General features: G+C 38.9%; 2 protein-coding genes across 7 annotated transcripts; one reads left to right on the forward strand and one right to left on the reverse strand.

The window, feature by feature from the left end:
- Positions 1–3,713: 3,713 nt before the first annotated feature.
- Positions 3,714–88,302, reverse strand: LOC139454577 (sodium- and chloride-dependent betaine transporter-like). 6 transcript variants are annotated; one of them, XM_071236375.1, is made up of 14 exons: positions 88,226–88,302; positions 32,353–32,493; positions 16,884–17,120; positions 15,417–15,852; positions 15,043–15,175; positions 14,592–14,726; positions 13,550–13,653; positions 13,118–13,242; positions 8,368–8,480; positions 7,896–8,027; positions 7,300–7,399; positions 5,509–5,609; positions 4,398–4,565; positions 3,714–3,975 (listed from the first exon to the last, which is right to left on the reverse strand). In XM_071236375.1, the coding sequence occupies exons 3-14, from the start codon at positions 17,116–17,118 to the stop codon at positions 3,829–3,831; spliced, it is 1,929 nt and encodes a 642-aa protein (XP_071092476.1). In that variant the 5' UTR covers positions 17,119–17,120; positions 32,353–32,493; positions 88,226–88,302; the 3' UTR covers positions 3,714–3,828. The 6 variants fall into 6 exon arrangements, with proteins under 6 accessions (XP_071092476.1, XP_071092477.1, XP_071092474.1 ...); XM_071236376.1 differs by lacking the exon at positions 88,226–88,302 and adding an exon at positions 77,191–77,334; XM_071236373.1 differs by lacking the exon at positions 88,226–88,302 and adding an exon at positions 77,191–77,334 and having other exon boundaries at positions 32,353–32,496.
- LOC139453927 (uncharacterized) lies at positions 60,208–62,752 on the forward strand. Its single transcript, XM_071235371.1, has 6 exons — positions 60,208–60,325; positions 60,651–60,689; positions 61,242–61,274; positions 61,497–61,538; positions 61,785–61,838; positions 62,684–62,752. The coding sequence occupies exons 1-6, from the start codon at positions 60,233–60,235 to the stop codon at positions 62,750–62,752; spliced, it is 330 nt and encodes a 109-aa protein (XP_071091472.1). The 5' UTR covers positions 60,208–60,232.
- Positions 88,303–101,720: the final 13,418 nt, after the last annotated feature.

Consider the following 101,720-nt stretch of genomic DNA (forward strand, 5'->3'; position numbering starts at 1 on the left):
TGGCTAATCGGATAGATTTGTTACGTATACCCTTTGGAGTGACTGTCGAGTATTCTCTGTTGCTTATATGCAAGTGAATCGTGAAAGGCTGGTGTACGCTTGTAATTGCAATCTAGAAGATCATTGTGAAACGTATATGGTGATGTCTGGTTATAAATTCAAAGAAGACAGCTTATTCGACATTGCTGACACGTGTTGAAATGTTGAAGAAGTTGTCATTTTGGATTGAGCCCTGTAGAAATATCCCCGAACTCTGCTTGAGCATTCGTCCTCCTGCTATACTTTTCAACACCCTGGATTACCTAGGCTATGTCCAGGCTTCCAACACTGACAAGGCAGCTACAATGTTCCACCTATAGAAGATGTTTTCAAGCAACACATGTTGGGAGCCATGAAGGCTTGAGCGACAGTGGCAGTGATGGCAGTGACTAATTATATAAATGACAGTGACTGTATTGGAGAAAAATAATGGATTTGATAAAGAGTTACTGACAATATTAAAGCAGTTGCATTTAAGTGCCTCACATTGACATTTCAAAGTAAGTCAATATGATAAGCAATAATAGTAAATAACATAGGCGATAATTATCTTATCTATGACAATAACACCATAGATGGAGTCCCTGGTTGAAACCTAAATTTTGACATTTTAATTTCTCATACTTTTCAGAAGTGAAGAAATATTGTCATTTTCCTGTATAAGCGGACATCTTGGAAGCAATTTTGTCCACCATATTGGAAAAGTCAAATTTCTCAAGCTCATATATGTAAGATAAAAATGTGTCCAAATAAAACAAATTGGTGTTCAAGAATGTTAGTGTTGTCATAGTAATTTTATATTTGTTGTTTTCTAAACCAGGTATCACAGCATGGGAATTTCTTTCCTCCGGATCAGTTGACATACCGTGTGATGAGTCGTCGGGCAAGGTTCTTGGGACAGGATGTAAGATGCGAGGTCTTGGATCTCACACTGTGTCCCAGGAGGGAAATAGTTGGAGTTCTTCAGCTTCACTGATCTTTAGGTTGATGGAATTTGGTCTCAAGATAGTCCGAGTCTTCGATCTGAGCAGGGAGCATATATGGACAACTATATTGATGTTAAAGATGGATATGTTCCATTTGAAGAAGATATGTACCCCATTTGCTGTCAACCAATCACGTCACAGAATAAAGTTTCTGTTTATTCCTTTGACTACATAGAACATGCGATCTATCCTTAAGCTTGTTTTCCCTATGACTAAAGGTAGCGTAGTGCTGCCTTTCACATCTAAAGATCCAACCATTGACTGATTGTAAACTTTTTGTTTGTCTCAATTGAATTTCCATTTAAGTCATAATATGCCTTCCAATTTATTAATGACACTTCAGCCCCCGTGTCAACTAATGCCCTATATCTAAGCTTTCCTAACCTAACTAAACATGGTTTTGGATTTCCGGCAATGTTGCTTGTGAAAGAGGGAGTCTCTACCTGCGCCGGGTCAGGTTAAAAATGCCATAATAAATAAACAGCATGCAGTGTCTATCATTTTCGATCATCATTTGACGTTTTTGCCCCACATTAAATACTTAAAGAATAATGCTAGATTTATTAAAAGTTGTCTCAAATTCTAAGTGGCCATGGGGAGGGGATAAAAATAACCTCCTCCAACTATATCGAACACTTATCCGCTCTAAACTTGATTATATCATATATGGTGGGGCTTGTAAGAGCAATTTAAAATAACTTGATACCATTCATCATCAGGGCTTGAGGCTTTGCTTTGGAGCCTTCACAACTTCGCCTGTTCATAGTTTGTATGTGGATGCTGACGAGCCTTCCCTAAAACACCGTCGCATTAAATTAGGTCTACACTATATCTCTAAATTACATTCTGATGACACCAATCCAGCATATGACTGTGTTTTTAATCCCCTTTATGGTAATCGATACAAAACTAAAGCTTCTTTGACCACTAGGGATACGATTACAAGCAGATATTTCTGCTGCTAAAATAACCCTTGGTAATATAGCCCCCACTCAGCTTTTCTCTTCTCCCCCATGACAGTAAGTACATCCAGAGGTGGACCTAACTTTAGCTAAACTGAAGAAATCTGACACAAATCAACTAATTTATCAACAACAATATAATGAATTAAGAAACACATATAATACTTACAAATCCATATTTACAGATGGATACAAGGATGGTGACGCTGTTGCCAGCGCCACTGACATTGGATCCAGAATCGTATCATCTAGATTACCGATTACCGTCACTATATGGCTGAAATATTGCCGATGTGACTTTTAATATTAACTGACTCACTCACTCACTCTGTTGACATATTAAAATAACTGTTAAGGCATACAGCGGCTTGATATAACCTTTAGTAATCTCGACTACCCAAATTTGTAGTGGACGCGTGAAGATCCGGGGTCTTCTGCAACTGATGCTTTCCGTAAAAGGCGACTATCCTTGTCATGAAAGGCGACTAACGGGATCGGGTGGTCAGGCTCGCTGAATTGGTGATGCATGTCATCGATCCTAATTGCATGGATCAATGCTCATGATGTCAATCACTGGATTGTCTGGTCTAAACTCAATTATTTACAGACCGCCGTCATGTAGCTGGAATATTTCGGATTGCAGCGTTAAACAACTAAGAAACAAACAGGTGCAGTAACTCTATATTATAATATATGTACAATTATCAGTTTTTCTTATTATGTCTTCGCTTATTAGGAATATTGATTTTACTGGGTCATATGTTGGCCGCGAAGTGACCCTTAGTGCACATTGGTGTATTATGTGTCATGTTATATATAAATGCAATGTATCACATTTATACAAAGGTAATGTGTTCGTTTTCCGTTCCTATGTACGTACCCATAATATTGCATGTTTAATTGTGTAACCACGTTTGACTGTTCACAGTTCACAGTTCATTCTTGCTAAATGGGTTTCCGGATATACATGAGATGTGTTAAATGCATTAACATGTATTTTATATAGTATTTAGCTTCACACCTAGTTAATGATGACCCCAAAAAGCATGGTAAATGTAGCCTACTACTTGCACCACTTGTTAACATTATTGTACACCTGTGTCTTGACTAACCAACTAATATGTGCTGTCTGCTGTATCGGGATGTAACCTATACCTAATAAGTACATTACATGTCATGTTACTTTATGTGAAACTATGTAACATCATATACTAAATTGAATAACAAACAAATATAATTATATGGTATTACTCGACTCGTTATTGAATGATACATGGCACAGTGAAAGGGCACTTGACTTGCTACGAGCCATCAAACCACCATGATGCATAAACACATGCTTCGGTCATAACAACCAACTCTGCGTTAGGTGGAGATTTCTTATGATTGTGGAAATATTTGTGTCACTTTCATTAAAGCCACAGATCCAACACTCAGTCACACATATTGATCATTTGAACCACTTCCTGTTCTTTCTCTTTTGATAGTCGAAACAAGTTTTGGGTACTGTTGATTTTGGACATGATAAATATGTCAGCTGGTTATTTCAAACGCCTAATGCTAATAACACATTATTAACTTGACTATTATGTTTCGTTATGTTCTTCACTTTAAATTGTGCATTTTAACTGAATATATTTTCTTGGATATAGCCATTTTATTTACTTCTCATGAACAATAATGATTTTGACAGGTATATCAGAATTGTTTATTCATGATTTTCAAATTAGTAGCTACGTGAAATTACATTAAGTTTCAGGGGACATTGTTCTACATTTCAAATAGTACCCTTGTTACTTAATCTCCATTTGTACATGTGTACATATTAAAAGTGAGCTGTCTCAACACTCAGGTGTCTTTCCAGCTTTACAAATATATCTGAAAGTTTCTGCTAAGGTTCGTCTGGTGTCATTTGCCCTGTATGTAGTTGTGGTGGAGGTGTTTGCTGGGCACCACGTCTTGTCAGGTCGGAGCAGCCACAGCAGTCTCTGGAACATCAAACTCGATAGTAAATTGTGAGTCTTTTAAAACAATACATATACATATGAATTGATATGCATAAAAAGCAATTTTTTTTTCGGTCACATTTCTCTAAAATGCGACGAGGAAGGCACGGCATATGATTAATACAAAGATTTAAGTGATGCAGGAGGAAACGTGTGTATGTTATCCCACCCGGAATACCAACAAAATATACTTTGCATATATTCTACGCGTATCTTTGATACGATGTTAGTTGTGAAGTATGGTTAACAGGGTCCGTTTCATATGACGAGGGAAAATTAAAAAGACTTAACATGTTGTGCCTCAAAAAACACATGACCACTCACAGACATACATGCACATGTTTAAAGAACTACTTGATACTCAATGATTCTGTACGTGCATGCATCTCGATCGACTTTCTGACCTGCTTGAGTGATCCTCGTTGCTTTTGTAATTGTGTTATCATCATCACTGGGATGGGAATGAGGGGCAGTGATGCTATCATCCAGCCAATCACGACTGCTGAGGTAGGGTAGGTGTACTTCCCGTATGATGGAGACTGGTAGTTAGCAAGCGTCATGAAGAACACAACCTGTGGGCCACAATGATTGAATTGTGGACATGTTCTTTTGAATCGAACCGGTGAAGACTGCATGACACGCGAACATGTACATAACTAGGCTACATAAGCGCACCTGGTTACAAACGTGAAATATTGATTTATTGCTTGAAATAATGCTTAACTATTAAATATTTAGTGACGTGCATTAATGAATCACTATATGCTTAATATTGATACACAATAGAGTTGGACAAAGGTAAAAAACAACAACATTGTGCTATTTTGTCGTGTCAATCTGCTAAGGTATTATTTATTGGGAAGATATGCCAGTCATGTAAAGTGGAAATATGAACATGACTGCTCAAACATATACTGAAAGTAATATTATCAATTTTCAGTCAACACCGTGCAATGTTATTCCAGTCACGTATTACAACATGTAAAGCATGATATATTCATACAAAAGTTTGACTAGCTTAGGTTTGCTCCATAATATCTATAGCGAAACGTATTGGTTATTCATTCGTACATTCGAAAAGCTCTCGATTCTGACTTGTAAATCTGAGGTTCCAAATCACAGTAACAACCTCATGTAGAGTTGCTGTACCTCATGTAGAGTTGCTGTACAATTTGAAGTACATGTGACAGTACACAAAATAGTAGGCCAAAATCGGTAAGCGAGTGTGTTTCAGGTTTTAAGGACAACTGAGAGCTCAACCAATGTTCACTGACTCTCTTCCATATCACAAAAGTGTTTGGGTACATTTATGTCAGAATGGAGATAAACATACCGTGTTTTCAATTCTGCGCATTCCTGAAAAACACAGTACGTGGATTCTTTTAGTTTGCTTTGCAGCATTGTCATTCCAAAGTTCTTCCTGTTACGTAACATAAGTTATGGTGAATTAAAAATAATTCCATGGATCATTTCCGCCGGTTTGACGCAACGACGCCCACAAAACTTAAATATTACCAGAAGTATTCCAGGTGTGACGAATCCCCATAGTACTTTCACCAGGACAGGTAAAGGGCGTCCGGACATCAGGCATATGTCGTCACTCAGCTGCTGGATTCCTGCATAGTGCAAACACTGACACAATTACACGTCATTGAAACCTGGCCTGGATACTTACATTGTGTAACCACTCACACAATTATACGTCACTGAAACATGTCCTGGATATATAGATTGTGCAAACACACACACAACGATTCGTCATTGAGACACACCCTGGATACATACATTGTGCAAACACTCACACATTTAAGCGTCACTGAAACACGACCTGCATACATAGATTGTGCAAATACTCACACAGCCATATGCCATTGGAACATGGCCTGGATACTTACATTGTGCAAACACCCACACATTTAAACGTCACTGAAACATTGCCTGGATACCTCTATTATGCAAACACGCACACAATTATACGTCATTGAAACATAACCTCGATACTTACATTGTGCAAACACTCACACATTTAAACGTCACTGAAACATGGCCTGGATACCTCTATTATGCAAACACGCACACAATTTATGTCATTGAAACATAACCTGGATACTTACATGGTGGAAACACTCACACAATTATACGTCATTGAAAATACATTGTGCAAACACTCACACATGTATACGTCATTGAAACACGCCATATACACCTGCATAGTGCAAAAGTCACACAGTTTTACAATATGTGTTTGAAACATGTTATGTCATATTATGAAATGGTATCCCAGCTGTCACATAATACTGTAAACTAAAAGCCATCGAACTGATTATGTTTGAAGTACATTAAGTGTAGAATTCAAAACAATACACTATAGAGCTCGCGATAACTGACTTTGTGCTTTCTTGACAGATATGTTAGGGCCGCCCAGATATCGAAAACAATGCAAATTGAATTGGGGCTACAATATTACAGTGTATGTCATTTACACAAGAGAAAGAACCAGTGGAAAGTCTTCCCGAGTGGACAAAACACTTACAAACTTCAGTTCTTTCACGACTTACTGGAATATCTATTAATCCAACGTTCAATGCCACTTCTGCATGAAGGCAAATTCGTGACTATTCTTAATTTTTTTTACGCACTTATCGAATGTCTGAGATTGCACGAGGGGTGATTGATAAGTTCTTAGCCTCACATAGGAAGACGAGAAATTAAAATGATGGGTTTTTATTCAACATGATCCTCTTCCACATGGAACCAATGATGTTTCCATGCGTCACATGCCGTTGCTTCTTTCTGTGTCAGTCGCGGCATGTGTTCATGTTTCAGGTGCAGATAGCTACATGTAGTGGTCATGTAATTTGCACGTGAATGCGTTTGGGCGAATTATCACGTTGTGATCCGCATTTGTCTCAGCTGTGTCTTGGCGATTGAAGGGACACGGATAGCCCAGTCGTCCAAGGCGCCGTAAATTGCTGTACAGAGTTGCGTCCCTTGGGCACGCCAGAAACCTATGATTGTGGGTTCGAATTACGGTTCGCCCCGATTATGTTTCTAGGTTTGTCAGCACCATACCCGTGCTCGTTGGGCTTTCCTCCCACATTTAGCTGACACGCCGCCATATTACTGTAATACTGTTAAAAGCGGTGTTAAACACAACTCACTCACTCTTTGCGACAATGGTGATGTGTTGGTATCTCCAGACTACATCATATTCAAAATGTTGTTATGCTATGTGTAAACCGCTGACATGAATTTCTTTCTAATGTTGCGTTTCTTGTTTCGTGCAAAGGTTATCCCTGGTCTTACCGTAGAACCAGACCGTGGCCACACACTCCAGGGTACAAAACAGGAACAACGACAGAGACACCAGATACCAGTCCAGGAGCTGCATAATGTAAGTGCCACCCTGAAAGTGCCACCACACCTAGGTTACCTCTATGTCAGTTGAACAAAGTGAATACATCTATCTATGTCATCTATCGCCTGCAATGGATTCATCAGCAAATACTAGGGTCCAATTGTAGTCTGTGTGTGAGGCAGTGTCTCATTACCTCAGAAGACAATGTCTTACACATCTAGAGTTCTCCATGAGATTGGAAATTGAAACTTTGCTCCTCTCTGATACAAATTACCAATTCTGTGAATGAGTGAGTGAGTTTGGTTAAACGCCGCTTTTAACATTATTCCAGTTATATCACGGCATGTCAGCTTGATGTGGGAGAAAAGCCCGAAGTGATGCAGGTCTCAGACGTTTAACACTTTGGTGAAACCCACGAGCACAGGTATGGTGCTGACAAACATAGAAACATAATCGGGGTGAACCGGGATTCGAACCCTCAATCATAGGTTTCTGTCGTGTCCAGGGGACGCAACTCTGCACAGAGATGTTGTGATTGAATTACCTGTGTGCAGATAATGACACCCAACAGAAAGGCAACGCCACACAAAGCTGCTGTCACCAAACCTCTTCGTTTCCCAAGTGTCCTCGGAAACTGGTCAATAAGGGCTGTAGACACGATCTCCGCGAACAGAAACTGCAATACAGCATGTTTTTAATTGTATACTTCTGATCACACGCCAAAAATGGTTAAGACCTAGGCTACAATGCACGCGCAGCTTTCATCTCTTCCATTTGTGGTCATATTCTACTATTACTGTCATGTCGAATGCCTATAAGCTATCTTATGCAATCTTATGTACATGTGAAAATTATCTGTTAAACTCAAAATGCTGAAAAACAAGAGAAATTGCTCCCATCATCATCTCCATGCCCTATTTCTTTGGGTGTACATGTTACCTGTATCTCTTCTGAGCGCTATTTGTTTGCGTACACAGTGAAAGCACATTGTATTATTATAACCTTTTTATTCTCACCTGAGAGTCCAATCCAATGGTCAGCAACATTAAAAAAAATAGAAACGACCACAGCTGAGGAAGCGGAAGTTGTGATAGGGCTTCCGGGTAAGCAACAAAACCCAATCCTGGACCTATTGATAGACATATTTATTTGTTAATATCTTCATAAAAGTGTGAAACGAAAATACATATTCTACCTCGCGTTTATATAACTGCTTACTTCTTTTAACTGGAACTGTTCTTACTAAGCTAGCACACCTACAACATACCGACGTTGGCTGTCAAATATCAGATCTAATATATTTACGAATCATACAATAATTCTATTCGAACTGAAAATATTAACTTTATTTTTAATACTGAAATGAAATAGATCAAGCACATTCACTGACCAGTTTGGCTGCACACATACAACAGACAGAGAAGATACGGACGGGATTCGTCAATCTTACAATTCATTCAGGAAATTACAAGATGTTGGCAAAAGTTTGATCTATCTCGATCGGTTTAGTTACGTTGGTTCAATGTTTTCACAACATGCTTGAAGGGATGCTATTCTAGTAAACAGAGGGCACTAAAACTCAGGTGCGTCTTTTCAAGCAGACGACGCAAAAGGATGATACACTCGGGAGGGCTGAGGAAAATCCTATTTTTCGGTAACTGTTTACTTTATTACTGTGTTTTCGAGGTGTTGATTTTCAAACCTTACAATTGGTAAGAGAAACAGTGTTCATTCCAAAGTGTCAACGTGAGTAGATAAATCTAGGCATATTTGTGCACTGGAAATAAGAGAAACACACTCCCATCAATGTATCCTGCCTATTTTACGTGACAAAATCCTTGGACTAGGTCGTGAAACTGCATCCTCACTATTTATATTTTTTAAACACCACCTACATATTTCTAGCAAAACAAGGGCAAATGCACCACACATTTGAAATGAAAAATTGTATATAGTTTGATGTTTTTTTAATGTCATAGTAACTGGCGAAGTTTGGACATTTTCTAGATAAAGGGCGAAATGAAAGGACAACTCTTTTTGTAAACGATCACTTTGTATTATAGGTCTTGGCAATTTTATCTTGATCTCCCTGGAAACCAAATATAGACCCTGGCCTACATTATATCGACACGAAATCATATACCGATGTATGGTATCTGTTTCGATCGGATTAAGGTGTTATCACGAAGTTGCATGTCGAGATATGGCTATTTCAGGGTCGATTATTGGTTTAAATTTGGTAGATATTAGTTGGTTGGTTGGCTTGTTGTTTAATGCCGCTCTCAGCAATATTCCAGCTATATGACGGCGGTCTGTAAATAATCGAGTCTTGACCAGACAATCTAGTGATTGACATCATGAGCATCGATCCACACATAGGTTGCTGAAGACCTATTCTACCCGGGATCTTCAGGGGTCTGGTAGATATTTAATTTTAAATAAGGTTTATACGGGAAAGGCTTCTACCGAACAGTGTTTCCCCGACCGAGGGGAGACGTACGTTAGTCTTATCAGGTAAAGAAATTTATGTACATTTATAATGAAATACTGAATCAAATATTTAAAAAACAACTGTTTCCCGAGTACTATTTCAAAGGTGATCGATGCTAAGTATATTTTTCAAGACAATTTAACCTGCCATTTATTTACTCAAATTTCAAATTAATGTTAATTCTTTTTTTTTGCAGGTCATTATCCATTGTAGAAAAATACTTTCCACTTCAAGAGCCCTGTTTCAAATTTGACTAAAGATATATCATTTCTGCTTATCATTGGCCCTTTGTCACGATATGGTTGAAATACTGCCGATGTGATGTTAAATCTAAACTCACTCACTCATTGGCCCTTTTCCTATGTTTACCAGCAATGTAATTGGGGATAAAATTACTTGACCCTGATACTTTGCTGCTATTATTTTTGCATACAAGCGTTTGTAATATGTAAACGTTTATTGGCACTTTTGGTTTACCATTATATAGTCTAGATAAAGTATATAATGTATCAAATTATGAATGAAATTTGTTTTGTGGTAACCAGACTTCACAGGATATGTTCAATATTATGTCAATATGGGGATAGTCTCACTGCTTTTTAATGGATGGCTATGGCTATTTTCCTAAAATAAAACTACTTTTCCCGGAAAACTATTTCTGCCTCAAGGCTCCAGATAAGGACTGTTTGTACAAATGCAAATATGTGAGATAAGATGTATGAATGAAGGAAAGTACTTGCATAGAAATCTATATATGGCCAAAGCTCTATTTAAATGTTAGCTGGAAGCCTGCAGCTGGGGTCTTAAAAGCCACAAATACATGGTGACCCGTGTAAAAGAATGGTTTCGAGTTCCAGGAGCAAGTTTAAGGCTTAGCAATGGCGCAAGTGAAACGCGTAATGAAAAACAGAGCTTCAGATAGGGAATTGCAAAGGAACAAGGAAATATAAAAGTTGGTGTTGACAACTTTTTTTTCACAGGGTTGTGACTTTTGGTTCATGTTTTTGAACTTATACATATACTGCAAGGTTCTCGTGGGCACTACTGAACTTACATAAATGAAACTTTCCGTACAATCTCCAAAAGATGGTTTTAAAAATTTATTTTGTATGGAGTTATGGCCTTTGCTTCATGTTTTTTTAACTTGATTGAATGGGGGAAAAAGGTTTATCTCGCTAACTACTGAAGCCACATAAATGAAATTTTGCAGGCCAATATGAGGGGTGTATGTTAAGACTGGGTTTTAAAACTAGTTTTGAGAATGTATGTTTCACAAACGCCTTGTTGCAGGTAGTAACACTGTTTGCTCGGAAATAATGACCATAAAGTTTAGTATTAACTACACATATATTAGGGTACATAAAAATAATACTGTAACTAGTGTAAGCATTTCGATTGTTTTGTACAGCTAGAAGTATACTACCTACAGTTGGTTTTCAAAGTATTAACCATTATAAAAAAAAAATATTTTTTTAAAAATTCAGTATTTTTTAATTTTTCCCATACTCTTTGTAACTTTAACATCAGAGCTAGCTGTAGCTTTGGAAATGTTTAGTTTTATGTACTCTAACACTACACTTGGAAAAGATCTATTGTGACATCATTTACATGAAATATTAACATGAGATGTTGTCAATAGTGACTACTGCAGGCAACTACTTTTTAAAACAGTGGCAGATGAAAAAACTAACGAAGTTGTTAGCCATTTGTTTCATACTTTATGCATTTATTTGGAGGAAAATCAAGAGCTGCCTTCAAATATTATACAAGGTAAAAATACTGAACATGCCAGCTGCACTTGTAAATGAGCAAAGAAGAGAAAGGGTGATGAAGTCTGAATGACTAATGCCGGGATGGAGAGAGGACTTATGTCGATCCGATGAGCAAAACTTCATCAGCCCAACAAAATTTGCCAACGCTGGGATGATACAGGGCCGATGATGGCATGCTACCTGGGTGATTTGTAATACCCCCATTCCACATAGAATTTTGGCTCATCGGTCACTCATCGGAAGCAAAGTTTTTTGCTTCCAGTAGCCCACCGAAGAGTATGGTATCACACTCCGATGAAACTGATTTGTGCTTGTCGACTATCAGGTCAGTGTCGGACGTGTCGGGTGTGATTCGATGAGGCGAGATCGTCCTATGAAGGAACTAACCTCAGAGCTTAGTTCGCCATCGGACACCATTTCCGGTCAAATCGAGTCAGTGTTGGACGAATGTCGAGTCAGTTCGATGTGTGTCAGAATTGTGTTGTGCAAGTATCGGACGTGTCTAGCCGACGTCTGACGGCAATCTGATAAGTGTCCGATAATTAACAGTCATCTGACATTCATCTGATTGCAATCTGCGGTCTGCCTGACGCGCCTGATAGCCGCCCATCACCAATTCGATTCTCATCAGAGGTTAACATGATATTTAACACCGTCCGATTGCTGTCCGTTGTGACATCGGAGGGTAATCGCTCATTAACTCAACTGCCATCCGACACATATTGCATAGCAAGCGGTGACATCTGACGGCCAACAGACTACGAAAGGAGGGTCAACGGACACTCACTTCGTAGATTTTCATCGGACACTACAGCACCAAGATCATGAAAATGGCTCTTAGAAAGAACAGAAATGTAGGAGGACAGAAGGCAAAGAGGAGACCTCCCAGCACTCCTCAACAAGCTCCAGAAGACTCCTCAGCTTGCAGCCATGGTCGAAACCAATAACGACGTAGTTTTCTTCGCCTCCTTCTCAGGACCTCAAGGGTTATTGCATCTTGTTGCATAGTTTGTTGCTGGAGCATTAAAACACAGCCCAGGCCTGCGGCGTTGCGACGAAGTTGATCCATGTCTAGTAGTGTCAGGAGGTTCATCCAACTTTTATACTCGACTGCCGATTTTGGCGACAAATCCGACCAGTATTGGGTCAGTGTCCGATTACCCTACGAATAGTAACCGATGTGTCGGATTGGTGTCGGGAGAGTGATGGAAGTGTCAGATTAGTGAAAATGGCGGACAGACATCAGGCCACTACCAGTCTTTCATCTGATTACCCCGATCAATGTTGGATCACTATTGGATTTTACGGAAAACGGGGACCCCAAAAAGAGGATGTCAGGTGAATTTTCATCGGAACTCATTGGAACGCTGACAATTTTGCAAAAATGGGATCAGATGGGCTTCAGATCAGGTTCCAATGGTCTGTGGAATTGGGGTATAATAGAGATAGGACAAAGAATAGTACTTGTTTATTTCTGCACACACTGTACCAGACATGCCTCACCTGATGACACAACTTCAGTGATGGACACACCAACTCTCTCAGCCATGACTCCCAGGATAGAGAAGGTGACAAAGCCAGCAAATATACTTGTGCCCTCTGATGCTATGCACAGAATAATACTATCTCTGAAAAAGTCAAATAAATGGATCTGCGACATGATATACAGTGTGGCACCACCAACCTGTGAATCAAAGAATGTTATCTTAGTATCAACATAGATACTCGGTTTTGGAAGGTCACCTTGATGCTTACATGATGGTATTGGTTTACGATATGTATAACGGGATAGTACCTGTTTTTGAAATTGGTGTTATCTCATTATGTGTCACTTTGTATATTCAAGGTAGGAAGAGTCTGATATTCTTAGATTCTTTGTCAGTGAGATCTGTCACCTTAATTAGTCGCCCTTAATATCATTCATCTTCCACCCACCTTAATGTAGGTTCTGTGAACTTGTTGTAGCTAGATGTTGTCACGATGATGCCCCACCCAGGACCCAGGCTGTAGAACACCTGTAGACAAGCTTCAGTCCACACCTGTAGAAATCAATGCCGGACATATAGTATATAAGCCTTTATCGTGTCTGGATGGCACGCGGGTTGAGTAACTCAAACATTTCTAGATGCATCGAAAATCAATATTGTGCTTGGAGGAATTTACCATTAATATTCTGACATGAAACTCTGTGAAACTCATTTTCCTCACATTTCTAAAAACAAATTTGATATATCTGACCTATGAGGAAAAAAAGGGACATGATGAGTGCCAGGATATAATTATGCTGTAACGTTATGAAAATAAAGATGTTTGACATCAACTTTCTCGTTAATGATGTTTAGTCTCGTAATATAATGCAAAAGTTATTTAAAAATTAATGAGCCATACATGTCTACTTGTCACTATATCTAAGAACTGCAATGATTACATAAACAGTTGTAAGTCTGAAAATAAGACTTTGCAGAAAACAAAATTGTTGATGCTTTGTATCTCTGTGATAGAAATCAACTGAAGCGTGTGAGCTGTATGTTTGAGTTTCTAAGATACTGTAGTCTTAAAATGTAATGAGAAGGCAAAATGGGATTTTTTTACCCATAAGGTCCCTTATCTCACAGGTGGTCACATCTCCTGATTTGACACAACATGACGGAGAGCTACAAACAAGTAAGTCAGGACCTGCCTTGTCACAAACCATCACCACATTTATTCATCAGCAAGAAAATGATGCATAAGATTCAGCCACAAGATATTATAGCCTTATCTTTTAAGATAATTTATATATTTTTTGCAAAAATTGAAAAACGACATGAAATCATGTATCCACATTGGCAACAAATCCAAAGAAGTAATGAGTCATATTTTTTTATTTGAAGTGACTTTACACAGGGGGTATTTTAATAACGTTATGTATTTGGAGTGAGATTTCTCACGACTTGGTGCTTGTCTAAAACATTATGCTACACTTGAACTACAATACCTGAATTTCGAGAAGTTTGCTGAAATCTGGTTTCATGTAATATGCAATGCCATCACCAGAGCCAGGCAACATCAGGCACCTTATCAGGATAGTGGTCAGGAGAATGTAGGGCAGCAAAGCTGTTATGTACACTATCTGTAACACAGAACACTTATTCTTACATAACATCTGCACAATAAAAAAAAATCATTTTACTTTCAAATGATGTGAGATGAGGTGACATGTGGCTTAACGTCGCGTTCAAGATTATTGCATTAAAATAGCGACGTGCATGCTTGAATGAAAATATTCTAAATAATGTTTTTTTGTAAACGTAGTTGTAGGTATCTTCCTATCGGACGTAACTGTCAGACCGTAACGGGCGGGGACAAATATGTCAGGGAGAAGGCGGATGTCTCAAATGACATGCCCACTTAAGGTCAGATTTCTCTCTCGTTTCAAATACTGTCACCTTCCCAGTTGCTTTCACTCCACGAAATAGGCACAGGAAAATAACGACATATGAGGAAAAGAGACAGGCCACTAAATGCCACTGAATTGATCCAACTTCATGTATTCCATTTGATATACGTAGAACGTTGTACCTGAAAGAAAAATCACCATATTTATTTCAATTTCTCTCCTGATGTTTATAAGCAAGAAACTGATTGGTAAACATGCAATAATTACGAGTACATGCACTCATTGGATGAGCAATTCCTTTTTACGCATCCACAACCATTTGCTATTCTGTCCCCGTAACTTCTTGAGAAACATTATAATGCTTCGGACTGCTGTAATTCATGCATAAGTGCGAATGGCAATGCATGTCAAACTAATACTGACTGATAGAACTCCTCCACAGCTGTGTGAGCCAGGGTCGCATTCCCCCATTGTGCAGCAGTGTTGATAGCGGTACCATTGACGCCAGCCAGGGAGTTCATCACGTCAGAGGAATTGATGGACAAGTTTCTGAGAAGTGAGATGTCCTCTACGCAGAGGTCCGTGTTCCACCAGTTGCCACACGTCGTCCAGGGCAGGACGGAGGAGCACGATCGCACCAGGTAGTAGATGGGCCAGGCCAGGAGGATGTTGTAGTAGGGAAGGCAGATGGCGACCTGGATAATACTTCCAATGCCAATACCTGGGAAGACAAGGAGAGGGCAGAAGTTCCAAACCTGGACCGCCCCTTTCCCTGAGAACTGCCCCAGCGCTGCTTCAAGGTAGAACATCGGGAGACCCGTGATGACGAGGAATATTACGAATGGAATCAGAAAAGCACCTGTAACAAGAAATAAGGAGGATTTTTAAAATATGAACAGATACAAAATATTGTAGATTTAGGGAGAGTATAGAGTGAGTCAGTGAGTTGTGTTTACCGCCGCTTTTAACAGTATTTCAGTCATATCACGCTCTGTCGGCCTAATGTGGGAGGAAAGCCCGAAATAATGCAGGTCTCAGACGTTTACCACTTCGATAAAACCTTATAGCAAGGGTATGGTGCTGACAAATCATAATCGGGGCGAACCGGGATTCAAACCCACAATCTTAGGTTTTTGGCGTGCCCAAGGGATGCTAATCTGCTCAGCGAAACGCGACGCCTTGCCTACCATACCTACTGGAGAATATATAATGTTAACTGGTTGATTGTAATTCTACTACACATTAACTTAGCTCTGCATTGTCGAGTATATATCAAAATGTTCAGAAACGCGCAGGTAGCACCATGGGCACGCAGAACGTAAGTCAAATGTATATGAACTAATACCTACATGAACACACACTTAGTATATATGAACACGTATTTACGTAGACAAACATCTACATGAAAATGTATATTTAGAAATGCATCGACATTTACAAGGTTAAATTGATGTGTTGTTTTATTATTCAATTTGTGATGTGGCAGTATTTAATCTTAATCTGATGATTTTTCTTGTCGTGGCCTGAGACGTTTTTATTGTATCACATATCTTGACCTATTGTATTGACTTTTATGACTGAAAACCTGATCTTGTAAATTTCCACATGATGTATTCATTGTTCATTGATTATGATTGTTCATTGCAGTTTCTACCAACATTCACCTAGATATTTGTACATACTTATTTATCGGTACACATATCGCTAAAAAGCACTATATTTCTGGTACAATGGAGACATTATGGTAAATGACATATGACATAGCCACAGATGACAAAATAATTTCAGTAACCTTCAGTTGTTCACAAGAATTTTCCCTTAAGGTGCAACATGATAGTTTCCATGACATATTACTTCTGTTAAACTAAATACATTTTGGTATGCGCATACCTCCTCCATTCCTGTTGCAGAGGTATGGAAATCTCCACAAATTTCCAAAACCAACACAGTAGCCTATCATGGACATAATATAGTCCAGTCGGGTTGACCACTGATCCCTGGAAGATTTAGGTTCAGGTGGAGTTCCGTCCATCTCTGTGCATCCATCCGCCCTGACACCCACCGATTCAAGAGCGATTGCGCTGGTCAGTTTCTCAAGTTGCTGCGATACATCCTCAGCGGCCATCACTGACACAGACAATGAAACAGTATTTGATTTTATTATAGTTTATATATTAATATTCCGAAAATATGTACCCAATGAAACTTTCGACCTTTTCACCTTCTAGTAGCGGCTTCCTGAAGAAGATAAATAAAAGCGACAAAACCGTTTCTATATTCACAAAAAAACTCTGCAATAGTTAGACTTGATTGTACGATTCCGACTATATCATGAACATGTCTTTAAGAATTAAGTAGTATAGGTAATGGGGGTTCTGGACCACTTCCACTGGAGCCGGATTTATTACCTATACTGCTACTACAGATGGCATTTTTTATGACTGTGTATAGTTGTAACATAGCCGACCCTATCGTTTTAGTCATGGTAGCTCCCAGTCTAGACTCGTAATGTGCGTACAGTTTTTTAATCTCTTCGTCGGTCATGTTATCAATTTTTTCAATGGTATAATTTTCACCCAAATATTGGGAACATTTACCACCGGCTACCAAAGCCGCGAGTCTTTCTCTATGTTTTTCTAAAGATTTATCAACATGTTGATCAACATCACATTCTTTGAGCATTTGTTCGATGAGTTCGTCGCATTCAATAATGTAATACCTAAGGAGATATTTAAGTCTAACACAATATTATATGACATATCCAATACAACCCGTAATAATGAACTGTTGCGAAAGAATGAGGATTTCGAACCACATTTTATGTCATATAAACCATGTTCAACTTATCGTATTTTTGCTGTAATTTTGCTATATTTGCTATTATTTTGCAATAATTTTGCTACATTTTTGCTTCATTTTGCTACATTTTTGCTAAGCAATTGCATAAGCAGCTGGTTGATCGGTTTTTAATACGAGTTTACAGTGCTTCGTTGCCGCTAACAGTTTTCTGACTTTGTCACGTTAGGGCTTGGTATAAATAACATCATTTTCGCGTAAACATTCCCCGAATGAATCTCGGTCTTTGCAATGAAAGAGTGCTACCCATTTGGTCTGCTCTCTGAGATCTTTCAGGACAGATTTGTATTTTTGAGTAAGTACCCAAACGCTAAGTTGAGTATGCCGTCCGGAGAATGCTAAATACGTAAGTATATCTTTTTTTGTTGTTAATTCTTTACTCGCGCTGCAGTCGTCTATTACGAAAAGGGTTGATTCTCCTTTGTATTTTTCGTGACATACTCGGAGACAGTCTTGTAAACGATCGCTCTGATCGACTCTGTGTACCCTGGCGTCATTCATTACCCAATCTCTCGATAGGTATGTTTTATTAACACTTATAGTCGGGCACAGAATAATAATATGATCGAAAACGTCCCGATAATGACTTTGTAAATTATCTAGAATAAAAGCTGTTTTTTCCGCAGCCCGTTTGCCCGCATATGATAGCGCAGTGCGGATCTTTAGGTAAAAGATTATTAATAGATTGCTTGCACGAATCTCCCATTCTGTATATTAAGTTGCGCATCCATAATCACGTACAAATATATGTTTAATTTACCAGCCGATTCCTGGAGCTTCGTTATCTGTATGGTGGCACCCTCGCTAGCATTTTCTATTCTCCTCCCACTGCCGTGTAGTTGGTCATCGTCCGTTGTTCGCATGTCGAGCAATAGCACGTACTTCGTGGTGAGGTATTCACCCATTGATACACTCCCGAGAGACAGATCTTTCACGACTGCGTTAACTTCCGGGGAGCGTTTCATAGAAGGAAGTTTTTTAATCTCATCCCACTGGTGATACGCTAGCATTCCTTGACTATATAGTTGATTAGAAACGCCCTCGATAGTCAATTCTACTTTTGTAATCTTGGGATTGTAGAACTTCTCGGTATTTCTTTTAAATGCATCGGAGGGGTCCTCGAACAACATTAAAATACCCTTCAACGACCTCATGGGGACGTTAAGATTGATATTCCACATCGTATCTCTTTTGTCCTTCGTGATCTTTCGGTGTCGCAGCACGCGATCGTACAAATGGCTAAACTTCCTGAATAATGGTTACAAATTTGTCTGGCTAATTTGGGATCCGTTATCATATCGTACTCCAGCGAGATAATGTCAATGGAATAGCTAGCATCTTCAGCAGCTCTGATTACTCTACCGTATTCATTAAAAGTGAGTTCATATTCTAACCTATCACCTAGGGATGCTTGATAAAAAGGCATGTGGGAATCTAGTAATTCAAAGTCTAGGGGAACATAGAATCGATTACCTAATGCGTCTGCAACGGCCTTATCTTTTTCGTTGGTATCAACACCATTTTCAGCGCCCACGCACATTCTCAATGTGTTCTTATTACAAATACCTTGGTACTGTAAGTTTTCCCGCTCTTTATCCAGTTCTCTACAGATCCATGTAACAATAGTATACATCGCTATCGTCGATACTCAAAACTTCATTACCGCTAATTTTAATCGTGATTTTCTTAACGATAGCACGACCTATGTTCTGAACGGGCTCCCTGTTAACGTCGGTAGAAGTCAAACTAATCGTAAATGCTAGTCGGACAGTTCCCGGAACTAACACATCGTGTGCGCCGAGATTAGGAAAGCGAACCAGAAGCGTTTGATTCTGATCGATGGTAATAGGGTTATTAGTTATAGTTACAGACTGACGAATTGCCTTGACCCCTAATGGATCTCGAAGTCTACGTTGTGGGTTTAACTTGCGTCCGTATTGCGAAGACATTGTTATATTGAAAACATGTACCCTATGTTTAATATAAAAATGACTAATTTTGATATTAATGACTTTGATCTAAGTACATTTGATGACTTTGATAACCAGAATCCAATCGAAGATACTGATGAAACCAGGTTTAGTAGTCTTAACGATGAACTTTTACAATCAAACGTCAATGATTATTACGATGCCTTAAAAGAAGATAAAAATTATGTGAACCCAATAGGTCGTGACTATTCAATGTTTACGATAGATAGTAAAGGAATATTGCAACTGCGTGACTCTCTGGATATTGATCTTATGAATTCTCGTACTTGTAAGCCCCTAGCCTTGTCTACTATAGCCGGTAAACATGGCACCGTGTTTGGTCGTGATGAATTAGGTTTTGTAGACTTTCCGCAAAGACTACTAAGGTTCTTCAAACCATGCGTGATGAACTCGATAATACAGATAATTTGGAAGCTTCCTCGATGGTGGCCTCAAACGGACTCGGAGAAATCTTGGATACCTACTACGATAATTCTAGGTTACAGGTACCACCATCTTTGGAGTTTAGTATTAGGGATTTACGAGGTCTTGACAAGGCAATGCAAACAATGCGGGGAGAACTCATCAATAATACAGCCAAGCTATCCGAACTCAACAAGCATATAGCTTATGAGAAAACAAAACTTGAACAGGCGGGTGATGAATTCAGTAGACGTCGCGTTGCAGAAAGACTGCGTAACTTAGAATACGAAAGATTGGCCCGCATCGAGGCTGCTTCCACTAATAGAGACGCACTTCGTTCACAAATCAGTAGAATTCGAGAAACTATCGATCGAGTCCTCAACGATGACACTACACTGGCCGATAACATTAAAACATTGTTCAGAGAACAGGGAATAACAATTGCCAGTATTTTAACCATGTTGGGATTTATTATATCGACTTTGACTCTCGCGTTAACCGGTGGCAGTACAGGTGGTAGTACACCGCCCACACCCCCTACGTCGGGTGGTATAAAAGAGTGGATAAAAAAACATTTAAAAGCATTAGGTTCAGCACTGGGAAAGCTCGCTGAGAAAGCCGCGGCCGCACTTCCCGGTATAATAGGGAGTGTTGTTTCCTGGCTATTGAATTTATTAGCTAAGACCACCACTTGGCTTAGTCAAAACTTTTGGGGGCTGATCGTAGCAATTGCAGGGCTGTTGTACGTATTCACTAAGAACTATTTAACCAAATCATGAGTAAACCAGCCGTGACTCCACCTAATACAAGCACTTTTTTTTCATAGATATGTTGTTGATTTTTAGCCGTAATATGCGGTGGTATTTTCGCCCGTGATCATTAGACGATGGTATGTCAACTGGTGAATTAATGGCGTCCTCCACGTTTGAGGCAAACTGTTTTTGCGCATCGAGCGCCGTCCCAGAACCGATAAAGGACGTTCGTGTTTGCGATTGTGCTCCTAGAATTGCCCATACATAAGTTCTTATCGATTCATTAACTCTTACAAATCCTGGATTAGTAAAATTATTTTCCGTTTTATCATTAAGAAATTCATTCCAAGCGTTTGCGGTATCGTTCATTTGTATAAATTTTGTAACAATATAAATTAAACCACTCTTAAAACTCATAATATCCCCTCTCCAATCGTTACTATAAAGTTCCCAGCCTTTATACCAATCACCGGTTTTTAGACGATGATCATACATTCTTGCGTATAGTTTGCTGGTACTTTACAACTTACCAAAATTAACATGAAGTTTATTAAGTTCTTTATATACATAATCGCTTTCTTCTTTGACGGATATTTTTTCTTCTATGTAAGGAACACCTAGACCATGGTTTGCTCCTTTAATACGCCAATCTTTACTCGTAGAAATATTAAATTCCTGACAAATACGCTCATACGCGGACCTATCATAATTATTATTTGTGGAATTCCACTCTCGATCCTGCGGTAATGGAGCACTAATTTCTTTAAGTATACGTCTAATCTGATAGTACACGTGAAATGTTATAACAGACTTATTCAGTTCAAATCCTGGAACATAAAGAGATACGCCACATCCCGTTGTGGCACACCATATGGCAAAGTTTAACTGATTCTGCCAAAATTGCATCGGATTGTGAAACCAATCGTGCACCATTTTACACAAGAAAAAATACCCATATATACAAAATATACATTTTGTATATTTGGTATTTCCAAAATATACAATTTTGTATAGTTGGTATTTCCAAAACTATACAATTTTGTATATATGGTTAGATTTTACCACTGCTTCATTGAATTTCTTCACCTCTTATAGAAGGTTTCACATAATATGTGGTTGCTAAGTTTACTAATGATACCGAACAGTATTATTATTGCATGTAACAATAATGCTTTAATACTATTTTCATTATGACAACTATATGATGTTATGAAATAATTTGTATTTCGTTATGTTTTACATAAGAAATAGAACATTTGTACAGATCTTAATAACAGTTTGATCAATATAAAATGCGTACGACACCTTTAGTCAGAATTAGTCACGGATGGTTAGTTAAGAAATAGTTATCTGTTTACCTTTCATCAAAGTGGAACAGACCAAGTGGCCAGAAAGCAGACATTTTGAGAATTTACAGGATAAGTTATGCACTTTTAATCAAATCATACACCAGAAGTAAAATATTTTTACGGGATATATTTATTTCTTATTAACTTTAATGTGGAACATACCACTCATACTGTGGGCGGAAAAGGAATTATATTTTTTTCATTATCAGAAAGACACTATACATACAACATAAACTGAAACGAGTGCTATCACACATTTTGATGTATTTCATTAGATCATTGCAAAGGACACTATTCCTCAAAGTTGTTGTTCTTGCTTTGCTTTAAGTGTTTAAGTGTGATCGTCTTCTGTCTGGGCCACTTTGGCTGACCTGTCTCCTGTGGGACTCGTGTGTGAGTAGGGTACACATCTATTGCGAGTTTTAGCATTCATAGAATTTATGTTTGTGATGATCCCATTACTTTAGCTGCTCTGTGTACATATGTTAGAGTGGCTATCTCTCAGAAATGTAGGGAAATTTTGTTTGTTTGGCCTTCGCTATTACTTATCTACGACAAAGTGGATCTAACTGCAATTCTTGTTTAAACCGAGCAAAGTATGGTCTTAACGTTCCAGGGAATTGATTCAGGTTGCAAAATATAGGCGTACCTTGTCATTGCGATCTTAGAGAATTCCTCAATGTAATATAATACTGTACTTATAGTGGGTGAGATTGTACTCAGGTTATGGAACAGTTTAATCTGTGTAACAATATATTTAATGAAAATGATGCAAAACAACCTCAACGATTTGTTTTTATTAATCTTCTTAATTTCCTATATTCTATATCACTGAACAAACTACTCTGTGCTAACAACACACCCACAACCCGACACAGATCAAACGCCACTTACACAATCATAATCTGGTTAATCTGTATCACTTAACGAGTTTGAATAGCTTACTCTGCCCACAGTCGAGAGCAGCACAGTAATTAGTAGTTTTGACCAGGCGAATACACTGGTCACACTTGACTGGTCTGTCTGATGATTTGGTCACCTGCCAAATGGGATGTCTGACAATTGGGTGTGAACCTTACAGAGGAAGTTATTTTATGAACGCGTCACGTGTTACAAAAGAGATGACCATTATCTAAGTAAAATACTTCTAAGATCATAAAGGACATAACATTGAATAAAGTGAAATTCATTTTCGACAAACTTTAATGAACAAATTTAAAACAGTGCGGGCAGATTCTATTTTCTAAAAGGGTTGGGGGGTTGTAAATCGTCCTGTTTCGATCCAGATCTAAAACTAGCTAAAATGCGACGGTGGTCCCTGTATTTAAAACATAAGGAGCAACAACGTTACGATCATGAAAGTTCTTAATGTATTGCCCTTAACGTTATGTTTATCGTTCCAAAGCTCTGTTCTCCAGCTCAGTTCATCTTTGTTTACGAGAACGTTTTTAATATGGGCAATTTTCTTCTTTCGGGACATTGGAGCAGTCATAATATTCATAACATCATAAATATTAAGATTACAGGCAGTTTTAACAACTTTAGTACTCCATGAACTTTAACATAGTAACCATTTTCTTCATCAAAGCGTTACAAGAACTGTTATTAATCTTGGGGTAGTCTAAAAACATTAGCATGTAATGTAACAAACGGGGAGGAGAGACCCATGTTTCCATTAGTGGTACCGTTACTAAAACCAAGAAATAATTTACAGGCTCTATTTTGGATTAGATTAACGTTTTATCCTCATATACCAGAGCCATCACCGGCTCCACAAGACTTTCATACAGTTTCATAAAAACATCATAAGACTTACACCCAACAGAGTAAAACAAAGACAAAGCATGGCTGGCAGAATTGTACAACTCTTTCACAGTTTCACATATCTCGATGCTCGTCAACCCGTAGTCCCAGATAACGATATGATTCTACATAGACCAGTGATTGCCCAGCGTAGAGCAATGAAACCGATGATCTCGGTTGTGATTTCTAAAATGAATTATGTTTGTCTTATTCATATTCACTGACAGTTGCCAACGTGTTGACCATTCACGCAGTACATTAAGCATGGATTGTAATGAACATTCATTGGGGGCAGTTAATGCAATATCGACAGCATACATGAAGCGGATTGTTCAAAATAACATGTGCTTGACATCAGGTCGATTTTATTGATATCATGTTATGGCTGTTGGAATATTATCTATGCATTATCCTGTCTAAAAATCTAGATATATTTACAATATCATGTGGTCTTCATATAAACTTCTTCAAGAAGTTTATATGAAGACCACATGATATTGTAAATATATCTATATCAAGAAGTTTATATGAAGACCACATGATATTGTAAATATATCTATATTTTTAGACAGGATAATGCATAGATAATATTCCAACAGCCATAACATGATATCAATAAAATCGACCTGATGTCAAGCACATGTTATTTTGAACAATCCGCTTCATGTACATTTTCAGAAAAACAGAACATAACATGGGAATACCGTTCGAATTGAGCCTCGCTCAATTTCTCTGTGCGCTGTGATTTTTTATTTATATTATTAAATGAAAAAATTACAGGGACTAGCTGTGCTACCACAATACTTGTGTTAATTAATATTGATAACATTGAATGTTAAACCATTTTTACAGTTTTGTCTAATTTTAGCGATAATGAAAACTGAGTAGAGATAAGGTATATTGATGAACAACGTCTTTATTACAGTAAGGAGCGACGCTTAGGTGTATGTTGTAACACCATTATCAAGCAAGTGATGTTGTTCATCCAGTGATCTTATCCTCTCTCAATACTCCAACTTCTGAATTCCTCGCAAAGAAGATAATGATACTTGTTTTGAATCCTGTCATCGTACAAAATATTCTTTGCACAGTATTCAAGAAACAATGTAATATTAATATCATAATACGCCATCAATATATGTTGTGCAATATTTGAGAGGTTGGCGCCTGTCGGGACGGTGTGAGATGCTAAAACTGTTCTTGTATAGTCTATTATCCTTTGGCTAGTGACAGCTACCACTGTTTATTCCCATTCAAGTTGCTAACGGTGTTTTATCTAAACAGTATCATGGGAATGGAAATTTAAAAAATTACTTCATTCGTTATGCTACCATTTTTGAATATATGTCCATGAGATTAATCTGTTCATTTTTCCGTATTTTTATAACGGAACTTGGTGCTTTGTGTGGCATAAACGATCAAATAGTAAGATGACTACAATTAAAGGGCATTATTAACGAGAGGCTGTTCACATATATGTACAACATATATGTATCACGCGAATCATTTCTGATTTTACCAACTTCCGGCGCAGCGGTTCAAGATGTTGGCGCTATCTAGATTGGGTCCCTGACACATGCAGCTCTATTTGATGGGTGTATTGTACTTAATAAGCTGAACTTTTATAAATCTATTTTTTGCAAATATATACTAGTCACTCCAACTAATCATCGTTACTAAAATATATAACGTTCAGTAACGTGTCCATTCGTATGTCTGTTTTAAGTCTGTTCCACTAATTATTGACACTAAGAAACTCGCACAATTTTTTAAATCGCTACTAAACGTGTTCTACTTGTCTACATCTTAATTGAAAAGTGGGAGAAAAGTTGCTTACTGTATTTTGCGGCCTTTGATGGTTCTGATGATCAAGATGACAACGTCAAAATCGTAGTATTCAGGAGTCGATGAGGATTCAGGAGTTTTTGAACAATGCACAATGCGTGGATGCAAAGAAAGAAACCATTTTAAACCCCTTCCATTTTAACTTACTTACTTACTTTGGAGATTTAACGTGCGCTTTCCGACTGATGCGTATTTCGCACACGGGCCCGGCCAGGCCATTTAATGTGTTTCCGAAAGGGGCGAGGGTGGTCTGTGCAACCCAAGAGGGGGCTTTAGGGGTTGCTTATATAGAATTTGGGAATTTTGAGATTTGGAATAGATGCCGATGGGGTTGGGGAGGAGAACTAAGGGAGCTGGGTATGGTGGATGATTGTTTGTTTATGTGATTTTGATTTAGTAGGTTATTATGGTTTTAGATGCGTTTTATTAGTTCCGTTTTTATTAAGAATACGCCTAAGGCCTTGAAGTTTTCTAGTTTATTTTGTGGGTTTAGTATTGCTTCTAGAGTGAGAGCCTTGTTTAGATTGAGGGTGGTTTGTAATGCGGTTCGATGTGTTAGGTAGTGTGTGCAGTGGATGAGTGCGTGTTCTGGTGTTTCTGGTTGTTTGCAGTGTGGGCAGTTACCTGTAGTGTGTTTTTTAAATTTGTTTTGGTGGTTATTTAGGTTGGTGTGTCCTGTTTGGAGTTTAGTGATTACTCTGTCGATTTTTTTTGATGGATGGAGAATTTTTGGTTTGGTTAGTGGTTTGCTGAGCACTCTTTTGATTTGGCTATTTGAGTTTAGATATAGGTTATGCCACTTTTTGTGATTTTTTGTTTGTTTACACTTTTAATTTCTGATTTTGAGATGGGTAAGTTTAAGCTTTTTTCTGGGATTTTGAGGGATAGTTTAGCTGCTTTATCGGCGTTTTCATTACCGTATATTCCTACGTGGGCGGGTATCCACAAGAAGGTTATTTGTTTGCCTGCTTTTGTTAGGTCGTTGGAGCTTTTAATTATTTGATTTATTAATTTAGGTCGGTTTTTGGTATTTTTGTTTTGGAGGGCTTGTAGTCCACTTAGGGAGTCAGTAAGTATTAGGATTTTTTGGTGGTTTTTGGATTCTTGATTGTGGAGGGCTGAGGCCATGCCCATTAGTTCTGCCGTGAATATTGATTGGTTATTTGGGAGTCGGAAGGATTGTGTGGTTTTAGTTGGTTGTGTGGCATGGACTCCGAAACCCGTGTGTTTGGAGGTCGGATCTGAGGATCCGTCCCCGTAAATGTGACACCAATTTGGCCAATTTTTGTGTATGTATGCTAGTGTGGTAGTTTTAGCTATGTTTGGGTCGGTTTGTTTATTTATTTGGCTAGCTGGTGTTGTGTCTATTTTGGGTATTTTAAGTTTAGGGGTGAAGATATTTGATTGTTTGCAGTTTTGTTTAAGATTTTTAATTTGGTGTTCATTTAGGTAGTTTGTTATTCTTTGGGATATTGGGGTAAGTAAGGGGTGTTTACGAGCTAGAGCTTGGTTTTTTGGGCTGATGTTTTGGTTTATTAAGTTTTGGATGAGAAGGTTTGATTCGGACGCGGCCCAGAAATTTAAGCTTAGCTGTTCCCTGCGTAGACTTAGTGGCATTTCTCCTGTTAAGGCCTGAAGTGAGGTGTAGGAGGTGCCATGTTGGGTGCGAGTAATGAGTTTGAGAGCCTGATATTGTATTGAGTCAAGTTTTTTAGATAGAGAGTTGTTTAGGGTGTTGTATATGGCGCAGCCGTCGTCTAGTTTTGATCTAATTAGGGATATGTAGAGAGAGAGGAGAGTATCTTTGGAGGCTCCCCAGTTAGAGCCAGTTAGGCATCTTAGGGTGTTTAGGTCTTTACTGCATTTAGTTGTTAGGTTTTGGATGTGAGCATCCCAGGTGAGATGTTCATCGAAAATAAGTCCTAAGAATTTGGTTTGTTTTTGAAATTTGATTGTTTGATTGTTTAGCTGGAGGATTGGGGAGGCGGGTTTCATGTTTTTATGTTTGAATACTATTCCTGTTGTTTTTTCTGAGTTAAGGGAGAAGCCCCATTTGTCAGCCCATTGTTGTATTTTATTAAGAGATTTTTGGAGTAGATTTTTGGCCATTTTCTTGCTTTTAGTGCGGATCCAGATGGCTCCATCATCCGCGAATTTTGATGTGTTTACTTTAGGGGATAGACCCTCAAATAGATCGTTTATCATTATATTGGAGAGGGTGGGGCTGAGGATACTGCCCTGTGGAGTGCCATTTTCTAGGGGACATTGGTCCGATAGAGTTTGGTCTATACCCACGGTTATTTTACGATTGTTTAAGAAGTCCTGGATGTAGTTTATTATCTGACCTTTGAGTCCTATTTTTTAAAGTTTTTGTATTAGCCCATCGTGCCATACCATGCCGAAAGCTTTAGAGAAGTCTAAGAAGATGCCTGTGGTATATTGTTTATTTAGTTGTCCTGTCTTAATATCTTGTTCTAGTCGGGCGAGGTTATCTAGGGTTGAGCGGCCAGGAGTGAAACCGCTTTGATCTGGGTTTATGATGTTATTTTGGGTTAAGTAATGTTGTAATCTATTTTTAGCCATTGATTCCATTACTTTACATAAGTTTGAAGTTAGGGATATTGGTCTATATGAGTTAGCTTGATTAGTTGGTTTATTAGGTTTAGGGATTGGTATGACTAGGGCCTGTTTCCAGGGAGTAGGAACCTGTCCGTTTAGGTAGATGAGATTGTATAGTTTGAGTAGTGCCTGGAGTAGTTTTAGGGGGAGTTTTTTAATTATTTGGTAAGAGGTTAGGTCTAATCCTGGGGCTGTGCCCTTTTTCCTGTTTTGGATTACGTAGAGGAGCTCCTCCATTGTGTAGGGTTGATTTATTTCTAGATTGTTATTGTTTGGTTCTTTTGTGGGTTTGTTTTCTGTTTTAAGTTTATCTTGGAATTTTTGGCTGAAGTTGCTGTTACTGCTAACGGCCGAAAAGTGGTTGGCGAGATTATTTGCTTTTTGGGCGGGGTTGGTTGAGTTGTTAATGTTAGGGTTTTTTTTATGTCGTTTTAAGCCTCTAATGGCGTGGATTTTGCGCCAGACCGTTCTGGCAGAATTTTTTCCAGTCTCTACTTTTGGCTATTTGGACTAGTTTTTGAACCTGGTGGTTTAGTTCGTGGGCTATGTTTAAATATTTGTAGTCGCGTTTTGCTTTATTGAAGGCTGATTTACGTTTTCGTCTAGTCTGTTCTATTTCCTCATTCCACCATGGTACCGTCGGTTTGCCTGTCTTAGATGTTTTGAAGGGGATGGAGGTTTTGGCAGCGTTTATTATATAGTCTGTTAGGTTTTTACAATAGGTTTCTGGATCATTATTTTCTATTTCGTTTAAGTTAGCTTCGTTGCAGATATCTTGGAATTGGTCCCAGTTAGCTTTATTGTAATGGAATTTTGGTTCTTGGTTTTCTGTTTGGATTGGTACGTTTGTATTTCCTATGGTTATGTTTATGGGGAAGTGGTCGCTACCTAGCGGGACGTCGTGCACTTCCCATTGAGTGCTTTGGGCTAGATCTGGGGTGCATATGGTTAGGTCGATAGCCGACATTTTTTGGTTTATCTTATCGTACCTCGTGGGTTGGTTGCTATTAAGGAGTAGTAGGTCGTTTGTTTCTATCCATTCGGAGATTAATTTGCCATGATTATCTATTTTATCATCTATGCTCCATGTAGGATGGTGAGCGTTAAAGTCTCCTAGGAATATAGTAGATTTATCGCTTATTTTGAGTAGTTTGTTTAGATCCTCAGGTTGGACTTTTTGTTCCGCCCAGTGGTAAATATTTATGATGTTTATGTTTCGGTTATTTAATGTGATTTTAATGCCGTTGGCTTCTAGGTTTGGCGTGTCTATTTTTATTTCTTCGTAATTTATATCTTCCCTGATAAATATGATTAGTCCTCCTGCGGCTCTTCTTGTTCTCGGTTTAGCTCTGTCTGTTCTAACTGAGTTGTAGTTAGGTAGTGTGAATTTCGATTTTTTTGAGAATTTGGTTTCCTGTATACAAGCAATGTGAGGGCCTTTATTTAGTTTAAATTTAGTTTTTAGTTCATGGCCGTGGGAGGTGAGTCCGTTGGCGTTCCACTGAAAAATATTTAGTCCTTCCATTATTGGTTTCGGGTGATTGGTGATTTAGTTTTTAGTTTTTAGTTTATTCGGTGAGTTCTTTCATATGGAGGTTAAAGAGGAAGAAGGGAAGATCGGTTAATTTTAGATTGAAAGCTACTTTGTGGAAGGATTCCATACTAGCTTTTGGTGAGTTTTGACTATGCATATATGCTAGGAGTAAGGTGAGGTTATTTAGGTTTGGGGTGTTAGCTGGTTGGGAAGTTTGGTTTGTTTTAGTTGGAGTAGTGTCTATTGTTTCCTCAGTAGTGGAGAAATGTTCGTCATGGGTTGGATTAGGTTTAGCTGGTTGAGTTTCTATGGGGGAGGCATGTGATGTGGAGGGTTGTGAAGGTGTTGGCGGGATGGGTGTAGCTGATGTTTTCTTAGTGTTTGTGTTTTGTTGTTGTGCTTGCTTGTGGGAGAGCGTTGTTGCCATATGGGCTGTAGGGTGCTAGGATGAGGGTCGTGTTGTGGTGGTCATTTTGAGGTTTGTTTTGCATGCGGGGGTTGATGTTTTGGGAGGGTTCGTGGCTGGTTGAGTGGCTGCTTGTGTGTGTGAGGTGGGTGCGGTTCCTCGGTAGGGGTCCCAAACAGAGCTGTCGGTTATGGGTGTGGTGTTTGTTTGTGGGATGGTGTTTGGGTGTGGTGTAGGGAGAAGTGGTTTAGATGCAGGTGTAGCAAATTTTCGTGTTTGGATTTTAGCCGTTTCTATGTTTATGTGTTTGTTGGCCTGCTGGGTGAGTGTGTGTCTGTGTGGGCATTGGTTTGAAAGTGAGGTGTGTTGGGTGGATTTGCAGTGGATGCACCAGGGTGTGCATGTGCCTGGGCAGTCTGTTTGTGCGTATTTTTTACATTTAGTTTTAGGGTATGTGCATTGGGAAGCAGTGTGGTTGTATTTGAGGCACTTTGAACATTGCTTAACCTGCTTTATATAGGGTTTGACTTCTAAGTTGGTGTGGGCGCCGAAGGATATGTGTTTGGGGGCTTCAGGGAATTTAGCGGGTTTTTTAAAGTTGATTATGACAATGGAGGTTGGGACCGTTTTTCCGTTTCTAGTTGAGGTTATTCTGCGCGTGCTGGTGATTAGGGGTTGAGGGTTTTGGTCTTGGTTTATGTTAGCTTCTAGAGAGTATAATTGTAAGTCCTCAGTTGTTTCCCTTGGGTTAACCCTAATTACGCCTCGTGTATATTGTTGCCAATTAGGTGTTTGTTTGATTACCGTGACGTGGAATATTTGAGTTATTTTATTTGCTGCGTTGTAAGATTCTCGGTTAGGAAAGATGATCTGGTATCCTTTGTTGGCTTTTTTGATATTGTTGTAATTTATTTTTTGTCTTTTGAACCAAAGTCCTATTTTGTCTGCCGAAAGTTCTAGTGAGAGAGTGGTGCCTGAGCCTGCTGAGAAGAAGTAGAGGGCGAAGGTGGTGAGGAAGGCGGCCGGGGAGGGTGTTGGCGATGGAGGTGGAGTGGATATGTTGAGTTTGCGTTTTTTGGTGTTTTGTGGTGGCGAGTTAGCTGGTTTGGTTGGGGTGGTGTATGTCGTGTTTTCGCCATACTCGGTCGGGACGATGTTTTCGAGTGACCTCCCAGAAGTGTTGTGCGCTTCCGCAGGCGTGGGTGAGTAAGGAGCTGGAATGTCTGCGAGTGTGGCGTTGCGGGTGTCAGTCATATTGTTTGGGTGTTGTGTTGGAGAGCGTGTGTTGTGGTGAACGGTGGTGGAGTGTTTTGGGGAGGTGAGTTGGTTTGTTGTTTTTACTTGGTGAGTTGTTTTTAGGAGGCGGAGGAGGTTGCGGTGGTTATTTGTTGTTGGTTTTAGTAGGAGGGTTTGGGAAATGGATTATTTATTGAAGATTAAGTTTGATTCTGGAAGGCTGGGATAAGGTGAGACAAGTGGAAAGCGGGGATTAAGAGATATTTAGTCGAAGGAGTGGAGGTATGTGAGTGGTGGGCGTGGGTGGTGAGTAGGAAAGAGCTAGCGTTGTGTTTAGGAGAAGGGGGGATTAGGTGTTTTTTGTTTTTAGGAGTTGGGTCAAAGGGTGTGTTTGAGTGGTGGGCGTGGGTAGTGAGTAGAAATGAGTGCGAGCTGTGTTAGGGAGATTGGGTAGGATAAGGTGTTGGTTATTTAGTGTTGTTGTTTTTTAAGGATTTAGGGGTTTTATGATTAATTCGGTGAGAGTGATTTTAAGAGTATGTGAATAAGGATAACGTGATAATTACCGATGATGGAGTTTCCTTGGCTGGCTATCAGGCAATGCTCTGTGCTGGCTTGGGAAGTGTTGCTCGCTGGGAGTACAAACTGCAACTGATTGTCTGGCCAAGACTCGTTTATTTACAAACCGCTGTCCTGTAGCTGGAACACTGCTAGGTTCGGCGTTAAACAACAAACAAACAAACGGTGAGAGTGATTGTAAGAGTATGTGAATAAGGCTGAAAGGATGACGTGATAATTACCGATGTTGGAGTTCTCCTTGGCTGGCTATCAGGCAATGCTCTGTGCTGGCTTGGGAGGTGTTGCTCGCTTGGGGTACAAACTGCAACTGTCCATTTTAAACCCCTTTCTGTATATTTGTATTTGTATTCCTTTCTGAAACTATCATTCTACAAACAGTTGTGGTCACCGCCCATTCTACTTAAGAAAATAAAAAAGGATGTTTATTTAGTCATATGACATGCGTTCATTGTAAACAAAGATTAGTGTGAAAGGATTACTAAGTTTGTCATCCAGTATAATGCACTTCCTCGATTAGCATAATTAGAACAGAGTTTGTTATTAGTTTTATCCTGACTCCAGTTAACCAAGGCAGCTACATCAATCGAGAGTGTGAGCTACTGGAGAAGAGGCGAGCAACTCAATGTGATTTATGAATTTGTGGAATCTTAATAAATAAACGACCGCCTGTCGCAAAAATGCATTCGAACATTGAACACGCACAGTCGCAGATTTTCCATTCGTACATTTGAGGGTGAACGTGAACGAAGCCGTGCAAGATGCTTTACAGCGATTTGTCTTCAGAACACATATTGAGCTCAGGTAAGTTTATTAATGATGATATTTTCATTCATTCATAGATATGGCGATCATGAGCGCTGACACTATATGTATTCGCAATAGAACATTTGGAAGACTAGACACAAATTGAGTCACAATATGACAACATCAAATCAAAGAATTTGTTTAATGCAACAGATTTAAGGCATTGAAAATTTGAAATTGTACATTATTATAAAATACATGAGTGTCGCTACGTCTCATGTCAAATACATCAAAGTAGTATAGGTAATAGGGGTTCTGGACCACTTCCACTGGAGCAGGATTCATATACCTATACTGCTACTACAGGGGGGATTTTTTATGTGTAAATGACTATGCGATTCAACGATAGTCATGATTTGTATTAAACGAAATATCAATATTAATTAATAATGAATAAAATTTACTATAGCCCACGAGGATATTGGAAAGGTGTAGGAGCAATAAAAAAATTAGCCACCGCTGCTAAGGTATCTAAAGATGTGGCCAAGGATTGGTTAAAGAAACAAGCGATGTGGCAAATATATTTACCGGCACCGCGTTATATACCGAGGAAGAAGTTTGATATTTCTACGACGAATGAAGTTCATCAGGCTGACCTGTTGTTTCTTCCTCATGATAAGGTAAAACGCAAAACGTATAAATACGCTTTAACAGTAGTGGATGTGGCTAGTCGATACAAAGAGGCTGAGCCATTAACCTCGAAAGAATCAACAGAAGTAGCTAATGCACTGAGTCGCATATATAAACGCGGACCGCTAAAATGGCCTAAGCTATTTCAAGTAGATCCCGGTCGCGAGTTTATGGGATCGGTAACTAAACTCTTAACAAAGCACAACGTCAAAATCGTCCGTGGTGAAAGAGAGGCCCACCGCAGTCAAGCTATCGTCGAAAGATTTAACCGGACTCTAGCGGAACGTTTGTTTGGCTATCAGTATGGGATCGAAATGAAATCCGAGCGATTGAGATCAACCGAATGGGTGACACGATTATCCGCCGTTGTATCAGTGCTGAATAATGAAGTAACGAGATTAATAGGGAAGAAACCATCCGATGCGATTAAAATGAAATCCGTGACTTCCGAATCTTCAGCACCGAGGAGAGGCAAAGAACAAAAACTTCCGGATAGAGTAAGGGTAAGATATTTATACCAGCCCGGTGAACTCGAAGGAGGCCTACGTCGTGCAACCGATCCCATATGGTCCCTTAAGACGTATAACATTAGTAGATTGATTACGAAAGAAGGAGAGCCTATTCTTTATTATCTTCAAGATAGACCGGGTAGGGCATTTGTACGAGAAGAGTTGTTCATAGTTCCCGACGGTACGGTATTACCACCATAACCATAAGCATAGGTAGTTACACCATCATTATCAATCCATCTCTTTGTATCTAAGGGGGATAATGATGTCTTGTTCATTCTTAATCCATATATCCTATGATCGTAACTTCTTAAAGAGTTCATCTCGTGTTTGAACGTTCTACCATTGAATAATGATTCTTTATACTGTTCATGTTTGATATGCTTTTTTACAACATACTTCTTAACACCCTTGGCTTTTCTTATGTCTCCATTATCGGACTTTTTTATAGAATACATCTTAGGTCTTAATCCTACATACTCCGCTATAGGAGTCCCAGCACATTCATCCTTCATCTTACCTAACACCTTTTTATTTACAACGCTGTGCAGTGGATTATCTTTAGGGTAATCGCTCGTGTCATACATATCTATTTTTTCTGCCATATCTTTATACACATCCTCGGTTTGTATTTCCATCAACAAAGAATCTGTGTCGGTATATAAAACCTCGCATCTATCGCCGTATTGCTTCTTAAGTTCGTTGTAATAAAAGTCATACATTAAGTGTTTTGACAAGTCGAGAATACTCATACCGACGTACACCGGTCTGTTGAATTTTATATTACTTTTCTGCATATGCAACGCGGCTAAGTCGTTATCGAATATCTTGCTTCTGTTAAAAGCCGGACTGGCTATAAGTTTCCTGAGTCTTTCTTCCTCATTAGATCTGACTAATTTAACATCAACACGCTTCCTTAGATTCTCCATAGTTTTACCGAATACCGAGTTATTCATGAGCTTATATAGATTCTTTTCGAAATCGCTGGTAGCTATCTTTCTTAAATCTGTGTTCAGCCTTATATAGGGCTCCATCCAAGGGCTTTGATTGAACTTTAGAACTCTGTGTATTTTCTTTAGTTTCATACCTAACGATAGATACAACTGGAGATTTCTGTAGTGAACTATATATTTTGTCTTATCCATCAAATTTGGTACGAGTTTTTCTACGTTAGCTAACCTACTATTACCCATCAAGGAGCGTTGATATTCCGACATCCAGTCTTTATTAACCATTAATCTTTCGGGAGCTAGTGGATAACTGTTATGGTCTTTATGTAACGAACTCGGATATTCCAAGTCAACTTCTAGTATGTACCCTTTATTCTCATCATTCACATTGATATTATGGATATCATTCACTTCGATATCATTCACATTGACCCATTCAAAACCACCCGTGGGTAAAGGTTGACTCATAGCCCATCCGTACAAATTGTTAGCGTCGAGATATAATATATGCGTGTCGGGTTTACTCGGATCGTATCCTTCCACTAATTTATTATTAGCCTTGGAATACCTTTTCGCTGCCATCGATATACCACCTCTTAATCCTTTCTCAATAAACAAGTGCATATCGTAATCTGTGAGTAGTTTTAGTTCTACGCCGGTCTTCTTCAACAATGCATCCCACGATAGTCCGGGACTGGAATAGTACCATGCCGGGTCCAAGCCGTATTGTTTTAAACACGTCTTTCTAAATATCTCGAATATATCGGCGAGTAACAGTACATCGGTTTTTAAGTACAGATCGTGATAATCGCCTAAATTCTTACAATCTAATTTATCCCAGACCGTCAGAGCGTGTTCATAATCGGCATCTGTTATTCTAGATTCCGTTAAGTTACTATAGAATGATTCGAGGGGTGGTAATTCAGTTTCTTCGAATCTAGACCAATCATCCATATATTCGTAAGGATATACACCTTTTCTCAGCAGCAAATGACGAGTTATCTTATCGGTATATTGATTTGTTATAGCGAAGTCATCGGGATTGTTCGCTTTAGCTAAATTGTCCAGGGAAGATAACAGAAACTGTACGGAGTCTATGAATCTAAGCCCATTACTTTGCTTTATTCTAGATTTCCCATCCTTGTCCCTATAATGTATAGGTTTAGTCAACGAGAACGATATGTATTTTTCCATGTTGTTAGGAATGCACGTTAAACCGCCGTCGGTCTTTGAGATAGCTTGCATAATGAGATGTGAATCGTATCCTCTAAGGTTATGAAACACAACGGGGATGGGTATTGTTTGAGCATTCATTTTTAGTTTCAAGTTACACTCGTTATGAGCGGCTCCGCGATAATTACCCGTGACGTGACAATGATCTCTTACGGAATCCCCATCCAGAGGTTTATTACAAACGTGACAACTCGTTGACTTCTTGTGGGCCCTCCAATCATCTATCGTCAAACGCATGGGTTTCTTACACGATAATTCTTCCCTGATTATTCTCTCTTCATTTTGTAAATATTCTAGGAACTTTCCCGCTGCATCGGGACCTCTGTAAATCACGGGAGTGTTTGTTTTCCCATCATACCTTACAACTATATATTCAAACCCACAAGGAATATGTTCTTGAGTTTTGTAGGTAAAACTACTCTCTTGATTATTATGGTTGGTATTTTCTATGGGTTTGATAAGCGCTTCGAAGTCGGCATAAATTACGTACGGTACTGGCATTTGATTACAATAATGTTCAAATTTTAATATATTTTTTCCCTCTTTAGGCATATCGATCCTGATAGCGGTCTGTCCAACACCTCTACAGTCTTCTTTATGCGCTTCTAATAGATCTTGTCTGCTGTACCCATGCAGGCATCTTTCGCAGAAATATTTCTTTCCCTTATATTTAGTTTGATCGTATAGCACCCTGTTTAAACTCTTTATCCATGTATAATGATATTTACCATCTTTTTCGATCATAAATGAATTGATTCTGGGAATATGTTCCGGAGCGGAGCTTATCCTGTGTACAACAATTCCTTTAGAATGTCCGAAAACATTTACAGCTAAATTATTTTGCTTTTCCACCTTATCAATTTGTGATATTGGTGTAGGTTCGTCTATACCATCGAAGTTGAGTCCATCGTTTTGGGGATAGCTAGAAGGTCTATCCGGATGCTTGTCTACGGGGAACAATGCAGATCTTATCATCATTCTTAAACAGTCATCGGATTTATTTTTTACGTTAATTATGGCTTTTTTCTTCTTATAATACGGGGGTAAATCTATATAAGATCCACCTTTGAAGGGCATATAATTCGCTATATCTAAATATAAACTATCGATTCTATCCACACCCCAACCCGAACCTCTATTAGTCCAGCGTTCTAAAGTTTCCTGTATCCTCTGAATTGATGTATCTAATGATGCGTTTATAGTATCGGATTCGGTTATAACTTCTTGATTGCTACGGAAATATGGTTCGGTATATTCGACGCTATCGTCTGCGTTACTTTTACTCAATGTCATTTTAATCGTCAGCTGGTATTTTATACTTTGTAAATCATCTAATTCCTCGTTAATTTTACTCGATATGATGGGCTTAATATCGTTAACATCCATGTTGGAATTAATATCCATCTTCCAACCTCTTAGATATTTACCAACGCCGGCGGATGTGGGTACAAATATTAATTCTTGCTGTTGATTATCATCATCCTCGTCTTGTTGATTATTATCTAGTAAAGCAATCAATTCAGCTCTTCTCATTCGAGAATAACCTCTCAGCCCACTGTTTCTCGCTCGAACTCTGAGTTCTCTAACAGTCTGTGGTGGTTCCAAACCGAGTAAGGTAATCAATTCAGCTTTTCTCATTCGAGAATATCCACGTAGACCACGTTGCTTTGCCATAGCTTTTAACTCTCTGACAAAAACCATTGTGGTTGAATGGTATATGCAAAATGATTCATTTGTCTAATTGGTTGTTTTCATATATCTAAATACGTATCCTCCCCAACCTATTCCTCTCATTGATGTAATCTCTCTTCCTAGCATAAATAATCTGGTTCCTGACCCTATCAGCACCGTGTTTCTTACATAAACAATAATGACCTTTGACCCCTATCCCGCATTCAGAACACTTATAGTTTATGTGTCCACGCTTGATGTAATAATTGTGTATACCGCAGTAAACATCAACACAGCGGCGGTTACATAGAGTCGTCTTCCCCATGAGTGTAAACTTGCAGTTATTCATGGTATATACATCTATCATATCATTTGTCTAAATGCAAAGCACATCTACACTAGTGTATAGCTGAAAATCAATACTGCGGATAACCCAATAATAACAAATGCGACCTCTCGGTCTTTCTGAGCCTCTGACGGTGTATAAAACTGACTCATTGTTGGTCTCGGTATTGGGTCGAGTTTTTTCCCATAAACGAGGTAGTATTCGTGCATGGCGGATTCGACATCCTTAAACGTTTGAATTGAATGTCCTTCCTTAATCAGTTTTTCATGAATAAAGTCTAATCTCTTCATTCTCTGCTGCGTATATTGTAACTGAGCTGCTTGGTATTGTTCTAATGCTTTATTATGTCGTTTACGCTCCTCTTCAACTTCTTTAGCGTTTGATTCCCTCATACTGGAAAATAAATAATTACTCCCCGAAAAAGCTAAAGCATTAACAACAGCTCCACCGACCATCATCGCAATTGATGCCATATAAAATATTCAAATGTTCAATAATATAAAATATTCAAATGTTTAATTACTTCATTATGTCTTCCGGGATAAGTCCTTGTTTGATGAGCATATCCTTTGTTGCCATTGCTAATCCAATATCCAGAATCATCATACCTATATCAAATCCATTAAAATCTAGCTTGGGAGGTGTGGCTTTAGTAAGCATTTTAGCCATACGGGCATAGCCAATGGCCAAGCCGGTGACCACCGCTGAATGATACGTCGCGTTTACCAACATTTTACCGTCTGTAACTGGAGTAGTCATGCTTCTTATAGCATTATATGAGGACTAACCTCTAATTGAACTTGTTGTTGCGGCGGGGGTGACGTTTTCTCTTCTCCGGTCTTATAAAAGAACCATACAGCCGCTATACCAGCAACTCCTACTAGTGCCCATGTTTTAATCGGATTTGAATTATTTATTAATTTTGCTTTGCGCGCCAGCCCTCCCTTCCTTCCTGCAGCTATTTTTTTGGGGTTCTTAGTAACTCTGGGTTTTAGTATTTTCTCATTCACTTGTGGTTCATCCTCATTCACTTGTGGTTCTGTTTCCGCAATCTGTTGTTGCGTTTCCGTAATCTGTTGTGGTTGCGCAATCTGTTGTGGTGTCACCTGTTGTGTTTCCGCAATCTGTTGAGTCTCCATTTATATTATTTAGTGGGCACGTATGTTTAAATTGACAATACCTAGCCGTTATTAAAGCTGTGGTGAACGGAGCTAAGAACATTCCGAATCTATGATAAAACTCACAGCTCACTGAGCTTATAGCGTGTTCGATGAATGGGTCTTTCTCTAGAGATTCGCATAAATACATGCGATGTTCTGCCGGGATGGGGAGAAACGTACTAGCTACGACTGTGTATAGTTGTAATATAGACGACCCTATAGTTTTAGTCATGGTAGCTCCCAGTCTAGACTCGTAACGCGCGTACAGTTTTTTAATCTCTTCGTCGGTCATGTTATCAATTTTTTCGATGGTATAATTTTCTCCCAAATATTGGGAACATTTTCCACCGGCTACCAAAGCCGCGAGTCTTTCTCTATGTTTATCTGCATGTTGATCAGGATCAGATTCTTTGAGCATTTGTTCGATGAGTTCGTCGCATTCCATAATGTAATACCTAAGGAGATATTTAAGTCTAACATAATATAATATGACGTATCCAATACATCCGGTAATAATGAACTGTTGCGAAAGAATGATGATTTCGAACCACATTTTATGTAATATTAACCGCTAATGTTCAATTTGCTACATTTTGCTATAATTTTGCTACATTTTGCTATAATTTTCCTATAATTTTGCCACATTTTGCTATAATTTGCTACAATTTTGCTACATTTTGCTAAGCAATTGCATAAGCAGCTGGTTGATCGGTTTTTAATACGAGTTTACAGTGCTTCGTTGCTGCTAACACTTTTCTGACTTTGTCACGTTCATTCTTGGTATAAATGACGTCATTTTCCCGTAAACATTCCTCGAATGAATCTCGGTCTTTGCAATGAAACAGCGCTACCCATTTGGTCTGCTCTCTGAGATCTTTCAGGACAGAGTTGTTTTTTTGAGTAAGTACCCAAACGCTATGTTGAGTATGCCGTCCCGAGAATGCTAAATACGAAAGCATATCTTTCTTTTTTGTTAGTTCTTTACTCGCGCTGCAGTCGTCTATTACGAAAAGGGTTGATTCTCCTTTGTATTTTTCGTGACATACTCGGAGACAGTCTTGTAAACGATCGCCCGGATCGACTCTGTGTATTCCGTCGTCATTCATTACCCAATCTCTCAATAGGTATGTTTTATTAACGCTTATAGTCGGGCACAGAATAATAATATGATCGAAAACGTCCCGATAATGACTTTCTAAAATATCTAGAATAAAGGCTGTTTTTCCGCAGCCCGTTTGCCCGCATATGATAGCGCAGTGCGGATCTTTAGGTAAAAGATTATCAATAGATCGCTTGCACGAATCTCCCATTTTGTATATTAAGTTGCGCATCCATAATCACGTACAAATATATGTTTAATTTACCAGCCGCTTCGAGGAGCTTCGATATCTGTATGGTGACACCCTCGCTAGCATTTTCTATTCTCCTCCCACTGCCGTGTAATTGGTCATCGTCCGTTGTTCGCATGTCGAGCCATAGCGCGTACTTCGAGGTGAGGTATTCACCCATCGATACACTCCCGAGAGACAGATCTTTCACGACCGCGTTAACTTCCGGAGAGCGTTTTATAGAAGGAAGTTTTTTAATCTCATCCCACTGGTGATGCGATAGCATTCCTTGGCTATATAGTTGATTAGGAACGCCCTCAATAGTCAATTCTACTTTCGTAATCTTGGGATTGTAGAACTTCTCGGTATTTCTTTTAAACGCATCGGAGGGGTCCTCGAACAACATTAAAATACCCTTCAACGACCTCGTGGGGACGTTTAGATTGATATTCCACAACGTATCTTTTTTGTCCCTCGTGATCTTTCGGTGTCGCAGCACGCGATCGTACAAAATGGCTAAACTTCCCGAATACTGGTTACGAATTTGTCTGGCTAATTCGGGATCCGTTATCATATCGTACTCGAGCGAGATATTGTCAATGGAATAGCTAGCATCTACATTAGCGGATCTGATTACTCTACCGTAGTCGTTAAAAGTGAGTTCGTATTCTAACCTATCGCCTAGGGATGCTTGATAAAATGGCATGTGGGAATCTAGTAATTCTAGGTCTAAGTCTAGGGGAATATAGAATCTGTTACCTAATGCGTCGGCAACGGCCTGATCTTTTACGATGGTACCATCACCACTAGAAGCATCTACACGCAGTCTCAAAGTGTTCTTATTACAAATACCTTGGTACTGTAAGTTTTCCCGCTCTTTATCCGTTCTCCAGAGATCCATGTAACAAGAGTATACATCGCTATCGTCGATACTCAAAACCTCATTACCGCTAATTTTAATCGCGATTTTCTTAACGATAGCACGACCTAAGTTCTGAACCGGCTCCCTGTTAACGTCGGTAGAATTCAAAATAATCGTAAATGATAGTCGGACAGTTCCCGGAACTAACACATCGTGTGCGCCGAGATTAGGAAAGCGAACCAGAAGCGTTTGATTCTGATCGATGGTACTAGGGTTATTAGTTATAGTTACAGACTGATGAATTGCTTTGACCCCTAATGGATCCCGAAATCTACGTTGTGGGTTTAACTTGCGTCCGTATTGCGAAGACATTGTTATATTGAAAACATGTACCCTATGTTTAATATAAAAATGACTAATTTTGAACATAATGACTTTGATCTAGATAACATAACTGATACTAGTACCATCGAAGAGGGTACTGATGAAACAAGCTTTATGATCCCAACCGTAAATGATGAACTTTTACAATCAGCCGTTGATGATTATTACGATGCATTAAAAGATGATAAAAATTATGTTATCCCAATAGGTCGTGACTATTCAAAGTTTATGCTAGATAGTAAAGGAACATTGCGAGTACGTGACTCTCCGCATATTGATCTTATGCATTATAATACTCGTAAGCCCCTAGCCTTGTCTACTATAGCCGGCAGATATAGCCGCCAGTTTGTTCGTGATAAATTAGGTTTTGTAGAATACGGACGACTCCCCGCGAAGACTACTAAGGCTCTTCAGACTATGAGGAAAGAACTCGTTAATACAGATGATTTGGAAGCAGCCTCGATGGTGGCCTCGAACGGACTCGGAGAAATCTTAGATACCTATTACGATAATTCCACGTTACAGGTACCACCATATTCAGAGTTCAGTATTAGGGAATTACGAGGTCTTGACAAGGCAATGCAAACTATGCGGGGAGAACTCATCAATAATACAGCCAAGCTATCCGAAATCGACAAGCATATAGCTCAAGAGAAAACAAAACTCGAACAGGCGGGCGATGAGTTCAGTAGACGCCGCGTTGCTGAAAGATTGCGTAACCTAGAAGAGGAAAGATTGGCCCGCCTCGAAGCTGCTTCCAGTAATAGAAAGGCACTTCGTTCGCAAATCAGTCGTATTCGAGAAACTATCGATCAAGTCCTCAACGATGACACTACACTGGCCGATAAAATTAAAACATTGTTCAGAGAACAGGGAATAACAATTGCTAGTATTTTAACCGCGTTGGGATTTATCATATCGACTTTGACTCTCTCGTTAACAGGTGGTGGAGGCGGATCACCGCCTAACGATAAAAACGGTATAAGAGAGTGGATAAAAAAGCATTTAAAAGCATTAGGTTCAGCACTGGGAAAGCTAGCCGAAAAAGCCGCGGCTGCACTTCCCGGTATAATAGGGAGTGTTGTTTCCTGGCTATTGAATTTATTAGCTAAGACCACCACTTGGCTTAGTCAAAACTTGTGGGGGTTGATCGTAGCAATTGCAGGGTTGTTGTACGTATTCGCTAAAGACTATTTAACCAAATCATGAGTAAGCCAACCGAGACTCCACCCACTACAAGCGCTGTTTTTTCATCGATATGTTGTTGATTTTTAGCCGCAATATGCGGTGACACTTGCGCATCAGTAGATGGTTGCGCATTAAAAGATGTTTGCGGCTTGACTATTCCCTTTTCACCCGTGATCGTTTGCGTTATTAATTCGACGTTCATATCTGAATTTATACCTGGTTTTTGTTGATCGGTAGCGATAACAATTTTATTATTATAGCCTATCACTTGACCGATCTTAAGTTCCATATTACTCGGAGACATGTATAGTCCCGGCGCATAAACAAAGTCCACTTTGGATTGAGCGTACTGTAATGCATCTTGAAAACGCTTTATAGACAATGGTATGTCAACTGGCGAATTAATGGCGTCCTCCACGTTTGCGACAAACTGTTTTTGCGCATCGAGCGCCGTCCCAGAACCGATAATGGACGTTCGTGTTTGAGATTGTGCTCCGAGAATTGCCCATACATAAGTTCTTATCGATTCATTAACTCTTACAAATCCTGGGTTAGTAAAATTATTTTCAGTTTTATCATTAAGAAATTCATTCCAAGCGTTTGCGGTATCGTTCATTTGTATAAATTTTGTAACAATGTAAATTAAACCACTCTTAAAACTCATAATATCCCCTCTCCAATCGTTACTATAAAGTTCCCAGCCTTTATACCAATCACCGGTTTTATGCCAATGATCATATATTCTTGCGTAAAGTTTGCTGGTACTATACAACTTACCAAAATTAACTGGAGGTTTATTAAGTACTTTATATACATAATCGCTTTCTTCTTTGACGGATTTATTTTCCTCTGTGTAAGGAACACCTAGACCATGGTTTGCTCCTTTAATACGCCAATCTTTACTCGTAGAAACATTAAATTCCTGACAAATACGCTCATACGCGGACCTATCATAATTATTATTTGTGGAATTCCACTCTCGATCCTGCGGTAATGGAGCACTAATTTCTTTAAGTATACGTCTAATCTGATAGTACACGTGAAATGACATAACAGACTTATTCAGTTCAAATCCTGGAGCGTAAAGAGATACGCCACATCCCGTTGTGGCACACCATATGGCAAAGTTTAACTGATTCTGCCAAAATTGCATCGGATTGTGAAACCAATCGTGAACCATTTTATCGCTAGTTGCCGTGACCCTGTACTTTTCAAAGATATCGGGGAATTTAACTAAAAATTCAGCACCAGAGGCAGTTACTATAATCGATTGATTAGTAATGTAAGTTGATTTCATATTTAAGTTATGATATAGTATCATTGTATATTTAATATGTATGTTACACTCCCGGGAATAACAAATGGCCAGTCTATTCAACTGCTTCATACTATCGATAACTGGGATGGACAACTCGAAGTAGCTCTATGCGATATAACGTATTACCCGCGGTGGACCAATATAAGTGCTGCGAGAGGTAATAATGAGATAATATTAACATATGACAATAATAGAATTACTACTATACCTGATGGGTATTACAGCATAAGCTCACTCAATGATGAATATTTTAAGGAGGAAAGTTTTTAATAATTTATTTCATAATGAAATTAGTATCACACAAAGTGAGGCCGCTGGGAGATTGAAAATCATCAATGGAGACGCAGATATAATTATTGGTGAGAACTTAGCACACACACTTGGATTGGGTCGGGCAATAACATTAACACGCGGCGTAAAATTTACTGCAGGCAGCATACCCGATTTAGTTCCCTATAAAGAGTTGTTCATTCATCTTGATCAAATAAGCACGACGGATAATATTCAACTAGAAAGTCCTTCAACTCTACTCAGAAGTGTTCCGGTCAAAGATGTAAAATACAATAGCTGTAGAACGGAATCTTTCTCGTTATTGCAATATAAAAAATTGAAGCGTGGTATTATTTCAGACCTCAAAATTCTGTATTAAATGTAAAACACCAACCTGTGCATGTAGGATATTTAAGTGTAACACTCCATATTATAAATAATGGTTGATTCCATATTTAAGTTATGATATAGTATCATTGTATATTTGATATGTATGTTACACTCCTGGGAATAACAAATAGTCAGTCTATTGAACTGCTTCGTACTATCGATAACTCGGATGGACAACTCGAAGTCGCTCTATACGATGTAACGTATTACCCGCGGTGGACTAATATAAATGCTACGAGAGGTTATAATAATGAGACAGAAATAAATGGTCAAAAATACATTATACCTGATGGGTATTACAGCGTATGCTCACTCAATGATGAATTTTTTAAGCCTAATGGAATTAGTCTAACACAAAATGAGTCAAATGGGTTACTGATTTTAAACTCTGGAAAAAAGGATGTAAAGCTTTACAGGAACTTAGCATACACACTTGGATGGAGAGGAGAAATAACAGTAATCAAGACAACAGTTCAGGGACTCTATTTACCCGATTTAGCTCCCTATAAAGAGCTGTGCATCCATCTTGATCAAATCAGCACGACGGATAATATTCAACAAGAAAGTCCTTCAACTCTACTCAGAAGTGTTCCAGTGAAAAATGAAAAATACAATAGCGGTAGAACGGAATCTTTCTCGTTATTACAATATAAAAAATTAAAGCAGGGAATTATTTCAGACCTTAAAATTTCTGTATTAGATGTAAAACACCGACCTGTACATATAGGATACTTAAGTGTAACACTCCATATTATAAATAATGGTTGATGCATCAGGCCCTGGAACGATAAGACAATGTAATACAATTGCGCTTTCCGATCTTGGAGACACGGAAGGATTCGGTAAACCCGGTACCAATGGTAAGTTATACGCTTTACACTTACACGATAATGTATACAAGCGGAAAGAAGTCACATTCACAGGTAATCTAGAAGATTTAAGCGATGTCGACGTTAGTAGACTCCTTAAAACCACTCCGTACAATATTATTTACAACAGTGAGAATAAATGGACTATGGTCGAGGCAAACATCAAGTGGCTACTGAATATCGTCATTACCCCACCTTATGCGATGATGGGTAAGGGACATAATTTAACTAAGATAATAAATAGTGGTATCGTACTCGCGGCCTATATCCCGTCAAAACGAAAAAGTGTGTTAGTCACTCCCCTGCCAGAAAAACCAGGTCATATGTTATATAGTCGTCCGGCAATCCAAAATGTTAGTTTAAATTTGGTTACAGAATTCGATGATATTAAACAGAACTTGAGTGCAATACCTAATATTTCTACGCTTATTATTGAAGTCTTGTTCGGAGATGCACCGGTAGATGCCTTCGAAATATTACCAGGTCTATCGATTAAATGGCTCAAGAAACACGAGCGTCAACGTTGCAGTATTATTCATGTCGGTGCATCACCCGTTACATCCCTCGAGGGGGTTCAAATTATTAAAAGTGGTAGTATTTCCCTTTCTAAGATATTCTTGCCGTATAATATACATTTGATAAGGTTGATGTATACTCTCAAAACATTTAAGCAAGACCAATTAAAGACTATTATATATTCGTAATATACACTATGAGTTTATATCCAGCGCTCGATGAAATGATGGAAACTGTTGATGGATTTCGATTACATCAAATAAGCGACATAAAACATCGAATAGAAAAAGATAGGGAGTTGAGACTTGGATTGTATAAAAAGTATCGCAGAGCCGTGAATGCTCTGGACGGAGTTGACACCGCTCTTGTAGTAGCTGGCATGGGACTCGGTGTAGCCGGTGTCGGTTTACTATCAACTATAATCGCCGCGCCTATCGTGCTCGGCATGGAAATAGCGGCTGGAGTCTCGGGACTGGCAGGAATAGCGATAAAATTCATTTCTCGTAGGTTGCAAAAGAAAGCATTAAAACACGATAGTATTCGGATACTCGCCGATGCAAAGTTGAACAGCATCGAGGATCATATTTCGACAGCAGCGGCTGATTGTAAGATATCCGAGGATGAGTTTCGTTTAGTGCTGTCGGAACTCACCAAATACAACGAAATGAAGCAGGAGATTCGATCAAAATCTCGTAAGACCAATGGTATTAGCGAAGACGAGAAAAAAAAGTTCATAGAACAAGGGAGGCAACAAGCGCGTCAATTATTCCGTGCCAAAACCAAAGAACTGGTTGGAGATTAAAAATAAATTGCTTACTATCGTGTGATTACATTTAGACAAATGCTTACATAAATATATAATAATGGAAAAAACTATTAAATGGAGAGAATTACCACAAGGTTTTTATTATATCAGTGATGTCAAACCAACCAAATACGGTAATCAATTGTTTCTTATCAATTTACAAAAAGAGTGTAGTTATATAGTCTGGTCTCCTAGTAAAATGAACGAAGAACTTAATAAAAATGTTGAATATCGCTTTATCGATAAAAATAATAAAGAATATTTTTATTACCATTTAGACTCATCTAAAGCAATGATTGGCCCCAGGTGGTGGTGAGCTGGAGTCAATTTAGTTTAATCTCATGACTATCGTTGAATCGCATAGTCATTTACACATAAAAAATCCCCCCTGTAGTAGCAGTATAGGTATATGAATCCTGCTCCAGTGGAAGTGGTCCAGAACCCCTATTACCTATACTACTATCAATGAATTATTTATAAAAAAAAATTAATTTAATATTACTATGACTTTATAGCTAAAATTATGGAGTCTTGCATGTCGAGCCAACAAACTATAGTACATATTATTCACCTTGGAATGTCTGTTTACTGTGCATGCGGTGGGGTCCACCCAATTCCCAAAATGGACAGTTCCAAATACTACTGCGTAAAATATTAATGCCGATTTGGAGAAAATTACCAAATGAATGAATGCAAGTAAAACTTAATCCAGGGAAAAAGAAAACTGTTCAATATCACGTCAAAGTGTGCCCAAGTGCAAAACCTAATCTTAAAATGAAAGGACTTTGGTATTAATATTTCAGTCAGATTCTGATATTGGCGAGTTAAAGAGGTAAGCCCTATGATTAATTGTCTTAAATACCTTTCTGGTGTCCACCGCCGTGAACCATACTCACTCACTCAGATAAATAAACCCTTTTACATAAGTCGTGAACAAGCATATATATACTACTCAAAATTTGATAAGGATCACTAGGTGATATGTGTGTAAGTTACTACAAACATAACAAAAGACATGACTCTGACTCAGAAACGTGTTTAATCATGTTATGAATGAAAATTCATGAACGGCATGAACTTGTATCAATATGGAATGTTTGAAATCTGCTAACACCAAAAGGCATTTCATTAAAAAATGTTAACAGCAAACAAGAGAAAGAATTCCACAGTTATGAGGGATAGTCCATCATTACACTTAGTCGATGAAGTGTCAATATCGAGTATGACCTCCCCTTGCATCAATGACGGCCTGACAACGTCGAGATATGCTGTCAATAAGCACCCGGATGTTCCCAGTGGGAAGGTTGTTCCACTCTTCCACGAGGGCATGTCCGAGCTCTGCCAAAGTCGTGGGTTGTGCTCTACGGCGTGAAAGGGCAACCTGCAGCATGTTCCAGACATGCTCAATCGGGTTCAAGTCCGGCGAGCGCGCTGGCCAATCCATGCGGACAATTGTCTCCTGCTCAAGGTACTGCTCAACCACCCTGGCGCGATGAGGACGGGCGTTATCATCCATCAGGATGAACTCAGGGCCAACAGCACCAGCGTAGGGTCTGACGTACACATCGAGGATCTCATCCCGGTACCTCACCCCCGTCATTGTTCCTCTCTCCAGGACATGAAGATCTGTCCTTCCATCTCTGTTGATTCCACCCCAGACCATGATGGAACCACCACCATAACGGTCATGTTCACTGATGTTGGCATCATGGAAACGTTCACGTTGTCGTCGCCACACCCGCTGCCTCCTGTCTGTAAAGTCCAAACAATACCTGGACTCATCAGTGAACAGAACTGGAACCCAATCGTTCCGTGTCCAAGTGACATGATCTTCAGCCCATTCCAATTGCTCCCGCCGGTGTCGAACAGTCAGGGGGATTCGGACACATGCCCTTCTCGAGTAGAGACCTGCATTGTGAAGACGATTCCGTATCGTCTGAGTGGACACATTCACCCCCGAGGCGTTCAGGAGGTCGTTACGTTGGCTGGTTGCTGTCCAGAAGGGATGACGTCGAGTCTGAAGAGCCACAAAATGATCTTGGCGTTGGGTTGTCGACCTCTGACGACCACCCCCATGTCGGTGTGCTGCTGTACCAAAATTTTGCTGTCGGGACCAGGCCCTGCTTACAACGCTCTGGCTGACGTTTAGTGCATTGGCAACGTCACGTTGTGAATAGCATTCCAATACATCTGCCCAGTTGTTCTGTCGTCAGGCGACGCCTTACACGTTGAGGGGGCATTGCGTAGATAAACGTAGTGTAAACACTCAATTGAGTTTAAAGTTTCAGAATGAATCAGACTCCGTTGCCTGATTGGAAATCGTGCAATGGTAGCAAAAGCATGAACTGTGATGTGAAACGCATTTCCCATGGCATGAAATGCACGTGCAAGTGTGTTGGAGACGTTTTTGATTTCACTTGAACACAATATTGCCAGTTATGCAGTTATTTTGTTTTTTTATTCAGAAAAATATCTACGATCCTTATCAAATTTTGAGTAGTATATATTGCCAATATTTTGCTCCCATGTTTTGGATATATGTACCAAAGAACAAGAATTAATCCTAGAATGTCTACACATAAATTCATTACGGACGCTGAAATAATGCCGATGAGATGTTAATTTTTACCTCGCCCACTCACTGATTGCGGACTATTTGTGGGGCGATAAGAGGTACAAGCCACGAGAAAATGTATAGTGAGACCAACGTAGCCATTACACCTTTTTACAAGATGGAAAACATCTTTGCTGTTAGTGATTACATATAAAGAAATCTAACCAATTCACAGGCTATACGTTGTACATCAGAATGCTATACCAAGTCATTCCTACCTGATACCATTAATAATTGGAATAGTCACCGGAAAAAGAGGATTATTAAACTTGCACAATGTTATATTCAGTTAAGCCACGATACCAGATTTTGTCACTTTAAACTTCCATCGGCTTAAAAAAACACATCTCAGATAACACATCATGCATGCTCTCGTGGCTGTCACAATGGTACACTGCATTAATTTTTTCACGTGCCCCAACTACAATATATTAAGAAACGATTCTATTCTAAAGGTTAAGTGAGTTTCTAATCAGTGGTTTATTGGAAACAATTTGAACAGTGCCTAATTTAGCTATTTTGAACTCGGCCATGTACATCCGACGTTCGGGTGGATTTGCACATATATAATAACTAGTAGTAAGAATTAATACATACTTTGAGACACGTATTAAGTATTAAACAGTTAAATAGCTTTTTTTAGGAAACCCCTTTCCATCAACCGCACTGTTGACCTATCTTTTTTGTTCTGTTTTGATGTATTGATGTATTATTTAATACAATATGTATATATCCCCTCATCCCAATGTTAATAAAAGGAAGCTTGGTGGGGACTTTTGGGATATAAGAAATGAATGCAGACTGCCATACTGTCTGAATGTCTTAACACTCACCGGGTGTGACCACGTAGACAGGATATCATTCGGGTTTCTCATAATTACTCCATGAGCATGCTGGGTATTGTAGCTTGGGGATATTAAATGTAAGTTTGTTATCAGAGGAGAAGCACTACAAGTAGAAACAGGAGAACTCCCATTGAAACTAAGAAGAGAGCAGGCAATATTATCGTTCTGGGGACGAACATCAAACCCTTTGGTTAAAATGATATGGCAAGACAAAAACGCTCGAGATGAAGCCCTAGCTCGAAAAAATTCCTCACTAAAGCCATCTGGGATATTAGTGCGCGAACTCATTCGAAGTCACATTCAGAAAGTCACTACAAAGGTTTACACCCTCCCTGGACTTTACAAACTCCCAAAGTTGACACTGCTTTAACATCAGAAGTCACTAAAAGAGAACCCAACCCTACTACGATCAGTAGCTATCACTAAAATTCAAACTACCTGGGACAGCTGGGCCCATATATACACTGATGGATCCAAGAATCCTATCAACAACAGTGCTGGTTACGGGATCCATATCCACAGCTCCAAACCCCAAGCACATTCAGTTCGCTTGCCTGATGGTCAGTCAGTATTCACGGCTGAATTGGAGGCAATTCATCATGCACTCAAACTCATACCGGAACTCCCGGAAGCAAAGAAGGCAGGGCGGGACAACTTAGGAATGGCCAGGAGTCCGAACTTGACCACACAGAAGGAAGCGAGCTACAAAAACATGTTTTATATCAATGGAAAGATCTCGAGGAGACGAATCCAAATAATGTGTGTCCCGGTGTGTACACATGTTTACAAGCTCAAAAATTGGCTCAGAAAATGCATTACTGCAGAAATTTCTGACAGAATTTTTTTTTTCTGCAGAAATTTCTGGCAGTATTTTTTTTTTCTACAGAAATTTCTGGCAGAATTTTTTTTTTTCTACAGAAAATTCTGGCAGATTTTTTTTCTGCAGTAATATTTAGCAGGATTGTTTAAATTCAGGAGAAATAAGGTTCAATCATTGGATAGTTTAATCTGGAGTGGCTTTAAATGACCTTTTTCTACAGAAATTTCTGGCAGATTTTTTGTTTCTACAGAAATTTCTGGCAGAATTTTTTTCTGCAGTAATATCAAACATCAATCTTTGGAGAGTTTAAATTGAATTCAGCAATTGTATATATTTATCTTGGTATTATATTTACCAAATTTATCAGGAATCGTCACTCGAATTAAACAATGGAACAATATGTTGGCCTCATACCTTTGTATACTAGACAGATGCAAATCCTTGAACCTTGAGCTTACCATATAATTATCTAAATTATTATGAGAATTTCAGTGACCATCTTCAATGGCCTTTTTACGACTTTGAAGTGTACAACATTAAAGGTGAATGTGATTCTCAAAAATAAATTTCACAATTATTCCAGGGGGCCAACCAAATATATAATCCCCTGTTGAAATTCAAAGAAACAACCTACATGTGATATACTGTACTCTGAAAGTAGGTTAACTTCAGACATGGAAAAAAAATAGAACACAACCAAGATTTTACGTTATAACTGCATATATTGTTTCATTGTGCACATCTCATCTGATCTAATATATATATATATATATATATATATATATATATATACACAATTCTAAATACACAGCTTTACTAAGAAACACAAAACATACAAAGTACAAAACTCCTGCAATGCAATCCTCGGCAATACCTTAGCCACATAGCTTTGACAAAACATATGTACATTTCAGCAATACTTGCTACTCCTTCATTATTGTTCTGATACTGATGCTTGTCTTCGGTGCTTTGTCAGAGTGATCTGAAAGTAATAAAATAAATTAAAGAATATGAGTACATAATTAAAATCACAGTGCATCTATACAATAAAAGCAAAAATAGTAACCTCATGAAGTTGGGTTGTTTCTCTGCCCACATTACACATATTCTAAGTAACCCTGACTAACCCTAATATTACACATCACAATACATATTTCAAAAGAAATGCAATATTTATTGAAATTACCTTTGATTGTTTTTGCAGTTTTTCATTGTTCTTCTCTATTGCCTCTTGAACTTTAGTTGGGAGGGTTGTCGCTTCCCTTGGGGCAGGCATGAAGGGCTTGAAGTCTGATAGCTTGGTGGTGGGTGTCCGGATGTCCCCATTCTTGAAGGAGGGCATCGCGGGTTGTTGCAGGCTTCTGTCTAAGTTCCCTTGCAAATACACTAAATAGTTGATCCAAATCTTCATGTGTGTGCCCCACCATGAGAAAGAAAGTTTCACCTGAAAATAGTATTTACATCAGTATTATCACTATGAAAACATATCAAATTGTACAAAACCTGTTTATTTACAGAATACTGATTTGAGTATTGAGAATATTGAGAGAAAAATCAATCTTGTGCATTTTTCAAGTTTCAACATTGTGTGCAGATTCTTTTATACTTGGGATGAGCAATTGGACATGAAATACTTTTGCTTCAAAACAATTCTAATGTGGTTTAAAACAATTTACATAAATTATAAAAATATTAACTACATGTGATTTCAGCATTTACTTTGAATTGTATAGTATAGCCTCAAGGAATAAATACGCAATACATGATATTGTATGTGGAATCATATACCAATAATTTCATTGATAACTATCTTCATGATAGCACTAAAAGTGATACCTTGGATTGCAGCGTCCACTTTTGACTGGCCGACAAAATCTTGCAGCTTTATTGGTCCTGGAAATGTCAAATAAATATTTGAACGATACATAAATTGCAACTTTAATGTAATTGGATAGTCATACAAATATAACAACTGCCAATTTCCATTCTCAAGAATCCACAATGCCTCCAAAATTAGACAAGCCTACCAGACAAACATTGAATTTATTCAACAGGCCCGTACCAAGCATTTAGCAAAGATAAATTTCTATCCTTCTAAATGTGTGTTACAAATATAATGTACAAACAAATGTCTTGACATACATGGCACAATCCCATTACAAAACAAATCCCATTACATCCTTTACTAATAATACTGGACAAACTACAATAACGTAACCCATATATGTGCACTGTGGATACTAAGCTCCACTGGTTTCTAAATAAGAATCTACATAACTCCCTACCAATAGGATATGTAGACAGTAATATGTGTTTTGGTTTAGTTTTTTGTTTACAAAAATACTGTTGCTAGGATGCAGCAGTGAACTTATTGTTGTGTTTTTTTGCTTGTTTCTATAACAATATATTCCAGCTATATGACAGCAGTCTGTAAATATTTGAGTTTGGACCAGTCCATCCAGGGACTGATATCTTGAGCATCAGGTTACGCAATTGGGATACGATGACACACATCAACAAAGTCAGGGAGCCTGACCACCCGATCCCATTAGTCGCCTCTTACAACAAGCATAGTTGCCTCTTATAGCAAGCATGGGTTGCTGAAGACCTTTTGTGATGCATGCCATACATACAGCTAATATTAGCAAATTCCATTCAGGAGTATACACTGAGCCACAGCGGGCAGCTAATTTTGGCTTATGGCACATGTAACTAGTACTTTGGGGGAATTTTTGTACTGAAAGTGTTGTTTCATTGGTTGCCATCAGTTACAGAGACACATGGACAAATTGACTTACTATGAAACTGGATGTAACATTTAATTAAATAACTTTGTGCAACATACTTCCTTATAATAATTATGGTTTCTTTTATTCACTGTGGCACATGAACACTCGCTCACCTGGAATGAGTGAGTGAGTTAGGTTAGACGCCGCTTTGAACAGTATTTCAGGTATATCACGGCGTTTCAGCTTAATGTGGGAGGAAAGCCACGAGCACAGATATGGTGCTGACAACCTAGAAACATTGGGCGAACCGGGATTCAAACCATAGGTTTCTGGCGTGCCCAAGGGACACAACTTTGCACGGTGAATTGCAATGCCTTAGACTACTGGTAGTGACTGTATATAATTAGTATCAGGTCTTATCCATAATACTCCTTGTCAAACCCTTACGTTTATCGAATTTTGTTTTCATGCTAAATTCGGTTCATTTTGAAGATCACTTTTACATGTATCCAGTTGGAAACAGCAATTATTAATAAAGATTTTGCATTATTCCTGGGCTTTCAGAAATTCGATATCGACATTTCCTATAAAAACAAAGAAAGGGTTCTATCACTAGGATCACTCGAGAGTATGTCTCGTAAACTTGCCTAGCCCCACGCCTACTATGTAAGCACCACAGAGTAGCCCGAGCCACCCACCAACTCACACCCTAATTAAGTCATGGCCTTGTCGGCAACGAGGGCAACACTTACCTGGTATACTACGTACGTAACACCAATATAATGCCACGTGAAGCCATATATAGGCTACACAATCCGCGTACTTTCACAGAGCCCTGGCTCTTCCGCTCTTCCTTTCCTAGCTCATGTTGAAATTTTGATAAAAAATCATGCACCGTGCTTTGATTCTGAAACGAAATTTAAATTGGCAACACCATCGGTGATGGTTAAAAAAACCCAGCGAAACGCAAGACCGATGGAGTGCCTCACCCTTACATTCGCCTGACATGTTTATTTTCGCGTTCGTAGCTCAAGTCTATCTAATATTGCTGATGCAATAAATGAACTATATTTAACCATATTGCACATAAACATTACTTACCAATTTCAGTGCTTTTCTTTTTGGGCAGATTTCTTGAAGAAAGGTGGTCTGTCTTGACTGTTGATGACGTTGGTAATATCTGTAATGGGTAGCAACATGTTCGATGAATATGTTCATAAAGAAATCATGATACAAACAGAAGGCCAACGTTCTTCAAGATATATACAGTGTTTGGTTTACAAAAATAGAATAAAATGCTTCTTACCAATGATAACGTTGTTGCAGCAGAGCTGGTGAACCCTGCATGCTTAGGCATCCAGAGCTTCTCACTGCGACCAGAACTTGGGTTTTCGATGTGATTTACCTACTTGTTGAATAGTTATCGTTTGACCGCCTGACTGAACGTTCTCGAAGATTTAACGATACATAATTAGGGTTAAATCTTCATACACCATTTTTATGGTCGGGCGTCCACGGCTGATTGGTTTTGCAAATCAAACACAAGGGTGTATATCACGCCCCCTTGAGTGTTCCCTGGGTTACAGGCCGGCAAAGCCACATTTCGAAAATAGATAGCCCAAATTGATGTGGCTCTCGCGGCAATGGTTATGGTTGCGTGATTGTATAATGTGGCTCTCGCGGCTATGCTGTCAAAACATGCTTTGTGATTCTAACAGGTTACCGTATATAACAAAACAAGTCTTGTTTTCTCATTTTCTATTCAACAAGGATAACATATTCATCAAAACTTTACATTGATGAATATGAATAGCATATGAATATCATAATGCAGATGAAGGAAGTCGCCCACGTGGTCAGCATATTCCATCTCACTCAGGTGTGGGTTCAGGAGCTGGATCTTGAGGGACGCAATACGTGCATCGATTGCCTTGTACTTCTTTCTTCGTGAAGGTTCTGATCACTGGTGTGAGAGTCTAAGGACTGCAACCTCTTTGAGTGACTGCCCTCGCTGAAATAGCTTCACTACCTCGTAGATGTTCGGGTGCGGTTCTTGGCAAGTTTCTTTATCTTGTTGTGCAACCCTTCCAGGTGATTGTTGGTACGGTGGCCTTGGTTTTCGAAATGGTTCCAAATCTCTTGCATGAAGGCCCCTACTTGAACCCAACAGGTTGTCACGTAGTCCATGAAGGCAGTCACTTTAGGGCCAGCAGGAGAGTCAGCAATGGCATCAAGCCACACATCATCCACTTTGTCACGAGGTACTAGAGGGAGGGCAGGAGCTCTTGTCACCAGCTTCTTCACCTCCTCATCTTCCTTATAGTCCAACACCAGACCTTCTTTCTGCACCCTCTTCCAGATACATTGGGTGAAGTGAAAGAAACACCCTCTAACTAATGTCCCAGGAAATACATCAGTCACGGCATTGTGAGCTGCACGTTCAAAGTCCAACTGAATTGTAAGTGGGGCAAACTCTAGACCTCCTCTACTAGCAAAATCGCATAGGTACTGAAACATGTTGACATAACTTTTGTTCGATTGGACAACAAACAGTAAACTAATGGAAACATATGGCCAAACACCTCAGCATGTAAACAATAAATCTAATCAAACATCTTGGGACAGGCATAAAATGTACCATCACAAAATACAATGTCTGCAGTACACAAATGTTCAATGTTCTTGTCTGTAGTGAAGATGATGATGTCGTCACTAACACGGTGTAGGAACTGGTCGCCTCCCTCAGTCTGGGAGTACCGCGCTTAGTAATTTAAATGTGGGACACTCATATAAAGGTATCGGTAATCGGATTAATTAATTACCCGCTAGAATAGGCGAAATGCACTCAGCTGAAAATGTGGCTTTACCGGCAATAGCCATTTCTGAAATGTGGCTCTCCCGGCTGGACACCGTTCCCTGGGTGGTCACGTAATCTGTTGTAAGGTTTGGCACCAGCATCTCAGGTTACAATTTGATATTAATTCAAGTAATCCACTGATAATGTACATGGGTAGTTAACCTAATTACATTTAGTTTTGTCCGACAAGGAGCGAGTTTACTCTTTTTTTAGACATAGACTTTGTAACAGGCTCTTCCCCTGGAAAAACATATATTGTAAATAAATATTTTGCCGTTTCCATCAACCTTAACACGTGATGTTCTATAACTGTTGTCTTGTACACTATCCATAGTGTAAGTCAGCTCGAGGAATTTTCATATAGTATTATCATTAAACAACATATCCTATGCAACAGTTATGTTGCTATCTGGACAAAACTATTTCAACATTCTATATTGTATCGCAAATGTAAACGAATAGTTTTTATTATAAATACAAACCTACATGTTAAGCGGTAATACGAATGACGCATTAAATAACATATATGAACAACTGTCGGATTATAAAGTCTCACGTCGGTTCCTCCGTGCAACTTCATGCCTGACTTACATTCGTATTGTTCTTTCAACACACTTACGCTTCTCCAAATTTAGAAAGAAGCTGTGTACACAGTGTTCTTGCGAGTTACAATTACGCGTCCGGTTTGGCGGCAACTTCAAAGAGTGGACAAATGGTTGCTCCTTCAGGTAGCTATAATTACCCTCTCTATAATGCAATATCGTATTATCCATTTGTAATGAATGATAGTAACACTTGATTGGATTGGATTCAGTTAAATCTACATTTCTCAGGGTCTCTAACATCGAGATTTGAAATATCTTTCATGTAAATACCTTCTTTGTCTTGTGACTTGCATATATTCGTGTATATTCAGAATAGTACCTTCGCATTCCTGAAAAGTCTTCGCACAATGGCACAAGCAACGAGGTCTCTTTCTGTGAAAAATAGCACTCTTTATTTCAGCCACAGCAAAGATCCCGAACCACGCGCAGTCAGTTACGTCTGGTTACCGTCTTGCAGTTACGATACAGGTAAGTCGTCAAAATATTTATTGTTTTATTTCTGGATACGCCGACCCTAGAACGTGGAAATATACTATTTAAATGGGTGGCTTTGCTGACATGCGAAACGCGTTTTGTAAGAGTCTAAGTGTAGTGTATTTATTTCTACCAATTTTGATAAAAGATACGCTAACAAACTAATCTGAAAAGGAGATAGATCCATCTCCTGTGGTTTTATTATGTCTTGTATCCTGTCTACGTGTACATTAGGCAACTTATTGTATGGCGACACTTGTTGTGTTAGTGTAGCTATATGAATTTGCCTGTGGTGATCGGTGAAAGTGAAAACACGGTTAATTACAAAATACCAATCCATGCAGTATTTAGATAATTTACATGCGAACTACTCTGTTATTTATAACGTTCGAATTATTTCGATAAAAATAACTATTAAGACCTGATGTTTATAAATATAACAAATTTGTATTAATGTTTTCATAAAATCAACATTTATTTCATCCTCTCTGATTGCTCCATCAAAGCTGGTGCTTGAGGGGGGGGGGGGGGGGGGGGGGGGGAGGGGGAGGGAGAGGAGGGAAGAGAGGCAATTTGGAATACCCTAGCGATGCATATTGTACGTGCTGTGCCGCCAGACTTCCTGCCAACAAGGTAATTAAATTTTCTCGGGTATTGTCAGTTCATACGGTGATACATTGTCTCGCGCGCGTGGTCGAAGGGTATTGTTTATCAGCGCCACCTTTATCATGCCCTGTGATCGTTTTGTTTACACTGTATGTTACGACGATCCTCAACTTTCAAAGCCTCCAATAAAATTTATGTGATCATTTTCTTATCCTTATTCCGACTGAATCCACCTTATATTATTTCAGAAATGCCCCCCCCCCCCTTACACACACACACTCCAAAAGCAAGTTCACTGAGGCTTGACCACTACCAATTAACAGTTGTCAGTTAAACAGTTCGCATCTAGTATGTTACTGTATATATTGAAAAAACCGTGAGCGTGCTAGTATGGGGAGGGGGGAGGGTTTAGGGAGGGTGTTGGTTCTTCACCTGGTCACTCATCAATCAGACTGTATACGCGGTATACTTCAATAATGATAAAATATCATTTGTCCTTGGGGTGCCCCAGTACCCCAACTGGATATGTCAAGCGAATTAATTTTCTTTTCGTCTGTTGATTCATATTTTGGAAAATCTAAGGGGAACCACTCCAGCTTATGCAGCACACACATTTGGGAAAGTGGCTTCAATCATTAATAATAATATTTCTTATCATGGCTTCACACTCGTTCCGAACTTTTTCGGAAATTCAAGACATTTCTTTATTTTCTTGAGTAGAGACAGGCCTATCGGAAATTCGAACTTGAACAGCAACGCCAAATATACATTCCGGCGCAGTGATCAGCTGGTGTCAGTGGTGATGACCAGCCTAGTCCTGTACCAGGCTGGCCGCATGGAGCTCTGGGTGGTTTGTGCATTATGTATATCATGACAAGTTCAGTCCCTCGTGTTATTTAATGCCACACTTGGCAATATTTAAGCCATTTGAAGACAGCCTGGTCCGGTGATAGTTGTTATGAGCAACAATCCATGCACCATGCCATGACACTGTCAACATTGGTTGCTGTGGACCAATTCTAACCTGAAATTCCCCAGTTCAGTAGCATAAGAGCCCTATCTTCTCCTACAAAATAAGAGATATATGATAAGGACCTCTGTATTTGTTGCATTGTCTTGTTTACAGGTTTATGCATTCCATGATGATGACCAGGACCTACAAGTGACCCTAGTTCAGGTGAATTACAACAATTCATACTCACTGAAAATGAACCATGTCACCTAATATGAGCTAATACTTTTACTTTATGTTTAGGGCTTATCAGGGACAATTAGTTAATTATTTCATCTGGGTCATGAGGCTATTAGCGGTGACATGATGACAACAGCAACCTACATGACATGTACAGGCTCCTAATATTGGATGAGCAATGAACCCCAGTTGCTGATTCTTTGTGTGGATAGTCTGAACTAGACATTTCTTTTATCCTCAGAAAAAATGTCATTTATATATAATGTACATTTTTCAACTGAATTAGTTTGACGTTGACATTATGTTGCAGGGGTTACTCTATGAGGAATCAGCACAGGAACGTCATGAGGTTAGTAAAGCAGAAACAGAAACCCAGATAGCCCATCTGTACCTGTAAAGTTTGCATACTATTGTTACCGGGGACACATGTGGCCTATTCATCTATGGCGCCGCAATTCACCGTACAGAGTTGCATCCCCTGGGCACACCAGAAACCAATGATTGTGGGTTCGACTCCTGGTTTGCCCCGGTTCTAGGTTTGTCAGCACCATACCAGTGCTCGTGGGTTTCACCGAAGTGGTAAACGTCTGAGACCTGCATCACTTCGGGGTTTCCTCCCACATTAAACTGACACGCCGTGATATACATGTAACTGTAATACTGTTAAAAGCGGTGTTAAACTCACTAACTTCTTTATGACCGTATACTTAATCTTGCCATAGACTTAAAATGACAGAAGTTTATAAAACTATTTTGACCCAATATTCAGCAGTTTTCTTTTTGCATGTATCTGCATATACTTAATGTGAAGTGAAGTGTGTTAATTGTTTGAGAAGTTCAACTGACTAGTGAGTAACATATTATGGAACCATACACCCATATGATCTGTTTCTTTTATTAGAATCTACCCGTCATGGAATGCCAGGATCTTCCAGTAAGTACTTTGTCAGATTTGATACTACTTTAACCTCATTTTACAGTGCATATTAAACATTGTGTGTTAATTATACTAAAATATTACTACTTGTATGTAACTGAAAGTTATTATGATCCACATGATCAAATAAGCTATTTTGGATACCTATGATAAGAGAAGTATGCAATTTATGTAACTTTATGTACCTACTAGGGAATTTTTTCGAAAAACTATTTTCAGGTGATACATTACAAAGGAAGAGCACCACAAAAGAGTAGAAAGGTAATTAAACTTTAATCATTTCATGAACAACATACCGGTATATTAAATGAATTACTATATTAGCTTGAAAAGTAATGTTATTGCTGTGATGGTAAGGCTCAGTGACTGCATGTCTTGAATATGTCTTGCAGACTTGAATATGAATACAATGTTGTTTTTGGTAATAGTTAATTTTTTTTAAGAGTGGTGTTTAAGTAACAATGATATCGTTCATATGCATAAGGTATTTAATACTTTCTTTATCAGATTCCACATTCAAGTTCAAGGTTTAGAAGCATGAGGAAAACAGGATCTGAAAAGGTAAGTTAGGAAAGCTTTTGGATTGGATATATATGGACGGCTTAGTTTTGAATTAATGCTGTTTTCAAACATTCCTTTAACACTTAACCATTTGAATAAATGGTTTCACACAAATAAATGCTCTCACTGCATCTGTCTGTTATAAAACTTCCGTTTGTCATCTTCTCTAAACTAAGTGCCAGGTTATAGAAAAGGAATACCAATGTCAAATACATGTCAGGCAGACTGATCAAGCACCTGATTGTTTCTTTTGGTGTGGACTACATTTAAGTACCAAAATTCTATAAAAAGAAGGCGGCACAATAAAAAGGTGAGCAGATTGTAGAAATAATGGGCAGTAACTGACACGTTCATATGCTAGTGTATACATGTATGTGGATTTTCATGGGCCATTGACACTGTTGCTGTGCATGCCTATAACTGAAATTGATGACTCACCCTGATTATGATCCTTGGCAACATTACTATCCACATGGGTTTCATTCAGATGAGAGCTAATGATTCACTGTATTATGAATATGATAATCACCACATTTCCTATAGCAAGATCAGTATTGTGAAAAACTGGAAATTAACACAGGCAAAGGTACAGGCACTGTGTTAATACAATGTGGATTGTATTTGTGTATCTTTCTTCCCTTATTTGGCTTATTTGTCATACAGCATCTGGTATAAGATATGAATTATCAGTATACAGTTCAAACAATCTGATATGCCCTTGCTTTAAATTGTTAAAATATAAATTGAAAATTTCAAAATAGAATATACAGAAATGACTGAATCCTCTTTGTCCACTTAGTACCATGCTTTAATGTAAACACACATAACACTGATTTTGTCCATAGATGTCCCCCTGCAAATTCAATGTTGGCATGATTGTGGAGGCATTGAGGAGGATGGCTTTTGGTATGTAATTACTGTTTGCATTGTTGAAGGAAATGTCATATATTGAATTGTTTTCATCACGTTTCACACAAGTATTTTTTTATGATTATGTTCAGATTGCAACGATTTGCTGAGATACTGATGGATCATGATGTTCCTTATGTATCAATATTTATTATTTCATATCAATTAATTGCTTTAACTCTCCTGACTGAAAATCAATTGTCTGTCCCCCTTTTTCATACTAGGCATTTCATCTGAACTTTTTAGCTCTTTGAAACAGAGACTTTGCTTGAAGGATCACACTTTTTGTGACTCTTGAAATTGCTCACATAAATGCATTGCGGCAGTAGTGAAAATGACATTTGTGTTCATTACGGAACCATTTCTGCAGTTTATGCTGAATAACATAATGTCCTTTCTGTCTGATCATTCCCATCTGTTACCCAGCTACAACCTATGCCAAGTAACTCCAGTTTTCATCTCTTTTGAAACCTCTGGGTTTTAAGCTGACATTTTATGTGATGACATGCAGATTAACACATGTTAGTAGCATCTGAGTAGTATGATTCTTATAATTTGATGTTCTTTTTGAAGTCCAGTTCATGGTTACAGTTACTGACAAGAACTTGTTATTGTATTATCAAAAATAGGGAGACATTTGATAGAAGTTAAATGTTTTCTGACAGGAAGTGAATAGTGGTTTGAGTTGGTTGGTTTGACTTATTGTTTTTAAAAGAACTTCTATACAATTTGTATTCCAGTAGTGTTGTGTTTTCCATCTGCTAATAATAGATTCTGGGAAAATGTCAGTGGGGCAAAAGTTATTTACAGAACAGTGAAAATGGAAATTCATGTTATCCTTAAATCATGATTTATTTCTTATCTTTATAAAACAAATACAGATATAAAGCCAAAATATTATCGGTCCAAAAGGAGAACGTGAACTTACATTGGACTGGCAACAACTTAGACGAGTGGCTAATAACAAACAAGATTAAGTTAGAGGTAAGCAGAATACAAAGATAGAGCATAAACATAATCAGTTATAAAAGTTTTCACACAGATTACATGATTAATGATTTTCTTACCATCAATAATTTCTCATAGCTTTTTATCTGAATTTTTACATTTATCTTCGGAGCTCATCACTATTTACAAATTTGTATTGTCTAAAACTTTTCAAAACTTTTCACTGTGACTTTTTTAAGCCTTCAAGAATTGGTAAACATGTAACAAGAATTAATGAACAGGTTACAAGAATTAATATATAATTATATATCTGATTTAGTTAAAGAAAGGTGACGAAGTAGAGGCCCCATGGCTGGTGCACAGAGCAGATAGGTACCCTGGTCATGAGGAGCGCATTGATGGAGGTAACTCTAAGAATATTTAAATAGTTTATACCCCTTCAATTGTACGTATGCTAAGTGACCTTGAACTTTAAATATGCTATGATTCAAATTTATTAAGTCTTACATTGTCGATCCCTGGCCTCGTCATACCTAAAGATGTTAAAAGATGGTACTTGTTGTTACCCGGTCTCGCGTTCTGCATTAGGGAGCTAAAACAAGGACTGGTCAGCTTGGAGTCATGTACTGTGTACTGAGTAGGGTATTCATGTTAAACTGCGGAATGGTATTTTAGTGGGCTAGAATCAGTCCAGACTAGTACAAGCAGCCACACACACACTCACACGCGCATGCATGTCGCTATATATGTGCAATAATCTTGGACGCCACGTTAAACCCAATTTCAACTCACCTCACCTCTCTTACATTGTTCATGTGGCTAAGGCATGTGGAATGTGTTTATTACTGAAATGAAAAGCATTTTAATGTTTTTTTCATATCTTTTCAGAATATGTGCACATAGGTTTCAATGACCAGACGAAAAAAAGAATTCATTTCAAGTATGTTGAGAAGAAAACGTAAGTAAAGCAGACTATTTACATTCATAATACATCTTATGCCGTAGGCTCTATTGTAAACTCTAAGCTGCATATAGGGTATTTATCTGATGCTATTTTAGACAATATGGATCCACTCATCTATACAGCTATTTTCTTCTGTGATAGGACCCATCGCTGGAAACATCGCCTCACCCATGAGACATAGTGCAAAGTCACCCAAGGACATGTCTTGTAATATAGCATCTGAATAAATACTTTTTTGAAAGATCTCAGTTTTATTTTTTGTGCTTGTAATCATGTGAACTAAAAATGTTTGTTTAAACTATCCAATGATTGAAACTTATTTCTCCTGAATTTAAACAATCCTGCTAAATATTACTGCAGAAAAAAAATCTGCCAGAAATTTCTGTAGAAAAAAAAAAATTCTGCCAGAAATTTCTGTAGAAAAAAAAAATACTGCCAGAAATTTCTGCAGAAAAAAAATTCTGCCAGAAATTTCTGCAGTAATGCATTTTCTGAGCTTGTAAACATGTGTACACCCCTGGACACACATTATTTGGATTCGTCTCCTCGAGATCTTTCCAATGATATAAAACATGTTTTTGTAGCTCGCTTCCTTCTGTGTGGTCAAGTTCGGACTCCTGGCCATTCCTAAGTTGTCCCGCCCTGCCTTAAAGGCAGTCGTCCTATCAGACTCGCTAAGTTCACTTCAGGCCATCAGTGGGAGAAACTCAAACTCCAGGCCAAACACAGTCAACAATATTCTATACGAATATACAAAACTATCGGACCAAGGGCAACAGGTGGAGCTGTGTTGGATCCCCTCTCACATAGATATTCATGGAAATGAAAAAGCAGGCTCACTGGCGAAGCTAGCTCTAGACAAAGCGGATATACAGCCTATTCCCTTTAGTAAACTAGAGATAAAAAGCAAAATCAAAGCCTCCATAGCAAAAAGATGGCAAGCCCAATGGGACGCAAGTAAGATCGGCAGATGGCTATACAAAATTCAACCCAAGGTCCAACAAAAGCCAAACTCATACTCAAATGACAGGAAAATTGAAACTGCTATCTCACGCCTCAGACTTGGTCACAAAAAGCACTATGACAAGGTTTGCTCATCTTGCTGAAACCATTGACCACCTGTTACTAGAATGTCAAGACCATGCCCCAGCCCGGGCTAGGTTAAAACAAGAATTGCAGTTAGATCCGCTATCTGTCATAGATCTCCTAAAGCCAAGAGATGCAATAGCGAAGGCCAAACTAACTCTATTTCTGAGAGATGGACAGCTGCTCGAACGTATATAAACAGAGCAGCCAAGGATAAAAATGAAATCATATCAATATAAGAAAATAGAAATCATATCAATGCAAAAACAGAAATTATGTGAACACCGAAATCACAATAGATATGTGAACCCTTCTCACACACAGGAGTCCCAAAGAGGGACAGGTCAGCCGAAATTGCCTAGGCAGAAGGCACCTAATGCAACAACAACACAACAACAACAACAGAGGAGATTGATAGTGAACAAAAGTGAACAAAACACATGCATTATTATAACATACTCAGGATACTAATAACAACGAAATGTACAAATTAGCAAACATGATCAATATTATTATTACATGTTAATGCCATGTATGTAAATATAGCTATATAAACATGTGTTTAATTTTTCAGCTTGTGTGAAGTCGTCCATAAATACAAGAAAACGTATATTTTCCCAAAATTATATTACCGTCATGTTACATTTTTTTAATCATTTTTTTAATTTGAATTACGTAACATTTATGTTACTTTGATTTTATTAGACCCATGTTGTTGTTACTGACCCAGGGATTGACTAGGTTCATTACATGTCATAAAAGTGCCGGGACATGTGGTGGCAATACATTCTCACCTGTCACAAAGGGACGGGCAATTTGGGTTTGTCCTCAGGGAATGTGTTATGCAATTTGTGTATTCACAAAATAACATTCAACAAATTATGTACATGGTCCTGTGATGTAGGATTGATGCATTCGTACTTCTCATAAATAAATGAATTGCATTTTTTTTCTTTACCATGTGCGAAATATGCATAATGTCGGAAAGCGCAAGTTAAATACTGACTTCATCCCAAAATAAATCACAAACCCTCTCTTATAATTTGTGTATTATTCTATATTTTAATTATGTAAATCACGTTCCTGTCACTTTTAATGTAGAATACGTTAGTCACTCAACCAATTCCATTATTATTTTCCCAAAGATCAAAGATTAAAGCAGTTATCAAGATTTATTTTCCATATCTTTAGAAATACTTAATCTTTACATTGAAACTGCCATCATGATGTATTATGATTATGATTATGATTATTGATGTACATATGGTTCGCACCATATGAATATATATCAAGTTTCCTTTTGCTAGAACATATGCATGCTGTTGTGTTTTTTCAAGGTAATCTTCGTTCTCTCATTGATAACAATATTAAAAGAACAAGTATTATAAAATATGATACGGGAATATATTACACACGTTATTTACGCATCCGGTTGCTCATAATACAATGTTAGTAAACAATATGTTTGTTCCAGGGAGTGAATACCAATTAGACCAAGCCAGCTCAACATCTCATTCACTTATAAAAGACAACTTCATCATAAACATAGTCATCATCGGAGTATTAACAGTTTTTATGTGTGACGCCACATTCCCCGCTATAGTGCAAGTATCCATGATAGAAAACGTCTGATGTCTGGAAACGTAAGATCCGACGATTGTGTTATGAATAATAATAAAGGCATGTTTGATGCTGAACGGTCTGAACGAAAACAGGACAATCCGGCAACACAATATTTTCGTAGTATTTTTAAAAAATAATCTTTGATAATATTTTGTAGATAATTTTTGCAGGGACTACCGTTTTACAAAACGCGATTTTCCGCTTTTCGCCGAAATTTCACATTATCACAATGTATATCTACAATGAAACCGACAGCTCAGAACAAACTAAATTCAACACTTTTAAGTAGTGATAAAATAGTTTTCATCCTCTGTGCAATCCACTCTGTTGGCATATGTGCACGAGAGCATGTTAAAACACACAACGCGGCCTCCTCGTAAAACGAATCGAAGCTCCAACACTTTCAATAGAGAAGTTACCGCCAATGCAATCGCCCCCGACAGCTAATCCTCTCTGTGCATTTACTCACATACCAAGCACCGCGCCAGGAAAAGTACCAGACGCCTCAACCGCCCACCCGTCAATATCATTGCAAGGACAGTATGTACTCCCGCTAACAGTGTGGAGTACTAATTAAACATTCCAGTAATGTTACCCGCCACTATATCAGTTTTTTGTAACTTGCTGATACTATTTTGCACATACAAAACAATTATAGAGCAATACATAGCAATTATCCTCCTTTACAAACATCTACAAAGAAACACAGTGCTCAACTTAAAACACTTCAATTTGCACATATATAATGATTATACACAAATACATAATAATTATCTCCCTTTACCAATATATACAAAGAAAACAAATTTGGATACACCATATATACAAATTTGTATATTTTTGTATATGTCGTATATACAAACTTGTATATTTTTGTATATATCATCATTCCAATCTTGTATATATATCATCTTTCCAAAGGATATACAAGCTTGTATATATGGATTTTTTTTGCAGTGCAATCATGCAGCTATAACATACACAAATATCGATGACGTCCACGTACAATAGAGTTATGACATATGATTATCCTTTGGTGTGCACTATATCTGGAAGATAATTCTAGTATATGCTTACTTTTTACGCATAGCGACTATACATTTTATTATCACTTTGTCAAGTCTCTGTAACAATTGCAAAATAATATAAATTTAATAATTCAACTTAAATTTGCTGAGTTGGGCATTAAACAACAAACAAAGAAACTTAATATCTTTAAGAATTAAGAATTATGTTAACAATGCCAATGTTAAAAAATCATGAATCTCCATAATCTCCATACTGCTCATGTTTAACATGAAAACATAAGAAATGTTGTTACTGTTCCGTAACTGAAGTAGTCCTGCACACTAAACATTCAGTGAAGAAGCCCATGAACATATTAACTATGTAACATACATATAGAATACTAAACGAGCTCCCGTGTAATACCAATTTTATGAAACGAGTGAATAGTTCTGGTATCTGACGAGCGAAAGCGAGTCAGATACCACAACTATTCACGAGTTTCATAAAATTGGTTTTACACGAGAGCGAGTTTAGTATTTTATTTATTACTTGTCATTTATAATGTTTTTAGAATTATACTGTTGAGTGTAAATAGGCCGACACCTACACGATCCATGGCATAATCCAATTGAGTTTAACAGAATAATACTTCAAACACGTCAAAAGTTGAAACGTATGAATTTAATATCATACAATGGTCCACCTTTAGAATTCAGGCGTTCGTCCCACAAAATTATCGTAGTGCTAAGGCTATCACAACTCACATAATTTAACTTAGACTAACGACTGTCGTTGCGCTACCGTACGATCGCCTTGTGGAACGGGGCCTTGCACCTCAAAGTTTACAATCACGTCACAATACCCGATGACGTAATTTGTTGAATTTTGTTGCAAGATCCATCGGCGAGTCAAAGCAATGTGACGTCAGCCTAGCAACAAGGTTGCTGGGGTCATCGAGTGTCCATAAGCTCCTCCCAGTGATCTATCATCTCCACACGCAATGTCGTTGAATACGCCAAGGGATGTTGAGAGCTTTCAATATTTGTTCGTGAAACGTGTTCCGAGAGTACATAAGCACGCGTTTTGGTATTACACAATGTGTAATAAAGCTGTATGTTTATTAAACGGGTGATCTCTTCACGGGCAAGTAATAAAATTTTTTAAATTAGATGAATAGTTGAAGTTAGTAAATGATGTTACTTGGTTGAACGTCTATCAACCAATACTACATTATGGAATTGTGTGTATATGGTGTTGTTTGCAAGGCTACTCTCATAAATTACAGGGCGGTCGAATAGCTTAGTGGTTAAAGCGTTCGCTCGTCACGCCGAAGACACGGGTTCGATTCCCGAGATGGGTACAATGTGTGAAACGCATTTCTGGTGTCTCCCGCCGTGATATTGCTGGAATATTGCTAAAAAAAAGGCGCAAAACCATACTCACTTACTCATAAATTATATCACGCATTTTAGGCCAGGGTTCTGTTCTATACTCGAATAAATGTGGTGACTATAGATTGCGTTAACTTAATGAATTACAGTATTCATGAAGAACATTTCATGTGGGACCAATAGAGAGAATTATGAGCATAGACTTGCTAATTATTTTATTATATTCATGCCAGCTCAAACGAAACTTTGATTTATTTTTATGCTATCCACAAATTAAGTAGTATCCGGCTTTTTGTTTCGTTATTGTTGTTTTTTGTTTAATAGCTGGAATATTGTTGTGTGAGGAGTTAAACAACAAACCAACCACAACATAGTTCATTTTGGCCTTAGGGGTGGGGACGAACATCGATCCATGTGTTGGGGAGATTCAAACGGGTTGGAGTTTCTCACTTTCAAAGAAAAAGAAACTCAAACATGTAGGCGTCCAGGTACAAGTCCAAAGGATCCCTGGATGTCACTCCCAAATGTGGGAAAATCTTGACGATCCTGATAGGTAGGTTGTTATAATCTGCAAGGTCACCCTTTTCAGTTTAGGCCTTGGATACGCATGGATGGATCAGGGTTTGGGAAATGTCAAGATGTTTATGTCCTTGTTACTCCAAAGAGCTAAAGATTGTTTTCGGCAAATGTGGATAGAAAAAACTAAGAAATAGCAAATGTTTATATACCTATTCTCTCTTAAAACAACAATTTATACCAGAAGAATATCTAATATATGTGTCATAGCGACTGATTTATGACTACCATTGTCTGCAGTACATTTGACTTCAAGGGCAATTTACCTTGTAGCCATGTCTCCATAACTTAATTGTCATTACGTTTTAGGCGCTAATCCCCGTTGTTAATCCTCACCAACATTTCATTGTATTTTGACTGGACTACCATATCACTTCCCTTTAACTACTTTTTTTTATAGTATGGCATTTATTGCCCTAATTGATCATCCCATGAACTGTGTTTGTTAATCACGCCCATATGTCCAAAGCAACGTCGTTGTCTCTTTGTCTGTCCATTGTTGTTCATTACTATATATGTGCTACCATTACACAGTTACTAGGCTAAAGAGGCTAACAAAGGTTTCCAAATAATTTTCCCAGACCAGGACTCCCTAAACGCAGCCAAAAAAATCACCCAAATCTTCCAATACACAGTAACTCATCAAACCCCAAACTGGCAGCTATTCACTAGGGGCGTAATCAGAGTAAATCCTAAAGAAAACAACGAAGACTTAGACATGTACGCACAAGACGCTAACGATAACCAAGATATGTACCCCCAACCTAAAATAACTAGCACCCGAAGAATAACTTCAAATAGAAACGGTAAAATCTCAAACACACCAATAGTCATAATCAATTTCCAAAAATCAGCTAAATATCCAGAAGCACCTAAATTTATCTCCTTCGGAGCAACCACTAAATTAGAAGTCAAACCATACATAAAACAAGTTAAACAATGCTCTAACTGTCTCCAATACAACCACACAGCCAATGAATGTAAATTCCAAAAAACTAAATGCAGGAAATGCGCCCAAACTGACTGCCCAGGGACATGCACACCCTGGTGCATACACTGTAAAAGCATACAACATTCCTCACTATCCAACCACTGCCCTCATAGACACACCCTCACACAACAGGCCAACAAACACATCAATATCGACACGGCCAAACTCCAAACAAAAAGACAAGCACAGCATACAAAACAACCTCTGCTACCCACACCACAACCAAACAACACCCCACACTTAAACTCGGCATGGGATGGCATCCTGCAAAGAGTACATCCAGCACCCAAAACACACATCCACCACACGTCCATCCCACAACCCTCCACTAGCACATTCACAACATCCACACCTGCACGCAAAACAAGCAACAATACGCCCGCCACAACCCAACCCGGCACCATACAAACCACAGCCGCTATGGCAACAACAACCGATCCCAAGCAATCACAACCCGAAAACCTAGACAGTAAGGAAACCACATCCAGACCACAAACACAAGCACGCACGCAAACCACCCCCATGGAATGTGAGGAGACTAAACTTAACAACACAGAAGAATATTCACAACCGAGGAAGACATAAACGAAATAACTCTCTCAACCCCCCAAAAAACCAAAACCTTCAAACACAGGCCTCAGCAAATGTCAAACAACAAACTAAACAACTTAACCATCCTTCTCGCATACATGCTAAAGGAAATAAACCCAAACGCTAGCACTAAAGCTTTCTATACCGTAGCAAATAAGCTTAAACTGACAACCCTTACCTTCGAATTCTTCAGCATAGGCCTCGAATTAGTTAGCCCTACCTCAACCAAGTAAAAACCCCTAGCCTAAATCAAAACCTAACCTCCAAACACTAAAAGCCCAAATAATGGAAGGCCTAAACATATTTCAGTGGAATGCCAATGGACTAAATTCCCACGGCCACGAACTAAAAGCAAAATTTAAACAAGATAAGGGTCCGCACATTGCCTGTATCCAAGAAACCAAATTCTCAAAAAAATCTAAATTTACTCTACCAAACTACAACTCAGTTAGAACAGACCGAGCCAAACCTAAAACCGCTAGAGCCGCAGGAGGATTAATAATACTAATCAGAGAAGACATTAACTATGAAGAAATCAAAATAAACACACCAAACCTAGAAGCAAACGGCATCCAAATAACTCTCAAAAACCAAAAAATAAACATCATTAACGTATACCACTGGGCAGAACAAAAAATTCAAGCTGAGGACCTAAACAAATTACTGCAAATAAGCAATAAATCAACTATATTCCTAGGTGACTTTAACGCTCACCACCCCACCTGGAGCATAGATGAAAAAATAGATAATCATGGCAAACTAATCTCTGAATGGATAGAAACAAATAACCTTGTACTCCTAAACAATAACCAACCAACTAGATACGATAAGAAAAACCATAAAATGTCGGCTATCGACCTAACCATATGCACCCCAGATCTGGCCCAAAGTACTCAATGGGAAGTTCACGACGCCCCACTAGGTAGTGACCACTTCCCTATAAACATTACCATAGGCAATACAAACGTTCCTACCCAAACAGAAAACCTAGAACCAAAATTCAACTATAACCAAGCTAACTGGGACAAATTTCAGGATATCTGCAACCAAGCCAACCTAACCAAACTAGAAAATAAGGACCCAGAAATCTACTGCAAAAACCTAACAGACTACATAATTAACGCAGCCAAAGCATCAATACCTTATAAAACAAATAACGTAGGCAAACCCTCGGTACCATGGTGGAACGAGGAAATAGAACAAACTAGACGCAAACGTAAAACAGCCTTCAATAGAGCCAAACGCGACCATAACCATATAACGGTAGCTCACGAACTAAACCACAAGGTCCAAAAACTAGTCAAAATAGCTAAAACCAAAGATTGGAAATTATTTTGTGAAGGAGTAAATAATCGCACAGATGCCAGAACAGTCTGGCGAAAAATCCACGCCATTAGAGGCTTAAAACGTCACAAAAAAACACCCAACATAAACAATTCAACCAACCCTACCGAAAAGGCAAATAACCTAGCAAACCACTTCTCGGCCATAAGCAGCAACAATAACTTCAGCGAAAAATTCCAACAAAAACTTAAAGCAGAAGCCAAACCTACTAAAGTACCAAATAATGATAACCTCGAAATAAACCAACCTTACTCAATGGAAGAACTCCAGTACGTACTCCAAAATAGGAAAAAGGGAACTGCCCCAGGACTAGACCTAACATCCTACCAAATAATCAAAAAACTCCCCCCCAACCTACTCCAGGCACTACTTAAACTATATAACCTAATCTATCAAAACGGACAGGTACCAACTCCCTGGAAACAGGCACTAGTCATCCCTATCCCTAAACCCGATAAACCAACTAACCAGGCAAATTCTTATAGACCAATATCCCTAACCTCAAACCTATGTAAAGTAATGGAATCTATGGCCAAAAATAGACTACAACACTACTTAACTCAAAATAACATCATAAACACAGATCAAAGCGGTTTCACTCCTGGCCGCTCAACCTTAGATAATCTCGCCCGACTAGAACAGGACATAAAGACAGGACAACTCAACAAACAATACACAACAGGCATCTTTCTGGATTTCTCCAAAGCATTCGACATGGTTTGGCACAACGGGCTAATACAAAAACTTAAAAAAATAGGACTAAAAGGACAAATAATAAACTACATTCAGGACTTTCTAAACGAACGTAAAATAACAGTGGGGATAGACCATACTCTATCGGACCAGTGTCCCCTAGAAAATGGCACTCCCCAGGGCAGTATCCTCAGCCCCACACTCTTTAATATAATGATAAACGATCTCTTCGAGGGCCTATCCCCTAAAGTAAACACATCCAAATTCGCGGATGATGGAGCCCTCTGGATCCGCACAAAAAGTATTAATATGGCCCAAAATTTACTCCAAAAATCTCTTAATAAAATACAACAATGGGCTGACAAATGGGGCTTCTCCCTTAACTCAGAAAAAACAACAGGAATAGTATTCAAACATAAAAAACATGAAACCCACCTCCCCAATTCTCCAGCTAAACAACCAAACAATCAAATTTCAAAAACAAACCAAATTCTTAGGACTTATCTTCGATCAACATCTCACCTGGGATGCTCACATCCAAAACCTAACAACTAAATGCAGTAAAGACCTAAACACCCTAAGATGCCTAACTGGCTCAAACTGGGGAGCCTCCAAAGATACCCTCCTCTCACTCTACATATCACTAATTAGATCAAAACTAGACTACGGCTGCGCCATATACAACACCCTAAACAACTCTCTATCTAAAAAACTTGACTCAATACAATATCAGGCTCTCAAACTAATTACACGCACCCAACATGGCACCTCCTACACTTCACTCCAGGCCTTAACAGGAGAAATGCCACTAAGTCTACGCAGGGAACAGCTAAGCTTAAATTTCTGGGCCACATCCCAATCAAACCCTCTCATCCAAAACCTAATAAACCAAAATATCAGCCCCAAAAACCAAGCTCTAGCTCGTAAACACCCCTTACTTACCCCAATATCTCAAAGAATAACAAACTACCTAAATGAACACCAAATTAAAAATCTTAAACAAAACTGCAAACAATCAAATATCTTCACCCCTAAACTTAAAATACCCAAAATAGACACAACACTAGCTAGCCAAATAAATAAACAAACCGACCCAAACATAGCTAAAACCACCACACTAGCATACATACACGAAAATTGGCCAAATTGGTGTCACATTTACACGGACGGATCTTCAGATCCGACCTCCAAACACACAGGTTTCGGAGTCCATACCACACAACCAACTAAAACTACACAATCCTTCCGACTCCCAAACAACCAATCAATATTCACGGCAGAACTAATGGGCATGGCCTCAGCCCTCCATAGTCAAGAATCCCAAAACCACAATAAAATCCTAATACTTACCGACTCCCTAAGTGGACTGCAAGCCCTCAAAAACAAAAATACCAAAAACCGACCTAAATTAATAAATCTAATACTTAAAAGCTCCAACGACCTAACTAACGCAGGCAAACAAATAACTTTCTTGTGGATACCCGCCCACGTAGGAATATACGGTAATGAAAACGCCGATAAGGCAGCTAAACTATCCCTCAAAATCCCAGAAATAAGCTTAAACTTACCCATCTCAAAATCAGAAATTAAAAGTGTAAATAAGCAAAAAATCACCAAAAAATGGCATAACCTATATCTAAACTCAAATAGCCAAATCAAAAAAGTACTCAGCAAACCACTAACCAAACCAAAAATTCACCATCCATCAAAAAAAATCGACAGAGTAATCACTAAACTCCAAACAGGACACACCAACCTAAATAACCACCTAAAAAAAGTAAAAAAACATACTACAGGTAACTGCCCACACTGCAAACAACTAGAAACCCCAGAACACGCACTCATCTACTGCACACACTACCTAACACATCGAACCGCATTACAAACCACCCTCAATCTAAACCAGGCTCTCACTCTAGAAGCAATACTAAACCCACAAAATAAACTAGAAAACTTCAAGGCCTTAGGCGTATTCTTAATCAAAACGGAACTAATAAAACGCATCTAAAAACACTATAATCCACCAAATCAAAATTACATAAACACACAAAAATCCACCATACCCAGCTCCCTTAGTTCTCCTCCCTTACCCCATTGGCATCTATTCCAAATCTCAAAATTCCCAAATTCTATATAAGCAACCCCTAAAGCCCCCTCTTGGGTTGCACACACCACTTTCGCCCCTTTCGGAAACACATTAAATGGCCTGGCCGGGCCCGTGTGCGAAATACGCATCAGTCGGAAAGCGCACGTTAAATCTACAAAGTAAGTAAGTAAGTACAGTTACTAGGGTGTTAGTCAGGCTTGGTATTCCGAGTGCTGGCATAGGGACGACCTCGAGCAGGATATGCTGCTCGTAGGAAACGCCCTGAGGTGGGCTGGAGCTCTGTTCACCTCTTGTACGCCTGAGCTGGAAAGTCTGCTCATTGCTGTGTTTGTGTTGTCAGAGCAGGTATTCCGCTCATTGTGCAATTGTTGTTTATTGTTTACATGTTGTGCATAAAGCGTTCCGGGACAGTGATGTCGATTTTGTCCTTTATTCCCCCAAGAGCTAATTTCCCGTCAACACATGCACGTTGACATATGTTACAATAAAAACAATTCGAGTATCGCTAGCGCAGTTCAGAGCAGGATATTATGATTTAAAGATCTATAAAGGAATATTTAAAAAGTCTAACAATATCTGTACATCTTGTAACCTTAATGTTGTAGAAAATGAGTATCATTTTATGCTTGTGTTTAAACTCTGTCGTCAATTAAGAAACAAGTACATTCCAATGAAGTTTATAACTTTCCCAAATATTAATTTGTTTTGCATACTCATGTCAACGTCAAATATTACTTTATTACCAAAAATTGCATTGTACATACATTGTTAGTTAGAAGAAACACCCATGCCTTGTAAATACCTTGAACTATGGGCCTATGGCCTTTCAGTTTGCAATGAATAAAACAATTTGAATCTACAAGGTGCATGCAGCTGTATGCTTGTACTAGTCCGGACTGCTGCCAAGTTTTAGTGTTAGCCCACTGAGATAACATGCCGAAGTTTAAAATGAATGCCCTTCTCGGAAACATTATACTAACTCCGAGCCAACCAGTCCTTGTTTTAGCCACTTTATGCCAAGCGCCAGACAGGGTAACAACAGGTATTTCAGGAGATACCACTGCATCCATGATAAGTGTCTCACTTAATGCTACAAAATCGATTTAAGAAATAATAATTACCTCCTGTTGTCCTGAGAAAGCAGCAGTCCTCGTATCCATTTACAACTCAACTCCCTGAAGTTTGTGGGTAGCCACACGGGTTCATACTCGTTTTTTGATGACTATACTTAGAAGCGTCATGGTCCGTTGACTATATACAACGAATAGAACATCCGACTGGATGTCAACAAAATTGAATGACTGGATGTGGCCGACACATACACACATCCTCACCACCACTCAACACACACACACACACACACACACACACACACACACACACACACACACACACACACATCCTCACCACCACTCAACATACACACACACACACATCCTCACCACCACTCAACATACACACACACACACACACACACACACACACACACACACACACACACACACACACACACACACACACATCCTCACCACCACTCAACATACACATTACATATTTAATATCAATCACAAGCATTAGGATTATTTACATCAGTCCACAACTCTGACAAACAGGCAGTTGTACCCAATTAAATAGTTGGGTTTTTTTGTGTGTTGGGTTTTTTTGTGTGTGAGAAGAGTGAACTGACCGCGTGCCATCGACTAGACATCGATCAAATCGACAACATTTAAGTTTCTAGCAAGCTAGAGGGCCCTCTTTCGCCTGATCAAGCGTGGATAGTACGGACCAGTCTTATAAGTTCCAATAATCGACACACTTCTAAACATTGCTTTCAAAACATAATTTCCAACCTATGGTTCCCCTAGCGGCAACATTTGACGTGTCATAGCTTTCTTCTAACACCAAATCCCTACTAGAAAATATATATTAATCAACTTATATCGCTAAACTAATCTGACTATTCTTAAAGTAAATTCAATGCAGTGAATGCACTAACTGACATTCAAGATGTTTTATGTTTCACAAATGCGGGTTAACTCACGGTTTCTCCAGCTGTGTAGCTGTGTGACAGTGGCCCATCATGCATGTCTGCCCAGCCAGGCTGACACAAAGGGTGACTCCCTCTGAGAACCAGTGAATAGAGTGATAACTACACATGACAGGGCCGGTGTCACGAAATATACCCTACGAAATAAAATCTCCCCCCAGAATATTTCCTCCCCCGGTCGTTTTATAAATACTTGTGTGGTGGCTTGTGTGGCCACTAAGTCTACGCAGGGAACAGCTAAGCTTCAATTTCTGGGCCGCGTCCGAATCAAACCCTCTCATCCAAAACTTAATAAACCAAAACATCAGCCCTAAAAACCAAGCTCTAGCTCGTAAACATCCCTTACTTACCCCCAATATCCCAAAGAATGAACAAACTACCTAAATGAACACCATCGGCATCTATTCCAAATCTCAAAATTCCCAAATTCTATATAAGCAACCCCTAAAGCCCCCTCTTGGGTTGCACAGACCACCCTCGCCCCTTTCGGAAAAACATTAAATGGCCTGGCCGGGCCCGTGTGCGAAATACGCATCAGTCGGAAAGTGCACGTTAAATCTCCAAAGTAAGTAAGGAAGTAGTTGTGTTGGTATTTAAGTGGTACAAAAGTGTTCTCCTATTTGTAGATTCTCAAGGGTTAGCTACCAAACCCTAGAATTTTTTCTCCCCCGATTATTTATACAGACGTGTCATGCAGTTCAATAATTTTAGGTGTATTAAATGCTTATGCTATGCAGTGTCTGAGTGGTATTTTGTGATAGACCTAAATACTAAATGAGGAAATGTATGTGGTAAGAATGTGTTCAGCTGTTTGTAGATTCCCGTCGTTTTGCTACAAATCCTGTGATGTAATTATGGTTGAAGAATTTTGAACTGAACTGTCCGAAAGTTTATATCTAAAATTTTGGAATTAAATACAGTGATACATTATTATATCACTATGTGGACTCATCAATATTGGTTTTATGTTTTAACGGAGATATGATATTTTCTTATGAAATATCGCGTATCAGTGTAATTTGCATGCATTACCATTCATTGTACCATTCTAAACCATGTGAATGTTGTAATATCAGTCAATCAGCCCAATCCTCGCTCTATAAAGGACTATGTCAATCATTTTGCAAGTTGAAATGACCCCTGATACTTTATGAATACTTCATGACAGTTTAGTCAACCGCTATGCTTTTTTTATTTTCAAAGGAAATTAGGCCTTATTCTGTAAAATATCTAAATATACATTTAGTTACTTGTATGTGTGGGGGTGTTTAACGGAAACCTGGTTGCACCATGATATTCTAGCCACTGATACCATTTTCAAATCGTAGCCTGTATTAAGGAATATATTTTAGATCTTAAATCAGAGTATAACGGACAGCCTGAGCTGGAGGCGCGCGTGGATATGTTGACAGTTTTTACGTAGTTAGTGTTAAAACCGAATGTTTGCGAGGATTATTAAGATTTCTGAATTCAGTTACAACAGTAACCGTACATGTATTTGTTACATTAAGTCATTTCATTCAAATTTGTTTGGTATGATATATGTTATCTAATTATTTTAGGATGGAGGATACAGTTACCAAATACAATATGCTGAAATATCATTTCATTATGACAATACACTGTATTTCATATTCTATTTTTTAAAGTAACCCTCCTTACACTAAAGATATCTATTCAAAGAATATAGTACATAAAGACATTGCAACAAACCGAATAATCAGGGGGGAGACTTTATATTGAGGGGGGCGCGAAATATATCCGCCCGAGGGAGATTTTATTTCAGAACAGATTCTCCGGAGGAGAATCTGTACCGGTATAAAATCTCCGGGGGGGAGAATTTGTACGGGGGAGAGTTTATACCGGGACACCGGCACACATGGTCAATCCGACTGTGAAATAAGGGTCACTTAGGCAATATTACAACCTACCTGAATACATTCTTAAATAATGTCACAACCATCCACGGTCACAGCCGATCAACCGCTGACACCTTGGATGTTGTGATCTTTAGTTAAGTAACGTAATGAAGGCCTGATTTGTATTCATACGGCGGTCAGTGGTTGCAAACCTAACACCTAATTAAAACAGGACTAATAAGTCGCATTTAAACCCCAAATAAAATATTAAAACCAAAACTACCTTATCTAACAACCACCCAACACACACAGCTCCCTTAGTTCGTCCTCCACCCACTCTTGGCATTCATTCCAAATCTCAAAATTTCAAAATTACTATATGAGCAACCCCTCAAGCCCCCCTCCTGGGTTGCACAAACTCACTTTTCCCCTTTTCGGAAACACATTAAATGGCCTGGCCGGGCCCGTGTGCGAGATACGCTTGCATTCGGAAAGCGCACGTTTAATCTCCAATATAAGTAAGTAATTTGCAAACTACACTCTACATCCACATGTTACATGCGCTGCACGCAATATACTCAAGCGTGTCGAGCTGCGTGCGAGTTAACAGGTTTAGAACTGACTGGTTTACTGTTAACTGTGATGTCAAACAGGGCTGTCTGTTGACGCCTTTACTGTTTAATCTGTGCATTAACGATCTTGCGCTGAAATTGAAGGGACTGGGTAAAGGAGTTAGGGTGGAGGATGATATCATTTGTGTTTTATTATATGCTGATGACCTAGTACTTTTAGCGGAAAATGAAGATGACCTCCAACATCTGGACTGTCTCAACATCTGGTGTGATAAGAACGATATGACCGTGAACTCTGAAAAGTCTAACATAATAAACTTCCGCAACCCGTCTGTGCATAAAACCAATTGCAATTTCTGGTGGAGATGTTTCGTTCGATGTTGGGGAAATGTACAACTATTGGGGTTTTGTACTTCACGAAAACCTAGAGTCCGTTGCCAAATGAGCCAGCAGAGCAGCAGGACTTGTCATTTCTAAATCCAAAAGCGATGGGTGGGTTGCCTTACAATGCCTTTACCAAATTGTATGTAACAGTCAGCCTGCCTGTAATCACATATGGAGCGTCAATCTCGGGTGTTAAAGTGGTCAGTGGAGGTGACTCGTTAACATGGACGAGACTAGGCTGAATAGACTTTGTATGGGGTGAGAACTACAACTAGAACAGTTCACTAGAACATGGGAATAGTAATCCCAATACCTAAACCAAATAAACCAGCAGATCAGGCTAACTCTTATAGGCCCATCTCCCTAACCTCAAATCTCTGCAAAATAATGGAACTTATGACTAAAAATAGGCTACAGCACTACCTAGACCAAAACAACATCATAAACCCCGACCAAAGCGGCTTCACTCCTGGCCGATCAACTCTCGATAACCTGGGATTGCCTAAAAGTCGGGCCAAGAAAAGTCGGGCCGGGCCGGGCCAGCGGGTAATACTAAAAATGGATTGCAGAATAATAAAACGAAACGCGCATATCTAGGCAGATCTCAAATGTCCACAAACGTATAGTTTTGCTCATTTAATTGAGTTTGAATAAAAATGCACCTTCAACAATGTAATAAACTGATGATTATGACTACATACCGTGAGTCTCGTAGAAAAGTCAGTGTTTTGAGTGTGTGTATTCTTTGATTAGAATGCTTCTCACCGACCTTAGCGTGTAGGGGTATGATGTCCTGGGCAGGAAACGACAGTGTTTTGACTACTCTTCTTTCATTAATTAACGTGTTACGGTAATTAACCTCTACTAATTCGTGTAAAACCAAAACAGGATGTTTCCTGGAAGTGGATATTCGCGAATGTCAAAGGACTGACACGACACGTGTTAATAACTGTCCAAGCACTTCTAAAGTTCCTAACATTCTTTATATCTAAAGACTAGTATTACATTTAATTATATACCACTTTCTTGTTTCATATTTCAGTAGTTTAAGAAAACACAGAGCTCAAAGTGAAGCCTTTTTCACTCCACATTCTCAACATAGTCTCTATCAGAAGTGTTTGACTTGTGTTGGGTCCGACTTGGCCCGGGCTGTCAAAATGCACTTTAAACACACAAATGTATCATCAAATGTCTTTAAATCTATAGACTAGCATTATATCTACCTATATACCACCTTATAGTGTCTCAGTTCGCTGTATTTAAAGAAAACAAGGGTCTCAAAGTGAAGCCCTTTTCCCTCTACATTCTCAACATAGTCTCTATCAGAAGTGTTTTGCTTGTGTTGGGTCCTACTTGGCCCGGGCCGTCAAAATCAACTTTAAACACACAGATGTATCTTCAAATGTGTTTAAATCTATAGATTAGTGTTAGTGTTATATCTACCTATATACCACTTTATAATGTTTTAAAGAAAACAAGGGGCTCAAAGTGAAGCATTTTTACTCTATTTTCTTAAGAAAATCCAAGTCAGAAGTGTTCGGTCCGACTTGGCCCGGGCTGTCAAAATCAACTTAAACCTCACAGATTTATCATCAAATGGATTCACATCTATAGATAAGTATTATATCTACCGAAATACCACTTTATAATGTCACAGTACGTCGTATTTAAAGAAAACAAGGTGCTCAAAGTGAAGCCCCTTTCCCTCTACATTCTCAACATAGTCTCTATCAAAAGTGTTTGTCTTGTGTTGGGTCCGACATGGCCCGGGATGTCACAATCAACTTTAAACAGACAGATGCATTGCTGTCTAACCGTTCTAATGTCCTCACATTGGTATCCCTGTTTTAAACATGCACTGTTCAGCTCCCGTAAATCATGTATCAATCGTAATTTTCCCCTTCTTTAGGTACAGTTCCAATAGGCAATACTCATTTTGGTTTTCGACTGCATATTTCAATTGCCCCCGAAAACAACAATGCCCGAATTTCACTTGTCACAAATTGATATTGTTTATAACTGAATTTGTGGTTAGACAGATGAAAAGTTTGTGGTTCTTTAGTAAATGGTATTTTTACGCCATCATGAACCCATTTACAAACATTATCTGGAGCTCCTATCTCACGTCAGGCATCTATGTGTTGTTGAAAATTACCTGCATTGAAATGTAGGGTCGTTTTGGGAAAACACATTTAAAACATCAAATGTAAAATACCCAATCGAAATGTTTTAAAGCAGAAACATACACATATTTCTAAATGAACATAAACTAAGACACTTGCATAAAATAACAAATAAAAAATAAACATAAAACTAGAGAAAGAAATTAAAACATATCAGTCTAAAGGAGGTAATCCAACCTCTAACTAACACAAATGGAAATCTAGTACACACAAAACAAGGGAGACTACTTTTGTCACCTTAAACGCTCTCTTGGCACTGTTCAAACGTTTAACAATGTTATACAATGTTATGAAGAATATATTTAATGTCTGACTCCAGTAAAATCAAAGTTTCTTACTTGACCGCTGACATTTTATAACTGGAATTTGTTGCCTTTCGATATTTATAGTCCACCTTCATTATCGCGAGTGGTAGGGATGTTTCGACCCGTGAACACGTCTTGTGAAGAATGTGCTTGTCGAAAATTAAAGTCACCGCGTCCAAATCCACGTGATCTGAATCCTCGGCCTCTTGGTCGGAACGGATAGCGTCCACGGTAGGATCCCCGATCATTTTGTACTGATACTGAAGCTACAGCTGCAGCGTTTCACAGGTCGTTTATTGCGTCTGATGTAAAAAAACCATAGGTATTTCTTCTAAATGCTCTGAACAATCATGCGGTTTCAGGGTTAACAGCACCACTAACTAAAAGACCAGCATATTCATCTTGTAGATAACGAATATTAGCTAACAGTACAACATAAAGTTCCTGAATATTCTCACTGCCATTGGATTGAATCCTTTGTAATTTTTTCAAACCTGTTTCAATATACCGCTCACACTTTGCTATTGTAGAATAGGTTGTTTGGTCCTGGCGTTTTATTCCTCCACGAGAATCCTGCAGTTTGTGATCGGCAGCTAGCTTGACACCTTGATAACTGTCCTTGATTACTTGAAATTCAGACTGCACATCAACTGCATTCGTCGCATGTTGACGTGTTGTGCCGGTGGCGACTTCAGCGTTGCTAAATCCGGGAATCGGTGAACTCGACGCACCTTGGGGAGCATGTCCGCCATTTTGCGCATTCAACTCCAGAGACTGTTGTATCAATGCGTTGGTATGCTGTTGACTCCGCAATAAACATTCGAGAGTGTCTTTTATACCTTTCCTGATATCATCTTGATAGCTTTTCTCAGGACAGTGTTCCTCAAAAAACATACTAAACTAGTAAAACCTACTATATTTTTGTTGCAACAGCGCAGGTCGACTCGGTGGCGACGTTGCACCAACAGGAAGTGACGCCAGGATTTATTTGTGGTGTGTACTAACTACTGCCTAAAAGGAAGAACGCATACAGAAAGACATGTGTATTAACATTTGAATTCACTCAGAAAGTCTCTCCCATGACGTACTAGCTGAATGAATACACCTTGCCCGTGTGTTTGTGGCATCGTCCCAGCAGCCCCTTGTTGTTCCAAGACATAACTGAGTTCCACTAGCCGCCGTCAGGGTGTGCTGTTCCATTGGGATCACCCCGCTGATCGTTAAGCCCTCTCTGTACAGACTCGACTTACTCGAGTAGACTTGTCCATTGAATGGCGGCTATTGAGTTAACGGGTAACTTCATATTTGAGACCTCTTGGTTACTCTTGAGATTATCAAATCAAGTTTCATTTCCAGTTGATTTCGTTATTTCCGTACTAAGGAGGCCACATGACTATAGTACATTTATAATTAGTACATTCAGAGCAGTAGAGTCTATAACATAATATTTCTCTTGTGTCTCATTGCACGATAAATGTACATATATGATTTTTGTAAAAGTAAGTACGTCATATGTTTAACAGACATGTGAATTTAAAGATATTAGATTTGACAAAGTAATATTCAGGTATATAATTAGCCCTGTCATTCAGGGCAAAATTTGACAAATGCGTTCCTCTCTTTTAATACCCGTGTAACGCCCAGTTTCATTTAAAAGGTCATTTGAACAACATCGAAATATCGCTAAGGAAACACGGAATCATCTTACATTTAAGCAAGATAAATACTGTTCGGGATATAAATCATTTTTTACCATTTTGTAATAATTACATTTGTTTGATTCAGATACAAATGAAGACCAATTTTGTAATATATTTTTTTTAAACTTTGTGCCAATGCTCTTACAAGAAAGAAGTGAACAAAGCTCACATACCCCTGTTATCCTCGTCGGTCAACAACAAATAGTAAGATGCATAGTTAAAAAGATATGGGCCGTACAAAACACACACCCTAAAAGTTTAAGTTTCTTAATGTGTCCATGGGAATGGCAAAAGGCACAAGTAATTGTGGTTAATGTGTGTAGCAAGTTTGGTGAAGCTAGGGTGCATGGTTAATAGGTTATGGGCCGTACAATTACTCGGACGGAAGGACGGACGGACGGGCGGAAGGACGGACGAACAGAACGCTGTATACCCCCGATTTACTTCGTAAACAGGGGTATAATTAAATAAGAATGACATCGTATATTTTGTTCACACCATACATAGTCATTACCAACGGAAAAGAGCAAATCTTTTACGTCTCTCAGCCAAATTCGTTTTTCCATTTTTGTCAAAGAGTTCCATCATATTACATTTTTTTCGGGAACATATAAGATGGCATAGTCACTAATTTTAACCAATATATAATAACCATCATATATAAATAATATATACATTTGAAAATCTGCCACAATCACCACATACCATAGCACTGGGTGTATTAACCGTAACATCAGGGAATTTCCTGCAGGCATATAAAGTATTAAAGTATTAAAGAAGTTGTTATCCATAAAATTGTGTGTATCGTGTCATCCGTCAACTTCTAAGTAATGCCTATCAAACAACATATAAATGTACTTTTGACTTGTTGTTTATTTAACAGGGAATAAGAACTTCCTCATTTCCAATGTTCTCTTTGCCCATGTGTAAGATCCGACTTTTAAACACTGATTATGAGACGGGTGAGACAGGGATGGAGTCGAATTTGTATACGGATATAATAATAAAAAATAATGAAATTTAACTGTGATGTACATCAAGGTATACACTCTTGTAGGCTATGTAGTAGCACAACTGGTGAACCCTGAATTATTGACTATTTACTTTTGAGACGAACCCCTCTTGATAAAGCAAGACATCTGCATGAATGATTTCGAGAAAAAACGTATAACTCATATTGACAAAAAATGAAACGAGATTTACCGCAATTCATAATCACAATCATTTGATTAATTGCGAATATATTACCAACCCGCGACAATCGTGCCGACTTAGGGTTTTACGTAGCAATGAACGCAAATTCACTACTGTTCAATTGTTGGCTCGTCACAATGGCTAGACTGGACCCAAGTGAATTGGTTCATGCATATATGCAAGTCGAGCAAACGAACACTAAATAAGAGGGGACGACCATGTCTTTATTGTCTGGTGAACACAGGCAGCTCATCAAAATTCACGTTTCATTGTTTTGTTTTATCACACTATTCATTTGATCTATTTCAACGGCTGCTCAACCCGTGTGCAATCCGTTGAGCACCCTTGCCACGTGCGCGTTACACGTGTTCTCAACGCGTGTAAGGGGAATGAACTTGTGGGCAGTAGTGTAAACGCAAGTAATTGTTTTCGTTGACAAAGTTGTTCATCATATTTCGAAGGAGTGAGATATGAGTATCTGTCACTGTTAGCGACATCGAAGGGAAATAATCAGTGTCCCCCTGAAGCATGTGCATCGTGACATTCGCGATCATAGTAGTCATGTCACTTTGTTTTGATTTTACGACCGCTTCTGTTTTATAACGTCTTTTGCACAACCCAGGAGCAAGTTCTGAAATGCATGAAAAGATACACAAACCTTTTCATTTACGACTGGATCCTAGCATTAAAACTATCCTCTGAAAGCCTATCCAACTGAGAATATGAAATGGGCAGATGGGAGGATTCCACATTATTATATACTTGAAAACTGCAAAAGAGTCCAAATGTATTTTCTGCAGGCAGAACTTTACCTACAACTCTCTAACCTTTGATTGCCACACATATAATTTTACCAGTTCCAGTTCCTCCAACAACCTCCCATTACATATTAGCAAACCTTACAAAGTTTATAGGTATGTGTATTCACCATGTTACACGCCGACTTAGGAAGTTAAGCCAAACGTCTATAGGCAAACAAAACTAACAAAGAAATATTATACAATTAACAACTGTATTATAAAGTTAGCAATACAAATCAATTCAATTTATTGCAATGTTATTACAATAGCAGTTTGAAATAGAGTGTCAGTACAAAATTCAATGGCAGTACACGCTGGATTAGTCTATTACACCAAAAGGATAAATCTATTAAAACTTCCATATCACTGCTTTCATTCAAAAGCAATACATTCCTGACAACTAATTATGGTTAAAACACAATGTTATGAACTTCTACTGAATCTCAACGACAACAATGTAATACCATGATCACATTGTTTAACAAGATATTACACTGCCATATAACACTCTAGCTAGTAGATATAACACCAAGACTAGTTAGGCTGTCGTGACAGTAGATCTATCATCCAGCCTAACGTTTCTGCCCTGGTAGTAGATGTAGTAGTAAATATTTTACATAGTAGAAAAACACCAAGACTAGTTAGGGTGTCATGACAGTATATCTAAGATCCAGCCTTAAGTGTCTGCCCTGGTAGTAGATATAACATTGAGACTAGTTAGGCTGTCATGAAAGTAGATCTAACATCCAGCCTTAAGTGTCTACCCTGGTAGTAGATATAACACCAAGACCAGTTAGGCTTTCATGACAGTAGATCTATCATCCAGCCTAACGTGTCTGCCCTGGTAGTAGATGTAATAGTAAATATTATACATAGTAGATATAACGCCAAGATTAGTTTGGCTGTCGTGACAGTACATCTATCATCTAGCCTTACGTGTCTTCCCTGGTAAACAAAATAGTTAGACTGTCATGACAGTAAATCAAATTTTAAGACTATTTAGGGAACCACGACTCCAGATCTAATAACTGGATTATTTTTAATCTGACACGTCAGTATATTAACATCAAAATAGGTAGTACTATGACACACTAACTATGAAATATAAATACCTGGTTGACTTCAGTCCCTCCCGTTGAAACTCTCCAGGTACAATGCGTCTCTTATTATGTCACTGCTGTAGTCTGTTATTCTGTGACATTGCTATATATTACTATGACCGGATTACGAGCAGTGTCAGTTTTTGCATGGGTGTAGTCTGTCTGAGCATGTCTCAGCCATCAATTGGTTGTAAAACATATGGCGAGGCGAGGCGAGGCGAGGCGAGGTGGGGTGTGGTGAAGCGAGTCGAGGCGAGGCAAGGCGAGGTGAAATATTTACCTTGCACTTACATACCGTGTCTGAGCATTTCTCAGCCATCAATTGGTTGTTAAAACATATGGCGAGGCGAGGCGAGGTGGGGTGTGGTGAGGTGAGGCGAGGTGAGGCGAGGCGAGGCGAGGCGAGCCCATTGAGATATCAGCCATTGAGATATCATGCCATTTTCCTGACTCCGAGTCAACCATTCCTGTTGGTAACAAGAACATATGTGGGCAAAATTCTGTGTGATGTTATATGCTTAAAACGGGATAAAACGGGATATAGATATGCACATATTTCAAATGCCAAGTGATTAATAATGTCTTTGATAATCGATGTGCACATGGCATGTCATTGTGACCTCCTGCCAGGTGGCAAATGGATGTATAAAAAAATGTAATAAGAAAACAAGGAGAAGAAGAATAGCTAACAAACTCTACATAAGGTGCAACAGGACTAGATATTGTCGTTGAAGAAAAGAGTCCTGCACTACTGACGGTCCCTGTCACAAACACATGCAAAGGCAAGTCAAAGGTACAAGTGAAAAAAGAAACATATGATACATGTGAGAATGGGAAAATTAATCTGAATCCCTTTCTGTGACTCATTTGAAAATGTCCTCCTCATGTCTACCATAAATCGTTTAGAAAGCATCACTTAGGCCTAAAATACTGTAGCCCTGATCAAACAACTTTAAAGTAAGATTCGTATGATATATTCGTAAACAGAGCATGTCCGAATGTAGCGATTTGGGGTCAACACCTGAATAGTAGTGAGTGAGCGGGGTGTTGGTTACCTTGGCATTGACGGCAGGCTGGTGAATCGAACGTCAGAACAGAACTTCTTTTGCGTTTCAGGCCGTGTATAACGACATATGAAATACAACATAATTGAATAAGGTACAATTTAACAGAGTTTAGGTTTTAACGTAGGACTTATACGTTTGCATTATAACTGAACAGAAAACACCAAGCTTTCTTAAAATGATTTTTTCTACTATTACTAAATTTATAAAAGTTTGACTTGTTGCGAATAGCCTGTAGTTACTGAACTGGGTAAATGTGAGGCAACATGATATTCATTTCCCATTTAATCGCGGGACATAAATTGCATTCCTTTTACTATGGGTGGGATGGTTACAGGCCGGCAAAGCCACATTTCGAAAATAGATAGCCCAAATTGATGTGGCTCTCGCGGCAATGGTTATGGTTGCGTGATTGTATAATGTGGCTCTCGCGGCTATGCTGTCAAAACATGCTTTGTGATTCTAACAGGTTACCGTATATAACAAAACAAGTCTTGTTTTCTCATTTTTTATTCAACAAGGATAACATATTCATCAAAACTTTACATTGATGAATATATATAGCATATGAATATCATAATGGATTTAATGTGGGTAAATGTGATGCAACATGATATTCATTTCCCATTTCATCGCGGTGACATAAATTGCATTCCTTTTACTATGGGTGGGATACAGTTCCACCGTCCAACGTCAACAGGCGACGATGATTGCACGTTCTATAATGTAATAAATTTATCCATTTATTCCAAGGTAAAAACTAAAGGTATGATTCCAGTTTGAACTCAGTTTGGACCCTTTGAAGATGCATTATCGTCCGACATCCATGACTGACCAATGAACAAAGATTGTCTGTTTTCCTTCAGGAGCACTATAGAGCAGTTCAACTACACATCGGCTTTCAAGAGGGTCTCTGACTACCCGCTCACCACCCACAGGCTGACAAACAAGGAGACACTGATCAGTAAAGAATATTTAGTCCCCACAGACAGAGTGAGTGAGTGAGTGAGTGAGTATGGTTTTACGCCGCTTTTAGCAATATTCCAGCAATATCACGGCGGGGGACACCAGAAATTGGTTTCACACATTGTACCCATGTCAGAAATCGAACCCGGGTCTTCGGTGTGACGAGCGAACGCTTTAACCACTAGGCTACCCGACCGCCCCTGTGCAGAGTTGCGTCCATTTGGCATGCCAGAAGCCCCGATTATGTTTCTAGGCTTGTCAGCACCATACCCGTCCTCGTTGGTTTCACCGAAGTGGTAAACGTGTGACGCCTCCATCACTTTCCTCACACATTAAGCTGACATACCGTTATATAACTGGAATATTGTTAAAAGCAGCGTTAAAAACAACTCACTCACTCACTCAATTATATTTGTCCACAGCGACTGCAACACGCAATCCAACACTGAGCAGTACGTCAAGACGTTGCAGAAATACATCGATGTAGATTCCAACGGCCCTTGCCTCCACAACAAGGACTTCCCAGAGAAGAGTCCACCCGAACCATATGCACACACACACAAATACAGACACACACACACGCACGCACGTACGCTCACACACACATACACACATACAAACACACAATATACACACACAAAGAGACACACATATAGACAGACACGTATACACACAAACACACACATGTGTCTCGAGCCTGTTCACTTTATCGTAAATGTGTTCGAGGCAAATGGAATCCATAGTTTCGGCCATGCCATAAATGTAACTGGGCTCGTTATCATTTCAACACACGGTTAATTTGTAAGTATAGTACACAGTATAGTTAGTAAAGCCCATAATGTTTACCACATTTACGACCTACATCCACTCAGTTTTATCGAAATGTAGACTGAGCAATACTATCTATTTTTATTAGAAAGAAACATGCAGTGTGGAATGAAGAGCAAAGCACTTTGCAACCATTAAATTGTAACCATTCTTTTTCTGTTGTATATAGATTCAAGAATCGCGATGGTATAGCAGGCTACTTGAAGTCATACTTTTTGAGACTTGTAGCCCGCTACAAGTTTGCTGTAGCTTTTGAGAACAGAAAAGTTGTGGCGCCCTCTACAGGTGGGAACTGTCCCTATTGTGCTCAGCTCGCAGTTTTCTCGTTTTGCAGTATGTTACGTAACTGGTGGGTTACATCAGGCTAACGGAGTAGCTACTCATCCATGCGCAGGTCGAGAGAACTAATGTTATCACGAGGATAATTTTTCAAGTTCAGTTTCGGGTTCTACGTTTGACACATATGCGCCTAAATGGCATAAACTGCACGTGCATGTCAGCTGTATAAATGCGTTCGTCTGCAGGGTATAACCACACGTGATGAAAGCACACAAAAGAAATGCCACGACTGTCACAGGAGCAGAGAGAGCCATCGATATGGCCGAAATGGGGCAACAGAGGTCCAAATTGCCAGAAGGTTTGGTTGTACACCATTGACAGTAGCCAGGCTGATTCAACGGTATATTCAGACAGGGAGGACACAGGACAGGCCTAGTAGCGGACGACCCCGAGTGACAACACCACCGGAAGACGGTCAGATACGCCTCATTCACCTGCGAAACAGATTCGTAACGGCGACGGCGACGGCAGCAACAGCAACAGCAACATCCCATTAGCCAACGTACAGTACTACGACGACGTCATGCTGCTGGAATCAGAGCGTATCGTCCTTTTCGAGGAATGGTACTGACTGCTCAACATCGGCGCCTGAGACTGCGATGGGCGATGCAGGTTCGACGCTGGCAAGTGAGAAATCGGCGTCGAGTGCTGTTTACTGATGAAAGTCGGTTTAACTTGTTTCGAAATGACGGCAGAGAACTAGTTTATCGGCGCAGAGGGGAACGTTTGGCTCCGGCGTGTATTCGAGAGGTCCATCCATTCGGAGGGTGGGGGGGGGGGGGGGGGGGGGGGGGTTCATGGCGCAGGGGACATTGTTTCAACACGACAATGCCAGGCCCCATACTGCAAGAATGACTCGGAACTTTCTAAACCAGCAGAACGTTGACGTTTTGCCCTGGCCTGCCCACTCACCTGATATGAATCCTATTGAACATCTGTGGGGCCATCTTGACAGACAGATTAGAACACGCCATCAGGCTTCCGTCAACAGACCAGATTTGCAGCAGGCCCTGAGAGACGAGTGGCAACGGATTCCAGTCCACGTCATCAGAAGACTGACGTCATCGTTGAGGCGGCGTATCACAGCAGGCATTGAGGCAGCTGGAGGTCATACACGCTTTTGAAGGCAACTGTGCCGACAATGAGTTTGTAGTGTGTCTGACAATTTTTTGGTGACATTTCAGACAAATTGAAATATCTTACCCCACAATTGTTTACCTTCAGCTTACATTACCTGTGATTGCACAATTTCATTCAAACTGTGGTTGATCAATCATTTGTTACCCCTCCCTAGATTATATTATAATTCACAACAAAACCTCTTCTTGTTATTTTTTTATCGATCACGGAACTCGACCTATACTTTCTTTTGCCGCCCAGTTTATATGATTTTAAACTGTGAACCTCCACTGTGAGCTGTTTCTATTATCTGAATAGCTGAATGCGAAACACTAAAGAATCAAGATAAACTAAAGAATAAAGAATACAGAATCGTTCACGTAGATATTAAATTGTTGTTGATATCGTGAATTTGAAACATCTGGGATGACATGCATCATTACCGTCGACTTGATCTCATTGATGATCCACAACACAATTCAATGACGTGCACATGCACGGTGCATACATAATATTATGAATAAGAAGGTAGTGGAGACAAAGGGGAGGTGTGATTGCTGTGCTCGAAGTGACTCAGGGTGCAGAAAACACATGTGTAACACGAAGTGGCCTCATCAAAATAAAGCATGTGTTTGGGAAACTAAAGTACTCACGGAAATGAAAAAAACCCTGTTTTTTCGACCTCAGATCTTAAATAAATGCAGTTATTATACATAATATGTAAATATGCAAACAACTAAATTAGTACTAACTGGGCTTTGGCACAAATACAGCGTATCAAATGTTTTTATGCCTTTTTACACGTAAAAGTGTGTAAAAATGTGAATAAAACAGACTATTGTGAAACAGGGCATAACCAGGTGTAAGTTGATCAAGGTGACCTATGACACTTTCACGACAGGTGAGAACAGGTGCATAATGCCTATAGTCAGTTTCTGCTATGTTAATTTGGACTTAGTTTTATTTTTGAATGTTGAAAGTGCCGACAAATTACCTCCTGTAAAGTACATTTTGTATTGTTCACTGAGATCAAACAAGCAAATCCAGACTAGTACTTTTCGAGTTGTTTTGTTATTTCGTATTTACAGCCACGTGACACTTTGTGTCGATTTTTAAATTGAGACAAACAGTTTTTTTTCATTTTCGTGAGTACTTTAGTGATCTGCAGCACACACAGCTACTCACACATACAGGCTGACATGGGCTAGGAATACTAGTGATCTGCAGCACACACAGCTACTCACACATACAGGCTGACATGGGCTAGGAATACTAGTGATCTGCAGCACACACAGCTACTCACACATACAGGCTGACATGGGCTAGGAATACTAGTGATCTGCAGCACACACAGCTACTCACACATACAGGCTGACATGGGCTAGGGATACTAGTGATCTGCAGCACACACAGCTACTCACACATACAGGCTGACATGGGCTAGGAATACTAGTGATCTGCAGCACACACAGCTACTCACACATACAGGCTGACATGGGGCAGCACACACAGCTACTCACACATACAGGCTGACATGGGCTAGGGATACTAGTGATCTGCAGCACACACAGCTACTCACACATACAGGCTGTCATGGGCTAGGGATACTAAACTGACCGCTTGCAAACGTCCTTTGTGAATGTTTGAAGGACTTTATTGATGATATGAATTAAAAAACGAGTTACCGGTTATTGTATGTTGGTTCTCTTTTTTAGTCCCGTCGTCACATCAATCTTTAACTGTTGTGCGTATGGGTGACAGGTGCAGTTGTTAAGACATAAAAAAATCTTCTGTACAGTATTCAAATATCAAGTGGTGTGCAAGTCCATGCGCAGCTAAAATATATTATCATAGTTGTTTATTCCAGGGCCTTTATGCATTGTGAACTTTTTAATAATAGCCGTAGAATGCAAACATGGGTAATGTGGGCAAGTCGCGTCCAAGCTATTATAATCGATGTGTACGCTTTAAAAGGGTCAACTATTGCTAAATGTTGAATCACATGTTTATCTGTATGAAGTAACAAGTCAAACCAATCCATAAACATTGTGAAAACACTCTACACAATTTTCCATGCCAATCGAAGATTAATTCACCCGCACGCCAACCCACACTGATACATACAGTTTTCGACGAATATCGCCAAATACATTCAAATACATATATTCAGGTTACAATGTATCTAAACTACAAATTGTGGCATAATATCTCCCTTATTTTAGAGCTACACCTTAAACACTAAAAGCAACAACAACAACACTCATCTGCAAAGCACTATTAAAAAGTTTGTTCAATATATGCAGAGTAGGATGCGTGTAAAAGGTTTATCCAGAATTCTTTTAAGCGTTAAATAGTATACTTTTGTTGTGAAAAAAATGTCAAATTGGTTTTGGTTAGTCTCTTTAAAGCATCAACTTGTCCATTCCAGTTATCAAGAGCAGTAAACCACCACAACATATCCTCCTTAGCTGGCGAATCTAGTGTCAATTTATCGTCCCAACTATTTCTTCTACTAAGGAGTCTGCATGTATTTCTCAGCATTAGTTTCCCTGGGGCAACAGCCCGGAACATTGATACACACTGACCAGAGATGCGAGCCAACACTCTGGCCTCAATCCTAGGTAAAGCAAGACAACGCCTTATGTCTTTTTTCAGTTTCCTTACCCGTGATGATGGGATTCTCAACTGAGCGACAGAACGCATACAGAAAGACATATGTATTAACATTTGAATTCACTCAGAAAGTCTCTCCCATGACGTACTAGCTGAATGAATACACCTTGCCCGTATGTTTGGGACATCGTCCCAGCAGCCCCTTGTTGTTCCAAGACATAACTGAGTTCCACTAGCCGCCGTCAGGGTGTGCTGTTCCATTGGGATCACCCCGCTGATCGTTAAAATCTCGCTGTACAGACTCGACTTACTTGAGTAGACTTGTCCATTGAATGGCGGCTATTGAGTTAACAGGCAAGTTCATATTTGAGACCTCTTGGTTACTCTTGAGATTATCAAATCAAGTTTCATTACCAGTTGATTTCTTTATTTCCGTACTAAGGAGGCCACAGGACAATAGTACAATACAACATGGAAATATGGTATTTAAAAAAATCTCCATATACTGCTTTTAGAGATACTCGAGGGTAGCATGCTGCACGGGCATACCATCCCGTAATTATATCTTTCATGACTGTTACAAATCATGGGACCAAACAATAATGAAATATATTTTGGTGTGTTTAAATTTTTTCTTTGTGTATATTTTGAATCTCCAAAGAACTCTGTTATCCAGAAGAAACTTACAAGTCATATACTCTGGTCTGCATCCCAAACTAAACTGAACCAGTTCAGTCAGCTGGATAAAGCAACCATGAGAGGATGTGATGTGAGAGGAGGAAGTGTTGTGAAACTGTAGGGTGAGTGAATTAATTTAATATTAAGCCATGTCGGCAATATTTCAGCCATAGCGAGACTAATTTATACAATATTTGTAAAAACTGTCGACGAAGGACCCAGTTTGACTTAAAACTAGTTGTAGAACATTACAAAACGATAAATGGGCTTGGATACGATATAAAAATGGGACAACCGGTCCACTTGATAATTTTATTTACACATGATTTTAATTGCCTTTCTATTGTGTGCATGTTTTTACCACAATATATATTTAAATCATCCACAAAAAGTAATGCATCTACTGAATCAGTTAAAACTTTTGACAAACTGTAAATTGTGACACTAAATAAAGTGACAGACAAATTACTGCCTTGTGGGACACCCTGATCCCGATTATAATGATCAGACACGGACCCACTCGGACTTGAAATTGCCTGTCTGTTGAAAACTGAGAGATAAAATGAGGCAAATGGCCTCTCAATCAAAAATCATTGAGATTTTTTACAATACCATGTTTCCATGTTGTATTGTAAGCCTTTTCTAAGTCGAAAAAGATCGATACAGCAGATTGTCTATTTAGATGGATTTTTTAATGAACGATTCTAAACTTACAAAATTGTATATTGGTAATAAGATCATTTGTTTCAAAGTAACAAACTAATCGGTTTTTTACCATGCCGTGAACATGTAGAATATTGATCAGTACGTATCAGGAATAAATGTGAATTCAAATGGCTCTTGTTAAATAAAGCACCGACTGTTTGAAATCGTCCACCCTCTTTACATAACCTTATGCTAAAAGAATTCAGCCGACTAAAGGTGAAACATATGATGGAGCGTTTTAGCGAATACCTCAACGCCGAATGTCGTCAATACCTGTACTACCAAATAGACATGTGTTGTCGCTGAAAAGAACATGATCATTGCAGCTCTCACCGTTTCGCCCAGGAGCTAACATCGTGTCACTGTCTCTATGTATTCCAAACGTATAGGTGCCAATCGTATCTCATATGCCAAACGTGTGCAAAAGGTTTAGAAATTGTAAAATTTCCTTATAATTTCTATACTCGGAAATATAAGGGAAATGTTCATTTCTAACGTTTGAAATAAGGTTTGAAATAACAAACTGTCCAAATTATTCCATATGGTATGCTCACTCATAGAAAAGTCATTAATTTGACTCAGTGCTTCTGCTCCCTGACATACATGACATAAAAGTGACAAAACCCTTTCCATATTCATAAGACATCTCTCAATTCATAAACACATACTCATGATATTGTCGGAAGAGATTTTGTATGGATTCGGAACGGGTTTTGTCACTTTAATTCATGTAAAACAGACAGGGCAGTTTTATTTTGTACCAAGTGAATAAAGTTGTGACACTCCATCCTAGGCATGTAACAGCATTGTACCTTCAGCACACTTTGTAAACCACACAACAGCAATCGATTTGAATGTATACCTTCTATCAATGATAATAATCTATCTGAAACGGTCTTATCACACAAGCATTTACTGAGAAAGGGGGAAGAAGAGACGTCGCCTGCAGTGTGATTGAGCTATACCGTGTAGGCTGCAAACATAAACTGATCCTTCAGGAGGTTTTGTATTGTGATGCAAAAAGTCTTTTTTAATCGAGCAGAATGTGAATCAAGATAAATCAAAAGATTCTTTCGCTCATGTTGATGTATGTGGAACTTCTAGATATGAATCTGACAACGCTGGACTGATCATGGCTGCAGCCATAAGGCTGACAGAAAGCACAGCACAGGATTAAAATCAGTACCGTAACCGTGCGATACACACGTTATTCAACTTCGTCATTTATGGATTCACAACATAGCTTGACTAATTATAAAAGTGCGTTTCAGACTCATGAGATGAAGTAATGATCCATTGACTAGGTCAGATTCTATTTTAAAAATTAGGGTGTTGTTGGTGCTGTACGCGTTCATTTCAATGGAGTCGCGGGGAGTGTTTTATGTCTATTATGAGAAATTAAGTGGGAGGACGCCAACGCGTCGCCTGCCGTCTGTGACTATTGTCTGTATTTGAATCAAGTGTGCATGAGAAATCTCATGAAAAATGCTATGGATGGAAATGAAATTAGCTGAACTCGTATCCCCACATCGGCTTTCATATTACGCCCACCAGTGGTGTCGTGCAGAGTTTGTTAAACGATGGATTTTTACATGCGGTATTCGGCCCCACTATTCCCTTTGTACCTGCATCATCTCTCTGAAATGTCGAGTTAATTAGATTCTTAGTTGGGTGGCTGGTCTCAAAATATTAATGTTATTGTATTTCATTGAGATATGCCTCGACGGGGTAGTAATTACGCTATGTAGTGTATTACATTTGCTTGGATAATGGTGGCATAGTTAAATGCTATGAAATAGAATGAGTATTGGATGGTTGGTATTTTTCAGTCAAGAAGTATTTGTTGTTCTGCAGATGATTTCTTTAGCCAACATCTGACTCAGCTGATGCCGTATCTGAATCTGCACTATCACACAAAGGTATGATAACTGGTGCAACACGGCTGATACCTATGCCATCACGTTGGTGGCACTGTCGTTCTATTTCAAGAACGCAGTCTTCAGCCGATTTCCATATCTCTAGTGTGATTCTAGTAAAGGCTGCTTTGGTCAACCCATTGACATGTGAGTGTTTGAATGTTGTGTTATGTCTTACAGTTAGCCCAGATAAGCTCACAATGTCTGACTGGCGTAAGTAAGACAACGTGACCGTGTTGTGCCACCAGGACATCTGTCATGTGCCGCCTTCTGGGCACTCATGGCTGGCGCGACAGTTTCTCGTTACTGGGCGTTATGGTAACCGGCGTTAATCATGACAGTGGTACTGAGGTTGTTTAGATTGGGCAGTAGCTGATGTTTCAAACAGTCTTTGAACACATTACAGTTCATTTCCTTATGATAATCACCGGTTTTCTTTGTCGCTTCGAAAAATAGCTCACATCCATCAATAAGTTCTTATATATCGATTCCCAAATTGAAATAATATGTTAATAGACAAATCTATACGTAATATAGCTTAGTGTGAAAGCAAATGGCATACAATCAACAACTGTTTTACAAAATTATCTAACCTTAAAATTAATGCAAATAAGCGCACCGCAATTACAATGGCAGTAAACACACACTTTAGTGTTACATTTTTCAGAGGAGAGGGAATACACAGAAGAATTATTTTACTTCCGTGTGTGAATGCAGGTCATACTTGGCATCTCAGTTCTCAGATTTATAACGCTTTATACAGTAGGTGTATCTGGATTTGTAATGTGTGTATGGAAGCTTGTGTATAGCATGAAAGTCAATTGCTATTCGTCAGTCTACAACAACAGAGAACTGTTAAACAAGTGTGGCTCCCGCTTCTGCACAGGACATTTGTTTAGTACAATATTTCTTTTATTTAAATCTATTTCAATTTGCTTCCACCATTTTCCCTATACCCTCGTATGCATGTTTATATTGCCTAATCTTATTGCTCATATCAGTGAATGATTTCAACCAGATGTTTGTGTGTTCCCAAATCTCGTGTATCATGAAATACTTTTATGTTTCTTCTTCCTAATCTAACGTTATAACATTTCAGAACATAACCATGACCTAATACACAAGAGATGATACAAGACATGTTTTATTTAGTTTTATGGTCTATGCGGTCTTAAATTTGATTTCGTTAGCCTTTAAATCGTATGTCAAGTGCATATATTCACAAACAGGACCGTCAGCTGATATAAGGACTCAGTTGATCTTCTAGATATCTTACTTACTGTTTCAATCAAATAAGAGGACTGTGTACGATATACGTCAGTCTGTTGACGAAGTTTTTACAATTAATGTTTTAAACAAAGGCAGTTAAACGCCAGTTGTGACAGGGAGGATTGTATGTTAGGTGAAGCAGACAGATGGACAGACGTTGTCGACGAGAGAAGTTATTTGAATGACAGTGGCCTTGTAGAATGTTACCATACTTTGAGGATTTCTGTGGCCAGTGACGGTCGTAATTCACACTCCTTTCACACTGACACCGCATCAAAGTTATTTGTGTACTGATTACATACTGATGGACTGGTGATGGCACTACATGGAACATTCCATTTGCTGGTTAGAGTATATAAGGAGACAATAGCGTGTTTACGAAGCTCTCACACATTTCGTCTCGCACGCGTTTAATAATTTTTTAACCAGCTTTCACGTGAGGATCGCTCATCATCCCTGATTCCCTGCCTAACCAATCTCAGAAGTTTGATCACGTTCGCCGCTGAGGGAATATATATTATTATCACTGGCCTTTGCTATCACCACTATAAATTTGTATTTGATACTGTCCACTGCCATCATATTATTTATAGCCATTGAATATTGTACCCACACTCTATTGTTTACTGCCATTGTAATTGCGGTGCGCTTATTTGCATTAATTTTAAGGTTAGATAATTTTGTAAAACAGTTGTTGATTGTATGCCATTTGCTTTCACACTAAGCTATATTACGTATAGATTTGTCTATTAACATATTATTTCAATTTGGGAATCGATATATAAGAACTTATTGATGGATGTGAGCTATTTTTCGAAGCGACAAAGAAAACCGGTGATTATCATAAGGAAATGAACTGTAATGTGTTCAAAGACTGTTTGAAACATCAGCTACTGCCCAATCTAAACAACCTCAGTACCACTGTCATGATTAACGCCGGTTACCATAACGCCCAGTAACGAGAAACTGTCGCGCCAGCCATGAGTGCCCAGAAGGCGGCACATGACAGATGTCCTGGTGGCACAACACGGTCACGTTGTCTTACTTACGCCAGTCAGACATTGTGAGCTTATCTGGGCTAACTGTAAGACATAACACAACATTCAAACACTCACATGTCAATGGGTTGACCAAAGCAGCCTTTACTAGAATCACACTAGAGATATGGAAATCGGCTGAAGACTGCGTTCTTGAAATAGAACGACAGTGCCACCAACGTGATGGCATAGGTATCAGCCGTGTTGCACCAGTTATCATACCTTTGTGTGATAGTGCAGATTCAGATACGGCATCAGCTGAGTCAGATGTTGGCTAAAGAAATCATCTGCAGAACAACAAATACTTCTTGACTGAAAAATACCAACCATCCAATACTCATTCTATTTCATAGCATTTAACTATGCCACCATTATCCAAGCAAATGTAATACACTACATAGCGTAATTACTACCCCGTCGAGGCATATCTCAATGAAATACAATAACATTAATATTTTGAGACCAGCCACCCAACTAAGAATCTAATTAACTCGACATTTCAGAGAAATGATGCAGGTACAAAGGGAATAGTGGGGCCGAATACCGCATGTAAAAATCCATCGTTTAACAAACTCTGCACGACACCACTGGTGGGCGTAATATGAAAGCCGATGTGGGGATACGAGTTCAGCTAATTTCATTTCCATCCATAGCATTTTTCATGAGATTTCTCATGCACACTTGATTCAAATACAGACAATAGTCACAGACGGCAGGCGACGCGTTGGCGTCCTCCCACTTAATTTCTCATAATAGACATAAAACACTCCCCGCGACTCCATTGAAATGAACGCGTACAGCACCAACAACACCCTAATTTTTAAAATAGAATCTGACCTAGTCAATGGATCATTACTTCATCTCATGAGTCTGAAACGCACTATTATAATTAGTCAAGCTATGTTGTGAATCCATAAATGACGAAGTTGAATAACGTGTGTATCGCACGGTTACGGTACTGATTTTAATCCTG

Source organism: Haliotis cracherodii, unplaced genomic scaffold (genome assembly GCF_022045235.1).
Source record: "Haliotis cracherodii isolate W230 unplaced genomic scaffold, xgHalCrac1.p SCAF_10, whole genome shotgun sequence".
Classification (NCBI taxonomy): domain Eukaryota; kingdom Metazoa; phylum Mollusca; class Gastropoda; order Lepetellida; family Haliotidae; genus Haliotis; species Haliotis cracherodii.

Bases quoted from the DNA above. Each gene is read 5' to 3' on its own strand.
- LOC139454577 (XM_071236375.1), bottom strand. From the start codon at position 17,118: ATGGCCGCTGAGGATGTATCGCAGCAACTTGAGAAACTGACCAGCGCA. The intron at 7,400-7,895 runs GTAATTCAATCA...TGGCACTTTCAG, and splicing joins GTGTCATTATCTGCACACAG to GGTGGCACTTACATTATGCA. The intron at 5,610-7,299 runs GTAAGACCAGGG...TGCACTATGCAG, and splicing joins GGCCACGGTCTGGTTCTACG to GAATCCAGCAGCTGAGTGAC.
- LOC139453927 (XM_071235371.1), top strand. From the start codon at position 60,233: ATGATAAGGACCTCTGTATTTGTTGCATTGTCTTGTTTACAGGTTTAT. The intron at 60,326-60,650 runs GTGAATTACAAC...ATTATGTTGCAG, and splicing joins TACAAGTGACCCTAGTTCAG to GGGTTACTCTATGAGGAATC. The intron at 60,690-61,241 runs GTTAGTAAAGCA...TTCTTTTATTAG, and splicing joins CAGCACAGGAACGTCATGAG to AATCTACCCGTCATGGAATG.